General features: G+C 37.9%; 3 protein-coding genes across 12 annotated transcripts in view; 1 reads left to right on the top strand and 2 right to left on the bottom strand.

Annotated features, from left to right (window-relative positions):
- The window catches only part of LOC113644563 (lethal(3)malignant brain tumor-like protein 4), a 64,294-nt gene extending 8,974 nt beyond the window's left edge, over positions 1–55,320 (bottom strand). Inside the window, exons 1-18 of one of the 4 annotated variants that reach the window (XM_047811420.1) lie at positions 55,172–55,270; positions 46,807–46,830; positions 45,812–45,882; positions 44,933–45,026; positions 44,787–44,841; positions 44,581–44,669; positions 40,317–40,421; positions 40,029–40,164; positions 39,681–39,772; positions 38,876–39,027; positions 37,862–37,938; positions 32,845–32,930; positions 32,210–32,320; positions 29,713–29,827; positions 28,647–28,758; positions 23,976–24,155; positions 22,085–22,234; positions 17,925–18,019 (exon numbers count right to left, since the gene is read on the bottom strand). In XM_047811420.1, the coding sequence (XP_047667376.1) occupies positions 17,925–18,019; positions 22,085–22,234; positions 23,976–24,155; positions 28,647–28,758; positions 29,713–29,827; positions 32,210–32,320; positions 32,845–32,930; positions 37,862–37,938; positions 38,876–39,027; positions 39,681–39,772; positions 40,029–40,164; positions 40,317–40,421; positions 44,581–44,669; positions 44,787–44,841; positions 44,933–45,010 (1,633 nt within the window). In that variant the 5' untranslated portion in view covers positions 45,011–45,026; positions 45,812–45,882; positions 46,807–46,830; positions 55,172–55,270. Of the gene's footprint in view, positions 1–17,924; positions 18,020–22,084; positions 22,235–23,975; positions 24,156–28,646; positions 28,759–29,712; positions 29,828–32,209; positions 32,321–32,844; positions 32,931–37,861; positions 37,939–38,875; positions 39,028–39,680; positions 39,773–40,028; positions 40,165–40,316; positions 40,422–44,580; positions 44,670–44,786; positions 44,842–44,932; positions 45,027–45,811; positions 45,883–46,806; positions 46,831–55,075 lie in introns of all 4 variants that reach the window. The other 3 variants (XM_047811418.1, XM_027149517.2, XM_047811419.1) reach the window with 3 other exon arrangements.
- Positions 55,321–71,790: 16,470 nt separating this feature from the next.
- Positions 71,791–102,355, top strand: arhgap28 (Rho GTPase activating protein 28). Of its 6 annotated transcripts, none has more exons than XM_047811422.1 (15): positions 71,791–72,087; positions 86,796–86,980; positions 87,721–87,941; positions 90,456–90,531; positions 90,634–90,836; positions 91,593–91,758; positions 91,869–91,960; positions 94,273–94,350; positions 96,261–96,420; positions 96,652–96,734; positions 98,899–99,096; positions 99,551–99,685; positions 99,820–99,947; positions 100,030–100,094; positions 101,435–102,355. In XM_047811422.1, the coding sequence occupies exons 1-15, from the start codon at positions 71,975–71,977 to the stop codon at positions 101,524–101,526; spliced, it is 1,995 nt and encodes a 664-aa protein (XP_047667378.1). In that variant the 5' UTR covers positions 71,791–71,974; the 3' UTR covers positions 101,527–102,355. The 6 variants fall into 6 exon arrangements, with proteins under 6 accessions (XP_047667378.1, XP_027005744.1, XP_047667379.1 ...); XM_027149943.2 differs by having other exon boundaries at positions 71,792–72,087; positions 90,664–90,836; XM_047811423.1 differs by lacking the exon at positions 71,791–72,087 and adding an exon at positions 78,168–78,298.
- Positions 102,356–103,949: 1,594 nt separating this feature from the next.
- Positions 103,950–143,507, bottom strand: lama1 (laminin, alpha 1). 2 transcript variants are annotated; one of them, XM_027149932.2, is made up of 62 exons: positions 143,336–143,507; positions 139,517–139,687; positions 139,224–139,336; positions 133,909–134,151; positions 132,612–132,791; positions 131,930–132,019; positions 131,133–131,250; positions 130,329–130,507; positions 129,705–129,810; positions 128,998–129,155; positions 128,639–128,779; positions 128,329–128,493; positions 127,810–127,914; positions 127,053–127,267; positions 126,392–126,503; positions 126,150–126,260; positions 125,848–125,975; positions 125,557–125,643; positions 124,635–124,846; positions 124,290–124,396; positions 123,532–123,712; positions 123,290–123,426; positions 122,705–122,938; positions 122,128–122,271; positions 120,346–120,528; positions 119,728–119,913; positions 119,475–119,602; positions 119,266–119,386; positions 118,563–118,703; positions 118,309–118,427; positions 117,842–118,122; positions 117,513–117,655; positions 117,273–117,371; positions 117,074–117,185; positions 116,752–116,908; positions 116,425–116,635; positions 116,212–116,328; positions 115,771–115,934; positions 115,397–115,535; positions 115,155–115,257; positions 114,929–115,045; positions 114,365–114,547; positions 114,123–114,277; positions 113,840–113,983; positions 113,273–113,406; positions 112,547–112,694; positions 112,332–112,456; positions 112,035–112,185; positions 111,760–111,904; positions 111,436–111,577; positions 111,195–111,309; positions 110,334–110,501; positions 109,903–110,054; positions 109,360–109,542; positions 108,311–108,500; positions 107,464–107,570; positions 106,517–106,706; positions 106,265–106,417; positions 105,746–105,899; positions 105,419–105,552; positions 104,387–104,603; positions 103,950–104,280 (listed from the first exon to the last, which is right to left on the bottom strand). In XM_027149932.2, exons 1-62 carry the CDS (start codon positions 143,394–143,396, stop codon positions 104,117–104,119), a joined length of 9,273 nt encoding a protein of 3,090 aa, XP_027005733.2. In that variant the 5' UTR covers positions 143,397–143,507; the 3' UTR covers positions 103,950–104,116. The 2 variants fall into 2 exon arrangements, with proteins under 2 accessions (XP_027005733.2, XP_047667377.1); XM_047811421.1 differs by lacking the exons at positions 133,909–134,151; positions 139,224–139,336; positions 139,517–139,687; positions 143,336–143,507 and adding an exon at positions 133,746–133,883.
- Positions 143,508–144,179: the final 672 nt, after the last annotated feature.

The following is a 144,179-nucleotide window of genomic DNA, read 5'->3' as shown; positions in this document are numbered from 1 at the left end:
GTTATTCAAAGCTCTATTTAAACTGAGGAGTGTTAATTCAAATGAACACAAATGTATAATGATATCAGATAGTGAATGTGTTTACAATGGAACGTTCAGCATCAATAAATTCAACAAGTATTAGCCTCCAAAATGTCTAACAAAAGATTACTCTGTTGACACACAACGGAATTATGTCATATTCCAGAGATTTTCGCTGCTGTCACAACAAGACAATATTCTGTTTTCTTTTCCCAGCGGATTCTTTGCAAAACACAATGCAGTCCCTTTGAGAAGAGATGCAAACATTTCCCCACCCCTTACTGCTCATGTCTGTCAGTGAATGCCCACTTCCTCAGTTCTTGCTGTTGGAGGACAGCTAATGGCTCTGCTCTCACACCCAAGCAAACACTGAAACCACAGATACTGCAGATACGGCATTATGTAAAACTGAGACATGTCCTCGCTCTGCTTACACTAACAATAACATTACATCCACAATGGTTCCTATTAAATGTGTAATGGCTCTTGAAATGAACTGTGCCACTGTTATGGATTTAATTGTGCAGTATTTGAAGTTATTTATGAGAGAATAAAACTCATTAGCAACAGCTGTTAAAGTTTATGCAGTATTTTTTGATGTTACATAACAACTATTATTTGACTAAATGTTTATGATAGAAATGCACAGGCACAGCGATGCAGCAGCTAATGCCACCACCTCCCTCGCTTGATCCTGATCTCCGACTACTGCTACCGCCTGCATAGAGGTTTGTGTGGTTTCTCTGGTTTTATCCCACCTCCGAAAACCATGCTGGTAAGGTCAACTTGTTACTCTAAATTGCTCCAAATTATGAATTAGTGTATAAATCTGTGTATGGTGTCACACTGTAATGGCTGGCTGGTCAAGGACTGCACAACAAGAACCACTCAGAGCCACTTAAATCCAAATAGTTTGGGTAGCAACCAGCATGGTTTGCCTGAGCAGGACAGTGTTTTGAAGACCTCAGGCATTAACGCATTGTGCCTCAGCTGAGGGTTTTTCACAATACCCAGTATGAAATTTTATTTTTTTTGTGCATGTTTTTGTTTAAGATCCCATTAAGGCCATTATCACCCCGGGGAACATCACATACAGAGACCAGTTTTCACATCTCAGTACTATTTACTCTCAAGTCTTTGCTATTCACTAAATGTTCATTTTCACACATTAAAAAACGTCTGTGTGGAGCAATAGTCAGCATGGATGATGGAGAAACAGTAAAAAAAAAAAAAAAAAAAAGTTAAAAAGTTATATAGCAAGAAAACAGGAAAAGAAGGGGATATTTTGCATATAAAGTCCCAGTGCATGTTACGTGTTACATTGATTTTGACCTAAAAGAAGCAAACTGAAAGAATACTTTCTCTGACTAATGTTACTTCACTTAGCAGAGAGAGAGAGAGAGAGAGAGAGAGAGAGAGAGAGAGAGAGAGAGAGAGAGACAGACAGAGAGAGTTTCTTCACTCCACTCTCCACACCACTGCTCCCTTCAGCAGAGAGACACAGATAAAGAGACAAACACATTACATAACACCATTACATTCAGATAGGTGAGATTAGATTTCCATCCTATCAGTGAGGAAGTACAGAAACATTACAGACTGAACCTCTAAGTTAAGATTTTTTTTTTTTTCTACAGAAAAACGTGATTGCCACACAGTAGGTCTAATTACATTTTTCTCTGGGCTGGAGATTACCTCCATTCCCACTACAAACAGCTCCTAATCATTTACAAAAAATAAATAAAAAATACAAACAAGCTGATCCATTTTCAAATGTAGACAAAAGACTTCAAAAGCAGCTAAAGAGATATTTGATGGTGCTAAAAACACCTTCTGCCTCAGAAATACATCTAATCTGAAATGAAGTGAAAGATACAAATAACTCAAGCATGTGTATAATCCTGAATGATTAACTTGTATGGTGAAGCCTTTACAAATGACTACGCACATAAGCTGATTTAACACAGAGAGATCGAGGCAAAATGACTCGCACCAGCTAAGACAATATTTGTGTTGCACAAGTCAGTTCAACGGTAACGATAATTTATATGCTGCACATAAAGACACCAAGAAAAAAAAAAATTATCCTAATGCCAATCAATAAATCCGTGCTTCATATAATTTTTGACTTCTCCAAATATATCCAAATCAAGCTTTTAATTCACCGTTTAATTCAACAAAAATGTTTCTTGAGGATCAGTTCTGCAGTGACTAGCCAGCGATGCATTGAGGGGTTCAGGTCATTCAAGGGGTTATAGGCAGAATCACACTCCCTCCTTCAGCTTTAGCTGCACCTCTTCATTAGTGCGAATGGAAGAAGCGCTAACAAGGCTGCAGACAGGAGACTCAAAGCGAGAGTGGCACTTGGTCGGCTGTGAGACAGGCTGGGTTAGTGACACTAAAGTCCCTCGGCAACAGTCTTATGAGCTAACAGCCAGAAAAAGCGTGACTCATCAGGAAGCGCTCTCCAGAGGGAGACTGAGCATGTGTGAGGATGTGTGTATGTGTGTATGTCTGCAGTGGGTCCAGGCTCCGACAGTGTGTGAGTATACAGGCAATGTGTGTTCGCATGCTAGTGGATCTGCCTGTCAGAGGATTAGAGACTCCTACAGAGAGTGTGCTCACTGAGACAGCATGCTGCTGTGTGGGAAAGTGAGTTTAAACCCAAGACTCTAAGATTAATACAGGGACTGCACACATGACTGGTCAGGTGACTTTTGAATGTAGTTTGGGTGTATAAGTGACAAAGGCGCACACACACTGAGCAGCCATTTTGGAAACACCCATTTCCAGTTTTTAATCTGCTTACTGGTTTAAAAAAAAAAAAAAAATCAATCAATAATCTCTGACCAATCAACAGTGCTGTGGTATGATCTAAAATATAATTACACCATCCGGTTTGTAGCGTTTTCAAATATCAGTGAAGTCTATTCATTTCATATCTAGCAGTTTCTCCCTGACCAGAAGTGCCACATTTTTTGGGAGCGCTGGCACAAGGGAGTCAAAAACAACATACACTGTCATGCTTATCCTGTGAAAGAAAGCATTGCCATGGCGATAGTCACAAAGATCATCATCACCTAAGCATCTGTTTGTAATTTGTTGTGTCACATGCTCAGTGTAGATCCATTTGGCAAACAGGATAGAATCAGACAATATGCCAAGACAGATTAAAGTCATACTATCACTGCACAAGTGAGGACTGTGTATAATCAGCCCTATTGCGTAAAAAGCATCCAAACATGCCTTCTTTGTTGTGTTATGCTACAATGTTTTCTATCAAGTGACAAAAGTACAGCTGCAGAGTAAATTTAAAAAAGAAGGTATAGCCTCTGGCATGAATAAACAATTAGATTTAGACAGCATTGGTGCTGATGGTGATGCCTCCACCACCGTGAAGTTTAAAACAGAAGGAAACTATGGCAGAAAAACTGTTTCAGATATAGGACCTTAAAGTGACCTTGATCCTGTTTGGATCTGCTGGTTACAATGATAATTCCATATAAATACTCGTTCTTGAGTTCACGTTAACAATAATGGTTGATGCATGGAGGAACGAATGCAGAGATGGTCAGATAACCAGAAAATAGTTGTAAGATCATGTAAGATCAGTACTTAATTTCTTCTTCAATGCCTCCAATTAAAAAAAGGGTCATATTTTGGACTGGAGACCAAACTGCTGCTAGTCAAAGAAATGCCAAGCAATAAAACAGACCCATTGATTGAAATGAATTACTCAAGTCCTACCAATTTGAGGCTAAAGGACTGGACTGCACTGGATGACTTAATTAAAAAGCAGAAACACTTTGCTTGCCTGCTTGATGCACACAGCACAGGTGTATATGCAGATACATAGCACGTAGCGTTTGCTCGTTTGTTCCAGGTCTCGCTCTCTCCCAGTTTCTTTCCCTCGCTCTAGGTCTGTGCACCCCCTCCCCCCAAGGATCTTACCAGAAGGCCAGCCAGGATTGCAGCGTGCTCTTCTGCAGTGAGCCTTGGAGGCTTCCCAAGTGAGTGAACAATGAAAATACTGTCGAAGCAGTAACCCAAATCCTCAAGAGCATTTAATAAACTGCCCCCCAAAGCCTCTACACTGATGGGTCACATTTAAGTGCAATCCAATACTATGGTGTGTAAACAGTAGCCAGTCAATATATTTAAAATACTAAACAAAGCACATTTACTCTGGGGGAACCCCCCCCCGAAATACTGAGGAGGAGTCATTTTTAAAGAATATTATAGATAAAAATAATTTCCAATTAAGTGAGAATAAGGAATCTCATATGAGAGACCATAATGTTATAGAAAATAACGAGCTACGGTGTGTGTGATGCCCTCAACACAACCCGCAGATGTGTGTTATTCTACTTTTACACTGTTTACTTCAATAATGAACAACATATCAGTATTTGAATGTTTTTTTAGTTGGATTTAATGTTGTGGTGTCTGAGAGACAAGTTAGTTCATGTGCTCATCGTTGTTTTAGTTGTGATAGTCATTCTCTCTTTCTCTCTGCCTCTCATTTTGCAGAGAAACTGGAAACCATAAATTTCTTTATCCTCAAGTCTTTTATGTTCTGATAAATTCTGCAAAAGTATTGTGACTGTTGCTTACAACCATAAACCCCTTCAATAAATGTTAAATAAATGTTTCCTTTTAAAAATCCAATTATGAGTCATAGATTATGTGGTGCACCTACAAATCATGTCCCTGTGTATGAGCTGTTACTACAGAAACAACACCAGAATACACGCTAATACTAACCTATTGTTCATGTTGAGGCTGAAATGTCTGTCTGAGCCATGCTGTTGCACTCACCTCATCAAACCTCACCTCACTCACTCACTCAACTCACCCACCTCACCTCACTCACCCACCTCACCCACCTCACCTCACTCACCCAACTCACCCACCTCACCTCACTTTGAACAAATAGTCACCTTCTGCTCACATTTAAGCATGATATTGCACTCTGGTACTGTATAAAGCTTTAACTTCATAATTAATCTCAGTATTCTGGTGCAGAATTAATGACCTTTATACAAACTGCTTGCAAACCTTTATGATTTAACAGATTTGATATGTGGTTTCTGATGCTTTAGGACACATTATTATCTGTAAATAGACCTAAAAAAAAGTAAAAGTTCTGTTGATTTGCAATTATACAAAACTATTTGTTTTCACATTTTATCTGTGTAAATCAATTAGATTTTATTTAATAAAAACAAATACCTAGCTGAACAATGTCTAATGTTTCCCACAGATGTACAATCATTAGCATGATATTCTTTATATATATATATATATATATATATTATATTGTATGATTAGGTTTGTGGACACCTTCCCTACACCGAATACGTTCTTTTGTACATCTCATGCCAGAGTTGACTCGCCTTTCCTGTTATTGAAAAGGTGTTCAGTGGTGTTTGACATCGGTGCTCTGTGCTATTATCATGCGGTCATACAGATTTGGCTTCAACCCCTTAGTTCTATGCTACAGTGTCCAAAGACATTCTAAGTATTTGCATGCTTCCACGTTTGAGGGTAACAGCATGGGGAAGGCCTGTATGTTAGTGTGTAGGTCAAGTGTCCACATATTTTTAGTTATAACATGTACAGGACAAGTAAGACTAACATTTTGTTTACAGTTATATGGTTTCTGTTTTTTCTGCTTTTTTCTCTCTCAGCCCTTCTCTCCTTCCCTCTATCTGACCCCAAGCTGTGTTCATGTCACTGCCAAATTAGAAACAAGGCATGGTAATCTCTCAGAATGTATTCATTATTAAAAATGCATTTTAATTAGATTACGTGTAAATTGCTAGTTATCAATAGACCTGAGTGCTGTGCAAAGGTTTTACCTGAATTAATTAGACATGTAGTTTGGACGATGCTAATCTTCCTTTTCTGGTTAGCAATCATGGCATCAGGTCCTGGATGATTAACTACACTACAATACACTGTGGTAACCTTAATTCTGACTGAACCATTACAACTAACCTTTAATTAGTGAAGCATGTGTCAATTTTCAAGACATTAAAACGTGTTTATTTATATAAAAATGCTGCTCAGAATTCACATGTACTGTATACTTCAATTTTATTAGGGCTAGGTAAAATGAACAGCTGCGTGATGCAATAAAAAAAAATGTAAGAGCTTTTGACCGTTTATGTGCTCCAACAGACTGCAGCAACTTAGCACAATAAGCAGAACAATTTTCCAGTCTGCCTGTTTAATCACTCAAACCATTAACCAATTACAATGCAGTACATTGCTGAAGCAGCATATAACTGGAAACGTGGTCAATACTAAAGGTCAGCTGAGTTTAGGGGTCATACCTCATACTATATAAATCATTTTCTCTCTCTCACACACACACACACACACACACACACACACACACACACACACACACACACACACACACACACACAGAATCAAGCAAATAAGAATATATCTACTTCCATTTCATTAACATTTAGATTGAGAATTTCACCGCTATTATTTTTACATTAGTGTGAGAAAATACTTCAATATGAGTAGAAAAGATGCAAAAATGTTACATAATATAAGGTATCTTATTATATAATATGAAAATAGTCTGAGCTTAGTGTGGGTGTAGAGAGCACAGTATTGAGATAGAGACACTTAGAAAGACAGAGAGACAAAAATAAAAATGATTATTAAAGTAATTTCAATTTCATCACCCAATTAAGTTGAGTGTTTCATAGATATATTAGATAATGTTTCTCTAATAATGACGACATTTCATCAGCAAAGAACTGCTTTCTGCAGGCTTGGATTTACAGTCTTTCCTAATCCCTTTTAATTAGATATACACTAAAGGACACACAAACTCCCTATTTTGCTAATTAATTATGCATCGTGGTATTTTGTAAATATATTAAAAATATCATCAAGTTCTATAATTTAACTAAGATTTAGTTTTGTTTAGTTTACTGAAGCCTAATTTTACAAAAGTGTCTAGTTTGGGCAATAGAGTGAAGTAAGGAGACACCATATTATGATGAAAAATCCTTTCTCCTATATCATTTTACATGCACTCCATCCTGACAGCATGAGGTTACAGAAATCTTCATAAAAATCAACACCATCATTGCTTCGTATATCGAAACCCTGACAGCCTTGATCATAGAGATTGTGTTTGGTGAAGCAATGCAGGGACAGCTTACTCGATATGTACGTGATGCATGGAGCACAAAATCAATGAGGAAAAAAATCAAGGATTTCAAGGTTTGACCTACCAGCTAAGGCTACAGTTCAAGTCCACTGCAGTTACAATTAGACTATGAAGAACAGGAAATGACAAGGAGGGAACAGTTCACATTTCATTCCTCTGTGTATTGTATGTATATAATGCTATTTGGGTATAACAAGTAAATCATGAGAAACCTACTGGCCTACGAATTCATTAATCACTTTCATGTGAAATCCATGTATTGTATGTATATAACGCTATTCGGGTATAACAAGTAAATCATAAGAAACCTACTGGCCTACGAATTCATTAATCACTTTCATGTGAAATCCATGTATTGTATGTATATAACGCTATTTGGGTATAACAAGTAAATCATAAGAAACCTACTGGCCTACAAATTCATTAATCACTTTCATGTGAAATCCATGTACCTCGTGACTGGCTGTACATTTATTTACGTAACGATGGCGAGGAGTTTAGAATAAACTCAATCACTCGCTCTGAATTTCCATCACATGTATTACAAATACTATTAGTAAAAATCTAATTTCTAAAAGGTAAAACCAGCTACCAGTGACGAACAGAGAGCACTTAAAAACACAGAATTACAGATTTCTTGTTTTCTAACTGTTACAATGGAGTGCAATTTACAAATGCAAGCTGTGCTGGTTTTCCAATCTATCTGTAACACGAACCAAAAAGGGCAGGCGTAAACTAAATTATGTTAAATTATGTAATGTCAAATTACATTCTAGACATTTCCATTAGTTATGTTACAACAAAACACTGAACATTTTTAAAGATGTTAATTATTTCTGCTATTTTTATACTATACAGCTACACTTTAAAATGAATGGATCCCTCCTCCTGTGAAATCAGCAAGCAAGCAAGCACTTTTTACAGAAATTGTTAAAGACAACTTTTTAAAGACAGGCGTAAAGCCCAAACATTTGTTTGGTTTATATAAGCATAGCTAAACATTAGGTAAATTAACATAATCTGTGCAGCTGAAGTGTAAATACATTAGAAGAGGTTCACAGAAATGTAATTACTCTGAATGTTCTGTTAAATCCATCTACCAATCCCTGTGTAAGGGATTTATAATTACCAAATACTAATATACAGTGGTGTGAAAGTGTTTGCCCCTTCCTGATTTTTTAGTTTTTTTGCATGTTTGTCACACTTTAATGATTTAGATCAAACTAATTTAAATATAACAAGATAACACAAGTAAACACAACATGCAGTTTTTATATGAAGGTTTTTTAGTATTATTAAGAGAAAGCAAAATCCAAACCTACATGGCCCTGTGTGTGCCTAATAACTGGTTTGGCCACCCTTAGCAGCAGAATCTGCAATCAATCGTTTGCGAGAACTTGCAATGAGTCTGTTACAGCACTGGGGAGGAATTTTGGTCCACTCATCTTTGCAGAATGGTTTTAATTCAGCCACATTGGAAGGTTTTCGAGCATGAATCGCCTTTTTAAGGTCATGCCACAGCATCTCAAAGCCACTCCAAAGTCTTCATTTTGTTTTTCTTCAGCCATTCTGAGGTGGACTTGCTGGTGTGTTTTGCTTCAGCTTGAAGTCACGAACAGATGACCGCACACTGTCCTTCAGGTTTTTTTGGTAGACAGCAGAATTCATGGTTCCGTTTATCACAGCAAGTCTTCAAAGTCCTGAAGCAGCAAAACAGCCCCAGACCATCACACTACCACCACCATATTTTACTGTTGGTATGATGTTCTTTTTCTGAAATGCAGTGTTACTTTTACGTCAGATGTAATGGGACACACACCTTCCAAAAAGTTAAACTTTTGTCTCATCAGTCCACAGAGTATTTTCTCAAAAGTCTTGGAGATTACCAAGATGTTTTTTTGGCAAAACTGAGACAAGCATTTATGTTCTTTTTGCTCAGCAGCAGTTATTGTCTTGCAGGCCATTGCAACTTTGCCATGCAGGCCATTTTTGCCCAGTCTCTTTCGTTTGAGTCATGAACACTTACCTTAACTGAGGCAAGTGAGGCCTGCAGTTCTTTGGATGTTGTTGTGGGGGTCTTTTGTGACATCTTGGATGAGTCGTTGCTGTGCTCTTGGGGTAATTTTGGTCAGCCGGCCACTCCTGGGAAGGTTCACCATAGTTCCATGTTTTTCCATTTATGGATAATGGCTCTCACTGTGGTTTGCTGGAGTCCCAAAGCTTTAGAAATGGCTTTATAACCTTTCCCAGACTGATACTCTAGATCTCAATTACTTTCTCTCTCATTTTTTCCTGAATTTCGGGATGATGTGTAGCTTTTGATGATCTTTTGGTCTACTTCACTTTGTCAGTCAGGTCTTATTTAAGTACTGACTTTTTTTTGTATTGTCTATAAATCTTTTGTCTGCATTGTTCTTTGTCCTACACTGTCTTGTCGGTCTTGTTTGTCTTGTCTCGCCCTGTTTGCACCAGGTTGCACAGATGCACTTTATGTGGCTAGAACTACTTACTAAGCTATATATGGTTGAAATGACAATAAACGCTTCTTGACTTGAAGATTTCTAGATTGCAAACAGGTGTGGGCAAACACTTTCATACAGGGCCATGTGGGTTTGGAATTGGTTTCCCCTTAATAATGAAAACCTTCATTTAAAAACTGCATGTTGTGTTTAATGTTTCAGATCATCAAACAAATTTAAATAACAGTTAAAGATAACAAGTGTGACAAACATGCAAAAAAAACAACAATAAAATAAAATAAAAAAAATCAGGAACTGAGCAAACACTTTTTTTACACCACTGCATCCATCGGAATGAACCTTTAATAATGTTCTAAACAGATGCAAATTGAAGGCATATTATTTTTGATTTGTGAAGAAAGATTTTTTAGAAAGCTTTGTTTGACCTCTGGGTCAGAACAGAGGTGTGCACCGAGACTGGATTCTGATGCAAAGCAATTAAAAAATAAATCTGTGTGAGATTTATGCATTAAAAATGCATTCATTTTTACATCCTTAATAAGGGATTAAATGAGGGTACTTGTTTAGTCATATATTGAGAAATATAACCATATATTCATTAGAAAATATGTGGCTGAGTTCAAACGTATATAATTAAACTAAAGCATTGAGACATCAGCAACACTGTCATTGTCACACTGTTATATCATGTGTAGGTGTTACTACATGGGTATTGAAGACAAAATAAATAAGTATAAAAGGTATTTATAAATAAAGTATGAAACCAAGAATACATGTAGAATCTTCTCACTTCTCCATTTTCTGTCTGTGGTAAGTAAAAACACCATGAATGTCCCCATCAATAATATTGGCTGAGAGAAACAAGCCAAACCCACACGCAACATGCACAGCAGAAAAAGCAATATTAGGGCTATTCGACAAACATAACTGACTGAGGGAAAGTGGAAACAAATCACGGATTAAGATAAACTTATTCATTTAAATTCAAACTAATATTGAGTCAAAAATTGGGTGCTGACTGAATTCGCACACGTAAAGTCCAGATTCTAGCATGGCTTCATTGTGGAGGCTCAGTGGGTGTCTGTGGTGATCAGTGAGCTGTGCTGACCCCTGGGTGGAAAGGCCGAGCTCAGCATGGCTACACCCTCCATCCACCACCAGTTGGCATGGAAGCTGCTGCTATAGCAACAGACGGGACTCTGAAGTTGTGCGACTCTGCCTCCACCCCCGGAGGACAGAGGACAGTAAAATGGGCACAGATCCAAAATGATCACATAAAAATGTGACAAGAAAATAGCAAATTTCTAAAGCGTGTGAATCGCACACGTATAACAGAAGAAAGGAAGCAAATCTCTTGGGTTGTCTGAGTGATTTTATGGATTTGGGTGAGAAAAAAAATATATAAAAAATAAAATAAAATAGAGGCTGATTGGAGAAGATTAGAACACATGTCCAAACATAAGCGTAGAAACTATATCCAGAGAACACTAGAACAAGAAACACAAAATGAGAGAACAAGAATGAGTGAGTCAGCCACAGGGACAGAGGGTGAATAAGTGAAAATGAATAGAAAGAGGAGGACAAGGACACAGGAGAGGATAAAAGAGAGTAAGAGGGTGGAAGTGAGCAGATTGTGGGCTTCAGGTGATGGCGGCCGACAGTGGGTGAGAATGTGGTGATGGCTCTTCCATGTCACACAGTGGAGGAGGCATTAGTAAATGTCCTACAGCAGCTATACTGGACTAGAATGACATCTGACACACCATTATTCCATCTCCATGATCCATTTCAGACAAAGTTTTGTCTGTGACATAAACCACAGTGCCTAAAGTCATGACATTTCTTTTTTATGGAATTATGGAAGCTACATTGGAATATTATTAGCTTGAGTGCCAGTGTTCTTTGCTTCCATCCTGGCAGTCAGGAGCTGTTATATTCATTGTCAGTGTGCAATGTAATAATGAAGCAAGCGGGTGTGTGGGAATTTTGCTGATATGCAGGATAAAGGTGGGTGATGATCAAAATCACGATACCTGGGATTCCTGTATCACAATATATGGGTTTGCTAACAAACTGCCGGCAAACAGTAGTGTTGCATTTAAAATAAAGCTGTGAAACACTGGCTTCCATAAGACGATGAAAAAATGCAATGATTTATACTAACAAGACAAAGACAAAGGTTAAAGTCATCAGTGGGATGCCTCCGCTGCAAAGATTATTACTTATTTTTAGCAATTTTTGGGGTCAAATTCCCTTAAAGCATATACTTACAAAGTTAAAAAAAAAAGGGGGGACCCCTAAAACTAACATCCATTTCTAAAACCATGGATATCGAGATCTTCCCCATTTGCAGCTATTAACAGCTGGTACACAACCATCTTTCCAATTAATCCAAAGGTTGTTCAGTAGTGTTGAGGTCAACAACCTTGGCAAATCAGGATTTTATGGGTCTCACTTTGTGCACAGGTTTGAGCCACTTAGATCCAGTATTTTTTTTAAATTCTACAGCATATCATGATACACACATTTGTGTAAAATATCTTTATAAGGTATACGCATACTTTTGGCCATACAGTCTCTTTTCATAGAAGAATTATTTCTTGTTGTATCTATTTCAGACAGGTGACCTTCCTTTAGTCTCGACCTGGTCTGGATCAATCCCCTAAACCTAATCAGTTTCTCTGCTGGCTTATTAGAAATCCAACAAACGTTTAATCTCAGACAGAGGTATTAATGGGCGGAAGTACAGACAAACTGAAAATGTAATGCATCCACCACCCAGCAGTGGAGGAATAAAAAGAAGGCAAGAACAAACGTAACATTATACAGCACTGAAGGTTCACCAAAATATCTGCTGAGAGAGTCTGCAATTGCTATAAAATATTACACACAAAATAACACCTTGATACTTTAATTTTATCCACTGCTTTTCAAAATAGCTCATTTAAAACAAAAGACTTCCTTCCTGTTGCCACTTCATTGTGCTAAAAATGAAAAGAATGGGAGAAATTACTGAGCAATTCAAAAATGAAGCTGTGGGATTATTGATTTGAAGCCAAAAATATCTATACCAATCCGCAAGAACGTTACAACAAACCAGACTAATACGGCATAGGTGACTCTTATGACTTCCTTTGAGGTATGAACTCCACATGACCTCTGAAGGTGTGCTGTGGTATCTGACACAATGTTAGTAGTAAATCCTTTAAGTCCTCTAAGTTGTGAGGAGGACCCCAATGGATACCTCTGCTGGGATACCTCTGCTGGGTAAAATCCTTCCCAAAGTGCATTCTGGAGCTATCTGTTCCCCAGGAAAGTAATGAAACAACCAGCTAGCCACATGTTGTAAAAGAAATTGTGGTTTATCAGAACAGACCACCTTCTTCCATTGCTCCATGGTCCAGTTCTGATGTTCACCTGCCCATCGTTGCGGCTTTTGGTGATGTAGATGGGTCGGCATGAGCTCTTATACACAGCAAGCTGCAATACACCGTGTTGTCAAACCTTACCATCACAGACAGCATGGAAAATTTCATTAATTTGTACCTTTTTATGGTATTGTACCAGACAAGCTAGCCTTCATTCTCTACATGCGTCAATAAGAACAGCTTCATTGAACCTTTTGTAGGTATTAACCACTGCATAAAAGGAACACCCCAAAAGACCTACTGTTTGGAGATGCTTTGACCCAGTCATGTAGACAACACAATTTGGCCCTTGTCTAAAATTGTCATTGCTTCTAACACACAATCTTTGACAACTTGACAGTTCACCTGATACCTAATATATCCCACCCCTTGACATGTAATGAGACAATCCATGTTGTTAAATGAACTGACAGGTGACATGAATGTTACGGCTGATCGGTGTATAAGAGAAGTTAAAATAGAATGTCATAGAAGCATAATTTAACCATATGACTGACCAAGACAGTCTCTAGCCATACCCATGCTGAGATAAGTACACAAGTTAGTGGTGTGGCAATAATCCTTTACATAGATTAATAGCTAATAACCATAATCCAATGACTAGCACAGTGCTGTATTCCTGGCTTCATCCCATCAGCTTTGTTTATTAAGGTCAATCCTCCATCTGCTTCCAGAGGGACTGAAAGACAGACACAAAGAGAGAGAGAGCGAGAGAGAGAGAGCAGATCATCCACCTCCAGATCCAGAGAGCAGATCATCTAAGCCAAAATCATCCCTGACTATTACTGCACATTTGGTACTTTGTTTTTCTTATTCTCTCTCTTTCCCTCCTTATATCAATCATGATCAATTGTCTATTTTTGTCTGTCCTTCTGGATGCTGACTGAGCCGGGGATATGCTCGCACAGAGTCCACTGCGTCACACAGAGGAGAGCAGCAGGAGGCTCTGAGAAGGAATAATGAATGAATGATATAATGTTAAACACAGTATAATCTTAAATGTAAAAAAAAAAATACATCAAATTGCACGGTTATTTATAGCGCACTGTGGTACAGTTGGAAAAATACTGCACACATTCCACAAACAATACAAAAGGCAAAGTTCTAGAGACAAAGGCTTTTGTTTTGTTGCTGCCGTTTTCCCGCTCGTCTGTGGCTCACTGCAGTTTAATAAAACAGCATTATCTCCCAAACCACATAAAAGTGCCTCTAATCATCAATCATCATCAAAACCCTGTTAGGTGGTTGTGTGGAGAGGAAGGAAATATTCCACAGGATGGCACCAGCAACGCTTAAATCACCAATAAAGGCAATGAAACAAATTTATCTAAACTATTTTTTCCCTACAATCCCACGGTTTGGAGAGGCAGTGTAAATGATCTTAAAGATTTAGCAACGAAAGCCTCTATGACTCACTGGGTCTCAAAATATCTCCGCATACTCAGCAAGAAGCTCCACGTCCATAGCCTGCCAACGGGAGCTCTGAGCAATAGGAAAGAAGTAAACTGTAGGCCTCAGGGACAGAGAAAGAAGCAGAAATGAAAAACATCCAATTTATCTATTCTTCTCAAGCAGCTGAGTCATTCCAAAAGCTTCCTGCATTTCAAGTCAATAGAAAAGACTCAAGGTTTTAAAAACAGTAATATTTCTGCTGCTTATCCAAAAGGTACTTTCAAATACGAAGCATTTTCCCAGTTTGATTCAAACCGTTTGATGCTTTTTTTATGCAGGTGAGAACGCAGTAATTGAGCGTGTGTAGTACAGTTAACTGGCATATAAATTTACCTCATTTCATAAAAGGTTTTATCAAGAGAGACTTACAACTGATAGAGGATACAAGTGAAAAGGATAAGAGCCCTTTTCAAGCAGTCAATAGTAACAACCTGGTAGTGCTGGGATTTAAACTTATGACCTTTCAAAGTTTAGCCAAATGCCTTAACTACAAGGTCACCAGTGCCGAAAGACACAGCACTAAGAAAGCGATTCCCTGCTGAACTGATCCTACTACATGACATGTACTGATACAAACATGCCATATGATTTGGGCAGCATGTGACTTTTTTACATGATCTGAGCTGCTAAACTGAGCCATGAGGCCAAACTAAGACAAAGGACAGTCCTGCAGAAATGCTACGAGTTCTGCAGATTCAAACCAATAAGCCAATGGGAAAGGGGAGAGAGAGAGAAAGAAAAAAAAAAGTCATATACAAAATTTCTTTACACAAAATAGTACTTTCATTTGCTTACTTTGACAGAAAAAACATTTGTTTAATTATGTGGAGTGAGAAAACAAACCAGAATAAAATGTTGTTCTGATTCAGCTGGACTAATGTAAAAGCAAACCAAGTGACTGAAAGTGAACAAAATCTTGTCCCTGCTACATTCAGACCACACACACAAAGATGCAAATGTAGCATGTGATACTGCATAATGCTAAAGCTATTCTAACTATCCTCAGAATTTAAATAGACACTACTAAATTGTACATTGATTAACAGAGCTGTTCTTTCTTAGCAAAAAAGAAAAAACCTCACAGTGTTTCCTGCTTCAGCTATAAAATATTTACTCTGCCATTAAATGTATTCAGTAGGACTTTTCTTTAACACCACTTTTGCTCATTTGGAACCTTGCAAGTTAATGTACAAGCAAATGTATTCAAAAACCAAAACAGCAGCGTGGTCTACATTCTGCTGTGCTGCTTCTTTAAAAAAATTAGAGTTGTTGATTAGACCACAACATTTGCAAGTAAAAGGCTTAGAGCATCATGTCCCATCAAATCTGAATCACTGCAGCATTTTAATCAAACCAGGATCCTGGATGATTAAAGTCTCTGAGCTGCTTATGAAATAATATATTTTCCCCGTCTGAGGTAAAAATACATCTTTTCCCTTTTGTTTCAAATGGACCTTTATTATTGTACCTGACTCTGGTCTCAGGACAAAGAAGAGTGGAGTTATCTGGAGCGCTTAAATTGTCTACATACGATGATTACTAGAATGAACAAAGCAAATCTTATGATAATCTTATGGTAATATGTTCCGTCCCTATATCACCTTGTCTTATCGTCCCCATAGAGCCCCACCCTTATATCAATATGAACTCACATATGCACTCAATTGAGCATTCACACACACGCGTGCACACGCACACACAGAGCTAATATTAGTGGCTCACTCTGCAACCATTTTGAAAAGAGAAAGCTCTATACAGGGGAATATCTCACAGGCCCACATATTCTCAGGAGACACTGTGAGAATGTACTATTTCTGTGCCATTAAGGGTGCACACAGGCTTACAGTTACACATGCATATATGCATGCACACACACGCCACACGCACATCCAGGCTTACAGCTACGCATACATATACACACACAAATCCCTTTATTTACCTATGAAATATTCAAACCCAGTATCGCCATTTCCATACTAAGAATTATATCGCTCAGTATAGCTGGTGGCCATCATAAGTGCAGTGAACGGACAGTAAATGAAATTCAGTCTGTGTAATTTCTTCTGATCTGCTTCTGCTCAACTCCTCATTACATTCAAAAGTCTCGGTAACAAAGAAAAAACATCAGAAAACACATCAAACTAGGACTAGGGGCAAGAAATTCAGTGGCTTATGACAGAAAACAAACTGATGCAGAATGTTTCCCAGTGCTTGAGATCAACAATCAAAGAAACACAGTAATATAAATGAGAAAACTGGTGGTGTTTGTAAATGTTTGGTTCAAATAGCAGCAGGCAGTCATAGAGACAGCACTGGCCCAAAACTTAATGCTCCAAGTTACTGATCAGTAGGTTGGGGTTTCAAGGCTGAGCTGCAGCTGCTCCAGGAGGTGCTCTAACCCTAGCTTCCTAACAAGCCGGATATGCGATAAATGTATTTCACTGTGCCGTATATGTGACAAGGGCTTCTTACTATTTAAATTCCTCCATAAGTGCGATACATTAATAAGGGAAATTATGGAGCATGTTCTTTAGATTTGCTACTGTTTACAAAGTGGTCATTGGGCATGCATGTTCTCCACTTGCAATATGTAAAACTTGGGAATTAATAGCTTGGAAACTCCTGCACATACTCACAAATACAAACGGAAAGTCAGACCCAAACACACACACACACCCACACCTCTCTATGGCCCACCATGGCATCTTAAAATGTATTACAGCTGAGTGGTTCAATTACAAGTCATAATTCTATCTACACCGCAGTGTAGCAGCACAATAATGCTTGAGGTCTGATGGTCTCAGTGTTCACCCAGAAGTCAGTCATTATTACTGTAAGTAGGAAGACGGATGTACAAAAATGAATGCTGTTCAATCAGTCAGTTTTGCTCCTACAATGTCTGAGTAAGTAATAAATAAGGACAGATAGCAGCCTATATCACACCAGGTCAATACTCCTGAAATGGTATTTGACACCGATCTATTTTAGGAACATGCTGAATTTTTTAGTAGCCAAAGAATGAAAAGCAAACAAAGCATCGCAAATGCAAACAGCACCAAAGTGATAAGAAGCTGTGTGAATTCTTATACACCAAGGAGGTGAAAGGAAAAAAGAGAGGAAAGAAAAGGAAATGGGTATATAACTAAATGATCAAATATATTTTGATATATATTTTAACTTTATTGATCAGGAAGGTACGAAGGACACACAACACTTTAAAACGGATTAAATATCATTAGAGATATTAACATTCAGGTGAGAGGGATAAAAATAGAAAATGCAGAAAGTGTAATGAAGAAAAATCTGACATGGATACACTTTACACCAGAGGTTATTTCCTACCTGGGATCATGCGGTTTAGCTCAAGATCCTCCTCCTCCTCCTCTTCCTCCTCCTCCTCATCTTTGATGCGCAGGTATTTTGTTGACTGGGCAATCCTGAGCAAAAGATAGAAAAAGAGAGAGGAAAAGAGGAAAAAACAGAGGTAAGCAAAAAGTCACAGATTTTAATGGACTAGAGAGCATGTCTGACTACACAGAGGCAACAGGATGAAGTGTGTGTGTGTGTGTGTGTTTGTGTGTGCGCGTGTGGGACATTCTTCACCAGTGGTGTGTTCACTCAATCGCATAAGAACAGTGATAAAGTGGATCAAGCTTACATTTCATAGTTGTTACACACTCAGAAAAAAGTAGCCTGTACATTACCTGATCAAGGGGATTCTTAGCTTTTGTACCTTTATAGACAAGACACATACTAAAAAAGATGCACCCTTAAGGGTATGTCCCCAACAACAAGTACACTTTTTCTAAGCATGTAGACTAATCAATACACTTCATTTCCAGAAGGTGGCAGTGGGAATTCTTGGTGTAACTTGAGCACATACGCTCCTGTACGGTGCCGTTATAGAGCAATAACGTTATTATATATTATAGTCCGGGGGAGTAATACATCCTCAGAGTCTGAGTAACCTAGAGAAGAAAAAGAAAAGGAGGAAGGCTACTGGTGTCCTCAGATTATATATAGGTTTCGATTTGATTTGAAGTTTTACACTTTGGATACTTCAGTGGTGTTCGTTCTTCTGAATCTTTGTAGATTTGACTGCAATGCTTCAAACAGAGCAGGTTCCACAGACAAACCCAAAATCTGACCTCCAGTTCATTACACCCAAAATAGCATGAACCCTGAGCCCCGGGTTCAGCAGAGCCAAAATCACAAGTCTCCCAGGCGTCAATCTCAGACGTCTTTCACTATTACCGGCTTTCATGTTTAGTCAGTTTCAAAGACGTTTTTGCAGAATCTGTCACTCCAGATGGATTATAGATGGATGGTTTAATTGGATACAAGAAGCCTTGGCTTGTAATTAGCTTAAGAGTAAATAATATCACTAACAAATTAAAATCAAATGATTCTTAACAGGTAGTCTGTCAAATGCAGTCAAAACCAGCAAGAACACAGTGCGAAAGAAGAATATTTACAGACATCTCTCGTAAACGAAAAGACATAGTTCCTGCAAAAAATGCACAGGTTGTAGAATTTTATTTAAAAAAAATTATCAAAGCTCAGCTGCTTATTGGAAACTGGCACAAAAAGAACAGGAGACTGAAGCTACAATTTACACAGGCTCACTAAATCCAGACAGCAAACATGCCCACTGTAGCCTCAGACACTTTGGCTGACAGGAGTGGAACCGGGTACGTTTTTGAATTCTGTGCTTCTGAAGTTACAGTCGATCTGCCTTGAGGTTCAGAGGGTTGTTTATTCGGAGATCACATTGCTGTAAAGGCTTCCTGTCAGCTTGAACCAACCTGGTCATGCTCCTCATTCATCTGATCTCTCTCATTGACAAGGTGTTTTGACCCATAGAACTGTAACTCACTGTACTGCTTTTAACTCTAGAGACTGTTGTCTATGTAAAAATCACAGGAGATCAACAGTTTCTGAAATACTCACACCAGCATATCTGGCACCAACAAACATGCCAGAGATCATATTTTCACCCATTCTGGTGTTGAGGAGAACATTAACTAAAGCTCTTGACCTGTATCTGCATGACTTCATAAACTGTAGATGATTGACTGGTAACTGCATGGATGTTTCGTTCTACAGTCAGTCCTAATACAGAGTGAGTGCATATTTTTGAGCAAAGCCATTGACATTATAAGGCAAAGTTAACCACTTAAAATTACACTGAACTGATATGAATAAGATGTATAATAGCAGTCAAACAAATGATTCATATTATATGCTTGCCAAGACAGCAAAAGGAAGAGAAATGGCATCTTGTTCTCATGGAGAGGTCACAGCACTGTCTCTGAATCAGCCCAAGGGAGAGAAGTCGTCTGAGCCAAAACAGACTCTGAGAATTCTATTTGTTTATCGTTTTATGTGCAGAAAAAGCTCAAAAACATGTTATTAGTACAAGTAAACTAAACAGAACTTGGGCGATTAAATGGTAGAAAATAAAAGATTCTTTGTGAGAAAGCTGTGAAATGAAGCGACTCACTGAACAGCTGCTGCAGAACACTGTTGACTACACACTATTCGCCATCTTAGTCAGATTTTATATTAGAAGGCTGTAACGAGATGGACAGGATTTATTGGACTGCTGTTAAAATAACACCTTTATAGAAAGGTGTTACAGAATGAATGGTAAGAAAGAGCTAAAATTTTGTAATACCTTTCACCATTTGTACAATTATCTTATTTCTATTTTTTTTTTCTTTGCAGGACTTGTTTCTCGTCCTCATTATGTAAGCCCATCCTTACATAATTCTCAGTGACTGTTCTACTTTCTGCTTTTACTGAAGGGGTTATCCATCTCCTCTGACACCTACACAGTATTAATACAAGCCTTGGAAGCCATTTAATATTAATCATGCATGCAACATGACACGCACTCACGTGCATGGTGCTGAAAAACATGATAGAACATTCATTCTCTCTGTGTCACATGGGAAACGTGGGACTGATGCCAATTACGTTAATAAGTAGCTAGATGAGATGGGGCTGTTCCGCCCACACGGCATAGTGGCAATAAATATCATCCCTGCTACTTGTTGACATAACAGTGTAATGGAATATGAGTGATTTACACTATGGGCCTATGGGCTATTCAGATATTATGTTTCAGATATTATTCACATTAAATTAGTGTTAAAGTAGCAATGAGAGAAACCTTTTGCAATGCTGCATGTATAAGCATATGATGTCAGGTGGTTGTCTTAAACCAGTTTTACACTGTGTGATTACAGAAGTAATATTAATATTACTTAATATAATAATAATAATAGTAATAATAATAATAATAATAATAATAATAATAATAATAATAATAATAATAATAAGATAATATCACTCTGTACGAGAAAATCTTGACTAAATTCTATAGACACATGTCGGATAATACATTGAATATAATCCGATAAGAATCCTGTGATTAACAAAAATTACGACTTAATGCTTACATCAATCAGTGATGCGCTATTTCATGTTGAGTATCCGGGAAACACAGAGGCTTAGTGGTTAGCACATTTGCCTCACACCTCTGGGTTGGGTGTTCGATTTCCTCCACCCTGTGTGTGTGTGTGGAGTTTGCACTCTCTCCCAGTATTTCTGAGATTGCCTTTGGGTACTCAGGCTACCTCCCCAGTCCAAATATATGTCTGTAGGCTGAATGGCATCTCTACATTATCTATATTGTGTAAATGGATGTGTAATTGCATGTGTGATTGCACCCTGCGATGGGCTGGCACCCTGTCCTGAGCATCCCCCTGTCTGCTAATAACTGCTGCAAGCACATGAGCAGATATGTTTACACTGCTGCAATCACATGTTTACAGACCCATGGGGTTTTTTTTGCACAATAATCCATTTAGTCTGTACAGTATATGCACTATTTTATGTATCTGTCCAAAAGTGTAGTTCATTGTCTGAACTTTATGTGCATTGGCCATAGCTCTCTGTTTTTTCTCTGTTGTTTTTTGTAGCTCTGTGTTGTTTAATGTAGCACCATAGCAATTTACAGTAGCTAATCCACCTAAAGGCACATTTTAGGGAGGTGGGAGTAAAATCAACCAGAAAACCCTGTGGAAACCCACAAGGAAATGATGAGAACCTCCACATAGTAACCTGCTGTGCCACCAGAACATCATAATGTATTTTTCTCAGAGCTTTATACAGTATGTAATAGTTCCTCTCCCTACTATGTTGTGTGTGATTTATTGTGGATGATAATACAAAAAGATTCATTCAAAAAAAAAGACAAAAGCTCAGTTATGACTCGAAGCGCATTCATGTTCTATCTCTAAAGGAGTGCAAATGAAAAAAAAGATATTGTCTTCAGTTACACAGAGTTTCATCATATCAGCTCAATCTCATTATAAGACCTAGTTGAATTATCTAACCTCAGACAGAAAGTCCCTGAAGAGTCTGAGATACCCTCGTTTGCGACCATTATGTTGCTCTTGAGGAGTTTAACAATCTTAAGTTGGACTTGGCTTTACCTGGTGGTCAGGCGACTGCGTTTCCCCAGCGGCGAGTACGCCTTCTGTCCCTGAGATGAAGGTTCCTCCTTGTACTCTTTCTTTATTGTGGCATGGCCAGGGGGCCGGCCGCGAGGACGAGGTGCTGTGTTACAGCCTGACAGCTCTTCCCTGAGAGAGAGTGGGGAAAACAGACAAAAATCAGCACATATTCAACAAGAAAGGCTTAGAGAGCAGCTGCCCAAAATAATGGGAATACTAGAAGATCGATAAAGGTGTAGAAGACTTCGGAGAGGATTTGTGCAAGAACAATTTGCATTTAGATTGGAGCAGAGGATTAAGACCTCTCATGACACTGGTTATACCCAGTACTCTCTTCAAAAGATAATGAGAACAGTGTGATGATAGATGAAACATTAAAAGATCGTAGGTCTCCTAAGGCAGAACAGAAACTGCCCATCAAAAAAGTTTGTGGATATACTTTACAAGTCATATTTGATTAACTGTGATTTGACACATTAAGATCAACTAAACTTTTGTTTATATATTCATGGTATTCATTCGATATGCACTGTGCAGTATCGAGCAAGATGACCAGTACAACAAATTCACTGGTCACCCAGGGCTTAAATCTGAGCTTATTACAACGGTTTATACTTTATACTATGGTAAAACTTAATTAAACTGCATGTTAGACAGCTGTGTAATTCAAAGCACTTCTGTAAGCCACTCTGGATAAAGGAGTCTGCCAAATGCCATAAATGTATATACTGTACACACGGTCTTGCACAAGGTGATAATGGCCAGTACAGTCCTGTATCCTGCAAAGAGCATAAACAGAAATACACCCTAATGCCTTAGACAACCAAGTATGCAGTTGTACAGTACGATGTACAAAGCAATGCAATACTTTTTCCAAGTATGACTGTTTGATGTGGATTTAACTTATATAAAATGATAACACCTGACCTTTGTACATAAAACTTCAGTATGTAATATGGGAATAACATTCAAATAATATGCTGAACTCAGACTATATGGACCTTAGAAGAAGTAGAAAGTGCCACTTTCCACACAAAAATGAGCTAAAACTAAAAACTCCCAGCACAGCACAGATATTCCATATAACAAGCTCCTTGAACCACTTGGCCCATGTCATTGGCTTGCTCTTTGTAGGGAAAAAAAAAATAATGCAGCTTCATACATCCCTCAGAAGGGGCATAAAGTGGCTCAGTGATGCTGAGGTGGCATTTAAGCCTGTGTAGCCCCCATGTCTCGGGGAATGTTTGTATGACAAGCAAGAAATGCAATTTCGGCACCTCCAGGGCATCTGCTGGGAACAAACCTGACGCCCAGCCTGTCAGCTCGCTGCTAGACTGAGATCAGCATGAAATTGGGCTTAGGCTGAAACCTGAATGTGAACTTGAGCATGAAATGGAGTAGTTTTAAAACCTGTCCATTGCACATTTAATTGTGTGATTTCATGAGGAATGAAAGGTTAATGAATGTGACCAGTTCTACAGGTTTAATTCAGAATGTAGTCTGAGGTAATAAGGAAACCATCCACTACGTTTCTGTTTAGTCACTTAGAAAACAATGTTTTAAATCATGTGAATTTCACATGAATTTCAGTTAACTGTGGACTAAGATGCTTTAAAAAAAAAGCAGAGTTTTCGATAAAAACATGTTTTTAGTAAAAGCAGTGTGGTGGACAAATATGCTGTAAAATAGAACTAACTGTAAAGTGACCTATGCGCCTTTCACACTGTAAAAACCTTCACTTAGTTTTTAAAAATGTAAATCTCAATCAAATTTTTCCAAACTCTAAGTAAAGACTAAGGAACACAAAATGCAGATATAAAACATCACTTAAAGATGACAAAATATGCAAAGCAGTGCAGATCATCCCAACCTGTTTTCCTCATGGCTTTCTTTGTCGTTCACCTCCTCCTCTTCTTGCTCAGCACACAGCCTCTTGGTTTTCTGCACAAAGTGCACTGGGACGAAGGTGATTTGTTTTTCACCACCGAGCCGATCAGGCAGCACTACCTCCTTCTTCATGTTAATGTCTGAGTAGGGACAGCCGAAGGCACTACGAAGAAGAGAAGGAGCCATAAATGAGCAGAGAAGAGTAAAAACAATTAAAAAGACATAGCTTTGTGTTTTGTACTAGACTAGCACCATTTCCCAAAGCTCTCTTCATCCCCCCCCCCCCCCTCACATGTACTGTAACATCAGTCACACGAGAGAGAGTTGGCTCGGAGAAAAGGACCGTTTTTCATTTAGCTTGCACCTGAAACACCATCTGGAATCTTCCCCCATAATAGTAGAAGGTCCTGTTCCCATTACAGCTCCAATACCAACCTCATAAGAAGCATATGGCATCTTTAGTAATGAAACGCAGATTGTTTAAACACAATGTTCTTCCTCTCAGGCAGAGATTCAAATACACAAAACAATGTTTCTCCTTTTTTCTAGATCTCAAGTCAGTGTACTGAAAAACACTTTCCAACCTAGGGACAATTTTAGATTTCATGCAAAGAGAAAAATAAAATCATTGATTTGACTTCATCATTGATTATTTAACCATTGATCATTTGATTTGATTTGACTTTGCATCACTGTGGGGAGAAAAAAATATGCACGGGGAGGCCAATAATCTAGAGCCATTGTATACATCATCTAGGATTGAGGGTAAGTAACTCATCATGCATATCTGTTCTTGGTCAAGGTTATGTACCAGGATTCAAAGTCTGATGCTGGAGTAAATGAAGATCAGTGCAAAGGTGTATAGCATTTATTTATTTTTTACACTACATCATTTAAATTAGCATTAAATTAAAAAAAACACACAGAAAACCCACCTACGATAGAATAATATACAGAATAATCATCATCAATAGGAACACCTTTACACTTGTGTCTAACTGCCTGTGCACTTATCTGATCAGACAATCATGTGCATAAAATCATGGGGGAAATAGCCCTATGGGTTTGAGCTGCCAGGAAGGTTACGGAAACCTGAATAACCACACTGACAACTGTGGTGAGAAAAAAAAAAAAGACAAAAGCATCCCAGAATGCACAACATGTCATACATTGAGGTGGATGGTCACAGGAAAACCACAAGAGGTTCCACTCTCAGTCAAAGACAAGAATCTGAGGCTACAATGCGCTCATGTTTACCGAAACCATCTCTAGCTTTATAGTTTTGGTGAAGCCATGCCCAGCATAAAACCATCACATGGTCTAGAGATTACTGTGCTGAAAAATCCCAGATCAACAATTTCTGAAATACTTAAGATAGACCATCTGGCACTAATAACACGCCATGATAAAGTCACTGAGATCAGTTTTTCCCAGATACAGAAGCTCATGAACTGTATCTGCATGATTTATGCATTGCTGCCATGTGAAGGGTTGATTGGATAACTGCCATCACCATCCAGGCATAAGGACAAAATGACATCTCTCTGAACATAAAAAAAAAACATACACTGCTAGCAGCTGCACTCTAAAGAGCTTAACCATCCTTTACATTTATTAAACCCCTCAAAACATCTTTTGATATGATAGCACAATTAAATGATCTGCTCTAGCGTGAATAACATTAAAAGAATAGGATCAGAGGAGAAAAATGCTCTACAGCTCCAATAATGGACTGTGCAACATGTTACCTTACGTGTTTGTGTATATTATGAAGAAACGTCATTTAGACTGATTCTCGGTCTCTGAAATTTTAAATGCAAATGCTAAAATTGGACAATTAGACTATTCTTAAAAGCAGAAATGGGAAAAGAAGCTGGAGGGTTTTGAAAGGAGTGCAAAAATAGATTAATGTGCGTGGATGTGAGGAGGCTAAAATTACTGCAGTCAAACGGGCTGCGCTTCGCCGCATGGCGCCCTTTTCTACAGTACAGATGGCTTCCAGACAAAAATCAATGCATACTTAAGGAGAGGTCATACGATATTTTGAAGAGGTTTAAAAGTGCTCCCTACTGCCTTGTAAAAGACAGGTTGCGCTTGGAAATAGACTTCATGTTTCACTTTTTTTCTGCTCTGGCTTCAATACAGCAAATGTGCCTCAAAACAGTGACATCACGTCATCAGGATTTAAGCTTCCACTTCTGTGCTCGCTAAGCTGCGATTAACATTACCATCAAATGAGACACAAACATGGTTAAGCTTCTAATGATCCCATGATTGAGGATAAATCAATGCAATGAACATGGAAAATTCTAATAAATTAATTTTTTTTAAATTATGGATGTCAAGGGTTCAAATTTAAACTGTCCATTTTGATTATTTGCCAAAATATTTTGTGACGCCCTGAGCCACACATTTAAAATGAATAAAGAATACAGGTATTTATAAAAGCAACAGGTGTTTAACTTCAGATAATAAAAATGTTCTCAGTGCGATAATGCTACATTGATTATCTGAACATGTTTGTATTTGGTTCTTTCCCCTCCTTCTATCTCTCCTGAAGAGCTACACAGGTTACTCCGGCTCCTGCCTGATGAGATGCTTCGATCTTGACTCCCTTTGCTCTCTGGTCCTGCTTGATCCATCATGATGGAAGCTCCAAGCATGAGAAGCGCATCATCTGAGAATCAGTGTTGCTAAGAATTGCCCCTCAAGGATAGCCTAAAGATTGCTGTGAGATGTACCACACTGATATCCTAAAGGCGGCAGCGCTCACATGGATAGCCTAAAGATTGCACTTACTGACAATGGTTTACGCTCAAGTCTCATGAATTATTCAGTAGATACCATCTGTTGGTTTCTATAGACTTTAAACAAAAAAACTGTAATAAAATAATATTATAATAATAGTAATAACAACAATAATAAAACTCTGAGACAGAGTAATAAACTGGAGTAATGACTAATAATTTGGTGCCACCCAGAAAAGGATGGGTCCCTTTCTGAGTCTGGTTCCTCTGACGATTTCTTCTTCATTTGAGAGAGTTTTCTTTGGTTAAAGCTCATCAGGGATCTAAATCTAACTAAATACGCAAGTCCCTTTGTTACCATGCCTATTGTTAAAAGCACTATATAAATAAAACTGACTTGACATGGAATTGAAATGGTAAAAATTTAGATAATAACTGCGTTTGTTTTGCTTTTCTGGTTAAATTGCACTGTGTTGGAAATCACACTCTGACTCACAACTACCCCGCTATTTTCACTTTCAGATAATGGTTCAGCTCCTATATTTCTGATTAATGGGTAGAGAAAGAGAAATACAGACGTTGTGGGAAAACAATATGAAGTAGCTCTTTGAGAGTACGTCACAAATATGCATTTCAAATTGGGTTTTTATCAAAGAAAGTCAAGCAGTTCCATATACACCGGAAAGTCTTGTTTACTGCAACAATCTCACTTTAGGACCTCTTCACAAAAGCATCCTTCAAGCCGTCCAAATTGTTCAAGGCAGCGTATCGAAGAGATGAAAAACTCATCATGATGTTCTCATGAATGCTGTTCCTAATAAAGGTAAACTCTGTTGAGAATCTCAGATATCTGAATATCGTATTCTCTTCCTACATGTGACGCTTGATGAAAACATAATGCTATTGCCAAGCTTACATGATTAGTTTTGAAGCAATCATATGTTAATATATGCAAATAGAATGCAAATTATTCACTAATGAAGCTCAGCTCTATTCAATGGCTGGGAAGAACATTTTCTGCCGCATGGATAATAAACGCTGCATCTCTCACACTCTCTCCAATCAGAAATGGCTCTTTGATAGACCCCAGTCTCTTTATCTAAAGATGAAGAAAAGTTTGCATATTCAGCTCCTGTGTGATTCTGCTGTGATTACATGATTGGAAAAGGTAAAAATCAAAGAAGATAAATACAAGACTTTACTAAGGAAAGATGGTTGGATCAAAGGCAGGAAAACAGAATGAAGTTTACAAAAGAAAATTACAATTCTTACTGCGCTTTGTTTCACATCGATCAAAATTTCACTTGATATTTCTCCAGGTGACATTATTGATCTGCGAGGCCTGGGAGAGATAGTTGGTGTGGAGTAACAGAGGCATACAGTTGAAGCACAAAGCTGTATGCTTGACAAGACACTCTGACAAGTTGGAAGACTTTGTCAGGTTACATAACAAACTGGGGATAGAATAAATTGCTCATCAAAGGAAGAAAGTTAATGTACACGGCAACTGCTGTCATTTTTCAGGTATGTTAGCTCCTTATCAAGACTTTTTATGAAACTGTACTTTTACAAACTTTAGTTGAATACTGCCGCTTTAAACAGATCAACACAAGCAGCTTATCCTATATACAAGCTACACATCCTCAGGAGAGACCCCGCCTTTAACCTGGATCCTAGATGATCCTACATTCTCCTCAAATGCCCTCTGCTTGGATTAAAAGGCTTGCATGATGTGACAGGTGAGCTTTAAGTGAAACACTCATGTCAAATTCAACCTGGATCGAGTCAGCTTTGACAGAAACAGACTATTGGCCTGTGTTATGACAATCAAAACATTTGAATCGCAGTTTGAATCATGTACAAAATGCAGAATGGCAAGTGTCACTATGATAAACGTCATGCCATACCTGTGGTGTCCTGTGTATTTTGCTCCCTTGATGTGGCCCACTCCCCTGCAGCCTGGGGTTGGACACACTCCCTGCGTCATGGAGCTCTTGAGGTCAGAAGGTCCTGCATTTGCTGATAAAGTCAAAAATAATGCCTAAATCAATTATACTGAAATACAGCAAATTTCAGAAAAGATAAAAAAAAAACCAATTTAATAAACTAAAAAAAGCATAACATTATAAAAAAGTACCAAGACACATAAAAAATAAAAAAAAAAGTATAAGATTATGGTCTTTCTCCAAGCATCATTGCAGGAAATTTTTTAATATATATTTTTTTTAATTCCTACCATCTTGATACAAGAGTTTAAATTTCATTCAAGATCAAATATCATGCACTGACACGGCACAGTAACCTTGTCAAGTAGAACACAACAGAATCAACATAGCTAAATGTCAGCTCAGACCTCAGAGGTCAGTCCTAGAAGTGAAAATGTCATCGCTAGATGCTGTGATGCATCTTGGGGGTCACAAACAAACATCTGGTTTATCCCTGCTTTCCACAACCACTGAGGTGAATGTCAAAAGGTAAAGGCTTGCATGTAACATACTTTCAAAAACATTGCAAAGATTATATCGAGACATTAATTAGCCAACTAGCTTAAAACTTTAGAATTCATGTTTGCACTTGTGGAAATATTCATGAATAGTTCTATGGTATTAGATCCAGACTATTCTTAAGAACAAGGCTGCAATACTCTGGACAGGCAAAATAAGAAAATAAGACTCTGGTCTCCTGCAGAGATTTGTGTTCTTTCTTTAGCACACAAGCTACAGTCCATGGAGGCGTGAGTAATTACTTAACTAGGTAAATCAGGTGTGTTGAATACAGCAGAATGCTAAAATAAATACTCTGGACCAGACACATGCAGAAGTTGATGCTCATTGCTGACCATAAGCTATTTTCAGCACAATTTTTTTTGCAGTGGTACAGTTAGAGGACAGTTTATCATATACTTCATTATGAGTGTTATTCATATATAAAACAGCAGGGCATGACATGTAGGTGAAGGTAATGAACACTCACTCAGTGGAGGTTCCAGCGGGTGACCCGTCCTCGCACACCAGCCTACAGGATGAAGGTCTGGCAAGTCCGAGTCCACCCAAAAGTCAAACTTAGAGTTCCAGCCATCAAAGTGCACCTGTTACAAAGAAACAGAAAAGAATAATGAACACCTTTAGGTGCATGTAACGTCATGCAAAATCAGCCAATTGTATGGCAGCAGCACATTGCAATCGTGCAGATACAGATTAAGAGCTTTAGGTTATGTTCAAATTTAATATCTATATATAATGAGAGAAAAAGGTGATCTCAATGACTTCAATCATGGTGTGGTTATTTTGAGAAAGATTTCAGAAAGATCTCCTGAGATTTTTTTAGTCACTTGAGGTTATACAGAATGGTGCAGAAATATACAGTACAATTCAATATGAATACAGTAACTCTAATGAGCACTCTTTACAACTTTGGTGTTTTCTAAGAGGTTTTTCTGCTCACTAAACATTGAAACTTTAGTTGGATGGTCTGCAACAGCAGAAGACCACATCAGATTCCACTTTTCTCAGCCAGTAACAGGATTCGAGGCTACAGTGGGCACCGACTCGCCCAGACTGGACAGTTACGGTGCCTGGTGAGGGTATGTTCATAAAATAGAATTTAACATAAAAAAATATATCATGCTAGGTCAATATTTCAAGTACCTTGAAATATTAACATAAAAAAATCATGCTAGGTCAATATTTCAAGTACCTTGAAAGGCATTCGCTTTAGGATCTAAGTGAGAGAAGTAGATTTACTGGCAGCTGGACAATGTGGACGATATTCATGTCCAATTATGCTACAAAAATTCTGACACTTCACAAAGTTTATGTGAAGTGAACTAATGTGATTAGTTACCAAGCTGATATTGATTTTAAAACTATTACACTCTGGTAATGAGTCAAATGACTGTGCTTTCTGATAACAGAAAGCGTAAGACAGCTCTGTTAGGTTTTTTTTCCAGATACAAAAGACATCAAATCACAGCACTGTCTGCATAAAGTATGCTGCATCTGGAGCATCTCAACAGGATGCATCTGATGAGGCTCTAATGCGATTTCACCACAGTGTTCGGTTAAGAAACATTAGCTTTCAGTTGCATCAACAGTGAAATCCTAGCAAACATCATTAAGTGCAGATCAAACGTAGCCTGTCGTGCCAGAGCATATTCAACTCTAATGTCTACTTCAGTATAAAGAAGCAGAGCTACTTCTGTGTCACTTTAAAATGTGTGCACAAAAGGGCCATTAATTAGGTTCTACAGTAGCAAGTGTTTCAGGTTTAGTCAGCCTGATGAACCTAAAAAGGGCTCCCACTGTAGAAACTGTAGAAAAACAACAAAAACTAATGAGGAAAACTGAAGTGTTGTTCTTATCATCATAGAGTTAAAAACAATTCTGATTTGGGTCTGCTGTAGTATGATGTGAACTGAATTGTGTCTGATCAGAATCAATACATTCAGCAAATACTTCTGACCTGCATTAGAGCTTCACTCCTAATGGATGGTATCTGACCAGGCAATTAGGAATGAATATAACAATGGGACAAACTTCATAAATTTCATTAAAGAGACTTCAGCATGGCAACGACAGCATATGATGTAATCTTTGAGGTTTTCGATCATGCTTATACACTGTAGAAACACACAGTCGTTTTTAATACAAACCCCTTCCAGTGTTGCCAATTAGAGTCATTGCCGAGCTGCTAGAATGCTGTTACCCTGCTTAAGGAAAACTATTCAAGCTTTAGGTTAAGATGTCATAACTAATAAGGCACTGTTTAATAAAGTGGTCCAGAAAGAAAACAGTCTTTAGAGCACCAAAACTTCCCCCGAAACTAATAAACCAGTGCAGACTTGTCAGTGTTGCTTCTTTGTTTGTAGTTAAGCCTACTGCAACCAGAGTACACAAAGAAAACATTATAACCTGTCTAAGTTTAACATTATATAAAAAAAATAATGTTTTTATATTAGAAAAATGTCCAAGGTTCTGACGATGTCCATGGGATGGTTCAACAGAAGCACCAACTCCTGACAATAATAATGCATTTATAAACATCATGGTCAAAATTAGTGTGATTTATCATTGATGATTATAATATTAAAACCTCATTCTGGTAATACAATAATGTCCATGGGTGACATTTATTATAGCGTGTCCCAAAAGTCTCACATACCTGTACTTACGACAAACGCTTTTTTTTTGTTTTTTTTTGGCAAAATGACACACCTGCTGTAGTTCAAATATATTGGCACACCAGGGGGGGAAAAGTACATAGATCATTTACAAGAACACGTTTAAAGTTATCACTAGTTCATCATGAGTGAAACAGATGACTCTTTGGTATAAGAAAAAGTATTTCCCCTTTCCCCTATGCGTAGAGACTTTTAGGGAAACCCTGTAGAACATAAAACCACCCTTTTCTGATGTCCCTTGCCCGAACATGTTGAAAGTGAAGTTTGTGTCAGTGTTGTTCTCTAACGAACCTTCACTCTGTAGTCTTCAGCATCAACAATCGAGGCCACACGGATCAGCATGGGGTTTCTTCTGTCCACTACCTCTACCTTCATGTTGTTCTGAAATCCATGAGGTGCTCTCTGCAGACAGACGGCGTCGATCATTAGATTTACTTGTCATTCAGACACCAGGATAAAAAAAAAATCTGCAGTTGCAAAATTTATAACTACAAGCTGTTGTAAAAGAGGAGTGAGCCGGTTTTAATTAAACTGCCATTCACCATGTACAGTATATAGCCTTGAGGAGTACCTTTTTCAGTCAGCACATTGCTGAATAATTATGAACCAATTTCATCCTGAGGCACAGTTAATTAATGTCTAAATCTAAATCCTAGCTTAAATGTCAGTAAACAAAAAAGCTTGAGTTGTTTGGTTTTTTTTTTTACTTTTTAAATAAAACCTGCAAAATAAAACCTGCAAAATAAATAAATAAATAAAAAGTCCCCACAAGGCAAAAAACAGCTATTTAGTCCCCACCATAACAGAAAAACACAAGCAAAAACCACATGCACAGATCAGACCTACGTAGTCACACACAGGCTTTTTTTAATAAACACTTTGCACAATTTAGAAATGTTGTATCAAACTGATCATTCTTTGCTCACCATACAAAAGTCTTGGCTTGGAACTGCAGAAGCACCATTGTCTTCCAAATACTCCTCCCATATGAAATGTTCTGGATTGGGGTGTCCTTGAACAAAAGCCAACAACACAATCTGATTAGAAAAAGGCATCACACTATGCTGCCAGGTTCATTGACTTAGCGAGTAATGGTGCTGAGGCACGTGGCTGAATAAGTCGCTAATGGTTTGCACGAATGGTAAGCGTTAGCACCTTCCAAGAACAAGTGCGCTATTTATCAGATGTGAAACAGAAGAGTAAGCGTACCACTCAAAGTCTGCTGCAGGGAATGGCTCGTACTGCATTATCTGTAACATCTGCCTTTATCTGTTATCTTGTCTTCCTACCAGCAAGTTATTATTAATTATAATTTCCTACCAGCAAGTTACCTTATTTGTCTCTACACTTTCTAAAGTCATGGACAACTTTAACTGTAAAATAAAATTCAATTAAATTCTTCCTCAGTACAGTCTAGGGGTGGGGTGTCAATATAAAATAGTGAAATAAAACAAAACAAAACAAAGCAAAAGCAAGAAAACCCGGACAAATAACAGATTTCAACATAACATCACTATAAGAATCTACAAGTAGAGTGTTTTAATTTTTAAACTTCAGCTGTGATCACTACTATCTTTCCACCTACTACAGCAGTGGGAACACAATCATCTGAGAACGTTCTCATCAATTTGACATAACGGTTGAATAAGGAACATGTTTGCACAGGTTCACTGACGAGAGGCTCTATGCTACGTATGTTATATGCCTGTATATGCCACACACCCATAATGTTATATATGGAGAAGTCATGGCCTAATGGTTAGAGAGTCTGACTCCTAACCCGAAGTTTGTGGGTTCAAGTCTCAGGCCGGCCACGACTGAGGTGTCCTTGAGCAAGGCACCGAACCCCCCAACTGCTCCCCGGGCGCCGCAGCATAAATGGCTGCCCACTGCTCCGGATGTGTGTTCACGGTTTGTGTGTGTTCACTGCTGTGTGTGTGTCCACTTTGGATGGGTTAAATGCAGAGAACAAATTCTGAGTATGGGTCACCATACTTAGCCGTATGTCACGTCACTTTGACTTGACCATCACACCCTTTTGTGGGGCTTTCCCACAACAGTTGATAAAAAGACATAAGCACACAACTGTAAAGAACACCACAGTGCTGTGTTCCTGTGCCCCACTTTGATTGTCACTGAAATAAAGTATTAAAACGCTAAGCAAAAGCAAGAAAACATGACAAATGAGACATTGCAACAGAACTATAAAAGCTGACTGCACCCTAGATCTCCACACACATCATCTGTACCTGATCTCAATAATGCTCTCATGGCTGAATAAACACAAATCCCCACAGTCACACTCCAAAATCTAATCAAGGTTTTCCAAGAAGAGAATTTGTTAAAGAGCAAAATGAGAACTAAATCTTGAAAGGGTTGTTCAAAAAGCACATATACACTATTGTCTAATGCGAGTTGCTCTGGATAAGGACGTCTACCAAATGCTGGCATTTATTTGGCAGATATTTTCTGCTAGATATTTACAATAGAACTAAACATTCATCCAAATTATTCTGTCTCTACATCTTAATCAGTTTAGTATTGCAGTATTTTTGTATATATATATTTTAAAAGCATAGATGTTGATTTAAATAAAGAAATAGACTCTGACTATATTGCATTATGAAACATTGATGTCTGGCAATTACATGACTTAACCCTTGACTACAATGCTGTTATTTACACCTGAAGTTTATATTAGTAAACACCGCACCAGCCTTCAAGTTATGGGTCACTAGGGCATGAGCAAATAAAGACTGTTAATGTAATTAGCATTCAGCAGATCAGAAGAAAAAAGAGAGAGAGTGACAGAGAGAGAGAGACGGCGTGAGTGAGCGAGAGCATAAAGCAGATACTATGAAAAGCTAATAAAGCCTTAATAGCTGACACTGGGTTATGTTTATGTAGAAATGATTTGGGAACACAAAGAAATGATCCAAAAATCATAATAAAACAAAGACTTAAAGACCACAGCAATTTAGTGCAATAGAAGTGCCGAGTCCAGCTCTCAGTAGTACTTCATTAAGTGTTATTGAATTTTAAATGAGGTGTGAACATACTGTTGGAATACGACAGGCTAAAATTGAACTATGTACAGTTTGGATAATGAGCATACATAAGAATCCAAACTGCTCATCGTGTGTAATAAATATTACTAGAGTAAACAATATGGTGGAAGTGCTTATGAGGTGCACACCTCGTGTAAGAAGACACAATGATTACCATAGTATTTGGTGCTGCACCACAGCTTGGCCTAGGTCAAGCATCTACTGTGATTGGATTAAAATGCTCTTTACTGACTGCTGTTTAGCAGTTCACTACCATCACTGCAATGTTAGTATATTACTACCATGCATTTATAATGGAATCCCTGTTCACATACAGCTTTCCCTATAGCTACCCATAATGTCAAAATCCTCAGCTTGCTACATGAGCGAATTCATTTCAATAAGCTACTTAAAAATAAAAATAAAAAAGAGTTAAGTATTTTTCAGCAAATACAACAGAGATAAAATGAGTAGACCCATTCTGTAAATACCAGTAATTAGTAAATTAAAGAATATAATGAAACCGAATTCATTATTTTTTCCATAAACACACTGTGCCCAGTGCACACACACCTTTGTTTTGTTGTATAGAAGAATTAAAGTTGTAAAAAGAGAACTTTATCAGACATGTACAGCTAACACAGTCCATGTCCTTGCCAGGTCAGGTGTGACGAGATGATCCTGTCTGTATTCATCTGGGTTTAACCTTAAGCTGTGCTTGCTACTCAGGAGAGGAATGGCCGTGCTAGCTGCTATCACCATGAGCCAGATTTCCCCCATCACACCTCTAAGGCAATGCAGACTGCTCCATCTGTCTATGTGACAGCAATGTGACTCTCTCCAAAAGGTCTCCAATGCTCAATTACATGCTCCTATGCTCACACGGCAGTCTGACATATGATAAAGCTAAACTAAAAGTACGAGATAACAGAGGCAGAGCAGGTTTCACCCAAACACGTCGCCTGTACAGAGCTCGATATATAATGAATGTGCTGGAGGATTAATGTAGTAGCCTGAGCTATTCTTGGAAAGATGATGACAGCTGCAGTTTGGGGTGAAAACTTAGATGCAGTTTTAGCTTAGCATAACTCAGCAGAACAGAAGAAGAGAATCGAGTTGAAAGAGAGGAAGGAAATGCATGCACAGAGAGAGAGAGAGAAACAGAATTGTGAACCAGACACACTAAAAATTGTATAACTATGTTTACAACTAACCAACTTCCTGACTATGATTTCCGGGGCTGTACAGTATATTTACACAGTAAAAAATCACTGTGTAAATATACAGCTCCGGATCATCAAAAAGTGAAGACTGAAAGTCAGTATTACTTTAAGGAAATAAACAGTTTATCGAAGTATAGAAGTTTATTGAATTAAGTGAGTAAACCCCCATCTTCTTATCAAGCCAATCTAGCAAACAAAAAAGTCTTTTTGTCTGAAAGCTTTCCAGAAAATTTTTTTCTAATCTCTTCAATGTATTTCAAATCTATTACAAATGTGTACCATAAATAATGTATAGTAATAGTGTGTCCTGGTTGTTATGGGAGAAAAGGTATTGTCTAGTTTAGTGATAAAGGAATTACTTTACTTAATATTGGGACAAAAAAGCAGAAGGAATAATTACACACTAATAAAACTAACTATTTGTCTTCTATCAGAAAATGAAATTATTATAAAAGACATGACACTAATGAAATCACACCTAGATAGGGTTGCAAAATTCTGGGAATTTTCAAGGCTGGAAACTTTCCATGGGAATTAACGGGAATATATGGAAATAAACTGGGAATTAGAAAGGGAAAAAAAAGTTGCCTATAACAAGGAACTTAAATGTAGTTTAAAAAAATTTTGCAGCATAATTTTGTTTAAAACAACAAGATTTAATGCAATTTAAGTTGAATTTGTACCCTGCATTCCTCGGTCACTTGCACAAAGCACACTGCTTACTCGAGGGCCATTGAGGCCAAACCCCCACATGTACTTGTGTTCTTCCATAACATGCACAGTAACACTTTATTTTAGGGTCATTTAACTAGTTGCTTATTAGCATGAATATTAATAGAATATGTGCTATTTATTAGTACTTATTAAGCACATATTAATGCCTTATTCTGCATGACCTTATTCTACATTCTTAATTGTACCCAATACCCAAACTTAACTACCTTACTAACTCTTAATAAGCATTAAATTAGTGTTACCACATGCACGGATAATTTGATGACCCTCCCCCACACACTCACTTTTTGATTGGGACTTTTTTTTTTTTTTAGAAGGTCAAGGGTGGGGGATGCTTTCCTTTTACAGCAGTCATAGGAAAATGTGTTTATTACAAGCATAATAATGTTTATTATGCTTTTGTGTTACTCAATGAAAGAATCGATTAAAGTTCTACTTACAATTAAATCAGTCATGAGGTCATTGTTTTAAATTTGTGTTACCTTGCATGCATGTCTGCTTATGACCAAAAAAAAAGTTTATTTATGTTTGTATATGATATAGTTTATATAAATTTCCCTATATTTCCAAATAATTCCCATAAATTCCTGTAAATTCCCGTAAATTTCCATAAATTCCCGTAAAGTTTCCAATTTGGAATATTTCCAAAATTCCCCAGATTAAGTTCCCGTGGAAAGTTTCCGGAAACTTTCCACCCCTTTGCAACCCTACACCTAGAGTCACAAAAGCAAGCAATGAAGCAAAATGATGACATCCCTTTAATATAAAGTTTCAAGGAGCTACCCATTCACAGTATATTAAATAGAGAGTCCCAGAAATCTTTTATATTGCACGTATAGACATGGGTAAGGCGGTGTCCTGCCAAAACAGACATTTCTAGAAACAAAATGTAGAGAATAGGACAGACAAATAAAGGCCGAATTATGGCTGGCAGTTACCCTGAGGTGCTGTGAGAGGTCGCCCGTGGTCCTGGCACCAGCCCACAGGGTGGATATGGGGGCTACTGGCATCACACCTGAGCAAAGCCAAACCAAAAAACATCATGTCATTATTAATAACACTTGTTTAACAAAATCGTTGCTATCTGAAAAGAATATTACTTCCTTAAAGCATGTATGGATATTTTTTTTACATTTTTTAAGCTTTACTGACAGCAGTTTGGTTAAAGAATGCTTTCATTTGTAATATGAGAAGCAAGAATGAAAAAAGAAGAGGAATCCTGCATGAGGAAACAAAGTGGACTGTGGAGAGTATGAACAGTCTTTGCTCTGTGCATGTACATGTTCTGCAGTGCGTCATGAGATGATTGCTTCGATTTGGGAAGGCTCAGAGCTTCTCCTGCTGGAAGCAAGTAGTATAACAGAAAAAAACGAGAGCATTTCTCCTCTTTTCAACACATTAGCCCAATCTCTTTTAAACTTTTTTCCTTATACAAGTGATTACAGATCACTGTATACGCTTCACCCTTGCTTCAAGTGCATTTCATTACCCAGTTCAGACAGCCATGTTAAATTACCGAACACTGGCACATGATTCTCACTGCTCAAGAGGACATAATAAACAGACAACTACCATCAATTTTCATCGTATAAAATATTATAACCGACAGCTCCCACTTATCTCTAAAAATGCAAAATAAGAGTTGCCCATTTGAGTAGGTCAATCAGTATGTTTCACCCAAAACATCTTATATATTTTGAATGAAGGACAGATGATTTTTTTTGTACGCATCATGCGTCTACTCCATATATAAATGTGAAACGTGAGCCATGCCACCAGAATTCAATTAGACTGCACCTCAAATCTCTGGTCAAATCTAAATGCTTAATTTTTGGTTTTGCTTCTTTTAATATCCAGTATTAAATCAGAGAGTTCACCGTTTTCAGTTCTGTAGAGTATAGACTTTTTCTGTCACATTCTCCATGAGTTTTTTTTCTTACAGTGCCTCTTACCAGTAATCGTACGTGTCGTCCCAGTTGTCAAAATGAACCAGAAAGCGGTTGTCTATTATGTCGGCCACAGAGGCCACACACACCAGGCAGGGGTTCTTCCTGTCCACTGCCTCCAGTTTCATGCCCACTTCAAATTTCGAGGTGGGGGTAGTCTGTTAAAAGATAGTCATTGTACTGAGACAGCTAACTTCATGAATGTAATATAAAAAACAAAACCTGAGCAATAAGATTGATTTAAAAAAATAATTATAATAAAATAAAAGCTTTTTCCTTTAACATTCTTCTACAGATAATCTACCATGACAATGTTCACCATTAAAGTTTGACAGCTAACCAGCACTCATTCCATCTCCTAATAATTAACGTATTAAAGTCAACACATACATGTTTCCTTTCCCAACTTGTGCTTTATAAAAAAAAAAGCAGACACAGAGGGACTCAGAGCATTTTGGCTCCAATTAGATGTCAAGGGTTTAAATGTTTGCAGCATTAAATTCAACTATGACGAAACATGCTACATGTCACCTCCTGGGGCGAAGTAAGATTCCACAATGACTATGCTGTCTGAAAATGTTCATGGGATTTAATAAGTGATGTCGAGTGGATTCTGGCTGCACAGATAATTTCTTTTTACAACCAGGCGTAAATAAGCTGAGACTATCAGTAAAAATAAAAGCATGACATTTCCATCACAGCTTTTTCAGCCTGTAAGAGGCACTGTTCACTGCTTATAGAGACATTTCCTCCTGCTGCTGTCTATATGTGGGATGTTGTCTGAATCTGCACAAGGCAGTGCAGCACTTACACTGTTTTGGGATTTGAACAGGTTCTTTGGTGCAGCCTGAGCATTGCAAGACTCCAAGTACTTTTCCCAGTTAAACTCGTTCATCTTATAACCTAAGAGGCAAAGAGTCAGAAAGTGAGAATAAAATGTCATAAGCAAGACATTAATAATGTAAGGGTTTAACTCTTAAGCACCATTTCTCTTTGACTTGATGCTGCACATCTTTTATAAACAGCCTGGCTAAATAAATCTCCATTCATTAAAACCAAGGGTCACAGTTGGACTGCTGACCATCTGCCCAGTAAAAACATATTTTAATATGATGTGCTCTATTTATCACCACACATCACCGCCTGTGATGCCCCATACCTTTTGGAGGATGTAGTTTGCGACCTGTGGACTCACACCATCCGGCTGGCCGGATATCAGGGGAGTCAGCGTTCACCCAGAAGTCATAGCACTCTGAGTAACCATCGATGTGGAGACGCAGACGGTAGCCAATCACCTGGAGGACACGTAAATGAAATAACAACCAGTGCATTGTAAATGTCCAAATGTCTTAAAGAAATAAATCTTTAAACAGAAAGATTGTTCTACATAAATAAATACAGTGGCATTTTTCACGTCATCTGAAGACATGTAAAGTATGCTACTAACCTCAGCCACAGACAGCACACAGAACATGGAAGGATGCAAGGGGTCGATTCCCTCTAGCCTCATTCCCACTTTAAAGCCGTTCCTGCTGTAAGGAAATGACTGGTACTGCAAAAGAAAGAAAGGGAAAAAGCCATCTCTTTAGGAAGGTATACACTTACTACGTAGCAGGTGTAGTTACACATTATAGCTTATCTTATTTTCCATGCAAAATCTGTTTAATCATTTCCCAGCCCTTCTTCACTGGTCGGATTATGACCACAGAACGGCTGTTGTCCTGACCAGCCTAACTACTGTAATATCTGCTCAGAGGTGGTCCTATGGTGGTTCCTATTAACATGTGGCAGCAAAAGTGAAAAACTGACAGAATCGGATAGAAATTATTCACTAAGCACAACTCCATGTTATCATGCAGGAACTAAACAGCATTACAAAGCATTTCATTCACCGCCATCATTTCTCTTTTTGTGAATACTGAGAAGGAGCTTCCCTGAGCTCAGGTTGCTATGGAAATGACTACTTGCTTGCATTTCTAAGCAGAACAGATGTCTTGTCGAGTCCCGTTGTGGAGAAAGTTGCCATGAATGATGGATGCTGTAGGCATGTTCTATAAGACTGACTGGTATCTAAAGACTTCTGAAGTCATCCAGATGTAGATCTCAAACATATTCTGCCCTAATGATATATATGACGGACATATAATTCAACTAGTTTTGGCACGTTTCCTGTCACTGAGAAACAAACTGAAAAAATCATTTGGCTGTAGATCCCTAATGAGCAGGCATAAAAATAAAATGGGCAGAAGAAACAGCCCCGAGACGTCATATGGAACATTTCTTGAAAGAAACTAAATTCAACAGGAAGCTGTCCTCTTCTGCAATTATTAGGATTATGAATCATTACACGTTTGTAGATTGTTTTATAATACATTTGGATTAGAAAGTCAAACCATACGGTGTTTAGAAATTGTCTGTATGAAACATGATCACTGTATATGGACATATTCTTATAGGTCGTAATCACTACATAACCCTTTCTTTATCCCAGATTGTGCTGTAGCAAAAACACTGAGCACTTCAATAAAATGATGTTAAACAGAAGAAGTTTGATGGTTTGTTAGCATAATCTGTGTTATTGTTGGACTTCTAAACCAGCTCCAAGAAATACTTTAGCCCTGAATAAGCATTTGGATTGAATGAAAAGTCTTTTACATCCATGTGATTTTTTCCAACAGGAACTCATGATTTATTTTCCACTTTAAGCTACACATAGATCATTTCACTGTACATAATAAACAAAAAATAAACACAAGTGAGCAACACTGAGTGAACTGTGCAGATATGCAAGCTAGAAGCAGCAATGTCATGTGATTAAATCAACAGACGGCGTTTCAAATTGACTAAATGAACGATCAATAAATAATACTTATCGTGTTCAGGATGGTGATGGAAGCAAAGTTTTATTTAAAAGAGCAACGTGATATTTCATAATCCCATTCAGACCAATATAAGAAAGCGCAAAATCTGTCATCAACTGCTTTTCTAATCAATCTGATCCCTTACACAAATGCTGCCTTTGGGATTATAATTCTGCATGTCCCAGCTTCCTAGCAGCTGGCATGAGCAGCTCAGGGAAATTTTCAGTGTGTAGAGCTTAGCACACACCACTTACTGTACTCACTGAGCGAATGATCTGCAGAAAGCCCACTTCCATAAAGGCAGTGCTGGAGGCACCAAAGCTCGACCCAACGCATTAATCATAAAAAGAACTATTATGCAGCTGTAAGAAGAGTTCAACAGAAAGAGATGCTCAATGGGTAAACAGACCAAAAAGAAGTCTCTGGAGTAAACAGGTTCAATTCAATGAGCTGCTGCAGTCAGCACATTTTTTCACACCGCCTGTCAGGAATATATAATTATGCTCCCTACACTGAGCACAAGTAAAAGTACTCATGTTTAACTTTTTGCTTCAAACTTCACTTCGAACAACAGAATAGTTCACACTGAATTTAAGCAAAAAATAAACCGTTGGCAGCACAAAAAGCTTCCAAGTTTGTCTTCATTTTAGACGGAGTCCAGTGGGACGCCTAACAAGTAAGGGCATGGTCACTACAGTACATGTGCCAGTTTGTCTCTACAATCCAGCTTTGGATGTTCCGCAGACATTTAACTGAGAACCAGCACTTGCTCTATGTTAGTGCTGACAAGCTACAGCAATAAGCTATAAATGAGCGCACGCATTTCGAACATCATTAATATATGCAGATAAAATCAGCTAAATTTACAGTTCCAGTGTTGGATCTGAACTGTCTTTGCAGATGCAGTTGCTCTTGCACAGACATTAGTCAGAGTATTTTGGAATACAGAAGTCAGACTAGTTCATAGGTCTCTGCTACAGATAACAACTATGGTTACATGGCATCTTATAAATTGGTCTTAACACTATGGCAGACTTGTGCCTGCATTCTGTGGATGTGCTGATGCACTTTAATTAGCAAATGATTGAACTTTCAGGATGAGGAGAATGTGCTGGAGATTAAAAATGAAAAAGGGTGTCAATAAAATACTATACAATATTATAATGACATATCTGAGTCTCAGGAAAATGCTGTAATGGTAATTCATGGTCATGGGTGACAATTTGAGAAAGGTTTGTATGTCTATGGCATACACACGTTCGGATGAGTCATCATCTTAGCACTTCTTTCCTTATCTTTTGCACACAAAAAAAAAAAAAACTCTGACATTTTTTCATTGTAACTTTGAACAAATGTTTTAAACTCATGGCATCTTAAGTATGTAACCTAGTGAACCAGCATTAATGTATTCAATGTCAGAGATTTAAGCACTTATGTACGTCGCTCTGGATAAGTGCCAAATGCTGTAAATGTAAGTGTAAATGTAAATGTCATCACACCCCAACTTCAGACACTGAAGAAATCTGTAGAGAGGACTGTGTACATGATGAGAGTGAGTCTTAGGGAGATGGAGGTTTTTTTCTTAAGCCATTTGTTGGTTCTCTAATATTGGGCCACATTTATCAAGCTGGATGCAAACTGATTTATTTGTAAATCATTTATATGAGAGGTTACATAAAGGGGGTTTTTACACCTGGGTCACTTCATGCATTTTCTATGATCCGATAGCTATCCGATCATAAAAAGACCAGGTGTAAATGCCCTCCAAAACAGATATAAATCCGATCGCTCAAACCACTTCAGGAGGTGGTCTGGGACGCATTTCACATGAAACTGGACAGGTGTAAATGCATGTGGTTGTTCAAGCTACATACGTCAGCGATATACTCCTCCCAAACGGAAGTATGTCACTCGCAGGTGACTCGCGAGTCGTGCATAGCGCCAGAAACAAATATGTTTTCCCACCAGCGCTGGCTCCGATCTTTCACCCAGGTGTCTTGTTGGGTCTTAAAATGCACTGCTGCTGCCAGCGAAAATACAGCAAACATTAAATGCTGTTTTTTGTAGCAAACGCATTTTCCGGGGTAATGAGGTGAAATATTTGCATATTGGCGGGAGTAAAAAGATCGGATTGATATCTGATTCACCAAAACACATTTGTGGCCTAATGTAAATGGAACAGTTTTAACAAATCAGATAGCTATCGGATCTGAGAAAACACATGAGGTGACCAGGTGTAAAAAGGCCCAAAGATATTTTGTGTTCATGAAAATCCTGCAAATTTTGAAAAACATACTACTCATGCTATTCAGTTTGTGCAAATTTGCACAAAAGACAACCTACTAATGAACTTTTTGACAAACAACTCAAATCACACATGCAAGCACACACACTAACCACTATGCCACTGCGTCCTCATCATTATTATTATTATTATTATTACTACAACAAAATTATAAAATATTTTTATTGGCATAGAAGTGAATCAAAATAACTCCCACTTCCTGTTAATCATTACCCTTATCATTCATTTCCTCCTCCCAGCTTTCTGTGCACTTTTTCATAGACATTAACGTCACAGCATGCAAATGAGCCACGTTAGGAATGTGCTGTGCTCTTTACCGGAGCTCAGCATACGCACGTGTCTCGTCTGACTCATTTTGATATTTGTATCAAAAGCCGGTTTTAATACATGATAACGATAACAGTTTTTTTTTTGTTCCATACAAAACCTAAAGCCACCTAAATAAGCACTTAGATTTAAATCAGCTGTGTCAGGATAACGGTCTAAAAAAAAAACAAAAAAAACTCAGTGAGAATTTAAATAGACACATACAGATTCATTCTTACCTCAGTAAAGAGTCCCGGAGGCGCTGCGTTGGCTCCTTCTTCTTCCAAGTACTGATCCCATGACCAGGGCCTCTTCTTACTGTTTACTGCTCAGATTCAAAACCACAGTCATAAAATCACCCTGTATAAAATGTCTTAAAACTTTTATGTTTAAATTGAGTGGACTACGAACACCTTCTCTAAAGAGATCATTAATGTAGCTTTACCAACAGAAGTGGGCGGTTTATTTTTCATTTTCGTCGCGTCGTCTTTCGGACGTTCCTACGAAAGAAAGTGAGGATGCTTTTTAGATGACAGTAAAACAGTCAGCATTGCTCAGACATAGAGAAACAGGTTGTTAGACAGTACTTACTCTGAGACAGTATTCCTCTGACACACTTCTAGGATTCAAACTCTGTTTCCTTTTCTTTCTGTCCTCTCCCTGCATCATTAGAGAACGATAGACTCTGGAACGAAATGCAAACAATAGCAGACTAGCAGAGTAACCGGTGATTCATATCGCTGCTCAAAAATAAGAACTTTTGCCATTGTGATCCTAACCGAAATTATAGATTTGAACAACAAATGCTTAAGGATATTGTTTATTTAGAGTTTTATTTATAGTCTCTAGTCTGTAGGCATCGTGAAGAAAAGGGCTAGAAATACAGCATCACTCTGTATTCTGACAGATCTGTATTAAAAGCAGAAGAGCTTCTAAGTGAACGTTATAAAAGTAAATAAAATATCAGTGAGCTGTACCAGTGAATACTCTTGAATTTGGCTTACTCGTCTTAGCAAAAAGCACCACTTTTGTTTATCATGTGCAGATGCGGTCTCGAGATGCTTAATGTCCAAAATGCTAGTTTTCATTCTTGTACAAGTACATAAAATTTAGAATTTAAAAGGTCTCCAATCAAAAAATAAATAAATTTCCTTCTGCTCACATAGAAAAGAATATTTTGGGTAAATAAAAAAAATTGTTTTTTCGCAAGACTTGTATTACAGCCTTAATCATAGAGTTCCATAATGAAACATTCATTTATTTTTTTTAAATCACTAAAAAAAAAGTAATAAAACAAAAAAGAGACCACACTTGTTCAAAACAGGCATTATACATATTGTATAACATTTACATTGCCCAAAAAGACTCAACATTGTTTGTCATTAAGAAGCTTTAGTGGTCACAGCAGGTATGGCACTGTTCCAAAATCAACACCTTTACATGACACACAGAATCGGTGTTTGCACTCACCTAATCCACCCTATCAGGGAACCCGCGCTCTGACTCCCATTCTACGTCCTGATGCTGAATCGCTCCAAAACCTTCCATTAAAAGCAAACAAAAAAACAAAAACAAACAAAACAAAAACACACTCTTAAATCATTCCAAACACTGAGGCTTTTAGCAAAATCCTATAAGAACATGCGTTTAACCTGACTGTTTAATCTAATGCAGTAATTTGCACACCGCTGCTGCGAGCCTGGGTCTATCTTAAGAGAGAGGTGGATCATTAGACCTACAGCACTCAATTAATGCAGTTCAAAAAGGATTTCCAAACCCGCAGGGTGGACTTTCCCCTGGGTTTCAGGACCATAATTAGTCAGTGAATATACCGCACAGACATTAAATGACTCGCTGTTGTAACTACATTTTTACATTACAAACTAACACGCTTACGATTTCTTCATGTAGAACTAGGACAGTTAAACTTGGATGACATCAAGGCAACGTGGGCTGATTATGCCAATAAAGTTCTCCAGTTCAGTGTTATGGGAAGATAGGACAGATAGCACAACAAAAACTAAAAAATAAAATAAAACTGACACTGGCTAATTTTTTGCTGGAATGTTTACAAAGTTGTTCAAACTGATTTTATGTGGAAAAGCTGTTTGCTTCAAATCTCTTCAGTTTGAAGAATAAAATAAACATGGACACAGGGTAACAATTACATTTGAGTTGGAGCAGAAGTAAGAGGGTGTGTGTGTGGGGGTGAAAGAGAGAGAGAGAGGGAGAGGATGAGAGACAAACACTGTAAAAGAACATCATCATGGCTTACAACAAAACCCATCACCGTGCAATGCCCCTCAACATGTAAGAAATGTCATATACCAGTTTTTCCCACACAACAAAACCCATGACCCAGAAAGCAATTTCCAAGCCAAGTTCAAGTGCAGTCATAGTGTTCAATCCCTTGGGTGTCCTCTTCACCTAGGACCCCGGTTAATCAAGTTTAATATTCTACTCACAGCCACGCTCCTGCCCTGAGGACCCTGAGGAAACACAGCCAAACACTGTAGACTATATCTCTCAATGGATGCAGCCTTACAGCTCACAGCTGTTCATTTCTGTATGAAGTCTAACGGACTGGTGACGTGATTTCATGTGTCGCGTGTTAGATTTTTTTAGAACATAAGCTAATTCATCAAATGGTTTGGACAAGAATTATTCAGCAGGAAAACAGTACGGAGACACTAACCAGATGCAACACCCACTAGCAGAACACTGCATGTAACGGTCACTTATTGTCAGGAACAAGTAAGAACTTTTTCCCACTTTAAATCCTGTAGAAACAGAATCCTGAGTTATATCATTTAAAGATTTACACTGCTCATACTTTCCATGGTTAACAATTAACCTTGTGAATTCACAATCTGATGTTGCACAAGGTTTAAGATGCTTACTTGCATATTTTAAACAACTAGGTCTGGATAAAAAAAATAGCATCTGACCGGTTTTAATAACCGATTTTCACTTGTCTTGTTCTGAAGCATGTACAGTAGCTGTAGCGTTCTTACACTGCATCATTTCACACTGTCCACTGGTGCTTTCAGAGAAGGATTTCATAACCTGAAATAAACACTAACAATAACCCTGCTTCTAAATTACAAATGTGAAACCTTCCTCTACCCAAAGATTAGAACAAGTCAGGTTTAAGCGCAGTGTGAACAGCCCTTAAGTTCACCGGCATTATAGTTTATTTAACTTTATCATCCCCCAAACACTTCACTATCCTAAATCACAATTTCATTTTAACTTCCAAGAATCGATGCTACGGTCCTAATCATCACATTCAGTGTAAACAAAATAATGAGAGAGGGAGCTTCCCATTCTTGTTATTTTCTGCTTATTACAAAATGCTGGGTTGTTTGTTTAGATTCTGAACAAACCGACCAAACAAACAAAAGACGGGCTTTTGCTGATGTGTTTCTTACATTGTAATTACAAGAGGGAAGGAAATGCTAAATCCTCGGCTACAGAGGTGTCAGAATTCAATAATGAAATGCTAAACCTTGCCCAAGATTCTGAAAACTCCCTCATTAGTTAGTTGTCTGAAACCGTTCAAGTGTCGGCCTAAGGATAAAAAGATCCATGATGGCATCAACGCTCCGGTTTGGTTCTAGCACCAAAGTACAGTTGGTCTGAAACCAAGAACTGGTGACATCAAGGAACGTTTGGGGGAGAATAAAAATGAACAACTGGGAAGAGTTGCATCAGCAACCTGAATAGGAGCATTAATGCTAATGCTTACAACAGCTACACTAACATTTCTTTTAGTGAGTATATTTAAAGAACACCATGCATGTGTAATCTTATAATACAGATGCTGAAGGAGCAGGCTGGAGATGCTGAAATGTTTTCAAGCTGGTTGTAAAACTCACAAAATTCCCCATGGTGATCATTTCAAAGCTGTCCTACGTCTGATTATGTATGGGTTGTGTCTGGAGCTTATGAGAAAACTGGGCTGCTCTTTTAGCCATCAGTTATTACATTATGAAGTTTTATTATTCCAGGAGTCACTTTAAATTCAGCCTCAGAAGGAGTAGCACTGAAGGGAAGAGCAAAAACTAAACATTAGACTGCATCTGGTTTGACAGTCCTGATCATGCTGCGTTCTTTTCCAAACCAGATCATCTGTCAATCATCGATCGTTTGTCAAACAAGAGATTATCAGGACGTTTAAAGCTTACTCACTTAATTGATATGTGGCTCAAATTCCTACAAATATTGCACACATCAGGTTCTAAGGTTGAAACACACAGGAGGCCCTGCAAAAAATACTCCCCCTTTATCTTTAACTGACAGTTCAAACAACACATAAGGGCCATTAGGGGAATATTGTCTGTGTAATAGACATTACTTGTACACGCACAAGTGTGAATCTCCCAGTTATCGTAATTCTATTGCCGACAGCTTTGTGCGTTCCTCTTATAGGATGGAAAGGAAAGGGAAAAGAAGCTGCTGCAGTATTTATTTTTTACAATTAAGTCTTGGTTGTAAATGGAAGATACAAATTTAGGCTCATAAATCTGGTCTGCATTGAGCCAAAGAGATCGACCGCATGTAGGGAAAGATTCTTGCTAGTCAAAGGATGTTGCCAAATCCTAAATTATAACAAGAAGCCACATGGAAGCAGAAGAAAAATCCTCTCAGTCATATTACTGACATAATAGAGCACGTGCATGTGTGTCTGTGACAGAGCCTAACCAAGTTTAATAGAGGAAAACCATTTAACAAATTACAAGCTTCAATTCGGAAATACTAAAACGGTCGTTGTTGTTGGCTGTTTAATGGATACACACCCAAAGTCTAAGTCCTGAGAGAACAAGCACCAAGCAACAGAGCGCCTTTTACACTGCTGTCCACTTATGATGAGCTTCAGTGCAGCGCTGCTGTGATTGTACAGAAATGTCTGTACGTTGCATCAGCAATAAGCCGGGGGGGATGATGGGAAGGATGTTTATGCAGCTAACAGGGAGCATGGTGAGTACAGTGAGGAACAAACATCTCAAATACCTAGAAGATATTAAGTCAAGACCCTACAGGTGAATGGAGACATTTTTAAAAACAATAAATGAGACAATAAATCTTTGGTAGTTGATCGATGAGATTCTTTTGAGTATTTTATATTGGAACCTTTGGTTATACATTTATGTACACAAACGAGCCTTTGTCTATTAAAACAAAAAAAAATAGTGTTTTGAAGTTAGAAATAGTGTTGTTTTTTTTTGACAAAGCCTTGTTTGTGTACATAAATGTATAACCAAAGGTTCCAATATAAAATACTCAAAAAGATATAGATATATATTTCCCCTTGAATTTTCTAATATCCTAATAATTTATTTATTTATTTTTTACAGATTTTTGCATAATTATAATTATGGATAGAAATAAACTCTAAATAAATAAATAAATAAATAAATAAGACAGGTCTGCCATTGACTACATCTTTTATAGATACAGGGCATGAGGTAATTAGGAAATAGATGTATATTAAAATATAGGAACAGAAATAAAAAAAAATAAAGATTGCTGATAGAGATCTGTTGAGTTTGATATTATTACCACAGTTTAAAAGCTACAGATCTCAAAGTCTCAAAAATTCTGAAACGGTTGCAGTGCAGGTTGCATGTTATATATATATATATATATATATATATATATATATATATATATATATATATATATATATATATATATATATATATATATATATATATATATAAACATAAAAAAAGAAAATCCACAAAAGAGAAACAGAGACTGGGCAAGGCAAGAACAGGCAGAGTTGGAAGAGCAAAAGGGCGAGAGAGAGAGAGAGAGAGAGAGAGAGAGAGAGAGAGAGAGAGAGAGAGAGAGAGAGAGAGAGAGAGAAAGAGAAAGAATGATGAAGCAGACAAAATGGCAACTTGATCAGAGCAGTAGAGGAAAAATAAAAAAGATATAGAACAAGTGTACGTGTAGAATATCTCAGACTCGTATCAATGATGCATCCATCAATGACATTTCGTCTGTTTGGTGTAATACAATACCAAATTTGACCATCTTCTATCGAGCACTTGTATAGACTATTGCAGCATTTACTATACGGTCATGAAATAACAGGGATGACTTCTTCCCAGCATATTACTCAGAATGACGAGGAGGAAAACAACAGACACACAGTGGACAAAAACAGAGCTGAAACCACACCCTGAATACCAGCAACTAGCAACACACAGCAAGTAAAGATTAAAAATATCCTTGAAAACACACACAATGCTCAAATCAGGCTGAAGCTCTCTGCTGAATTCCATAAACATAATGACCAGGAAATGATGGCTAAGCTATTAAAAAGCAGGTTGATTACTATGTGCTTCTTTCTACAGTTGCTTTAACACTTATATCTTAATATCACATCGTCCTTGCCTTCCTGTCCTGTGTGTAAATAATGACCACAAACCAGATCTCTATCAGCTGGAATGTTATCAACAATATTATATTCATTAAAAGAGAATCGTCAGAGGAAATGAATACACGCCGTTATTCGATTCACATCTCAACTGCTAGGAAAAACATTCAAAGCAGGAACTCTATTCACTGCTGATATTCTTGCATCTAAAATGATTTTCCCCACATCGTGCCTTCCTCCAATTGAAGCCTAAAACAATGGACATGAAAAGGTCAGTCTTAATCCTTTTATTATCTATTATGCTAACAAATCTGATCCTGAATCACTCCGTCCCGCTCAATGAAATGGCAAGAGCTGATGAAAACATAACAGTGTAATGAATACGCTGCAGGATATACACAGAAATAAACGCAGCAAAGGACATCGGTTTGTTAGGAAATACATTCATACAAAAAATAAATAAATAATTAAATAAATAAAAACTTTTGTAAGAAAGATCGGCTGTAAGAATTCAATTTATTCCTGACCTTAATACAAATGCAGTTGGGGAACAGGTTAATTCTGTAAATAAATGATTGAATTAAATTCCGAATTTAAATAGAACAATTTTAATTTAAAGGAATTTCACAGAAACATCATGACCCACTGTTATGTTGTTGCACGAGTGAATGTGATTTTTTTTTTTTTAACTTACATACTGTGTGTGATGCATAATATTAAGTATAATACAAATTGGCTTAAAAATACAGACTACAATCCAACAGCATCAGGAAACCGGACAGCAGTAGGACATAACCCAAACCAGTCTCAGTGCTCAGAGACTGTTTTCCAAGAACTGATAGAGTAGAATTGTACTTGTAGATTGTAATGACCTGCACCTAGTGAACACCTTTGCTATTACAAGTAAACTGAATCTATCTACAAAACTTAATTACAACAAGGGGGAAAAAGCCAGCAATCTTTTAATTAAAGATTCAAAGAGCATGAAGAAATAAATAAATATCTTCTTCCTTTCTGTCTGAATAATTAAACTTTAATCACATATAGAAAGATGTTTATAAAGTAGATGTGGTACTGAGACTCGAATTATTACAAGGGCAAATTATACTGCAAACATAACTGTTTTTGATCACAGATCAGCTCCATCACGGGTCCTCCTGCAGATTCACTCTGCATTTTGACAGAAATATTAATCTGCTTTTGAAACTAGAGTATTTCGACATTTTTGATGAGAAAACACAATATATGAGCAGGACAAAAACTTCTGTAACCTACACGCTGTGTGTTATGTCAGTGTAGTGGAGGGTCGTGTAAATGACTACAAATGTGATGTTTAAGGCAGGAGATTACAGAAGGAGCCTTTAAAATAAATAAATAAACAAACAAACAAATAAATAAATAAATAAATAATAGATATAACAATCATATCATCCCTCACCAGCACACATTTGTTCTGAATCTTTTTTTTTAACAAATATACATTTATTTATGTAAATGTGGCCTTAAATCAAATTTTTACAGAATAGTTTGTTGGAATATAATTTCTTTAGCATTTAAATAAGAAAATAACTTCAAAATCCTCATTGAAAGGAAACTATAAATTAAAAAAAAAAATTTTTACTTTTGGTTTGGAATCTTTTTTTTTTTTAAATATTCGGTTGTTTAATGCTTAGTAAGTGTATTTATTGGGAACTGCCATGCAAATCCATGCATCTTCTTCTGAGATGCAAAGTATCAGAGAATACAAAGCCCATGAGTGAACCATGCAATTTATCCAAAAATCAATTAATTATTCCATTAATTAATTACTGCTAAATGTTGCCCAATTACTTCTGGTTTCAACCTATAGCATATTACATTAAACAAATATAAATAATACATTTCTGACAGAGTGTAAAATCCCATCCTCAACACACAATTCTTCAGTTTGTTTTGAGACACAGGTCCGTTTAACAGAGTTACATGCTATAGTCTTATCTTCAAACAACACAGCACACAGGAAAACAGCTCACATGCACAGTCACAATCACTGTTCACACTTAATCGTTTTGCTCCAAAAACTGTTTTTTTTGTTTTTGCTTTTTTTTTAAATCTAGCCTTCTCCTTTTCACTCAAAATATAATATTTTGGTACATAAAAGTGTAATATGTCACAATCAAGGTGTGTTTTCCAACATCAGACAATAACTAATAGCAAAGCCAAAATAACAAACTCATACTAAGCAATAAATTCACATTCCCCTTTAACTTGAACTAAGGCTTTAAACAGGAAGTACTAGAGGGGCGGCCACAAAGTTGGAAACGACTTCCCGGCACCAAAGTGAAAATAAATGCTTGATAATCAGCCCAAATCATATGGCATTATGTCGTTCAACATAATCGACCAGTCTACACTTGTACAAAATCCAAAGTAAATGTCATACTAAGAGGGAAACTCCAAAAAAAAAAAAAAAAGATAAAAAAAAAAAAAAAAAAAAGTCTTGGTAATCAAGGGAAATCTGAAGAGCCAATCATGACAAACACAATCAACAGAACATAATGTAGCACAACATAAAATCCTATTAATTATTACTTTGCAACTTAAAATCAGATTTCTCCTTATGGTCTTCTGAAACCATCAGATCTTCTTGTTCAGTTCAGAAACATACGTCTATCTTACACCGACCAACAGAAATCACCCTCTGTAACAGTTAAGGCAAGAAAAAAAATTTATCTTTTTCCTGGTCAGCAATTTCACTCACGTTTTCAGACGTATATTTATGCAACAGACTTCAATTCTAGCAATAAAATATTAAAACTGTTCAGTTTTCTGTCACTAAATGACCATCGAATGATCCGAATCTTAGAAGGTGGTTTAAGCTCCGGCCACTTCATGCAATCACATCAGATGTTAATGAAAAGCTTGTTTCCTGATATCCACCTCAAGCTGTGTCTAGATATAATAAATCCTCCTGAATCACGAGTTAAAATTTTAACACTTTTTTCTAGTCAGAAACGTTTTCTTTTTCTACAACACTTTCATTCCTGAAATTGTATTTCATATAAATTCATTACTGCCCTGGTTTAAATGGATATTACACATGCTTTGCACAGAACTGAACATTTAAAATATTGTTGATTTTACACCAAAAAACAAAGATGTAATCATTTTATAGCGCTGGTGTTTTCCTGATTAAACAATAACACAATTGTATTCCATCATACTATATATATATATTTTTTTTTATTTTTTTTTACAGTAAATCAAATATTTAATGCAATATTGATCAGAAAAACAAAACAGGTTTTTGGTTTTAATAACTATAAAATGTATGGATAATTATGAAAAATACAAATTCAGGAAAGAATCTTGATCAGACATCAAATAGCAAAGATTTCCTGTGAGATCTGTTGTTTTTAATAGTAATAAAAACACCTATATTCTAACGTAAGGCGTTTATTGTTATTCCTGTTGTTATACAGGGGCTTTAATGTGTAATATCAGAGTGTCTGTATTAAACTCTTCCAGTATGAGATGTAGGCCATGATGTACAGAATCAACCTTACAGCCACATGTCTACACCCTACAGCCCTCTGTCTATATGATCTAGACGTTAAACAACAGAATCCTCACACTTTAGTCAACACGAATGTAAGAAACTGTTTATTTATTTTCCTCCAAAACAACGTCGCCATTAAAAGTTTCAACTCGCAAACAAACAACGTTTGTTATGTCATATTTATGACAAACAACTAAACTCCCCACCCACCAGGAAAACGTCCAGAAATGAAAGAAAAACCAAACAAACAACAACAAAAAATTAAACACCCCATAAAAGCATTTCCACTTCAGTAAAAGATAAAAGTCTTTTTCACGCAGGAGGAAGCAACAACATCCAGGAAGAGTTGTAAGTGTAGCAAAGTGAGTGGCTACGTGAGTAAAAATATGAAAAGGAAAACATTTCCGAGAAGAAGGGAGGAAAAAAAAAACCCGAGTTTCACTTAGCCATAGAGCTAACTATGGATACAGAATGTAGAAGTGTGTATGAAGTGGGTTAAATTTGTGCTGTCAGTGTGTGCGCTCAGGTCTCTGGGCATCTCGTTGTGTTTTATTAGCTCGCTTTAAACAGGAGAGAAAACAGGGCAGATTAGCGAGCACAGCCATCTCTCTCTCTATCTCTATCTCTATCTCTCTCTCTCTCTCAACGCATTTAAATACGATAGGGGGAAAACACACACACATATGTGTGCGTGTATTTTTATATATATATATATATATATATATATATATATATATATATATATACACACACATATATACACATATATACACACACAAGCGAGTTCACATTCGAGCGTATTTCGTACCCAAAAGGCGACGTCCTCCCAAAGTGCGAGGCTTGTTATCGCTATAAAACTAAGCACTTTAGCTCGGGGTTGTATGAAATTATTTTAATTCCTTACCCCACACGCCAGTCGGTATATGCGCGTCAACGCTGACAGTCAAAACAGGGCTCTCCTTTTGCACGCACTGCGCATGCCCGGACACAGCCCTCTACTGGCACTTGAACTAAATATCAAGCCGAGACTTCAATTTATTAGATCTGAACAGAACAGGTGTGGGGTTTAATCAGGATTTTGTTTGTTTGTGTATTAAATTTAAGCTTAATTGTGTACAAGGTGGTATAATCAAGCATAAATCTTTGTATACCTTTTACAGTATGAAGAGTATGTATCTACTTTTTATATATAATATAATATATAATACATATATAATATAATTATATCATAATATATACAGTATATATGTTTATATATATATATATATATATGGTTAGCACACTACAATTCTGATCAGAAGGTGAGAAGGTGGTGAGTTCAGATCCCGCTGAGCTCTTCAGAAAGGCTGTTAACCCTCAAGCACACAGATGTATAAAATGAGATACCTTTAAGTCACTTATGTAATATGCAAAATAGAGACTCCGCCTGGTTGGAGTCTCACTTATCATTTGGTGTTGCACTCTGATGGGGATTGATCTGCATGGTCAGCCAGTGACTCATGGAGACTGGAGACTGTCACACTTTCTTTGAACCGCTGTTGCGTCAGTCAGCTTTATGGTCTGGTCTTCATCAGCGATCATTTGAAGACTTTGGCAGACAGGAAGGAATTAGTGTTGGGTTTGTGGTGAACTCGGAAATTGCACTGACCCATTAGTTCCTCAGGAGCTCTTGGTTGATTAATTCCACTCAACTACAAATTGTTGTAGAAAGGATATTATTTACATTTACATTATTTACTGTAGAGTGTCATCCAAATAAAGATGAGGTTCACTTCTGAGTCTGGTTCCTCTCAATGTTTCTTCCTCATATCATCTCAGGGAGTTTTTCCTTGCCACCGTCAACTCCGGCTTGCTCAGGGATAGATTTTAGAGATAAATAATAACTTAATTTTAAATTTTATTCTGTTTTTATACTTATATAAAGCTGCTTTGAGAGAATGTGATTTGTTAAAAGTGCCATACAAATAAGTTGAATTGAACTGAATTAATATATGTAAATATTTCCAGTTGAAAGTTAAATACAAAAATTACAAAGATTTATACACGTAATAGTACTAAGTCATCAAAAGTTTAAAAAAAATATCAGTTTACTTTGAGAAGACAATAAGCAAGCCAGAAGTGACAATGTTCAGAGAGTAAACAAGGAAGAAAGTCTGTCTCTTTTGTGTGACTCCGTATAGTGGGGTGATAAATAATTTCTATTCCACAGCTGTATTCTATAAGGTCAAGTAGTAGTATGAGGTGAGTCCAAAGGATTCTGTAAGGTTTACAGCAGCAGATCTTCACTAATAAGTCTACAGTGTCCAGGTAAGTTTATCCACTGAAAAAAGGGTGAGAACTAGGCATAAGCTGTTTTTTTCATATCCACATGCAGCAGTCTTTTAGGTATCCTTGTGTGACCATCTGCAACATAATGTATTACATATACATTAATATTTAAAATCCATGTGCTACATTTATCTCTAATACCCAATTTATAAAGCTAGCTGTTCCTGTTCTTTTTGCCAGCTGTATTTCTCTGGTAAATGGTTACTCACAGCACATGGCAGTTAAAGTACAAAGTTTAATGCTAATGCATGCAAATACACATAAACTCTATTTAGCTTCTATGTCAAAAATGCAAATCTTTTATGCTTAATGGTCCAAACGCACTAAAATCTTAATATGGATATACTGTATGTAAACAGCAAATGGCTATTTCATATAGCCATATCAAATGAGTGTATCACATTCAGAAACTTATTTATTTACTTATTTATTTATTTAGATTTTATTTTCCCAGCTTATGTAATATGTGCATTGAGCTGTGCATCGAGTATGTAGACATCTCATATACAGCTTCTGAGCCATAATACAAAAGGCATGTATCAGCTGACCTCACAATCAGATTAGGCAAGACAGATTTAATTTTCGAATAGAGAAATGCAGAGAAGAGCTCAGGTTCCAACGCCTGTAAGGCAATTAAGTAGAAACACTAGCACTATTCTATTAGACTTTAACCCAGTATGCTGTACTGAGATCTTAAAATTGATGAAGACCGTCTTTACGAGGAAGATCACTCTAGACACCTTGTCCCAACTTTAGGAAAGATGCTTCTAAAATAAGGATCTTATAAATATCCTTAAAACTTACTTATAGCCATGCTCGTCCAATTCCTACAGAATTAAACAACAGCTAAATTAGGAGATTTAATCATGGTGGATGACTTGTCATAGGTGAAGACTCAGGATAGAATTGTGCAACAATGTGAAACACTAGTAAAGGAAAACTGTGCAGTACTTAGTAGCACAGTAGGTTTAATTCCAATATACCATGCAAGCAAGAATGTCAGTGAAAATACAAACAATATTTCACCATCTTTCTGGAAGAAGCTGTGAAATTAGGCTATACTGTTTGACAGCGGCACACACCTAAAATAAATTCTGAAATGTTCTTTCTGTAGGGATTCTTTACATTTATCAGAACTGTTTTAACCCTTATTTACTCTGGATTAAAATATAGGGATAATTCATAAATTCTAGTAGATTACAGTTCTAATACATATAAATAAAAAAATAAAGAAAACAAAAATAATAATAGAACTGCATGAGTCAAGGAGTACTTTGTCATGTATGTTACTCTGCAATCAGTCACAGGAACAGTGGCCTATTAAAGAAAAACACAACAGCAAAACCACAAAAATAAATAAATAGATGAATAAATAAATAAATGAATAAATGATTAAATGAATAAATAAATAAATAAATAAATAAATAAATAATAGGGGGCACGGTGGCTTAGTGGTTAGCACGTTCACCTCACACCTCCAGGGTTGGGGGTTCAATTCCCGCCTCCGCCTTGTGTGTGTGGAGTTTGCATGTTCTCCCAGTGCCTCGGGGGTTACTCCAGTTACTCCAGTTTCCTCCCCCGGTCCAAAGACATGCATGATAGGTTGATTGGCATCTCTGGAAAATTGTCTGTAGTGGGTGAGTGAATGAGAGTTCATTTTCTAGAGAGGTTTTCTTAAACAGCATGTCGGAGAACCTTAACATCATGTCCAAAACAACGTGATGACGTAAAATTAGACACCATCTGAATAATAATAATAGTCACAGTTGCAATATTCTGTTTCGCCCACTAATGGTTTACTCACAGGTTTCAATATGGCTTCATTTTCAAGCTCTATTTTTCAAGTAATATTTAATTACACTCTTTTTCTATTAGATGGACTTATGCATCATTTTGAATCCCTGGCTCTTATTTCCATAAACATTTCTATGTGTAATTTTGACAGTCAAATATAATGTCAGAACATATGATGTAAGTCTTGTGTTGTGTTGTGTTGTCAGTCTATATTAGCTAGTGCAAAACACACCTGGAGCCATCTGTAAAACTGCCAAGGTAGTCAATCTAATGAAAGAAGGAAGGCGATTTCTTTCTATCAGCTGTCTTAAATCTCCTCTCACATCTGTACTCTCTCTGCTGAAAGATCGATTTTGTGTATGTCAAGCAGGAATTACCACAGGATGGCATTAAAGGATTACAGTAATAAATGATTTTAGCTTTTTCCACTTAACCATTATGCACATTATTAATTAAAATCATCACAGGAGCAGGGTGTTATATAAATCAGAATTTTTGAAAGGGCAGCTACTGAATCAAAATCAGAATAAAATATAGGGGTTTATTCTCTATGTAAAAGGTGTGCAATGCTTTACTTTTTGTACATTCCAGAAAATAAATAAATAAATAAATAAATGAAAGACTTCTTCTTCTTTCGGCTTTTCCCTTCAGGGGTCGCCACAGTGAATCATCTCGCTCCACCTATCCCGATCTTCTGCCTCCTCAACACTTAGCACCTACTTACCACTTAGCACCTACTAGCTTCAAATCTTCATTAATTACATCCATATACCTCCTCTTTGGAATAAATGAATAAATAAATGAAAGACACTATGGCCAAATGTTTGCCAATACCTGAAAAGAACACCCATGTATAAGCTTTTCCTATACTGATCCCACAATGTTTGAAGCACACAATTGTCTAATGGACTTCAGTACTGTAGCTTTAAAATCACCCATTTATAAGGGGCCCAAACCTGTTAAAGCATGACAATCCCCTTGTGCATAATTCCCATGAGCTCCATAAAGACATGGTTTGCCAAGGTTGGTGTAGAAGAACCCAAGTAGCTACTGCTTCACTACCACAGATTGACAAAGAATATAACACTGCTGTTTGCCATTCTTCTACTTTTTCCATCAATCATGATTAAGATCACAAGGGACATACACTCCTCCACCAGGGCAGCGTTGCTACCCGCACCTGAAGGGAGAACCCACTCTTTTCTGGGAGAGGACCACAGCCTCTCTCTTTAAGCTCTCAGGAAAGAAATGCTCATGCATGCATCTGAGGTCCACATTGGTTGATGCCAAGAGAATAACATCACCTGCAAATCACGTCGCATTAGCAACCAAGATACCATACCATATTCCTGCAGTACATGCCACAGAAATTCCAAGCCACATGAGCATTCTCCAATAACATCACACATATAGACTGGATTAGCACACTCCCATGACCTCTCAAAGGTGTGAAGAGTAAAGAGCTGGTCCACAGTTCCACAGGCTAGGTGGAATATCAATATTCCTAAATATCAGTCAGAATCTGCTCTCCAGAACTTGGGCATAAACTTGTCCAAAGATGCCCAGAAATGTTATTCTCCAGTAACTGGAGTACACCCTCTGGTTCCTTTTTTTTAACCATACAATGCAAACCTTGTTCAGACCTCAGGTGTGATTATACAATACAATCATACAATTGATCAATGACCTTTAGCAACCTTGTATTTAATATTAATAATATGTTGCTTGCACAGACATGTAATGAACATTTCACCCCTCAGATTCAAACCCAAGAGACTCTGTTTTCTCTTTTCAGAATGTACACTGAAGTCCTCCAGGAGCAATGTGAAGTGGCTCCAATGTGGCTCCACAGTCCACAAGAAAGCTGAATACCCTTAACTGCAAACACAATACTGAGAGTTTTACTTCTTGAGACTGGTGACGAGCCCCACACCCATCCTATCCTTTTTTATGTAAAAAAATGAAGAAAATAAAAAAGATCACCCCATCAAGAATTTTGCTACAAAGCTCTTTTTGAGTATGGATGTAATTCCAGTCTCTGAAAGCAAGGTGAAATTCCATGCTCTCAAAACCATTTTCTTTTGCAATGCCCAGTAATTTATCATCACATACCTACCACCTATCTGGTGGTGAGTCAATCTCCATATTGGCATTTTAATTTAATATGTGAATCCGTGAAAATAAACACCAAGCCTGGCTCCAGGTGGGGATCCTGGTAACCCGAATCTGGGCAGAAATACTAGGAGAAATACACCTCTAGTGACATTATCATAAGATTCACAGAAGAGCACAAGCCCCATTATCTTTGTAATAATGAAATTATCTATTAAACATGTTTCAATCATCAAATGACTAATAATAATTAGTAGTAAATAACAAGCGATTCATAAAAACATAATTATGAAGAAAACTATCACTACTACTACTACTACTACTACTACTACTATTACTACTACTACTACTACTACTATTACTACTATTACTACTACTACTCCTACTACTACTACTACTACTACTACTACTACTACTACTACTACTATTACTACTACTACTACTACTACTATTACTACTACTACTCCTACTACTACTACTACTACTCCTACTACTACTACTACTACTACTAATAATAATAATAATAATAATAATAATACAAATATTATTATTATTATTATTATTATTATTATTATTATTATTATTATTAGCAGTAGTAGTAAAGTAATAGTAGTAGTAATTGTAGTAGCAATAGCAGTATTTTATATATACTGTAAATATATATGTAAACACAACAGGAAATAAAAACAAACAGGCTTTAAATGGCCAACCATTTAGAAATAAAAAAAGACCACAATAAAATCCAAACACAGAATACTGTGAATAAACACAATACTAAAACACTTGCACTAGAGGCGAATGAGCTTCAGTCACACATAGGACTCACATGGTGGCGCTCTTAGCCACACTCCAGTCAAATCAGACCTATTTCTGGTCCAGGAGATAATGTTGCTGAATATTAAGAAACATATCCATTTGCAGACTTATGTGCAAATATCATTATCATGGCAAAATGAAGTAAATAATAACCTGCACTAATGGCCATAGCATAATCCCTTATTTACACATTATTCCCAAAGAAATAAATAATTAATTACAATCTCATCAGGCATAAATTATGCAAAGGTTTCAGATAACTAAGAACTTAATTCACAGGAGATTTATGCAAACAGACAGACAGACAGGAAACCCACAGACACACACACACACACACACACACACACACACACACACACACACACACACACACACACACACACACACACACACACACAATAATACATTAGCTCAGCAGCAAAGATTGTAAGATAGCAGCATTGCTTTGGCCAAAACAATGTGCAAGGAAAAGTACAGTTATAGATTAAAGTAAAAAACAAAACAAAAATGGTGCTCTGAATTGTTTGAAGTGCACAGAAAATATAAAATGAAACACTGTAGAACACACCAGTAGATCACAAAACTGATAAGAAACAACATTCTTAAAATAATATATTCTTTAATGTAATTTTGATCAAAAGCATGAGACAAAAAAAGAATCCAAGATATCTTCAATACATTTATATTTAAATAATACTGTTCACAATAAACAGTGCAATACCAAGATCTTTTCCACTGGAATCTTTACCTTTTTCTCAATGTGAGAAATCATTAGCACAAAAAGAACAAGCTATATGAAATAGAAAAATTAATAATATCATTTTAGGAAAATAAAGAAGATAAAATAGCATTCGGTTAAATTGTATTTTATTTGTTTGGATTGTCATTGCTTTAATGCTTTCTTAAAATCAATAGGCAAAATATTTTGGTACATAACTATATATGGAGTTTGCTGTGCTCAGGAACCCACACATTACAGCAATATAAAAGATTGTGAGGCCTACACACTGAATTGTACAAGCCAAAGAGCTTCTTACACAATACCAAACCTAGAATGTAACCTATATTATTTCTAAATTTATCAATAAGGCTTAACAATGAAAAAAAGACTGGATTCAATTATATCTTTTACTTCACAGTGTTTTTGGGGGAGAATGTTTGTTTCATCCTAATTTATTACCATTCATCAAGTGCTTCAGTCTCAAAAAAGAACATTCATCACTTTTCTGACAACATCCTATAAAGCATTCCTAATATTATAAAACTGAATGAAGAAGGAAGAGCTGTGAAGGAAAGATGTGAGTAAAACATAACCTCTTTGAAGAAAGAGGGCATATTGCCTGAGACTGGAAATAAACTGTCAACTAAAGCATGGTGATAAAAGAAGCACTGAAATTCTTACATTTTGCATATTATTACTTTTCCTGATTTGGGTACAAAACCCATATGAGATGAAATCCCTTTTGTGCTGAGTTAGACAGAAGCTTTTAGTTTGGCAGAAGTTCCCACTTGGGCACAAGTCTCCTTTAGGGGAAATGTCTCATGTTGGTCAGAGTCACTTTTGCTATTTGAAGCCTGATGTTTAAAGTTCTGCAGAAATCCCTGTTTCGATAAAACCCCTGTGTTGGACAAAATACCCTTTGCTGGATAAAGTCCCACATTGGGCAGAATTCTCTAGTTGGGCAAAAGCTTCCAGTTGAGCACAAATAATTTTGCTAGCCAAAGTCACATGTTTAGCACAATGTTGGACAGAGACTTACAATTTTGTATGGGCAATTTGAATTTATGATTAATTAATATATCTTTCTTTTCACTTCTAACAGGATCCTTGTGACTATGTAAACCTTAAAAATATATATTCTAAAGGAATCCATCATTAGCCAGGATCTTTTAAATAAAATAAGCCTTCAAATGGAGTAGAATGTTTTAAATACGGTATCTGCCTTTACGGTACACATTTCCACTGACACGCAACTCTGTAGTTCGTTGTGGTCTATTAAATGCCTGGCATGTATCAGAATACATGAGAATGAGAAATGTTACTTCTCCAAGCAACATATGGTAGCTTCTGTTTAACTATAGCAAGATACGAAGCATATACAGACTAATATGTCTTTCATTTAAGTGTAAGCTGCTGTGAAGAAAACAGCAATAAGTCTGTCTATCAGATAAATATGAGGTTTTCCCTGTTTATACTGTGCTTAACTCATGCAGTTGGGGTGGAAGTGCCACTAATGAAATCTCTGATATTTTTTAATAAACCATATACAAGTTAATGATATTTAAAAATCTGTAGGATTAAAATGATTTGCTGTTTAATAGTTTTATAAAGTGAAGTGTGTTGTGTGTAAACATGAAACTATACTATGAGTCATTCACTCCCTCACCACCCTCTAATCTGCTGACAAACCAAAACCACTGCTCCCAAAGACAGGGAAATGCCCATTAACTTCTCTATTCAAAATATTACACTGCAAAAGGACGCACAATGATGCTGAATTGTGCAGTTCATGATTATACTCTGGTAGCAAAATGATAGGTAAACATCTTTCCTGACCAGCAAGGCTTTCTGACGACTTCTGTATTTTAATTATTTATACATTAAAGCTTTACTGTATTAGAGTTTATCTTAGCATTCTAAGCATAGTCTAAACTTGCAAGTTTTCTTCAACCAACCATGTGTTCTTTAGTGCATGTAAATCCTCTCATGAGCTCTAAGACAGCGTTTTCATTTTAACAATGGCTTTGGAAGCATTTACTTCCTGCTGTATTGAAGGATTAAACAAGGCTTTTGTAGGCAATGTGATCCTAGAATATTTCATTTAGACTTAGAAGGTCTGAAATGTGCTTGAGTCGCTGGACTGAATTCTTTTGCTCTATACACTGAGGAATATTTATGAGAACTATATATATATATATATATATATATATATATATATATATATATATATATATATATATATATATATATAAAATGTGTGTGTGTGCGTGTGTGTGTGTATATATATATATATATATATATATATATATATATATATATATATATATATATATATATATATATATTTGTAATTTGATACAAATGTATAAGATTTTATACCGGAAAAATAATTTAGTATATTTAAGTATGTTTATACTTAAATATACTAAATAATTTTTCTGGTATAAAATTGCATTCATTTGTATCAAATTAACAAATCAAGTTAATCGCAATACATTTAACAAGAGTTGCGACAAACTTTTGTGAAGCCGAGCTTACCAGGAAAAGGTCAAACATTACTCGATTCAGCCACATACTGCATATATCATCTTTCACATGTCTTATGACATGTAGTTCAAGGATCAGTGTTACAACATGGTGTATGCTAACACCATAGAACACGAGTTAGCACAGTTCAATAGACAGGGTGCTTGTAGTTATCAGAATAAAAAAAATCAGCTTCCTGAACATGTTTGTGTGAACTTCTTGTTTTCTGCTGACAAATGTTTGTGTGTAATTTGTGACATACTTTAAGTACACATCTGCAGTCTTACATTTTAGCTAAATAACATGAAGTTCCAATGAAGTCATGTAAAGAAAATGTATCAGTTAATAATTTTAACTGAGATCTGATGATTGTCGTGTGTGTGAATATGCACCTACTCCCTGGTGACCTAGAGCTGAAATAAAAACTCATTTAATAAAGCATATACTGAACACCACAGTGTTTGTCAAATTTATATAACAATCTATTCTTTCTGTTTACACTGGCACCAACACAATAAAGCTGCTGGAAGTCATTCATTTTCAAGGAGAGCTGGAGACACAGCAGCCAACAGGACAGGATTGTTAAAACTTAGATTTTTAAAATTAGAATGTTGGTAAAATGCAAAATTTAGCATATGGTTTGTACCTAGCTAACTAGTTTCTTTGGTTAAAAGCATAGCCATAAGAACTGGTAAAGTGAGAGAAAAAAAACATTTAGTGTCAAAGTCTGTCAAGTTAAGGTAAGCCTCTAGCATCTTTTTATTCATACAACAGCTTTTTAAGTTCTTAAGATGACATTTGTGATTCCAAAAGGAAATTCCTTGTAGTGTTTTTGCATAACCGTTAGCTAGTTAGTTAGTTTGCTAATTTGATTTGTCTTCCTATAACAACATTTATCCAACAGTGCTGTGCAGTATAACTAAAGCTATGTAAAATCAGATAAAATCATAGTTAAACTGTTTCTTTCTTTCTTTCTTTCTTTCTTTCTTTCTTTCTTCTTTCTTTTACTCTCAACATTGACATTAGCATCATTTCAGCAGCTAGGTGATTCAGAATTTTTATATTATAGAAGTATGGAAAACAGACTGTCATATACGTGCCAGAAACTGCATCCAACTACACAGCTTATAAACACAGCCACTACAGACTACAACACCCAACACCAACAGACACTAGCACGTTGACGGTTACCATCTTACTGATTATACACACCTGTTCACAATTACAGACCACATTATATAAAGACTTGCATTTTACAATCACCTTGCAAAGTAAACTCTCAGTGTTCCTGAGCCTGACCTTACCAACCTGTTTTTCATCACTTATCGTTGTACTGTTTTTTTGGATTATTGCCTGTTTCTTGATTCACAAGTTTGTTTTGTCTAGACTAATATATTTGCTCATCACCTGACTTGGTGTTGTGTTTTGACTTTGGTCAAGCCTGATGTTTTGACTTCTCTGAAAATTGCCTTTATTAAAAGTGTTGAATTTCATTTATTTCTGTTGAGACGGTTGAGAAGGAACATACAAAAAAAATAAACATTTTTAGAAAATAATCGCCTTGCAGTAATGGGATAATGTAATAAGCAATTTTCATTGGAGTTAGAATTGCAATATGCTTTTACCAATACAGTTATATCCATACTTGCATAAATATATACATAAAGAGATGTACTTAAGTAAAGTTGTAATATTAACATGGTTTTTTCTCATTTTTTTCTATACACCACTGAAAACTGGCAGCAATCTCCACAGGTAATAGTTTTCACAAATGCTGATGTGTGAGTATAAGAATCCTGGTCACTTCTGTGGTTTTTAAAAGCACCCCTGGCTTTTATACCAGCACTGTCCATTACCTAATCCCATTCAGAACTCCCTGGGGTGGAAGATGTACCCACTTTCAGCACCTACACAAATAATCATGTGACATAAAAAACCATTATGTATCATTATCCCAAAGCACTAACCGCAGACAGATAGGGTATTTTATGAAAATGAATTCACTAATGATGATATAGGTCAGGACAACCCCTGTTATTTTATGTGTCATAAAACTGTACATAGCTGATCCATGCAAATTCTAACCTTTATTATTTGAATGACTGGCATCCTCCAAGGTTAAAGAACACTAATTATCAGAGAATGAAAATAATATTGAGAATTTGTGCTGGCCTGCATGAGTGAGTGAGGAAAGCAGAAATGATAATTTCTCAGCAGAAGTAGTAAATAGTGAATGATTTCAATATGGATTTTAGTGATTTATTAGCTAAAGGGCAATGAAAGGCACATTGCCGAAAGCACGGTTCATTAATAATGTAAATGAGCTATTGAATAGAACTGAATTCAAAAATGTAAAAATAAAATAATTAACTAGCAGAGAGAGATTTCTTTTTTGTAAATAGTAGTGAAAACACTGAAATTGACAGATGTACTTGAAAGTGTCAGATAATTAAAACAAATATGAAAAGCAATCTTATCTAGCTTCATAGATTCAGATCTAATACATGGTCATACTGAAAGGGTCATTACCTTGCATGCAGAATGACTGTCTGGTCATTCACATTTTTATGTTAACAATATTGATTAGTTAACGGCATAACACTGGATTTCTTTAGTAAAACTAGTTTACTCCATAAGAAGTAGTCTGATGTTAGGATAGATGGGTCTTATTATTAAAAAAAGTCATTGTATAATGGTCCAAGTCAGGCCATTGAGAGATAGGGGTTATCATGTGTCATTGTTACCTTCTGTGGTTAAGGATTATTATTCAGGCATGCTGATGAGATGAATCATGTAAATTGGGAGGAAAGGAACCTGGCCACCTCATTGTGAAATGCCTGGCTATTACCCTGTCCTGATTTACACTACATAACCACATTATTATTGATATAGAGTTACTTTGTGAAGTGCATTTGGCAGCATTTATGAATACTCAGGATTGTCCAATGTTTATATCCCTACTGCTCTGCAACCAAGTTTTTTTTTCCACAAATGTAGGGCTGGTGTGAAAGGGAAGTGAAGAGTTAGTCAGTATGACCTCTAAAGGAAACAGACTGTTGAGACTTATGGCATTGAGCCGGAATAGAGAGAATGGCTGTAATGCTGCACTGCCAGCTGATACTCTTCCTGGGTCACCTCACAGCTCAGCCAGCTAGAGTTTCCCACAGTTCTCTCTCACTGTTTCCAGTGCCACCTTTCTGTAGTGTCATTAGAACTGTGCTCATGAACACTGATCCTTGATCAACTTATGAGATCATTCTGAATGTTTTCTATATTTAATTAAACAATATGGACTGATTGTTTTCCATTATAGTTTGACCGATTGTGCATTCATTGTGTTGTTCTGATTTGACCTCGGCATCTGTGGTTCTCTTTAAACCAGATAAATATTCGGATATTTATTGCCACTTTAGAAAATGAAAGATGTACTCTGACGATAAATCTATTAATACTGTTTAGTGGTGGCAATCTTAATGTTATATAATCTCATATGCATTAATATTTGTTCTTAGTTTACTTAAATGATAACTATGAGGGTTTTCCTGCAAATAATGGGCAGGCACAGGCAAGACTGTAACACAATCCTAGTCCAGGCTGGAATGAAGGGCTGTCCAGATGGATCTGAAATGTGTTGACAGATGCAGGAAGCAGAGACAACTCTGGGGCTACCACAAACACGTCTCCTCTGTATCTTCCAACTGCATTCACTTATTTAGGGTAGTGAAGAAACTAGCCTGTTCTAATTAAGATGAATCCATGGGCCATGGCAGGCATTTGATTGAAATCAAATCCACACTTGTAAAAAAAACAAACAAACACGAGTATAGTCAACAATGCAGAATTAACTGACTCCTAGAGCTCTGTAGGATTTATCTGGGTACAGAATTATCAGTCTAAGCAGTGGGTAAGTCAATAAAGTAATCTTTTAGGAGACTGTTTGTAATACTAGCCACTGGTTATACAATTTTAGATTAAAATAACTATATTCTATAAAGTTAAATTAAATATATTATAGAAGGGTTGAGATAGAAGATTAAGATAAAACACTGCAGCAGTACTTGAGCATCTATTTATTAACAATGCCATTTCAGCATGATATCTTTGTTTTTGCCTAACACACAAATATAAGTTTGTCACACACATTGTCGGGCCCTTAAAGTTACATATTGATGTCTACACCAAAATCAGCCTTAACCCTATAAACCAAAATGGAACCTGTTTCCTATCCTTGCATATCGTTTTGGTAAACAACACTCACACAAATCCTGGATGGCCTATTATATCTATTTGTTCTGGATCCCTAGAGGTAATAGCCTAAATTCTACATGATATTTTCAGCCTATATCGCTTAGTCATTCTTTCTTTCTTTTTTTTTTTAATGATCACTATTATAAGACCTGCCTTTCAAGCCTCTTTGTTGAACTTGACATTTCTCAAATTGCTGAAAGTACACGTGAATAACTCCAGCTATCTATTTTTCTTTCTTCACATTTCATCCACCTTTGTAGGGAGGAGCACATATCCTGCATGACATTTATACTGTAGATGTTATAGATAAGATATATAATATATAAATATATATAAAAATTAATAAATAATATATAAAATATATATATATGTTAAATCTGAAGATGTTGAAGATTGTTAATACACCAAGAGTTGTCCAAGTCTTTCTTGTAATTGACAAATTAAACATTGACATATGGCCAAATGAATCAAATACTGTACATCAACTACATTTTACTTCTTGTTATGCATTACCCTTCCACTCTCATATACTGTATTCATGTAAGAGTCTGGAATGCATGTGTATACACATGAGAATATCTAAAAGGGGACATTGTTACACTGTGTTAGACTTGTCGTGTGTCACTGTTCACCATAGCTGCCCACCCTGCTGAGATCTCATAAGCAGTGGTAGCCTTGAACAAATTATTGTTGTGTAACGAACACAGGACAATTTCTTCCCAGCTGTGTTGACGTTTTATATTCTCCAGAGAGAGGGTGAATGAGCACAGATGATTTTTTTACACTGTGAAAATAACAATCAGACAAAAAATTTTTTTTGATAAAACATCATGTGATGTATTTCTAATACTTAATACTTTATCACTAATACCTAACTTGTATCATGTTGTGTGGAGATCCACTGGGTATATGCGACCTGAGACACACAATGTGGATCAGAATGCACAAGAGACACGTTTGTTCTGACTTATGTAGGCCTGTGTACTGTACATGATGTGAAATAGGAGCCATCACACAGGAGAACAGGCTAAGTCTCTTGCCATACAGTATAAACACTTCTGTAAGTTTAAAAAAAATGATAAAGGAGAAGTGTTTATGCAAAGACAATAGGCATTACTGAACAGAGTATTTATTACTGAATTTAATTGTAATTATTCCTATAGCTTTAATGTTGTGTGAGAAAGTAAAAAACAGATATTAAGAAGATAACATATAAACATATAATTCTATTATTAGTGAAAGGTATATCTATTTACTAATAGACGACTCTGCATGTCTCACATTACACTATATTTCCAAAGACACTGTGATGTTGAAAAAACCCCACAAATATTGTCACAACTTGTGAACTCTGAGCTATATAAAAATTGAGGTAGGGAACAACCCAATGGTGGCCAGTGCTTAACACAATGAACCTGATCCAATTTGAGCACAATATTAGTGCACAGGGGAATTGCTAGACAATGTGATTAACAGACAAGTAGAGATGCCTCTTTGTCCTGATTGGATGTTGGCCCACATCATTTGTTTCTTTTTTGTTTGTTCGAATGCATTTTCAGATAGATAGATAGATAGATAGATAGATAGATAGATAGATAGATAGATAGATAGATAGATAGATAGATAGATGGATGGATGGATGGATGGATGGATGGATGGATGGATGGATAGATAGATAGATGGATAGAAAGAAAGAAAGAAAGAAAGAAAGAAAGAAAGAAAGAAAGAAAGAAAGAAAGAAAGAAAGAAAGAAAGAAATGCAGTTTGGAATCTACCAGACATGCAAAGAGTAGCAATCGTGCAAATAGTATATATATACTAAAGGAACAACAAGTAGAAGGTTATAAGGTTATAAACAAGTCCACTAAATATATACGTGAATGTGAAATATTAGGCAGAATGAACAGTAAGGAAAATATAGATACACATAAATAAAATAGTGCAGATGTAAGGCATAATAAGTGTAGAGAATGAGGAGTATAAAAAATACAATATGTAATATGCACATTGTATGTATAATTGTGCGTTAGTTTCAATACTACTGGGAAAAATTCTGTTGCACAAATGACACAGTGGGTGACATTGCTACTGTTGCACAAGTACAATGGTTTTTAACAGAACAAATTGTTGCTATATTGCCCTTTAGACATAGATGAAGAAGGGCTAAATTTGACTGATTCCACCAGCAGGGGTAGTACCATTGCATTGTACATTGGGCATGTGGTAGCCTAGTGGTTAATGTGTTGGGTTACCAATCAGAAGGTTGTGAGTTCCATCCTAGGTCCACCAAGCTGCCACTGTTGAGCCCCTGAGCAAAGCCCTTAACCCTTAATGGCTCAGTTATATAAAAATGAGATAATGTAAGTCGCTCTGGATATAAGAGCATCTGCCAAATGCTGTAAATGTAATGTAAATTGTGGGCAATGTAGGACACTGGTAGCCAGAGTGAAAATAGAAAAAAGTATTGATTAAGAAAGTGTTTAGCATGTTTGCCTCTCAATTTCAACCTTCACCATCCTCTGCTAGTTGTATGATGACTGGTATCTCTAACCTGTATGTAGTGTGTGATTGAGTGTGATTGTGCCCTGTGATGGGTTGGCATCATGTCCCATACCCTCTATGGATGGACAGAACGGTATTGAGGAATAATGCTAATTCTTAACATTAATGTGCAATGTGATTTTTTTTTATTTCACAGCTGGTACAGGAATTAAAAATGAATACCAAAATTAATTCCTATCCATTGAAACAATAAAAGTTGACATATAATATAATTTAACAGTTGAATGATCCAACTAACGACGTATAAATCATATTAGCCTATATGCTAACTTCAGGGTATAATGGGCTAATTAACATGGCGACCGTTAAAGTGTTAGAACGCACGCGCCAGTTTTAAAAAACCGCGTCAACGATACGGCCTCTTATTCAAAGCAGACAATAGGATTTTAATTTATGCAAGCACGCCGCTCTCTGATTGGCCGCGACGGTGCAGTGCCTCTGGGCTTCCTGCCAGTGGCGTCTGATTACAACATGAGCACGCGCAAGAGAGCTGTAATAAACAGTATTATTTACTTGTATGGAGAATCGCTGAGTGGCGTTTGCTCCGGTATGAAAGCGTGAGTTAGAGATCTCTTGTTTCTAACTGATTCTAACATATCCATGGATTTAAAAGAATCGGGAAGCGTCGTTTTAACCGCCTACCATTCATTCACTGCCTCAAGGATACATTTGGTCGATGAGCGCTATGAGCCGTATGAGTCTCCTGCTAGCAGGTAAGAAACAAGACCCAGTTAGTCCAGATACAGTATTATTATTAATGTATGATTTATACAGATCATGCACAGTTTACACAAGATATCTATATACGTGTGTCTGTGTCTGAGCTGTCTTTTTTCACACAATGGTAGGCAAAACACACACAGTCCAGTTAGGTCATTTAAATGGCTGATTGTGTATTGTCAGGTTGTTGTTGTTGTGTATTGTTAGGTTGTTATTGTGTATTGTCAGGATGTTGGTGTGTATTGTCAGGATGTTGTTGTGTATTGTCAGGTTGTTGGTGTGTATTGTCAGGTTGTTGGTGTGTATTGTCAGGTTGTTGTTAGGTTGTTGTTGTGTATTGTCAAGTTGTTGTTGTCAGGTTGTTGTTGTGTATTGTCAGGTTGTTGTTGTGGATTGTCAGGTGGTTGATGTTGTGTAGTGTCAGGTTATGTATGCATGCACACAGTTGTTGTTTGTTACAGTGTTCTTTAGTGCACACATGATTTAAGTGCTGCTTTTGTTGTTTTTGGTTATATGTTGTGTTCATTGTTGTGGATCTGCATCGAAACTATCACGATCTCCCACCCGTATTAACACAGTGCTCAGAATCGGGTCATGTTCACTTTATCAGGGAGAAAAACTCAAGAAAATTACTGATCGATGTTGACTTTTCGGACATGATCGTTTTGCAGAACCAGCCTATGTTGAACTGAAATGTATTAACATTCTCCCTAATGTGTTGGGAAATCAGATTTAAATGGAATATTTCCCAGTCTGTACACTTTACACGCAAACACAAAAATAATACTGCACTGTATTGCCTGAAAGCCCTATAATTTTACATCTTTTGTACCTTTTAATGTGTATATTTCACATAGAACTGAAATATACGATTTATATGATTTACAGTAAGCTTAATAATACTGTAATACTGAAAATATGTTTCTAGTGTAAAGCATTAAAGATACAAATCATGCATCATTCTGAAGGTGCAGAATGGGTAACAAGGAACGGTACAGACAGTTCAGTCCTCTTATTTCTGAGTATACAAGCTCTATAGAATGAATCTATGATCTATAATTTACCTTTTATCAGAATATTGAACTTTGGAAATTCTTGCACAGTCTTGCACAAGCCTGAAGCATGACTAACTAATATATAATCATGATCTACTTAAGATGAGTGTTTTTTTTATCAAACCACAGCATCTCCATGACACATTCAAAAAAAAATAAACATATTTTTATCCAGGCCATAAGATTTTAATATGCAAGTCATGTGTAATTACAGTATGTGTCATTATAATCTCAATATAGTAGAGAAATATTCAAATCAACATTGTTTTACTAAACGGTGTACAGAGGTGGGTACCATAAGAAGATGGATCAGAACATGCCACCTTTTGTGAGCAAACCACATGATTGTTAGGGGAACAAAAGTAAAGAAACTGATAGACCTAAAGTAACTAACACTGTTTGGATGCATATCCATCCAACAGCATCAAGCCAGTGACGCACTGGGATCACCAAATTGTTGCATTCTTCAATTGTTGTGTTTTTCATGGTTTTCTCCCTTCAGTCTTCTCTCCAGGAGGTGAAATGCTTCTCAATTGGGTTAAAACCTTCATATATTTCCCTGAAGTTCTGTGTCTTGTAAGCAGTCTGTGTTGGATCATTGTTTTGCTGCACAATGAAATTGCTCCCAATTAAATTGGATGCATTTCTCTGTAAATTGGCAGACACCATGCGTCTGTAGGCTCCTGAATTGATTCTGATGTAACCATCGTGAGCTACATAATCTATAAAGATTAGCGAGTCTGTTCCAGAAGCAGCCATACGAGTTCAAGTCGTGCCTCAGTTCCAGGGTTAATCTGCAACAGTGGCCAAGTATTGGATCATGCAGCAGATTATTTTATTGTCCACACTTTGGCCTTTCAATCCCTTTTTTGGTAGCGGGAAATCTTGATTTCAGTACATGTGTGTCTTTTATCTTTTGTATTTTTTTTGTTAATTCTAATCTGGCCGTCCTTTTCTTACTGCTGGTGAGTGGGTTTCCATTTCCATATTACTGCTCTTAAAGTTCAGTGGATTGTGATGTCTTCATCCCTGCCCTGTTGAGGCTTTTGGTGATATCATTGGCTCTTGTTTTGGGTTTTTCTTCCAGATCACACCGTGTTTCTTTTTGCTGTTGTGGTTTTCCTTAGCTGACCCGTTCAATGATTGGTTGTTAGTACACCAGTGCTTTCTTTCTTTTTCAGGACATTCCATGTTTTTCCTAGCTTCACAGTGACCTTGATTTTGTCCTATAGACAGTTCTCTGGTCTTCAGGTTGGTCTTCATAGGTGAAACCCATGGCACAAACAAAGGGGCTTTTTACGCCTGGTCACTTCAAGCCTTTTCTGTGATCAGATAGCTATCCGATCGTAAAAAGGCCAGGTCTAAATGTTCTCCGAAACAGTTTCGAAACGGATATAAATCCGATCGCTCAAACCACTTCAGGAGGTGGTCTGGGACGCATTTCTGATGAAACTGGACAGGTGTAAATGCATGTGGTTGTTCAAGCCACATACGTCAGTACTATACTCCTCCCAAACGGAAGTACGTCACTCGCAAGTGATCTTTCACCCAGGTGTCTCGTTGGGTCTTAAAATGCACTGCTGCCGCCAGCCAAAATGCAGCAAACAATAAATGCTGTTTTTTGTAGCATACTTCTTTTTGATTGCATTCTGAAAACCGCATACATCAAAGCGTGTTCCATTTCAATTACCCCAGAAATGATGTCAAATATATTTACATATTGGCGGGAGTAGAAAGATCGGATTGATATCCGATTCGCCAAGATGCGTTTATGTGGCCTAATGTAAACGGAACAATTTTAACAAATCAGCTATCGGATCAGAGAAAACACATGAAGTGACCAGGTGTAAAAAGACCCAGTCGACATTCAACAAGAAAAATCTAACAAGAAAAACGTGGGCAAGGAGAAATGCCGGTCATTCTTTTTCTTTCTTTCTTACTTTTGTACCTTCTTTCTTTCTTACTAATTAGCTGGGTCTTTTCAAACACAATTGGGATTATTGGCTGATTAAACTAATTAACTTTAAACCAATTAGCCTAGATTTTCTAGGTGACACCCATAGCTTAGAAGTGACTCGGTGGCTATTGTGCAATCACCTCTTAAGTCCTTATCTCTCACAATGTACAGTTCTTGTGTTCTAGATAGAACATCTCTTAGAAATGTTGTGGCCGATTTTTTATTTATTTATTTTTTTTAAACCTGTGCAAACATAATACCCTCATTGTCCTGACACGCTGATTCCATAGTCCGTGCCATAATTGTGAACTCAGGGCAGGTGTTTAAAAAAAAAAAATCGCACACTGACAGTCTGTATTTCTTTGTATTTGTTTGTTGATGGAAAAAACACCCACTGTCCTATCAATAGATTTATTTATTTTTAAATAAAAAAGCATAAGGCTAAATCATAGTCCCTATTCCAGGAGTGTAACTAAACAAGTGTTAGAATTAAGTCTTGGTGAGAAATAATGGTTAAACCCTAAAACTTTTTTTAAATCTGATATTATTTGATGCAACTTGTAACATAATGAGAAAGTATTACAGTTTCCCTCAATCATTTGCATCAATAAAGCACATGCTCTGTTAGTACTTTGTGCAATGGGTATAAATGTTAAATAGTCATCATGGGTCAAGGCAAAAGTGCATGCACACACTCAGCACAGTCTCTATATTATTGTAGCTCATGAATAAAGCCTGTAAGTATGTGTTCGTATCTGCTTGTGCGGTGTACCATTCTGTGCACATCTCCATTCCCTGATTGGCTGTGTGTCTTCCTTGCATCTCATAAGGGAATGAGGTAAGTGCAGAGTGGCAAGTGGTGACACTGTCTTTTCTTTCTTGTTTGCTTTTTTCTTCCCCGTGTTCTCATTCTCACCATATTGTGTTCTCTTTTGTGTCTCTAACAGCTTTGATTTACATCGTGACATTTGGCAGATGCCCTTATCCAGACTTGCATATATATCATTTGTACAACTGAGCATTTCAAGTTCTGATGCTTGCTCAAGGGCCCAGGGGTAGTAGCTTGGCAGTAGTGAGATTTGAACACATGCCCTTCTGATCAGCAGTCCAAAAGCCTAACCACTTAGCTACCATTTCTTATCACGACTGCTTGTATCCGGTGATTTACAACCCTGCATGGATTTTAACTTCTTAAAACAAAATGTATTCTTTCAGCCTTCTAATATGTACTTAAGCTTTCCAGTATTTACTTATTTACTTAAGACTTTAGGCATTTCTGCTTTTTTTGTGTGATGTTTGTTGAGAACTTGAATAGTAATCTCTAAATAATGAATTAAACCTCTCCAAAAAATCTGCTCCAGGTTGTTAATATAATAGTTCAGAAGTGACCTGCTGTCTCTGAATAAACATCCATTAACACTAAGCCTTTATCTCAGAATGCGTAACACATACAGAGGTGACTTCTGCACGCTTACGATTGTGTTGACGTTAACTTTTAGTGGTGGTGCATCGGTGTGAGAATTTGCCTCACAAGCAGGATTCCTTTCAAAGCTGTGCCTTATTGAGCCTTTTCTTGTACAAAAAGTTAACCGCCGGTCGTCTGATTGTCAGATAAAGGTGCTTTTGTAATTTGTTCAAAGTAATACACTCCCTGTACAGTGTGGTCATTTGTACTATTTGCTTCTTCCATGTTTTTGTACTCTCAAGGTCAGCCATGGGCTTCTACACCTGAGCACAGACACATGACCTCATTAATGCAAATTTGCTGTTTAATATTCAGACAGTGTTGAAGACACTATTGAAGATCTTGAGTATAGATAGGTCAAATATGTTAGGGCTGGAACTCAGATATACAGAGTAGCTAATGTTTTTAGCCATGCCCTGTTTTATTGGGTGTCCTGGCATGTAAACGATGACTGCATTACGTACGTACTTCTATGTTGTGTGTAATGACATCTCAATTGTACGTTTGCATGTATGGAAGCCCAGAGTGTCAAGTTTTTTTTTAAATATTGAACAGCTGTATTATTATTTCAGCTTAGTAATTCAGAATAATAATATATTATCTTGTTATTATGTTTCATTAGTAACTGCTATGACCATCGGAACCAATTCCATTAATTTAAGTGCAGGTCTTCAAAACCATGACATCACACTGAATTACCAGTAATTAGATTGTACATCAATGTAGGGTGAAACACACACACACACACACGCACACACACTACGGACAGTTTAAAGATGTGAAACTGGCTTACCTGTTGGAAACACCCGAAGCACAGGGAGAAAATGCTTTGCATATTCATGGTCAAGGAGAGAATCAAACCTCCAACCTTGGAGATGTGATGCAAATATGCTAACCACCAAGCCATTGTGACCCCCTCCTAATATTTAATTCACTCATTTTAATTGTTTGGGGATGAAATATTAACTTAAAAAATAAATCAATTTAAACAAAGAGATATTTCAGAAAGCCAAGATGATGACTTGAGATAACAAGTTTAGACTTAGACTAATGGTGCTGTATTAAGTAAACATAATCACATACATTGTCAAAATAATGAGATATTAATATTAATGATAACATTTAAATTAAGAGCATCTTCCACTGAAGAACATCTGAACCTGTGGTTTTTTTTTTATTGAATTTTTCCACACCGCACCATTCGTGAATGTCAACTATTAAACATTCTGTCGTTAGCCATTGCACAGGAGAGGAAGTGCAGGCTGTTTGAAGTGACAGTATTGACACTATGCAAAACCGAACTTGTGAATGAAAATCCTCCGTAATCCTCAAGTCCATCGCCTTCATTTTTTCTAACGAAGCTGATCAGTTCTAAACAGAGTTGATTTTGCACAATAAAAAAAAAAAAAAGCAGTGGAAACTTCACATTCTTTGTGTGTTAGTTTTGGCATGAAGCCCACTGCCATTCAAGTACAATAAATCACCAAAACCACATGCTGGGTTTTACACACAGAGATTGTTACCTCATGTGAGTTCAACGCAAGAGGAAATAGCTCCAGAATGTGCTGCTTTTCATAGTGTTGTTCTGCCACATTCCAGAACTCATGCAGGTAGAAAGCAAGTGCTCTGACTGTAACTTTATCAGTCGTCTTCTATACAGCCATGAAAAAGGGAGACCAGTGTTTACAGCACGCTCGTACGGAGAAAGAGCATCCTATTATGCGCAGGTAAACCTTATTAATCACCAAGCTCCCCGTGTGTTTCCGTGAACATGTACTAAGCTGAGTGGGAGAAGAATTAAGAATACTTCGTGAATCCTTTTTTTTTTTTTTTTTTTTTTTTTGTAAAGAGTTGTTTGGATTAGAAATACTAGCTGAATTCATGCTGAGCTCTTGACAGTTTAACTTTGTTTTATTAGGTCTTGCTAAATTGTATTTAATAAGGAAAATGCCACGGTGTCATAATTCACAGGTTTGAAGCTTTTATGATTTTTTTTTTTTATTTACGCGGTGCAGCTATTTGCTTTGTAGGCTACTAAGTGCTATGTTTGTTTACATCAAATATTTTAGTCTGTGTGATAACATTCACATGATATGTAGGGATTTTGACTGAAAGTTGTTCTCTCTGATTAAAAAAAAAAGTTTGTCTTGGTATTTGTTCGTAACAATATTTAAAATCCACTATTAACTCAATCAGAATGCACAAAAGCTCTTATTGTTTCACAACCCGAATCTGAATATTACATTAATACCTGTATTTATACACAGCAGGACTGAATTAGAAATGGATAAACTTACATGAGGTTTGGTTCAAAGGTTTGTTTAAACATACTGTTGAGGAGGTCTGAAGAATTGTGCATAAAGGCTAAGAATATTATTTTGCAGCTATCTTGAACAACCTGAATCATGACCAGGGGTTACATAGCAGTGATAATTTGTACATTGTTTTAGGATTGAAATGAATCATTAATACAGCAATTTAACAACAAGATGTACTAACGATATACAATTTGCATGGTAAAGGTTTGGGCTTGGTGTCTGTGCACAGAAGTGTGAGAGAGAGAGAGAGAGAGAGAGAATACAGAGAATACAGAGAGAGAGAATACAAATGTCAAGTACTTTTCCTTTAGGTTTTAATTTGATAACTTGTACAAAATTAAATTTGTCTGATGAACCACAGGCACAATCATAGGGATTATGGGTTCATCTATCTAGTGCATCCTTTTGTACTATTATTTGTTTATTTTGTGAGCATTAATTAAACTTTTGCCATGGTTAGAAGCAACCTCTGACATTTATGGCTTTGAACGTTTATTAGACGTTAATAGGATTAAAAGAGATCTTTATGGTCGTGGCGGGCAACATGGGGGGGGAGTCACAATGCTTAAAGATTTTTTTAAATCAGAGTGCGTGCAGAAACATTGATCTGCAATATATAAAAGTCATACAAGCTTCTGTTTTACATACACAAGTGTGCTGATGTACGTGATTCAGCTGTTGGCATCAGACCGCAGGTAATCACAGCCGTGCCGATATTCAGTACGAAAAGAAATTAAACTCAAACTGTTTTAGGTGTCTTATGGCTTTAACAAAGAATTCGCAGCTGGATAGAGCTTTTATAATATTGCCATGAAAATACACAGACTGACTGACAGCCTTTAGAAGTGTAGTCATGGTGGGACCATGATGAAGTTTTGCTAGAACTTGAAATATCCCAGTGCCGGTATAAACGTAGTCAAATAAGAGAAGTGTGTTTAGGAACTCTGATTAATCAGTTAAATAAATTTAAAAAAAAAAGCACAATATAGACAAGTAAACATGCTTCAGTTGCATTTTCTGAATAATTTATTTAACATTATATTTTTATTTTTAAAAACCTTAAGTTGAGTTTAAGGTTATAAACCACCAATAATTTTTTTAGCAAGAGTGCCTATATTTTTAAACCTGACTCTAAGAACTGAGACTAGTTTATCATGATATTAATAGTGTATTGTTGTATTGCTCGGTCCTAATGGGTGAAAGGTTATTTTTAATGGACAGTCTCGGTGGACATTGTGATGAAACAAAGCTCTTTGGAACAGAGAATCTCCCAACGGGAATTTTTTTTAAACAAGCACTTCTGCTGCTAAACCATCAGTTTCACTTTCTTTACGTAATTTCATCCAAACTTTACTTTCATGGGAAGTTCTGATGTACTAAATCGTGGTGGTATAATGGTAAATTTGCATATTTAAGTCGTGGATTGAAACAGCAGTCTTTTCTATGTTGGTAACCAAAACAGGAAGCATCAGAGACAGTGTAGTTCCTCTTCATAATGTTAGTAAAAAAAAATGACCATAGCAATTGTAGCATGCTGAGTGAATTTGTCTTACCTGGGTTGTTTCCAATACCAGGGAAGTCTATTTAACTTTGAAAATGAAATAGGAATGAAGGAATTCAGGATAATGGCCCTAATGCATTGGGCATTTGCTCCAGTTCAGACATTTTAAGAGGAGACGCCAACTACATGAATTTGAGGACAACAACCTCCTCATCAATACACAATTGTTAGACTGTATATTAATGATCTCACACTCCAGTGTCACACAAATGAGGATGAGGTTCTCTTTTGTGTCTGGTTCCTCTCAAAATTTCTTCCTCTTCCATCTAAGGGAGTTTTTCCTCGCCACTGTCGCCTCAGTTACTTCAGGCTCGTTCGTTGGGGATAAATACAACCACATTTAAATACAAGTCTAATATGAATCGTGAACTCTTGTATTATATTAAGCTTTGTATAATAATACACTCTTTTGTATTATGTTTACATTCTGTAAAGCTGCTTTGAGACAATGTCCATTGTTAAAAGTGCTATACAAAAAAATTCAAATTGAATTGGATTATATTGCCAGACACAAATGAATGGCGTTTGAAGGATGCTTGTAAAGGTATAAACTTAGACATATCCCATAAAGAAAATTCACTAAAGTGTTTCACAGTGACAAGATGGTTAACAAAGACTCACTTATGGTGGCATTGACTTCAGCTCATGAATTGAAAGCTTACCGAGGATAAAAACCCATTAATCACCACATGACTCCTATTGCTCGTCTCAACCACAGGGGTTCATGTGTTGTTTTGTGACCAGACTGAACACTAAAGCCTTAAAGACAATTTGGCTAGCCGTTTCTTTTCCGTCACTGTGTTCATGAGTTATTAGTGTTTTCAGAATTCTCCATGACCATATTAGAGATATTAATCATCTCGAAGCCCTGCATTTCAGTGCTGTATTGATCGGTTTGTATGACGTCGTGCCTTTGAATCACTTTTGAGCAATACTTTGTTCTCTCACAGTGCCTAATGCTCCAGCACTACAGCAAAGGCCAGTTTATAGGATAACAGGCTTGGTAGCTATATTTATTCAGCATGGCCTGTCATTAGAGGTTTCCCCAAACCAGCACTATAAATGCCAGTTGTTTCCATTTGCAGAAGCCGTGTGGGGTACTTTGGCTGCTTAATGATATAAATTGGCAAATATTATGAATGTGAATTTAAATAAAGGAGTCTATTCAGCAGTATTGCTCAATAGGTGATGCTCTTATAAATCAATAAAACTCTATTTTCTGTCAACCTAATAAGCTTTCAGACGAGTAAACAGCTTTAAAAATGTTTTTTTTAAATATTTCTTCTATATGACCGCGATAATGCTTGACTGAGTCGTAAGAATTTAAAAAAATTGCTTTTAAATGCAATGTGAAGATGCAATGATTGCTTAAGATGTGAAGATAATATATTCACCTTAAGTCACAATGTTGTACCTGCAGTCATACTTTTAGGATTGTAATGATTTATTTACTCTAGTCAGGCAACCCAAGTCATAAAACCAAATAAGTCCAGTTTGCTTTGGTCATTATTAAAGCCATTAGCTGATGCCCTTCATTTCGCAGTGCGTGGAACCTTGAGCAGTCTTGTTTAAGTTCCCTGAGGATCTTTATGAAACATGTGTTTCGTATTTTAGCTGAAGTCTAGTTGGGGGTGGTTGACATACCTTTCTGATAAAATCATCTTGAATTTCTACTTTCATTCATGCTTTTCCAAACGGTCCTGGAGCTTTTGTGCACCGAATCAACATTTCCGCAGTCAGCAGTTTGGCACTCTGTTTTGATTTTATCAGCATTGAAGTGGATGCCCATTTTAATCAATACGGAAAATGGAAAATGTTTTAGTCGATTAAATAAATGGCCAGAGAGGCCATACAGACACTGATAAAGCAGTTGGAAATGTTTTCCAGTCTAAGCAGAACGTCTGAATCTTCTTTGACCTTCTTGAAAAGTAGTTTGAAGACAAAAGTTTTGTGTACATGTTGCTTTTGGGTTACGGACTTGGCAGCACTGCTCCTGTGTTTACATTCTTGGAAGAATGAGGTCATGATTTTTGATGGATCTTCAGATTTCTTCTGTGGTTTAAGCAGCCTCACAGTGATGAACCCTAGTACCACATTTTAAGTTTAGTTCTCCTTCCTTGTTGAGCTATGGAATCTGTTTTGCCCGAACGACATCTAGCTCTTTTATAGTTCTACTTCAGTAGGAATGGCTAGTTTATATGGTGTTCTATTTATTATCCATAGAAAAGGCGAAGCATACTTTGTGGGCGTGTTTTTTATTTATTTATCTTTCTTTTTTAAAGAAAGGGGTCAGAGCAGATGCCATTCTATATGTATGCAAAACACCTTGTGCGATGCAAAACCTCCGGAAACTAGATCCCTTTATTTAGTCATTTTAAATGGAACATTCAGTCAATGTTTGTTTCTCAGGATTTAAAAAGTAAAATGTTTGTTGTGAAATGAAAGTGAGTGGCGATATGAATGATTTGCTGATTACCCACATGTGTGACTGGTTTTCTAAAATTAACCCATTTCACCACTCCAGCTCCCAGGACACCTCCTCACATCCAAACTGTTCTTACTTTCTAGTCTCACTGTGAAGGGTTTAAGACACCACTTGGCATTAACATGGAAGACAACGGGCATTTAACTCCTTCCTTCGTAAGGGAAGTGGAGGAACTGTAAAGATTAAAGCAGGGAGTGGTTTCTAGCCCAGCCGGAGAGAGAGAACAGGACAGGATGGGGTAAAGGGAGAGGGATGGGTTGGACCAAAGAGAAGAAGAGAAAGACTGAGGGGGCAGGGAAGGAAGAAATGTGTGTGCTGGAAAGTTGTTCGCCTCCCATGGAGTGGGATGGATAGATGGAGCGAGGTATGTGGGAGGGGAGATGAGTTTAGGTTACACACAGGGTTCCTGCCGTCACAGGAGGAAATCCTGATATTGGGTCAGTTGAGCCTCTTCGTATCTGTTTCTGTTCCTCTCTCTTTTTGTTTTGCTCTCTCTTCTTTGTGTGGCTTCGATTTATGATCTACATCTCCGATCAGAGCAGAGCAGAGATACTGTACTCTAATGTTCTTTCTTGTCCTCTGTAGCTGGATGAGACACTGAAAGGTAATCTGCTTTTTCCGTTTAGACATTAGTTGGAGTCAGTTTTCAAGGAGTATTGATTCTTTTAGCTGGAACATCAGGACTAAAAATATCGGTTGCTGTATAATATGGCTGGGTGATATAAAGAAGCAACTCGCAGTAGTCTATGTTTATTTTCATATGATACATGTGTTTGCTAAGGTGCTTGTCTTTCAGTTCCTCAGGCTTTGTTAGGATTTGTGCCAAGCCAAATTCAGGTCAGGAAGTCAGACTTGTGTTCTGTCAGCCTGTTCATCTAGTGTGTTCAGTACTCAGACCTGTATTATAGTCGTTGTAATGCAGTATTGTAGAGAACATTAAATATAATGTTAGCTTCTTTTGTCATATTATAAAACCTGTACTGGTGTAATGCTGTTATTGGTTTTCACTTTTTTGTATAGCATAACGATTGCTTTAAACCTGTAACTCTCACTCCAATGCTGAATCCTCATGTCCTTGTCACAATGTACCGTAATGGACCGAGATGAGCAACAGATCCCAGTTTAGATCGAAAGCACTTTTGCCAAGATTTTGGTTGCATGAACTAAAAATTGAATGCATACCACAATATTTCACTCATAAAAAGGTATTATGCTAAAGTTTTGTTTTGGAAATTTATGATAGATTATGCCAAACTATCAGGGACATTACAGGTTTGGAGATCATGGTATGGTAGCACACAGTACTGTTACTTAGTTGTTTTAGAATTGCATTCATTTGTTACTGTGAAGATCATTCTTGAACACTGTGTGAAATTATTCCACTAATTATCCCCTTTATCAAGCCCAATTGTGTTTTTCATGTCAAGCAATACAATAAAAATCACTCTAAAACTGGAGGTGAAGAAAGTTGTCAGTAAACAAGGATTCATTTACATTAAATGGGGACAGAAATATCTTTCAAAGTAAACTTGATGAAATAAGAATATTTTTCTCTTTAATAGAATGGTAATTTATGTGTTTGCAATGTTTCCGATGCCATATAGGTACTTGTTCTCTGGGTTTAGGCTTATCTTGAGGGTCCTATTGGTGCTTGTCACACTCTCTCAGCCTGCCTGGTAGCTTAGTCTGCTACAGAGCAGGGTTTGCGGACCGTTGTACCGAACCTGAGACCACCTTCTACAGGTAGTCTCATTTTGGTATCACCGGAAATATGCCGGATGTGAACGCAACTTGTTCTCAGGTCTGCACTTATTCAGGAAGTAAAGTTACATCTTTAGTATACATTATGCATGTGTACATAGAGTGGCATAGGAACAATGTTGAACTATATTGTGAATGGAGTTGGGTTCTCCATACACGATTAGGATGACGTACGATAAGCACTGGGGTTTAATAGAATCAAGAAAGTCTGAGATTTTGGTCAGAATTCTCTGACACTAACAAAATGCCATCGCCTGTCATAATGGCACCGAATAAGCTCTCAGTCTGCATGTCACATAATGAGTAAGACTGCCGATCCGAGCTCATGATCAAAGTTTATAATAGTGATATTATATCAGTTTTTAGAAAGGGTAAATCTGGCTTAAACAGATGAGGTGAATCATGCTTCTGGTAAGTAAATCATGCCTCAGTGTCATGGTTTGACTTAGACATGCATCTGAATTTATTCCTCAGTTCCATCATGTTTCCTGATCTCAGGTCAGCCAAAGATTTCATTGATGGCAAAATACATTACCATTGCGTAGAGGAACTTTTCTTGAACTCATTAGTCGTCTCATTAATGGCTATAATGCCTGTGCTTATCTTAAATGCATGATTGATGTATAGGAAATGACTTATTTATTGTACATTATAGTGAACACATCTTTTGATGCGTACTTTAGTGGGCCCATTGGCAAAGGAATTATGTTTTCCTTGCATAAAAGCCTCCATCATCTCTTCTGTGTAGCTGTTACGGGTCGGCTTGTAAAAACATAAACCTAGAACCCAATTATTAAAGGAGAAAATCTCAGATGAATTAAACAGAGATAAAAGCTTCTGTCTACTGATATGGACATATTGTAGACCTGTAGAAGTGAGAGACTTATTTTTAGCAGTATGAAATGGATAGGATTGCTCAGCCAGCACCGTCCTACAATTCTCAATGTGGCAGAATTGACACAAACTAACTACTATTCTGGTTGTAGAAATGTTTAAATAGTTATAATTAGTTCTGCAAAGTCACTGAGTCAGCGATTGTGTCGTAAGCCAATTTTGAAACCAGCGTGTCATGCTTGTGTGACAGAGACTCCAAAATATAGTAATAAAACCCGTCGAAAGCTGAGAGCAGAAGCCTCTTAGGGAAATTTGAGGCTATTAGAATGGAGTTCTCTTAACACAGAAGGCATCTTGCAGGGTTGTGATCGATAACATCCTCTAAGTGAAGCCTGCTTCCTGGCAAAGAAACTACAGAGAGCGAATGCGAGACACAGTGATAACAGTTCATAGTCAGCTAGTTTTTCCTTATCAATATTTCAGTAGGAAAGTTCAAACCTAAATTGAATTAGATTGCTTTGCTTCGCAGGGCTTTTTGGGACTATAATGTTAACTTTGTTCTCGAGAACTACTTGAAATCCTAAGATCATTCTGCTTTACTGTAAACTTCCTTGCTTTGATGATTGCCTTTGGCTCATGAAGCTTACCTTTAATCTAGAAGCTTCCATAGTGAAAGGACTGAGTTAGTCTGTCATCCTTCTACCTCCATCTCGCCGCTCCCCCAACAGCTGCTGATAGAAGAAAAGGGTGAAGGTCTGCATGGTGTCACAAACTCTTTCATCTCAGAGTCCTTCATGTACCCATAGTGTTTTGAGGGCTATACTGAAAAAAATGGATGTCCCTTGCGAACAACTCGGCTTTGTGTTATAACTAATTCGGTAAAGCTATTATAATAATCCCAGGCTCATTCAGTGAGTCTTTATACTCTGGTTATTTTTGTAGTAATTGTAGTGTAATGCTTCTACATTTACATCACCACATTCCTTGTAGTCTGATTTGTCGTGGTACAGGGATCTGGTAGTATAGTGGTTAAGGTGTTTAGACTACTGATCAGAAGATTATGAGCTCAAATCCCAGGTCTACCAAGCTGCCAATGCTGGGGCCCTGAGTTAGATCCTTAACCCTCAGTTGTATAAAATGAGATAAAATGCAAGTCGCCCTGGATAAGTGCACCAGCCAAATGCGTACTTCTTGTGTATTACTATGTGATATTACTACGAGTAATGGATTTAAGTAACTGGATTCTTCTGTATTGCTTTCATTAGGAAAGCACAGAATCTGGGAATTGCGAGGATGACTTCGGCAGGAGCGATGCCTCCCTCTCCTCCTGAACGCTCCATATCCCAAGACTCTCAGGATTCCATGCAGGATTACTGGAGCGAGATGAGGAACATTGAGGAGGACTACCAGGGAGGTCAGGAGGAGATGATGGAGAAGGGCAGCAGTGATGGTGAGTCCAGACTACTCTACATGAGCAATTACTTTTTTATCTTGCATATCATTTTTCTGTGGTTTTCTACATGGGGTTCTGCTCGAAAGACAGCTGGATATAATAATGATGAAGCTTTTTTTTTATTGTGCTATATTTGAAATGTGGACCTGCTGGATTTGGGCATTCCTTTTGCATCTTTGGACTGTTTTTATGCTTGGCAGCATTGGCTAAAATATTTGGTCATGTACACATGTATTCTGTTAGCCCTCTGGTCTAGATCAGGATTTCTGAAGGAAAATGGTTAACAGGTGTTTTCACTCATGCTGTTTTTGTTGGTTTTCTTTCTACTTTTGTTTGATATGGTGATTTTCTCTTCATAGGGGAATGCATGATTAGCATTGGGGTCCATGTTTCAAGCACAATTAAGCACATTTAAATGAATAATGTATGTGAGACAGACTGAACCAATTTGGTTGGGAAGGTTCCAGATAGACCTTTCAATGTTTTTATTAAAGGCAAAAGAGTCTCTAAACCCATGTACTTTTTCAGGTTACCTAGAAACTTAAAACTGGAGACCAAAATAAAAACATTCCATACTAGACATTTTTAAGGCCCCTAATCTCTTCCACTCTTTCTTTCACTCTGATTGCCCCAGCACTGAGATGTTTATCGGAAGTAAATAATCAGGTGTGACTTGCTGTAGATGTACAGGATTCTCGGCATTCTGACTGTAACGTTTGTGCAATTCTGCATGGTAGAAGCGGAACTGGAGGAAGCGTGGCTTCACGAAGCTGGTCTCTCCCCACTCGTGTCCGGAGCGATCGTTGACAGTCCTGCCGAGGCTCTCCTTTCAACACTCACTCGCTCACAGGCCGCCATGGTGAAAAAACGCCTAGACAACTACACACAAACCCTACGCAAAAGAAACAAGCAGGCCATACGCCATGTCCGGGATGTCTTCTCCACGACTGACACATCGGTAAGCAAGACACACAATGTTCTGGAGATTTATGTACAGAAGTCTCTTGGAAGAGCCGAAAAGTGTTTTTCAGACACTATAAAGATGGTCGATCGATACTCTTGGATTTTTCATGTCGAGTGTATTTTATTCCTTTTGACAGGAATATTGATTCTGAGATGCCTCCTGAGACTGAGTATCTTGCGAGATTAATTGGTTCCTGCTCTCACATGGCAAGATTAGCTGCATAATCTCTTTTCTCTAAATGTCTATGAGATGATGAGTTACATACATAGCAGATAAAGCTGCCTCTCGATCTTACGTCTCCTGTTGTCCTCAGTCGCCGTGGAGCCTTTCAGGTGTCAGTCTCATTTAGAAACCGACTGATGATAAGAGTGACAGCTGTGTTTAGGGTAAGTACAGGATAGGCGAGACATTCCTGAGCATGCCACCCATTTGCCAGGTCAGCTGCTCACCAGTCATCTCGAAACATATCTTTCTTACTGACTTAGGCTGGAATGTGGAAGGGCTAGAATGTGGAACAACCCAAGCTGCGTTTAAATTAGCCATCAGTAATGCTTTGTTCATATCCAATGACCCAAGCAAATAGGATGGAGAATTTTTCTTTACTCGAGTTGCAGCTTGAATAAATATGGACTTTGTTTTTGTAAACAGAATAGACCTGACCCTAATTTGGTGCATCTTTGCTTCAGTGGATAATCTCACCTGGATGCTGTAGATCTGTAACTTCTGCTATTATCATCATAAACTGTCCTGAGTTTGTCTCAGGACTTGTATTTCTTCTTACCACACATACTGTTTACGATACTGCTTTGTTTTGTTTTTTTACTCTTCTACAGCTCTGTCTGTCAGATGGTCCCTTTGGGTCTGTCAAGAGTGTATATTTTTTTACTTTTAGTGTGTATATATTTTACCTAGATTTTACCTGGAAACCTTTTAAATATAGTTCATAAGTACATAATTGGACCTTACGGACTACCACTTAACGCTACATCACGTTCAGGTTAGTAAGTATACGGCACATTTGAGTGAACAAGCACGCACCACTCTTACTACCCCAATAATAATGAAAAATACTGTTTGGTCTCTTTATATCTAAATATTTAGTATCCCATTATCCATTGTCTCCCAGAAAAGGATGGTTTACATTTTGAGTCTGGTTTCTGTCAAGGATTCCTTTTAATTCTACTGTTGCCCCTGGCTTGCTTCATCTGGATTTCCATAAAGTTGCTTTGACACTGTCTGTTGTTTAAATTTCTATACAAGTTGAAATTAATTGAGAGTCATTTATGTGTGGGAATTCAGTAATAAACACCAAAATAAAGGCAGCTCTTAAGCCCATCCTTGAGAGACTTTGTGACTAAGAGCATGTGAAGTGGATGAGTAACTGGTCAGTCCTGCCAAGGCCTGACCAGAATGAGTGTCACAGAGGCACATGCACAGGCATGGGGTGGGGTGGGGGGTGGGGGTGGGAACCATAGCATGGTAGAACATGCAGTGGATCAGTCTTATTCGCAAGTTCTACCATATCAATATCATCAGCAAGAAGTAGAATGTCTTGAGTGGACATCTGGTCAACAAATGGTATTTGATGGAGCAAGGGAGTAGGCAGGCTGGCAGCGAATGTAGGGCAGTTACTCGCAGCCAGCTGGACTGGCAACTGAGACTTACTGTTTCTATGGTAAGGATGCAGTTGTGAGTAGAGCTTGGCACAGTGGGCTAATGTGCTAACATTAGCTCATGTAATGTGATCTAGATTACAGAAAAGGATGATGGGTTGTTAAGGACATTTCTGCTGGAAGGAAGGCAAAGTGAGGAATAGACCACAACAGGAAGTCTGGTTAGGAATATGACCCATTATCATTTGTTATGATGTGATTCAGCATTGTTTTTCAGAGTTGCCGCATTCAAAGCTCTTTTGTAGTCCGTGGGCTTAAAGGTTTTGAAGCCGTGGATTCTTTTAGCTGTATTTAATGCATTTGTGAACATTTCATGAACATTTTCTGAAATGTTTCATGTATAAATAATATAATATTTTGTCCTTTTATTACAGCCATAGATCTTTCTAATCCAGAACCAACTGAACACATTAGATTCAAGTTGATATTATTTACAGGTAACTTGTTTCTGGGTTATTGAGGCTTTCAATTCAAATGGCCATTCAAATCATTTAATAACTCTTGAATCTTTGAAAAAATCACTTATTACTGGCAACGCTTCACGAGCCTGTGTATCCTACTTTAACAACCACTGCCAACCATTTGTGGTTGTATTGTATGGAGAGAACTGACCATGACAATAAAACAAGAGTACACATGATCTCAGCTGTGTAGATTTCAGAGACGTTTCATGTATGTTTCTGTAATGTACAGTACTAATAAACATCAGTGTAAACCATGGGATTTATATGTCGCATTACTTTTATTCTGTTGCTTCTGAAACTGTTGGTTTCTCTTTATCACATGGGATGGGTTAATTTGCCTTGATCATAATTACATTCCATTGTTCTTACAGACTGTTGAACCAACTCCCACAGTGTCCCCAAATGGGACAATTACACCGATACTGCCACATTGGATACCTCCCAAAGGTTAGTCTGTGGCTGTTAATGCTTGCAAACCACTGTACAAGTCCATTATGGGATTATTGCTCTTGCTTTGTATTACTGAACCAACAAATTTGGGTATTACAGACTATGTCTGTATGCACATGTTTGCTGTAGGTAACCAGTCATGCCCAGTGTTCTCCCCTGTGGAGAGCAGCATGTCAGAGTGTCAGCTGGAGCCGAATATCTTGTCATTTGAAGTACCATACTCCGAGGGAGTGACGGCTCATCGGAAAGGCCACGACCGCCTTGACTGCCAAAGGATCTGGAAAGGAGACAAGGATTTACCAGTAAGTGTTTGCCTTCAGCTTTGCTTTTCCACAGTTCTTTATAATCTCATACACACACACACAAAGCTTATGTGGGCCACTAAACCTTTCACTCACCATCTGTCATCATTGGATTTTTATTGCTTTTTCATTTTTATTGATTGCATTAAGAGCTGAAAGAAAGGATGGAGAAACAGGTCACATTTACAATACTCAGTTTAGGATTTCAGCCTTTTCAGCAGTCGACTGGTGTTCTATTTTTGTAGGCAGTATAGAGCGCGACATATTGGACTTTTTCAATCAGTACCAACAAATGAATTATTTTATTGCCACAAGTCTGATATAGCTTTAAGTGTGAGACATTTTTATCTCTGTTGGGATAACCATACACAGAATTTTAGTGGTTGAAAATGATGACTTCAAATTTTAGATGTTTATGAAAAAAGAGCTTGGGTCATTACAAAAGCAGAAATGAGTTTGATATCACAATTTACTTTGATTATTTTTGGGAAACTGTGTATGTTTTTTTTTTTTTTTGTTTTTTTTTTGTTTTTTTTTTAATTTTGTAAAATTTTGCCCCTAGTAAGCTAGGTAAAAAAATAAATGCTTATGAGTCATTAACCACTGCTGTGGGCAAAACCATCCCAAAGATTGGGATAAGGAAATCTATCTGATTTGTTATTGCCTCATGCTTTGAGATGAAATATAGAGTGTACATAATAAAATGAAACCACAAACTACATTTAGTGAGAGAATTTTATTATCTTTCTTACTCAGACATTCCAGATTGTGAAGCCTAAGCAAGGGCTGACCAGAGTGCAAGACTTGTCCTCAGAAGACATCAAGAAGATCGGCTATATCTGTCTGATAGAGCTAACCACATTTTACGATGCCCTGGGCATTGAGCTGAAGAGGAATCGGGAAGTTCGTAGAAAGGTGCGGGGTGAGTACTGTTAAAATGTTATCATTTAATATTTCATCACTTATTCTCCAGATATGTTTTGGTTGGTGTGATAACTGTAGATAACTTGTGATAACTTCTTCTCTCTGCAGAATCTGGCATATTTGGAGTTCCCCTGACTACATTGCTGGAAAATGACCAAAAGAAATTTCCTGGCTCTAAAGTTCCCCTTGTTTTCAAAAAGGTGCGTAGCTTATCTCTTGGATTCTCTCTTGTTTTTTCTGGGTTGTGGTGCAGGGGTTGAACCACAGCAAAGCGTCTTTATGTTCAGCCCAAAGTGGAAACTTCAGCACAGCAATTTTTTTGCACTGGACATTTTGGAAAGTCATTAATCAGCACTTCATCTGGTTTGGACTCAGGTCCCTCCCTCCTCCTCAGCTCCAGCCACAGCTTGATACGTTTGATTATTCTACTTGCCTAGGCTTTGTTCCCATTCCTAGCAAACACTTTCCAAAAAAGCTATCAGGTCTCACCCTTGTTACTGTTTTTTCCCTTGAGTATTGGTCAGCTGCTACAATCTGCTTTATTTCTTGTCTGTTTTTGCCTGGAAGCTACGAGACTGCGTTGTATTGAAGAACTACAGAGTCACATATCTTTCCACTTCATGTGACCTCACTCTGTATCATCGCTGCCATTTTGAGGACCGAATAGAGAAATGACTATCAGTCTTATTGTGTCTGTGCTTCATTAAGAGCATTCGCTGTCATTTATTTTTCATATAATCACTACTACTGCCCTACTTCATATGAATACATAACATATCGAGCAAATTCTCCTTGACATTTTAGCTTGCATTAGCTACATCACAGGAAAGCTTGGAAGTTTACCTTGGCAGCAATAATTAGCAGTAGATAGCTGATATAAACTTAGAATCCAATACTGACCGAGGTGAAGAGCCAGGAGGATTCTTTTGTCTTAAAATTCTCTGAGGCTCATATGAGGGTTATCTATAAGAGAAATATCAGAGACGGGGAAATGTGAAGTTTTCTGCTAATTTTAGTGGAATCAGCACTCGACAGTACTAGTATGTTTTATCAGCTCTGTTGAAGTACTCCCTTCTGAAGTAAAGTCTTTCTTAGTAAGTTAGTCATCTTTCACCTCTAGTTACATTTGAGTTATGCAGCAAAGCAAGAAATTCACTAGGATATATAAAAATGGTTAACCATATGACAGTGGATTAATACACCATGGTTTGTTCTTTGTAGATTTAGAAAATGAATCCAAAGTACTTAATAAATGTAGATATGATGACAGTTTTCTCTGATTTTTTTGTGAAAGATCTTGTCATTCGAGCTAACGGTACAACACGAAAGTTGGCTAACCGTGTAGCCGAGTAATTTAAGTTAGGATATTTAAATTAATTTGATTTTATTTGTTTAGTGATTTTAACAGTGAACACCGTCTCAAAGCAGTTTTACACTAATGGAAAATTTCAAAATAGAAATTACAATGTTTAAAATTAAATTAATATTTATTCCTATTGAGAAAGCCTGAGGCAACGGTGGCAAGGGAAAAACTCCCTGAGACGATATGGGGAAGAAATCTTGAGAGGAACGAGACCTAGAATGGAACCAAGTATTATTAGGCTGCGTTTTAGAGATTAAACCAAATCCCTAAGTGACTTTATTCACCGAGGAGAATCCTATTGCCAGTGTAATTTGCCTAAAGGCAAGCTTTACTCTGTGTTAAGAGTTGAGTCTTTTTTACTAAATTTATTTCCTTTGTGTCTGCTTTTAGAGTGTGGGAGGAAAGAAGTTCAATAGTCCACCACATGCTGAGAATTTAATGTTCTGTACAGATTCCTCACGGCTTGAGATCAACCTGATCCAGTTTAAAGAGGAATTAACTAGAACACTTCATTACAACGATGAAACGTTAAGGAATATTAAAACAGTTGTACGTGTTGAAGAGTATAAATGTAACCGAAAGGTCATGGTATGTCGTGTTGCAATAGTTTGAAAAATCATGCATTAAATAATGAATGCGAATGAGATTGAGTTTCAGCAGATCACAAGGCATATGTAACCTTCAGAGTGGAGGAGATTATTTTCCCCATATAATCTCAAGCTGCTATATTTACACTAATTGCTAAGTCTGATATCCAGCACTACAGGGTGACTTTCTGTTCCATTCTGAATAAAGTTTAGGTTTGGAGCAAGCAGGAGAAAGCTTATCTGTTTGTGTTTTTAGTTTAGGTTTCACTGTTTGAGCAAGAGTCTTACTGTCTGATTGGCTTATCAGTGAGAGATAAAGCATCTTGTATCTGTTCTTAAAAGGAGCGGAATGCTGAAAAATCTCACACAGCACACTGCGTTATCTCTCAACAATGCAAGGGGTGTATCAGAAAGTCTGATAGACAAATACACTACACTAAACCTGCTGGAATTAGCAAATGCCTTAAGTTCAGTTTTGTGACTGAGCAAAGAGCCATATTGAGCTCTGAATTCCCATCTCTCTGAGTATGACAGTTCTGTGTATCTGTGTGTGTGTTTGCAGCTGTTGTCGAAGTTGGAGCAGACAGGGCTGCAGACGGAAGGAATTCTCAGGGTGCCTGGCTCTGCCTCTAGAGTAAAGGTAAAACACCTTAACCCCTAAAAGTGCTTTCATTCCTTAAATTAATTAGTTATTCAACTACTGAATGACTGGTTTATCTCTATCACTTTTCAACACACACACACACACACACACACACACACACACACACACACACACACTATAGCATGGTGAATTTGTCCAAAATTTGGTTTCGATGTCACTCAGCATCAGCTAGCTTTAAATCCTAGACATACCACATTTCCATCACCATGTTACCTCAGATTTTAACACACATGATGTGCCAATGGAAACAAAAAAAAGCATGTAGCTCCCTGACAACCCAGACACGTTTTGTATTTCACAGATCTTATTTTAACCACTACGCTTCAGATTCACTCCTTGCTACGTGCACATTCTTTGTGCTTATGTTGATTTTCCATGTGTAACTGCTCAGAACTAATGAAAGCTAGTGGAGCCTGCACAGGGTTGCCTTGTTGATTGAAATCTCTGAAGAGGCTGTGAAGCTTTGCATCTTACTCAGGTAGTCTAATCTATTCCAATCCAATCTAGCCAAAATGAACTCATTAAAAGGTAGTTTGACATTAAGCTAGAAGGAGTAGTGATTGGGTTACCAAAATTGGGTTACTGTTGCCTGTGTGCGCGCGCATGTGTTTGAGCATGTGTGCGTGCTTGTGTGTGCGCGTGCATACGTGCGAGCGTGTCTGAGCATTATCTGCATTATCTACAAGCAGCATTTGTAGTCTACAGTAACGTAAGGTTAAATCAGATGCTTATGTTTGTTTTAATGCAAATTAGTGAGTTTGCTGTGTTTCCAATACTGCCAGCATTGCATTATAATACAATATAAAACAGTACAATAATGCAGAAATCGCAGTGGGGTTGTTGGTATGGAAAGACTCCAGAGTATCCTGATTATTTTTCTGCTCTGAGCCTTTAGAAAGATTTGGCATTACAGGGCACCATCGCAGACCAGCTGTTTTACTTTAGTACTGCTCACACACACACACACACACACACACACACACACACACACACACACACACACACACACACACACACACATGCACACGCCACATAAGCTCCAGGCTTAGGTACACATGGAGCTGAGTGTACAGGACTATTTGTGTGTAGAGGGGCTCTTAAAGGGGAGTGCTTTAAGTTTAAACTTCCTTCAGTGTTATATTGGTCTTCAACAATATTGGTTTTGAACATTACCCATAATTATGCAGAGCGGTGTCACTGATCACCATGATGAACTGAAGCATATGTAGAAGTCATTTATTTTGTATCATTACTGGTGTTTTCCGAATCGAATGTGGGTCTGTCATAATAAATCAGATAAACATGCTAAAGGCAACGGTCTGTTAGACAAGTTGGAACCTCCAACAGAGTAAAAAAAAAAAAAAAAAAAAACACAACATACTGGGTAATATGACACTCCACATATATTGTACCACAGGGGATTGATGGATAGTGAGAGAGATAGTAAAGTAGAAGAGAATTATGCAATGACACTGCAGATAAGTTGAATATTTTTAAATGTAATTAAAAATATTGCCTACACTGAATATAGCATTCTGTTTACACTTCAACACCCTTTTATTTGCACCCTCTGCTCAAACAGAACAGAATCCGTTCATGCTAATACCGCCATCAATTCTACCATAATTCAGTTGAACTCAATGTTTGCCCAAAGTGTTTGTCTTTACTGCTTCAACAGTAGGTTATTCTGTTATGGGATATAGTAGCCTAGTGGTTAATGTGATCAGAAGGTCATGAGTTCGAATCCTAGGTTCACGAGGCTGCCACCGGTGGGCCCCTGAGCAAGACCCTTAACCCTCAATTACTCATTTGTTAGGTTTTGGAAAGAGGTTTTAATGCATGATTGCTGATTGATTTATTGATTTTAATTTTGTGCACATCCACAGCACTTGCGTCAAGAGCTGGAGGTGAAGTTTTATGACGACAGTTTTGACTGGGAGCAGGTGAGACAAAACGATGCAGCCGGTCTGCTGAAGATGTTCATCAGAGAGCTGCCGTACCCCCTGCTCACACTGCAGCACCTTCCTGCCTTCACCGCCGCACAAAGTGAGCACCTATAAAAATCACGCATACCGTCTCATGTGCCTACAGGAAAACAACCCTTTTTATTCACAGTACAGTTGGCACAAATAAAAGTGTGTGACTAGCTGCACCAAGAATTATCAAGAATTACTATGCATGATTTCACTCTTGTACTTGTCACTGATGGCAAAAAGATAGTGTAGCTTTATGTGTCACCGAGTATGATGAGATTAACAGCTGTCTCGGATGTGACAGATATCGCACCACACAAACACCAACTGCAGGCTCTGCACCTCCTCATCCTGCTTCTGCCCGAAGCTAACAGAGACACGCTGAAGGTAAGAATCTTACCTGCTTTTTTAGACATCACAATAATATAGCATGTCCAATAACAGCATGTCCAACAACAGCATGTCCCAAAGTGTTTTGCCACAGTGATCGTAATTAATAATGAACTTAGGGCCGTGATGTCTAACCTCATCTAACCTTTTTGTTTAAAACTTCTATGGAACAGGAAATAATAAGCCAAATAAAAAAAAACAAAAAACAAAAAAAAAACACTTGTAATACAGAGAAAACAGAAAGCTCAACCTCTTTGTCCTGATGACCTACCCATGGCAGAATAATCACTGAATGCTACAAATCGCTGGCACTGGACTCCATAAATGAAATAAAATAAATAGTTTTGTCTTCAAAGTGTCTTCAAAAAAATGTCTTCAAAGAAATGCAGTAAATGTCTCTTGATATAAGGCGTCAGCGTATCTACGAGCACAGGATTTGCTTTGCTCAATAACAACTCATTTACTCACGAAATCCATTTATTATATAGCTTACAGTAGAATGAATGATTGAGTTAATGTTATAGAAACTGGTTCATACCTTCTGATGTGGCAAAATAGAAACTTTAACAAGGCCGTGAAATTAATTTATATTTTTAAAAAAAAGTGCTAGCTGTTTATTTGTGTTCAGGAATGGATTTAATGAGTCTTATCGCTCCTTGCATCTTAAGTCAATGCGATTGTGTTTTACGTTTATGCCTCCGTCTGGTATTTCTGATTACGTTCTGTAGCTTTGGTATAAAACAATACTAAGCCTGCTTTTTTATTTGGCTTTGACCTGAAGTCTGGTAGAGGGAAAATAAGAGGTTGTTTAGGTTGGCCGTGTAGGCTGGCACCACCGATTTCATGATAGTCACCTTGGTGAAGGCTGCAGGAGGAGAGTAATTACAGGAAGAGTCATTTTGCGTTGCTGCGTGTACACGTGCATGTGTATTTTCATTTCTAGACATTTGAATGAGCTTGCAGTTGAAAAACCGGTAGGTCCGGTCCAATGTGAGGTCTAATTTCTTTCTTTCTTTCTTTTTTTAAGAGCATATGCGTATTATCCTAAAGCAGCTCTGGTGTTTGGGGAATGTCTGCCAGGCTGTTCGATTTATCAGAGCTCCACCTAAGTCAAAAGGAAATGTGTCATGACTATAATTTGGCATTTGAGAATGCAAGGGAACGAGTACTTATTTGAAGAAAGAGACACGCTCGTGAGTGTGTCTCATACCAGACGACACAACGCACAAACACCAAGATATTGTGAATTACTCCCAATTTAGCTAACAGGTTTATAATGATATGAGTTGGCTGTATTAAGGCATGGGTATGGATTGTACATGTGTTTGTTAGATGCAAAATAGATCACCTGAAATGATTGTGTACACAAAGAGTGATCTGTTACCAGAGAGTGTGTCTCAATCTCCAGCTTTGGCTTTGATTACAGCGTTACAATTTCATCTGAGGCCAAATCACCTTCCTGTGAACACACATGGCTTTGCTGTTCAACCTGAATAGTTGATATCAAAGCAGTGCTTGAGGTGAACTCCAAGCACGGCTCGGCAATCTATCGCGTTGAAGTTTTTCTCTGCTTCATACATAAATATCACTCAGTGATCAGGGAAGAGAGATTTATCGTCTAGAACATCAGCTCTGGTGGTAGTTCTCATCTTATCCTTTCTATAATTACGACTCCTTTACGGACGTTATACGGGTTTTTAATCATGCGACGTTATTTAAGAGGTAAAGGCTGTGCATTTATATGTTGTAGCTTTCTGTAAGGACATTTTATTTCTCATTTATGCAAGGAGTTTCTTCTGTCAGAGCTCTGAACTGTCACTGTTATGGCTACATGGCTTTTGTATTATGAACTTCTGAACAAGACAGAAAACAAAGGGAGCAGCTGTTAAAGACATGTCTATTTATAGCTGCTACAGTGTAAAGTTATATCAGGAACTAACATGAACATAAGCATATTTAATGAATAAAAATGTGTTTGCTGGCATGTTGCTGTGGTATGAGGATTAAAACACTACTGGGACATGTTGCTGTAGGAAAAGAATAAACGAATAAAAGAGTAAAAAGTGTAGCTTTATCATATCAACGTGTCATTCTTTATAATTGCCTGGAACAGAACATCTTTACATAGTGTGTGTGTGTGTGTGTCTGTGTCTGTGTGTAGGCTCTGCTGGAGTTTCTAAGGAAGGTCGTGGCATACGAGGAGAAGAACCGTATGAGTCTGTGGAACGTCTCCATGATTGTGGCGCCGAATCTATTCACGGTCAGGGGAAAGAAGGCCAAGCAGGAGGAGATGCAGGGAGCAGCAGGTGCAGCTCACCTGGTCCGCCTTCTCATCGTCCACCAAGATCTCCTGTGGACGGTGAGGCTTGTACAGTTTATAGATCAGATAGAAGAGGAAAATGTGGCCATCGATTTTGGATTATTTATATTTAAGTAGAATTGTATCTTAAACCCTGCGATGGGTTGGCACTTCGTCCAGGGTGTATCCTGCCTTGATGCCCGATGATGCCTGAGATAGGCACAGGCTCCCTGTGACCCGAGTAGTTCGGATAAGCGGTAGAAAATGAGTGAGTGATGAGTGAGTGTATCTTAAACCCATTCACAGCAAACTGATGATCAGCGAGATGTCGTCTAATTGTCTGGGGGTTATTTTTCTGCCTAAAATTTGACCTTGTTGCTATTTTTAAATCTTCTTTAAGCTAAGATAGATTTGGAGGACCAAAATTTTATTCATCTAAAATATCTGGGAGACAGATTTTTCCAAATCACATGCCCCATCTGTCCTCATACAAAGATGCTTACTTTTGTTTCAGGTGCCTTGTTTCCTCATCTCGCACGTGCGAAAAATGAACGAAGCTTCCGTGAGTAAGAAGACTCCCAGCTCAGAGAAGACTAAAAGGAAACTGCTAAGGAGACGCAACACCGACCGAGACAAAGAAAGGAGTGAGGTGGGCTTTAGGATGGTCCATGGCACTCGGGTGTAATTAGCCACTAGTCGTGTGACCAATGCATGCACAGAATGATTAGTGTGATTAGTGGAATTGTACAGAGTTATTGAGCATCCTCAACCCTCTGATTTCAGCTCACTGACCTTCGTGAAGGGGTCATCAGGGTGCAGGCACCACTACATGCCAAGATCTCCATGGCGATTCAGCTAGACAGTAAGACGAAGGCTCGGGATGTGATGTCACGGTTTGATTTCGAGAACGGGTGAGTGAGCAGCAGATCTTTATGTCGAGACACACAGGAATACAACTGAGCAGACGTCTGACTCTTCCTTTTTGCTTTTTAGCCAAACGTCTCGAAACAGCAGCAGAAAACAGAAGCATTATTTGTTTGAAGTTGGAGGGAATATAGGTAAGTCAATCAGAACAGAAAACTAAATTCATTCAATTTATCGACTTAAACATGAAGCTAAAACGTATGTGTGGATTGCAACCTGCACGAACCTCAACATTTTATACAACTAAATACTTGCGTCTTGTTCCGAGATGCATAAAAATAGTGACGTCGTTCCAAGGGTGAATTTACTTTCAATAAAACAAAATATGAGTTTTAAAAAATATAAATACGGTAGTTTTGATTCCTAAATCTGATTGTCTGAGCTGTGTGTGAAGCCACTGTAAAATCCTCAAAGTGCATGTGCCATGACCATCACTGCAGTAACGGTGTTCTGTATTAACACATCAGGCAACATTTAAACATCACCACAATAACCGTGTTCTGTATTAACACATCAGGCAACATTTAAAGCAACAAAACCATTTCACCATCACTAACAGTTTAACTTCTTCCCAAACTTGCTTTCGGCAAATATCGTATATTATAATTTATTATTGTTATAATATTATATAATATATAATATTTAATATTCGTATAATCATATAATGTTTAGAAATATTGTAAATGTAATTATTTTATGAAACACCGTTCATTTTATTATATTTTCTGAATAAACTGTGTCGTTTAACAGAAGAAGCTTACTGCTTATGAATTACTTTGTGTGGAAGAAGAACTGTTTATTATAAGATATTATGAATGATAAATTAATTGAATAAATAGACCTTGCATTCGGTCATAATGTTGCCACCATAAGCCATTCCAGGGCATACGCTTCACTAATTTAACTGCATGTTTCATTACTCCTTATAAGATTTCATCTGTTGTTGCTTTATTGCGTATTATCAACAAGTCATTTTCAAATGTATTATAAAATGTTTCTTAGTAAAAACAGTAATCATTGAGGACATCACCTTACTGTTGATTCTTCTTACATATCAGTATGCCTGAGGTGCTTTATTCCTTACATAATGATTTGATCTTTATCTTATTTAGCAGCTCAGTTTTTAATCGTTTTCAGTTTGCTTCCTGGTGAGCAAAAGTGCACACTTAGATATTATGCTGGTACAGCTCAATGGCCAGGATGTTTGACTACAGACCTGAATGTTGTGTTTAAATATCACTGCTGCTGAGCTACTGTTCAGTTGTCTGAAATAAGATGTAGGTTGTACAAGGGTGTCTGCTAAATGCTGTAATTGCGAACAAAAATACAAGAAGGTTTGATTTTACTTTATTATATATGTATACTTTCACACTTTTGACGTCTTCGCATTTATTCCGAAATCTTGCCCTGATGATATGCCTAAATGTCACATGACAGAATTTTGCCCCTGACTGAAGAATATTTTTATTTCCAGGGGAACGCTGTCTTGATCCGGACACTCACTTGCTAGAGGTGTATCGTGTGAATCCTCACTGTGAATGGGTCCTGAAGTCCAGAACAACCTGAGCATATTTACACTGCTGCAACAGATCAAAAAAAAAGACACTACAGCTGCATCTCATTTGTGCTCATTTCAGGATATGGGTCATGAAAACAGGAGATTGGAGAAGCTGCCCCTCTTTCCAAAATCACTTAAAAAACAAGTTTGCAACAATGGAGCTGAGACAACCTCACTTGCCCCTTTTCAGATATTTAGAAGGATTTTGATTTATCCGTCAAGCCTTTGTGTGGAAAGCTGGATTTGAGACAGGCGCTCTCCAGAAAGAGGGCTTTACTTGTTTGTTTGGGGGTTTTTTCTCTGCAGCTTGCGTCACACAGGATGAACAATGCAATGCTGGCCATTGAGATTGTTCGATGCCAGAAACTTTTGTTGATATAAGGCCACTGTTGAAGCATGTTTTTTCCAATGCCTACACGGCCACACGTGTTAAAAAAAAAAAAAAAAGCATGTACATATAATATTTATACCACTAATTTATCCATTTATCTTGAGATTTTACCATGTAAACCATAGTTGGTTTTGTATTACACTGACTGCATGCTTGCGATTAAGCCATTTGAACTTTCTAAACGTTATGAATAGGTACAGTTATGCATAATGATCACACAGTAAGCATTATTTTACCAAGTGAACTTTTAAATGCCAATTCACAACGCGCTTGATATGGATTCAGTAGCTGTGCTGCGTGAAACCCAACAGGCTCTAGTGACTGCAGGATTCCTGTTTTAAGCACTACATTATGAAAACGTGTTGCACGGTAACCCACGGACTGTGAATTTTTACAATGCAAATGAGGCTCTGAAGTAGAGAGTAATAAATATGTGGTCAAACAGGCTCGCTGTGGAGCGTTGGGTTTCTGTGCCGGAGCAGAGGATTGCCTGAACGAGCTGATAAGGACAGGTTTTACATTGCACCCTGGGCCAGGTTTCCACTTAAACCTAATCCCAAACGAATTCGGCCCAAAGTGCTGCTCACACTCTAACCAGAAGTCCAGCCGTACATCTCGCCTCGCCTCGCCTCTGCTCCTTGCCAACACTATGATCACCGTTCCTCCTAACACTAAGTATTGTAAAAGATGAACTCATTATTATAAACTCTACTAATTGGTTCTCTTTTTGTACAAGGACATTTTTTTTTTGTAAACCTTAATGTACTCGACTGTGTTATATTTTTGGTTTTTGTATTATAACATGATTCGACACTGCCAACTCGGAGTTGTGTTTTTTATTTTTATTGTATTTTTGTCGTATACTGCCTCAGTATCTCTCCACAACCCAGTATTAACCATTTCACCTGTACTGATAAAAGAAGAAAAACCCACTCGTAGAGGAAGTCTTGAATTTCCTTATATAACGTACTTTAGAAGCTATCTATGATTTTGCAGCCTAACAATACGGAACATGGATAACGACATCTTCAATGTCCTATAAAAGCATTTCTAAAAAGCTTTTTTATAAGAAGCAAAGGCATTCCTAAATGTTTTGTGCTGTTAACACATGACCAGACCGAACCCAGGCACCGTGTACTAAAGCCTGAAAGTAAAATGTTTACTTCTTAATATACAAATCATGAATTCTTCCATCTAAATAAGTAGTTCTTACACTTGCATCTCTTTAGCAACCTTAAGTTAAATAACAGCACATCCTGAAGTGTTTTATTCCTCTTAAATCACAGCAACTTGCCAACGATTAAACATTTTTGATTAACGAAAGAAAAGTTCATGTTTGGTTTTTTGTCTAATCGTGTCTAATTGTCACATTTAATGTTGTTGAATGTCAACAGAACTAGTCCTTATCACACAAAGTAATATTAACAAAGTGCTAATACTGGATACTCCTTCCAGAAATAATAAATACGCAGAAATCTTATTCAATATGCAAGAATATTTTTAATACTTTTTTCCCCATTCAAGTTCCTGTTAAAATTGTTACTATAGAAACAATGAAATTGTAGAACAAACGCATTCATAAAAACATCTGATTTATCTTTCTGTCAAAACTACTTACAAGGCTGTTCTAGTAAATAAATGCCAAGTTTTATCAAACCACATTCAAGAATTGCTCCTGGATGTAGTTTCGGTCGATTTAAACCTTCATATTCCAAGAATTCTTGTAGGGGATTAACAAAACAAAGTCGAGCCTCGTTTGTCAAAACCAAAACTCGAGCCGTTTAGAGAAAAGGAGCTGCTTTAAAGACCAAATTAACAGCTCGTTCTACAGTGATGAGAAAAAGCAGCTGTAAAAGGAAGTCTGATCCATTATCTGGAATCCCTAATGAAAGAAGGATTAAGAAAAAAATAAAAAACAATCGTGATCGGAAGTGAAAGAGACGTTTCGCAGAGGCTTCTTTGTCATTTTAGTTCTTCGAGTGAACTTCAATGGAAACACGGTTCATGAAAAAGTTAAAAAAAAATGAGTAGAATGAAGAATTAGTTTTCTGTCATTTTATTAGCAAACATGAGCGGTGAATATTTCCGCCATTCTCCGAAATCCTGTCACTCATATTAACAACCCAGTTTAATTCAGATTATTGGAGTTAATGATTTTTTTTACTCAAACAGTCCACAAGGAGTGATGGAAAGCATTGTCGAGTGGCTCAGGCAGCAGCAGCAGCAGGACAGGAGTGAGGAGAGACGCCAGGCCGAGTGAAGGCCGAGCTGAACTCTAACACGTCTATAATATGACCTCTGGAGAGGCGAAGGTTCCTCATGCAGCCCCGGAAAGATGTTCTGGTGCTCAGACAGCTCTGCTTCACGTTAGCTGAGGTGATGAGAAGAAACGTTAAACGTTGCTCTATATTTATGTACAGTAAATGTGTTACAAAAAGAAGCTAAAAAAAGACCGAAAGCTACACGTCTGGCCGTACCTGGATATCCTCCAATGTAGATAGGGTTCTTCGTCTCGGCTGAGGTAGAGGAAGAGTGTGGGTTCTCTGCGCTCACGGTCACGCCGTCGACGGTCAGACTCAGGCTGTGCTTTAACTTCTTGGCCACCAGAGTGTGCCAGCGGCCGTCACAAAGCCATGACCTGCTTCTGGACACAGCTGAGAATCTTCCAGCACCGTTATTCACATTGAACACCACCTGCATACAGAACACACACACAGTAATTACTAAGCAGCACAGACAAACACTACAGTTTGATTAGCTCAGAGACAACAATAAAACAAAGTTCTCACATCAGAGAATTTATGGTAAAAAAAAAAAAAAAAAAAATCTCAAGTGTGCTAGCAAGATTTTAGCATGGCTCCGAATTTAGATCCAAAGCATATTAGCGACACTGAGCATGTTCACACCTACATATATTGTTGAGATCTTGCATTATGAATGAAGGTAAGCGTGTTTTTAATGTTTAGTGAAATGATGGTGAAGTCGATCTCTCTTTTCATTTGACGCTGTTTATTCTTTTCAAGCCTGGAAATTAGCTTCAGCCAAACTGCTCCATTTTAAGTGAACACACAAATTGCTACACGTTTACTTTACCTCCGCGGTGCCAAATGCTCCATTCTGATTGGACCATTGGTGCTGAATCTTTCAATAAAAGCTGATATGATAACAGTGCTGGAGATTAAGTGAATCATGGGTCTTTATTAACACGGTTTAAAAAGGAACAGCTACTTCACAAGACCTTTAAAAACAAGTAGATGTCAATGTGGTAAAGCTTTCCCTGAGTAAACAATTACTTACGGAGTCTCCAGCATCAGTGTAAACTTCTTACAGTTTTCAGTTTTATATTATGACATAAGGGATAGAATAACAGAACGAATAAAAACATGAAATGTGTCTGAGCTGAGAATAATCATAGCGTCTAACTACTGTCTAAATAACCGACGACAGATCACCCAATGGTTAGACTGCTTAGTGTAGACAGAAAGTTGGGGTCGTGGTGTGTTCCTCACCTGTCCATCGATGAGCTCCAGTCCGATGGCGTCCACTCTGGCACTGCTCACTCCCAGCAGAACCCCATCCAGTGACGTGGAACGGAACTCCAAACTCACGGTCACATCAGAGCCCACGTAATAACCCTCTTTCACTGAAACACAGAGCGAAACCAAGACACAGAGCTTTAGTGTTTCCTGCTGTTCCTTATCAGCACTGAGAGAGAAAAACATCTCATTATTTTTTAATTAAACAGCATGATCATTAAAACAGCTGTGATACAATCACTTAAGAGGAAATGACTCAGGGATGAAGTTCTGGTGAACTGAGCTGTGTGTGGTACTGACTGAAAGCGGCGTATCCCGAGCCGTTGAAGAAGGTGCCGTCCTGCACCACGCTGAAGCACGAGCCGGTATCATAAGATGCAGCTGCGTTGTTCAAGTTCAGTTCAGCGTTGTTCAACTTGACCTTCTGCACACAGCTGGCTACACTGTGGGTCACCTGTAACACACACACACACACACCAGAAGGAAATCACTCGAGTCTGTCTTATACTGATATTTAGTGCGCTAAATTATGCCACAATACACATCTATTAAGGCGTCAATCAATACCCACAATTAGCATGATATCTGGTATCTTTTTTTTTTTTTATCTTTTTTCTGTTTTCTCTTTTCTTCATAGATGTCATGTATCATGGAAACATCTACAAGAATCATGATATAATATTTTTTAACATGTCTTCCAACCCTAAGTTTAGACATTTCACAAGGTTTCCTAACTAAATAACTCAAAAGTACTTCAATTCCAACACAAACTGTTTAATTATTATGTAAGATCAGTTTGAGAAACAGATAAACACTAACGTTTCCGATCCTCTTGGCTGTATATCCTGCTGGCAATCCACCCACATAGAGCTTCCCTTCTACATCCAGACTCTGGCCTTTAATGGTTGTTCGCTCCGACTCGGCTCCATCGACGCTGATCAGTATGCTTTTCTTGCTGAAGTCGGTCCTCACCTGTGTAGACGCAATGACGCATACACACATACATATTTATGAAAATCCCATGTGCGAGAGGCAGGGAAAGATCCTCTGGCATATAAGGCTATAACTCACATTGTGCCACTGTCCATCGTTGATGTTTGTGAGTGAAGTGGTCATGGCAGGTCCTTTGCCCAGGTCACAAGAGAACAGCAGCCGACCTCCCAGCAGCTGCAGCACTGCGTAATCCTGCTGATTAGCATTAGCCATGTAGTACAGGATCCCGCTGTGAGCCAGCGTACGGATCGACAGCTCAACTGTAAAACTGCATATAAAAAGAGCATAGAAATAAGACTGTTTTTATAGAAATAAAAAGTGAGCACTGTGACCGTATTCACAGACCACATGTTGGTATTCAATCGTTCCAGGTATCTCGCTGGCTCTGAGTGCTGCTCTGACAGATTAAAGGATTACACAGTCAGGGAAATCTGATACATATGTTTACCTAGACTTGTACTGTATAATGAGATACAAACCAAAAACTGTGTGATATGTTGTTACAGGTACTAGAGCTGCTTTTTCATATTGGCGCAAGAGCCGTGAAGTACCGATTAACTGTTTAGTGATTTATCCAAACCCCAGAATTCTTGGGAAGGACTTGATTTTGGTGCACTGGGCCATAGCTGAGAACAGGACTGGATGTAAACGTTTGTAAAAGTTTGTGAGGTTCAGGCTCAGGCCTCCTGAATAATACACAAGTAAACATATGAGGTCATGTTCTCTATACTGTTCATGAATAAATACCTGTAGGATTCAAGCTAAAAATCAGAGACTATACTTGATGGAATGGCAGACTAAAGCACAACAAAGAGGACAAAGAACTTGTATATTCTTCATGAAGGGATTTAACAAGTCATGCCATTGATCTGATAATAAAGCCATCAGTTTGGTTTGTAGTTAAACTTTGTCTCAGTGATCCATAATGTATTTAACCCTCCATCCCCTTTATGCTTTAAATGTGGATGAAATTAATATATACTGGATCGTATAAAAGGATTTCTTTAAATCCTTCGAATGCTTACCTCGACCTGACTGTTTTATTCTTGAAGCTGAACATCATGTAACTGTTTTTGGAGAATCCAAGCTGATGTACATCTGGGATACTTTCTGTGTTGTCGCTGGCAGCGCACTAAGGAAGTACAAGTACCATATTAGTCCATATTAGTCCATGCCAATGTGCAACATGATCACATATCACTTACACATAGATGAGTCTTGTTTTGACAAAACACACTGGAATCTATGGCATGTGACAGAGCGTCTACATACCTTAGCTGTAGTTTTCTCTAGAAATACTAGTGACTGAAATAGTACATAGTGAAGCGTTGCATTCTATGCATTGTTTACTATACATCACCATTACTCACTCAGTATTGTCTCTGTGATTTTACACACCACGCACACGCATGTATTTATATTCACCAGGAACAGCTACTTATCCACATTGACACCAAAATGAATTGTGGATATAAATACTTAATACGGTGTTAAACTCTTTCACGTGTTTCACTCCGTCTCAGTAGGCTTCTGCTAAAATGTGCGTCATTGGGGATTAGATCCAAAAATGATTTGGGAAAGTAAAGCTTTCCTAATCCAAACCCAATCCACTATCCAAACAAATGAAATGATAAAATTAGAAAATTGAGGATTTTAGGAAGCTGCTGCCAAATTTCAGCTAAATCTTTAATACTGTTTACAGCATTGTGCCTCTTAGGTCCAAATGTTGTCCTTTTAATAGGTGGTCTTTTTATTTATTTTATTTTTACACCCCCCACTTAAACAGTAGTGTGTGTGTGTGTGTGTGTGTGTGTGTGTGTGTGTGTGTGTGTGTGTGTGTGTGTGTGTGTGTGTGTGTTAATGCACACTCACAGTGGTGGCTCCTGGTGTAACAGCACTGTGTTCACTGGGAGGTGACAGGGGTCTTTGGTCCGGGCCAGCAGTGGGCTCAGGCTCCACGTCTCCCTCGTCTGGCAGAAGCAGGCGTTTAGGACGCTCCTCCAGCAGGCAGCTGTCCATGTCTACTCCCTCATACTTTATTGCTCCTGACAGGTCCAACAGCCTAACACACACACGCACACACACACACACACACACACACACACACACACACACACACACACACACACACACACACACATACCCTTTACATTACGTATTGGCCGACCATGCAACTTACATACTAAAAAAATATTTCTGAATCATTCTGTTCCAGTGACTCAGATCATTTAGTTGATAGAAAACTTTGGTATGTAAGGAATCTCACTACTTGGTACAGCATGTCATAAATACGTCTGTAAAGCAGTTAATCATCTTGGCCAGACATCAGTACAGTGCGACAACCATCACATATATGTTCCAGAAACATCTGCAACTTTTATTTCCTAATACTTTGTTGTGTGATACATGTACTTAGTTAAAATTATCTGTTAATAAGCATTTTAAGTTATACATAATAAGTTTTTTGCTTATTTAGAGTTGAACTGTGGTAAATTATGTTCATTTAGTGCCATGTAATGTTAAGAATTACTGTACTTTACTGTTGAAGAACATTAATATTTAACAAAAAGAAATAAATGTATGGAAATTGCTAGAAAAACATAACATTTAAGTACAAAAATAGAAAATAGAAAAGACCAAAATAGTTGAAAACAACGACAGTATGTGTTCCTAATGATCTCTGAACCAGCACAACAGAATTTAAGGCTGAACTGTGAATGATTGACAATAGCGTTGCCTCAGCGTGATTTGCTTCCTTAAACATTGTAAACTGGATCAGCAATTTAGTTTCCGAATAAAGATTTCTGAATTCTAGGCAAACAGCAAGACAATTTCCCTTCCTAAAGGAAATGCACATGGTTGTAAATGCAAAACTGCTTCGGATGGTTGTTTTAGGATAGAACAGAGTGTCCATAACTCACATGGTGTCCACAGCCATGTTCCTGATGCAGCCATAGAACGATGCGGTGGAGACGAGCGTTCCAGTGACCTCTCCTGGAGGAACGCCTCCGATGTAGAAATTACTCAGAGTAAGAATTTTCTCTGAAGGTAAACCCAGCCTTACTGTTTCCTGCTGGTCCTCGTCAACATACACTGTCAATGTCCTGTATCAAAATATATACCATGTACCATAAACAAAATAATTAATGCTAACCTGCATCAGTACAGATAATCATACTGTAGAGTTCTCTTATTGTATGCAACAGTAAACACTAGCAGATGAGAAAAAACTAAAAAACTCACAGACAAACACTGATTTGATTTACTGATATATGAACTAACAGACAGACACATTGTCTAATACAACTCTGATTGACAGTTGAAGGAGTAAGGCCAGTCTTTCACTGATATCCTGAAACCTTAGGCCATTGCACCATATGGGAGCTTATATTTTTATTTTTATTGTAATCTATATTAAAAAGTTCTTCAGAAGGCAACATGAGTCTTTGGTGATGGGTTCAGACCTTTTGTTCCTCTGCAGGATGAGGGAGTGCTCCTGTCCATCACTGAATGTGCCATTTTGGGATTTGACAACAGCTTTGTACATTCCTCCTCCCTCCACCATGCTGATGTGGACTTCTACTCTGCCTGACACCAGCATCACAGCCAGGAACGGCTAGAGAGACAGAGAGAGAGAGCGAGACAGAGAGAGAGCTCTGTTAATTGCATTTCTGTATCCCACTACCTCACCACATCCCTCTCATTATAAGCTTAAAGCAGCTACTGGAATTAAATCTCAAAGGGACCACAATAATTATAAAAATCTAAAAAAAAAAAAAAAGAAAGAAATAAAACACTTTGTGTGCTAAAGATCGATATATAGATGTAATTCATGCTCTTTAGCACTGATACTGATATTGTAGAGAAGTGTTTGGAGTTTAGCTTGCGTTTATACCTGCTGTGTGTGTCTGCGTTTGTGGCCACTGGCTGAGCTGAAGCCTGCCAGGATAAGACCACTGCTGTTTCTGCTGGAGAAGCTGCTCATGAGTTCGCTATGAGGACCAACGGTGACTTCAGGCATCTGCACATATCCCCCACCCAGCACAGACACGCTGCGGATAGGCTGCAACACACACACACACACACACACACACACACACACACACACACACACACACACACACACACACACACACACACACAGAGATAATCATCACAAAGGCTTCACACAGCCTAGAGTAACCCTGAATAGTTCATTTCTACATTCCAGCTTGAAACAAAATTGACCTTAGATATTGCATCACCTCAGACAGCCTGTTGCTGAGACCTAGGACTGGTCAATATGACAATATAAAATTAATATCGATTATCTTCAATATGGCTCTCATGCTGACCAGTCCAGTTGTTTCTCAAAGGAACAAGTAACATTTTGTAAAAGTTGAATAAGATAAGATAAATAAACCCTTTTTTTGTGAATCAGTGCATTTTTGTTGCCATGTTGTTAGCAAAGAATCTTGCGATGTGTATAGCATACTGTGAAATTCATCTACAGAGCATCTGAAGCTATATTTGTTTTACATTTTACATTTGCATTTACAAAGTTTCGCTACCTTAATCAACAAGCACAGACTGCCATCCAGTGGCCAACATCTGTAATGTGTAGCAGTGGATAGCAGTGAATTTCATTTCTGTAATATCTGACATAGTTTAAGTTAATTAACATGCACATGCCTCAAGGCAGGGGAGAGATAAATTTAAGCTTCTAGTGTGAACTACCAACTTTAAAAGCATCCCATTATTCAGTCTGGCATCTTACCTTTAGAATGCAGCCTTTCTTTACGCTGAAGGCTTCTCTCAGGAGGTCAAAGTTTGTGCGTGCTATTTCAACATTCTTGATACAGCCCACGTATGAGCGTGCAACAACCTGCCTCCTGAAAGAGTGAAGACATAAAGAGTTTATTTTTAAGAATATACAAAATTAATGGATCGAATCTAACATATCATACATTATATAAAGAAGTGCTGTACAGTATAAACCTCTCTATACTGTACATTACCTGATTGGCCTGGATGCAGGCAGCCCACCAATGTATATAGGGTCCAGATCTGATCGGTTGAGGTCAGAGGCAGTTCCAGGAGACTCTGCCTCCATGATCTCTCTCTCTGATGGGGTGTCTGCGGTCATTATGGATAAATAGCCTGCAGACAAAATTGATTCAGTATCTGTTATGACATGGATGAGAAATCCTCAAGGCTTTATAGTCCTTTTCTAAAAATGCACTGGGACTGAATTATAAACCGTCTAATAACACTGCACCTGTTTAAATCATGCTTAATAACATTGATGTGTAACATAAAGATGTAATTAAATACTGCAATACCTTTGCGTTTGTTGCGATTCAGGGCAATCTTGTACCATACTCCTGTATTGTACACTTTTGTGGAGGTCAATGTGAGAGGTCCAGAGCCCAGTTCAAAGGTCATGTGCACTTTACCTTCTACCAATTCAATGGACAAGAAGTCTCTCTGCGAAAAATCCAAAACAAATAAACGATAATGTGTGACTGATGTACAAGGCTCAAACACTAACCGGAGACGCTGTGAAGCTGGAGCAATGTAAAGGTTTTATAGGTATTGACTATTACAGGGAACATACAGTGCCGTTGGAAGCCAGGTAGAGCAGCAGGCCGTTAGGAGAAAGAGTTTTGAAGAACATAACGATGCTTGTGGATGTGGGACGCAGATTCTTCACTACCACCGAATATCCACTGCCATCAAAGTGGAAAGAGGTCTCCTCTGTCTGCGGCCTAAAAATCACAATACGTCGCAACCACAAGCACCGATTAGTAAACATAAAATGGGCACAAGCTGTACTATAAAGCTATCTTAATGTTTCAGACGTTTTATAACACTGACATTTATATGACTGTACCACCACGTAATCAGACATTACCTCATAAAGCAACCACCGCAGCTCCCTTCCCTTTCAGCGTAATTCCAGAGCCCGATGTTCTTCTCATTCAGAGATGCTTCACCAATACATCCTGTAAAGTGAGTCATCTTCACTGCTGAAGATTTCTTGGAAGATACAAAATGAAAAAATATAAGTCGAATGAATATAACACACACATGAACTCTTTATTTTAAGTTTAAAGCCATGCTGCATACCTTAACCTGTCCACCCAGCCCTCCCACAAACACCCATGTGGATTTGTTGACTTCCATGAGTGTGGATGAACCTGGCGCTGTTGTCTTGACTGGGGGCATCGGCTCTGAGTCCAACTGCTGAACGCTGAGGGAGCCTTGCCTTCCGAATCTACAAAACAACAGCACAATAAACTAACTAATCTGCTACTAACTGCTAATCTGCTCTAATCCAGTTGTGGCAACACTCTGAACTGCAAGGTAACTTTCAAGGTTTCTCTCATTTCGATACAATAATGAGCTACGATTGGAGTAATAAAATCCTGAAACAGTAGTCATTAGTGTTGTCACATTGACCAAAACGAGCATAACGTCATCTAGTAGTTTGAGGTAAATATAGCAGCTATAAAAAGCCGCTTCATATATTCATTTTGTTATTTATTCAGTGAATACCCTGCAATGTATTTACTGTACATTGTATAATATGTATAATTTATTTCTCTACTACCAAAACTGCTGAAACCCATGTTGGTGCCAAAGACATCATCAGTAATGGACATTTTACAAAAAAGTTCAGCGCACAGTATCGAAACAGTGCACTTGAATCGGTGGAATAAATTTCCCAGTAACTATTTCCCAGGCTTGAAACTGAATAACTAAGACTTGAGATGTCGCTGAATTGCATTATCTCTAGCTACAGTATATTAGGTTGAAGAACTGCATGTAGCAAATACAAAGTGCAAAACATACCGAGTGGCATTAATTCTGTGCCATTTGTTGTTGTTTATCTGCAGGTTAGGGAACTCCAGTTTAGTGAGGCCTGAGCCTGAATCCCACAGAAAGGCCACTTTTCCATGCCTCATCTCAAGAGCCATGAAATCCACCTGAAAATGACATAACGACTCAATTAGTAACTAAACTCCAAAAACATTCATTCATTCATTCATTTTCTACCGCTTAACCGAACTTCTCAGGTCACGGGGAGCCTGTGCCTATCTCAGGCGTCATTGGGTATCGAGGCAGGATACACCCTGGACGGAGTGCCAACCCATCACAGGGCACACACTCTCTCGTTCACTCACGCACTCACACACTACGGACAATTTTCCAGAGATGCCAATCAACCTACCATGCATGTCTTTGGACCGGGGGAGGAAACCGGAGTACCCGGAGGAAACCCCCGAGGCGGAGGCGAGAATGAAACCTCCAACCCTGGATGTGTGAGGCAAACGTGCTAACCACTAAGCCGCCGTGCCCTCCCAACTGCCAAAACTTCAAATTAAAATAAAGAAAGTTAATAGGAGCCTAACGACTTACACTTGAGTTGCTACCCATGTAGAAGAGCAGGTTGTCTGGTTCTGTCGTTTTCACAGTAAGGGTGAGTGTGTTGAAATTGCTGGAGGTGATTTCTGGTTTGTATGAACGCACACAGTTCATATCTGCTGACACTGCAACTTTGATCTGCTCCAAAAAAAAAAGGATCCGACATCAAGGGAATAATCCTTTTAATAGTTTTAGTGGATGATTTATCACCTTAAATAAAGTGAACTATTCAGAACTATCATGTGATATGTTGTTCATATAACCTAATAGCACTGACCGAGGCTGCTTGCTTTCGGGCCTGATTGATCATCTCCTTTATCTCTGACAGGTTCCTGCTCAAGTTCTCCCGCAGCATCTTCAGCGGTTGTAACCTGTCAAAGAGTCTCTCTGTCCGTGTCTGAGCCTCTTTTATCTTAGATTCAACTGCACTGGCTAATAAAAGAGAGTAATAATTAATACAGAGTAAATGTACTGTATACTGAAGGTTTGTACACCAGTGTAACTGATTTAGGAACATACCAGTGTCCTCAGAGTCTTTAACCATCATATTAACAGTGACGGCGCTGCTGTTGGCTGAGCTCACAGCTGAAGATGATGCCTCTAGCTTTATGCGGTAGTCCTCCAAATGCTCTAGAGCTTTCTGTAATGAGGCATTGGCATTGGCTGCTTGCTGCTTTGCCTCAAGAATCTGCTCCCTATTTCCTGCAAAAAAAAAAGAGTAGTTCTGACTCAGATAACACATAAAGACCATAATATACATGGTAAAAATTAATTAATCAATAGATTTCTGGCATTTGACAGACACCCGTATCTAGAACAACATACATTTATGTATTTTTTTATAGGTCTTGATCAAGAGAACAGCATCAGTAGCACATTGGACCTGAACTCATAACCTTCTGATGACTAGGCCAACACCTTAACCACTGAGCTACCATTTCCCTCAGGCTGCTGTCTGTGTTCTAACATGTTAGCATGTTTACGTTTGCACTAACAGTTGCATGAGCAGGAATATATACAGCATTGCTCAGAGAGACAGGAACTGACACTGGGGTTATGTTTGATATCTGTGTGGAGTCTTACCACTGGGCAGGTTGTTCAGGTTGATGAGAGCCTCAGGGAGCAGCTGGGAGAAGTTGTGCACACTCGTTGTGATTACACTGAGCTTGCTAGTTACAGCACTGGTGTTCAGCACAAGCCCTGGTAAATGGGATAAACATAAAAAAGGTATAGTCATTTGTGTGTGTGTGTGTGTGTGTGTGTGTGTGTGTGTGTGTGTGTGTGTGTGTGTGTGAAGGAGACCACTTGCCTTCAATGTATGTATTCAAATCTGCACTTTCATTTAAAATCTTTAAGCTTCTCTGCACAGCCTGTTTCCCCAGTTCAGTTAAGGATTCGTTTGAATGTTGACTCTTTTAAGAAAAGTGGTGAGAAAAAAAAACTCCATGAATTCAAGTCACGTGATGCTGCATTCTTTCTTAAACTAGATTAACAACTAAGATTTTATTCACCATGCTAAAGAATTATTTTACAACTCCTCAATTGACTGACCAGGTTAAGGGTGTAACTAGCATTCTGATTGACGGACAGTGCCACGTTTTCCGCCTGATGGATGTTGTCGCTGATGTCAGAGATTCCTCGGGAAGTGGTGGTGGCATTCAGCGATGCTTCTCTAACTCCAGACAAAGTACTGCACAACAACAAAACAAGATGTCACACACACTTTATAATGTCTTTTATATCTGACCTTCATATGTACCTTCGTAACACTTGGCACAATAGCACAATGTGTAATAAATATAAGTCTGAATTTTCTACAAAATGATTAAAGCTTATGTAAATGGAATACATTTCAACATTCTCTCTCTCTCTCTCTCTCTCTCTCTCTCTCTCTCTCTCTCTCTCTCTCTCTCATGGATACACACCTGTTGATTGTCTGTGCCTCTGTCCTGAGTGCTTGGGCATGGTCCTCTGCACTGTACACTAACTGTAGAGCATCTCTTTTGGTTAGCTCCATCACTAGAGTGTCCACATGTTTCCTCACAGTGGGGCTCCACTGCAGCAACTCATCCTTAGCCTCCTCCACCTTCTGATTAGCCAGTGACATATAAAATCCTCACAGTTATAATCACGCCATTATAAACCGGCAACAACCTACCTACATCACGTGACGTCTTACTCAAAACCACATCCGTCAAACAAACATTTCAAACATCCGTCAAACAAATTGGACATTAGCTTTGAATTACATTCTGTGTGTTTGGAACATTTTCACAACACAGCACTTAGAGTACTATATACTTTGCAAAGATAACTGCGTATAATATATAACAGCGTGAATATAACAGTAATATATCAGGCCTTACCGCTGTGAGATTGCGCATGTCTTCGGCGATATGAAGTGCATCAGTCAAAAAATCCTGAGCTTCCTCCAAATTTGCCTCCACAGACTGATTCAGACTGCTCACGTTATGCCTTGTTATCTGTCAAAACATTCCCATACTACTCATTTATCCATCCCATAACTAAGAATCCCAGCATAATCAACAGTCAAGCATCTGAACATGAGATCAACTCACCTTGTACTCTTCCAGATTGGTGTGGATATTCATCAGAAGATGTTCTGTGTGATTAGTGTGATTCTTGGCTGTGTTCAGGAGCTCCTGTGCATACTGGAGGTGCTGGTGATGCCTAGCTAAGTTAGTGGAGATGTTGTGCTTCAGATTCTCCGTTTGATTGGAAGGTTCCATTATTTCCTTTTGCACGCTGTCAAGTACCACCACTGAAGCACTGTAAACATAATATAGTATGCATTTAAATAATCCGGTGTGCTTAAATTGGTTGGATATCTAAACTAGCCAATGTTGTAAAAGTAACACCATGATAAAGCACATTAAATAGCTTACCTGCGTTCTTCTACAGCAGTGCTGTTGCTGCTGACCAAGTCGACAGCCCTAATATTCTCCAAAATGGCCTCCATCTGCTCCAGCAGAACAGCACTGCGTCCTTCCTCCATCTCCTCTTTCACCGTCTCATTAAGATTGCTCACATCCTCCTTCACAACTAGACCAAGCAAAACCAGGCCACATGAGTTAACATTTCCTCACATGAATAGCACATTATATATATATATATATATATATATATATATATATATATATATATATATATATATATATATATATATATATATATAAACTTCTAGTAATGAATACAGAGATCGTGTACCTTGGATGGCAGTATGAAGGTTAGAAATCAGGTCAAGAAGACCTTTTCCGTGATTAACGCTCTCTTCAGTAGCCCGCAAAACATTGTGGCTAAAAGTGGATATGTTCATAGCCTAAAAAGAAAGAAAGAAAGCTGTTTAAAGATCTGCCGAGTATATCCACTCATCTGTCAGATATGACATAAGATGTGATGGGAAAACCTTTTGTTGTAGCTGATCCACTTGTTTAGTGAGATGTGTTGCATCTTCCTCTCTCCCGTTCAACCGATAGCTTGAGTTCAGCTCTGATGACATCTTGGTCTATATGAACATCAATATTTAATACAGTCATTAGTAGTAGTTTTTTTTAATATTATTTTATCCTGCAGACACTAACAAATGAGATGATATCTAATTCTTATTGGTTAATAATCAGAAAAGTGGTGATGTCTGTGCACCCACCCGAAGCTCATGGGTCTGGTTCTCCAGGCTGATCAACAGGGTGTATGGAGCCAGAATGACACCACTGAGGTTCAGAGACTGTATTGAGGCTTCTATAGCATCTACATCATCCAGCAGCAGCCCAGTGCATTCATCATCGCATGCTAAAAAAAAAGAATTAATTCATTATTAGTTTATTTTCATGTTCTTTATGGCATTTCCATCACTAAGCATACCTTTACGCTTAATAAGGACTGTATATTTTTCTAATATCTTCTTTATTAAAAACTTAAGTTCTTGTGAACTAAAAAATGGTTCTAATGTTATAAAACGGTGTATGGGATACTCACACACACACTGATCATCAGTGAGGACATGTCGGTCCTCACACTGGTCACATAGATGACCCCTGAACCCAAGTTTGCACTCGCACCTCCCCGTTTGTCCGTCACAAAGGTTGTGCAGTGAGCCGCTCGTGCCGCACACACACTCCTCACACTTCCCACCGGGTTGTGAGGGGTTACCATAGTAACCCAGTGAACACCTCTCACAGTAGCGTCCTTCATAGCCTGGTTTACAGGCATTACAGTGGTAATCACCAACACCATCCAATACACATGTGGGGCTAAAACTGCACAAATACACCACCAACAGTTAGTGCACTGGCCATTTGTTACACTTATTATTTTACTAGCAATTATTACATTCTTCAAGCATTTCATATGCAATGAGGATTTAATATTATTAGCCAAATCAAATGGAAACACTGACATAATAAATCAGTTGTGTTTTGGGGTCTAGGAGTGAGACATGTTACCTGTTGCTTTGTATTGGACAAGCACAAAGTGAGCAGTCACTGATGGAGCCCTTCACCTGGCCATAATACCCCGGGGCACATATATTACAGTGTTCTCCTGCTGTGTGGTGCTGACAGCCCTGATTAAAAAAGGAATAATCAGGAAAAACTATTCTGTGTATTTTACTACCAATTAGATTCATCTACATAAAACAGGCAGTATAAACTGTGAGGGTCAAACGTGATAGATATGGAATATATAAATATGATCTTACCAGGCACTCGCCAGTGTCTAGGTCACATGCCAAGCTGTGGTTATTACACTGGCAGGGGACACAAGGCTGGATCATAGGTCTATTCTTGCCCTTCATGTTGAGCTCCGATACTCGCTGCCTATAGTAACCTGGAGCACATTCCTACAAAACACATGCACACACATACAGTGTTAATTTGCACAGACAAACACACTCAAGATATAATAATACTCATAAAGGAACGGCATTGGGTATCGAAAAACAAACGAAACCCGTTTAATTGAAATATTATAGAAGTTGTTCAGCGAAGGATTAAAAATATCTATTGCCTGAAAGGATTTCCTCAAAAGCATTTGTAACTTAAGGCTAGTAATTTGGTATCATTTGAGAGTAAATACAAAGTTTCTTATGTGTTTATTTTTCTATGCTGAATCAGGTTTACAGTGTAGAACGTGTGCGTCTGTGGGATTTCTGCTACTGTGTAAAATAGATTAATATGTTTTATGCATGTTGTCACATGTCCCGTGTGAGATGTATAAACAAGTATAAAATGTCTTTTGATCATTAAGGGCGGTGTAATATAACAAGTGTGAGAATTTGACTTTATTCTTCAATACCAGGAATGTTGTTGTTGTATGTATCGTTTGGCTGTACAGAAAACAATGCTAGTGTAACTACAGTAGTCCCCACAGACAGGTGAAGACATCAGGAGTCTTGGAGTTACCTGACAGGACAGGCCTGCATAGCCTGGAGGGCATTCACATATCTCTACCAGCCTGGCCACCTCCATTCCCTCAGGAGATTCATCCACATCCACCGCTGTCTCCATGGAGATATTTGAGATCCTGGACAGAGACAAAGATTTGATTTTAGATTTGAAGAAAAAAGATTCATGATTATTACAATTGCAGAACATATTGATTTAAAAAGGACCTGCTTTGCTGGAGTCCTGTCCCGAATGAGGCTTTGATGATGATGTACTCCACATTACTCAAGATGGACATGAAGTCTTCGTGACTCACAGCATTCTCAGACACTGCATTGAAGTACTTCCACTTGTGCTGTCCAGGCAAAAACAGATGAATTCTTTAGTTTACTAAACAACCTTGAATTTGCCTAATTACCCCACCTCCATGATCAGTTCTATGTACTCTGCTTGCAGTCTGTGTGTGTGTACGAAGCACACCTCTGTGAGAGGGACACGTTGTGTGGTGCGGACACCATTCTCTGGAGCAGGCATGTCGGTGTAAATCACCAGCTTCCTCAGGTGTCCTCCCCTCATCAGCACTTGAGGCTCATAATTAGATAGACCTGATCCATCCATTGCAGCAAAGGTTACAGTATATGAGAGTTCACCACCATAGGACAGCAGCTGCGCAGAAAAACAAGACATCAGCTCAAATGTTCTGCAGAGATCATATCTCAAACAGTACATTTACACTTTACATTGACTCTATTGACCCAGAACAAATTCTACAATTTAAGGCATGTTCTAATATTCATATTTTATTTCAATTTAAATGCCAATGTATGCCATTATATGCATCTAAAAATGGCACTGTTGTACACAAATATAGTAATACGAAGCCATTTGATATTCGTATTTTTATTTCTATACGGCTCATAGTTTGCGAGATAAAATGACAATTTCTTTTAAGAAAACTGTTTTTTATTTTATTATGATTCAAATGCAGAGTGTAGTGCTAATGTTTTCTCTATCCCAAAAAGTACAAAATGAATAGGATAATTAACTCTTTAATTGATTTGTAAAGGAAGCTGACAGTCCTGGTGTGTTGTGTTGTACCTTGCTGCTCAGAAAAGGTTGGGGCAATCGCCAGTAATAAGGTCCAGTGAGAGTTGAACCAGTCTGGAGCTGAGCCACATCCAGCAGAATTTCTCCCGCTATGTAATAAACTCCCTCTAGTGTTCCTTGCAGGTCACTTTGGCTCACTACGTGTAGACGCTCAGTCGTAAGCCCTGCTGTTATCTAATAAACACAGTAACAAAAAGAAATGGGTTTAAATATAATAGCATTGAATTATTTTATGCCAGTGAGCTGTCAAACAATCTGCAGTGCAAATTATATTGATGATGGCTGTTATTTAGTTATTTTTTTCATACTGCACAAATGCCTTTGTCTCACAAATATAATGTTTGCTTGTGTTGTTCAAGATTAGGGTTGCAAAGGGGCGGAAAGTTTCTATTAAATTTCCGGAGACTTTCCACAGGAACTTAATCTGGGGAATTTTGGAAATATTCCAAATTGGAAACTTTACAGGAATTTAATGAAAATTTAAGGGAATGTATTTATATAAACTATATCATATACAAACATTTTGTTTGGTCATAACACTCCTAATCTACTGCTTATTAAGAGTTAGTAAGGTAGTTATTAAGTTTGGGTATTGGGTACAATTAAGAATGTAGAATAAGGTCATGCAGAATAAGGCATTAATATGTGCTTAATAAGTACTAATAAATAGCACATATTCTATTAATATTCATGCTAATAAGCAACTAGTTAAATGACCCTAAAATAAAGTGTTACTGTGCATCTTATGGAAGAACACAAGTACATGCAGGGGGTTTGGCCTCAATGGCCCTCCAGTAAGCAGTGTGCTTTGTGCAAGTGACTGAGGAACTTAAAATGCATTAAATCTTGTTGCTTTATTATGCTGCAAGATTGTTTTTAACTACATTTAAGTTCCTTGTTATAGGCAACTCTGCATTTTTTTAAATTCCCTTTTATGCATTTATTCCCATATAGTCCCATTAATTCCCATATATTTCCATTAATTCCCATATATTCCTGTTAATTCCCATATAGTCCTGTTACTTCCCATATATTCTTGTTAATTCTCATATATTCCCATTAATTCCCATACATTCTTGTTAATTCCCATATATTCCCATTAATTCCCATACATTCTTGTTAATTCCCATGTATTCCCATTAATTCCCATATATTCCCATTATTCCCATATATTCCCATTAATTCCCATATATTCCTGTTAATTCCCATATATTGGCATTAATTCACATGGAAAGTTTCCAGCCTTGAAAATTCCCGAAATTGTGCAACCCTATTCAAGATACACATGATTAGACTTTTGGTTACGCTCCAGCAGCAGATAAAACTAAAACTGTTTTATACACAACAGTGTGAACAGCAGAATGCATAACAAATCTGACATTTTTTAAATCCAATTTCATGTAGTAGTAACTTCATGGCATAATACCATCCTTTACATGTCTGATATGCGATCTCTGTCTGAAGTGTGAAATTAAATTCATGCAAGAATGAGAACTGAATCAAAAATCAATAAGCCAGAGGGGTTGTATATCTATGACAATCGTGTCATTTGCTGGGACATATTCTGTTTAAACCAACACAGACCACCAGGAAAAAGCTTTGACCTGTAGTTACATCCTTTTGATTCGTCCTTTTCTTTCTGCTCCATTATGCACTATGGCTTTGTTCTAATTTGAAATTTTATGTTAAATATATAACAGACATGAAAAAAAGCCTCCTTTCATATGGTACATGTTAGGAATAGTAGAATCATAAAAGAAACAGTGTACTCACTGGCACTCTGACCAGCCCACCAAGCTCCTCACAGATGGAGGAGACCCCAAAACAGAAGCAGGGGCTGCATCCAGCTGGATTCTGCCTCCACAGACCAAATGTCCCACTTTTACATTCATCACAACCACCACCACCTACATTCTCCTGAGAGGCAAGAGAGAAAGGAGAGAGGGAGAATGTAAACGTGTACACGTGCCATAAGAGCAATAAGAGAGATATCTATCTGATTTAATTATCATTCAATATCTATTAATATTCCAATATTGCTTTTCACTTCAAGAATTGCCAAAATAGTAAGTGTGGAAAGTTAAATGTTAATATTTTAATCTAAATGCATTTTTTCATCAGTCATGTATATCAGAAAATATCTCAAATCAGATCTGATAGAAATCACAATTTTAGATTTGCATAATAGATATAGACATAGGAGCTAAATAAATATCCCTACCAAAAACAACTAAATAATCCTTATATAACAAGAAGTAAAACCGGACATAAAACATGAGTCCCACAGATATTTCCCTTTTACGGAACACACAAGTAGCAGCGCTAACACAAGAGGGTGCCGTAACACTACCTTGCACACACACCGTCCGTCGTCTTCACATCCACACACTCCCAGTTCTGCATCACAAAACTCCTCATGGGTGCCGTCAGCGTTGCAGTTGCATGCAGTGCACTCTGGGAAATTCCTAAAGCCTAGAGTGCAACGGTCACATTTCTGAGAAGTGAAGTGTGGCCTACACACGCACTGACCGCTGAGCAGGTCACACTGAGACGAGTTTGAGCCGGCGGCATCGCATCCACATGACTGGGAGGATGAACAGAAGGATTAATATGCATTTATAAATGCAAAACTCCAAAAAAAAGAACTTACATTACATTAACTGGCCAATAAACACAGTTAAGAAAAAATAATTAAAGCATAAAGTTACAGGCAAATGTTTTAGCAAACATTGGTTAAATTGAATGCTGTCATTATGCAAGGGTTAATTAAAGACATTGAGTTTTGTGTATACGTGCACTGAACAATACAATTATTTAGATAAAATGAAGATGCCTTTATTAATTTTCTTTCATTTCTCCAACAGGAATCTGATTTATGAGAATCATAGTATTCTGTTTTTCACGCCCAATTAAATAATCTGGTCATTTTTGTTACCTTGCATCCAGTCACTCCATCATGACCCCAGTGATCGTCGTCACATATTTCACATTTCTCTCCTCTGGTGTTTGGTGGGCAGATACACTCGCCTGTCTCAGCATTGCAGTTACCATGTGTGTGATCACAGTTGCAAGCTATATGTAAGAGCAGACAGTTTACTAAGTACAACTGTCGATCAGATCTCAAAGGTCTTGTCTTGAATTATTTTAGTGTCTGTGATGCGGAAAGCGGAGTCTCACGTGTGCAGCCGTCGTCTGTGAAATTGTAGTAGCCGTGCAGGCAGCGGTCACATTTATCACCAGCTACACCAATAGTACACTGGCACCGACCAGCTTCATCACATGCTTCTGATACTGATCCTGACTGATTACATTTGCACTCCCTGCAACCATCGCCACTGTTGATACCGAAGAAACCGACCTGATGGATACAAAGAACAGCCAAACATTACCATGAATGACAAAGTAAGCAAGAGAAATGAAACGCTTTGTCTAGCACATAGATAGAAAGAGAGAGAGAGAGTCACATGTGCTTACAAATGCCCTACAGAACAGCTTGCCATAACAAACTGTGAACAATTATTATCCAAATAACAAATGTGAGCTCTGTCATTCATCACGATTAGATCTGTTTTGGCCGAATGTCAGGCTTCACATCCAAAAGGAACCCACTGGAGCTTCAGACTGCCTGGGACTCAATTGTCACCACTTACCCCAGCCCAAGCATCTGACACCGAGCTTGAGGAACAGCTGTGCCCCTTTTACGCCTGATTACTCGCCAAAAAAATTCTCTGCCCTCTTCCACCAGCATTTCCCTCCATCCATCCAAATGAACGTGCAAGAAAATATGATTCCTCCCATGCACGTTTCATAGCCATTTTGTGTGGTTTTTTTTACAGTAACTATAAAGAGCTATTGGTCTTAAAATACTAGTTAAATTAAAACAGTACTTGAAAAAAACAATAAGAAAGTCATCACTCAGAAGAGCTTAAACATACCTGACAGCGGTCACAGTTGTCTCCCTCCACGTTGGCTTTACACTCACACTGACCCGTTATAATGTTACACAAAGTGGAAACTGAGCTGTTAGCATGGCAGCCACAGGCTAAACACACACACACACAAACAAAAAACAATAAAGAAATAAGACAGACTAATACAAACACTGCCAAGACCTGCAATACAATGATTGTCCTCTGGATGGCACTATATACTCATTTTATTTACCACTAGTTATTTATTATAATTTTTTAAAAGTTGTACACAAATTAAATAAAGCACGATCAAATCCAGTCTCTGTGTTTGGTGAAAAGATGATGTCAACTAATTTCACATGCACATACCTCGGCAGTTCTTAGCTATAATAGCATCACCATAGTAACCATCCTCGCAGCGTTCACAGTGTCTGCCTGCTGTGTGTCTCACACACTTTAAACATTCGCCAGTAATAGCGTCACAGTAGCCTGGTTCAGACGGGTCCACGTTCCCGTTACACTCACACACTGAGCATTTCTGACCAGGGATGGTCGGGTTGCCATAAAATCCGTTAGCACACCTAGGAAGGTAGAGATGCACATACAAAGAGTGTTACATCCAATAAAACATGTTTTTGCAGAATTCAGAAAGCACCCTGGATAGGTTTCCCAGTATATTTGGTGTTTCTAAAGCTTTTTTAACTATAGAAAACATTTTCTTTTCATACTTTTTCAGATTCTGCTCAGATTTTCTCCTCTCTAAAGAAACGAGTAGTACGAAATACCGAAGGATTTTCCTTTCCTGAACACTGTTACACACCATCATAAATTTAATTTGTGTGTGCAAATAGAATCTGATAAAAACGTTCAAAAATTGTGTCAAACGTTTAGTTGCTACGGGTCAGATCACTTTGTCCTCGTACAAACTTCACTGAGCACCCATTAGAAGACAAAAGAAAGTCTATGAAAAGACAAGGGCGAGTTTACAGTTGATTCGTTTGCTCATTATAATGAAATCTACAGCTGGTACAAAGCCTAAATTTACATCCACATCCACTACAAACTTATTCCAGAAACAAACAAACTCATCTTGTGTGAACCAAACATCTTGATTTATAGGAATAAAACCTATCGAGATCCTTAATTAATTCACAGCTATCCAGTTTTCTCACACAGGAAATGAGCACGTATTTTAGTTGGCTTGTGAATTTCCCACTGATTAATTAAGGCTCATGACTGATAAAGGAAGTGAATACAGCCTTGTGTTCAGGTATAAGTGTGCTAGGTTTACCTCTCACACTTGGCTCCTGTGTATCCTCGCTCACACTGGTCACATGTGACCTCTCCAGGACCTCGCAGAGAACAAGTAGGACTAAAGCTGTGGACATAAAAATGAACAGTTGACATTTTGCACATCTTTTATTGCGTCCTGCAGTGTTAAGATTCTTAAGGTGAGTTTTCTCCAGTCGTTCCAGCTCTCTGACAGACATTCCTTGAATCCAAGGGACTGGAATTCCATGAGGACTTCTCTCTCTTTAACACACACACATACACAGACACACACAGACACACACTAACTCACTTGTTGGACGCCAGTGTCAGTGGGCAGGCACATCGTTGACAGTCTTCCTCGGTGCCTTCCGTTGGGTCACCATAGTAACCTGGCAGGCACTGGTTACAGTGTGGTCCTGTAGTGTTGTGAGAGCAGTCCTGAGGAAGAATAAGAATATTTTATACACATACATGTTAACACGGTGACTGTGAAAGCCATAACATATGATTAACATAATTTTCAGATTTATTTTCATATAATAAATCTATGTCAAAGTCAACAGATTATATAACAGCAGCTGATAAATCTTTGTTTTAAGTACTTTTACTCACCAGACACACCCCATTAATATCACACTCAGAGGCATGATCATTACATTCACACTGCAGACAGTTGCCTCCGAAAAGGATGCCTCCAACTCGATAAAAGCCAGAAATGCAGGTCTAGAGAGCACAGAGAACAGGAGGAAATAAAGAAAATGCAATGAAACTCTATTGAATATTCTAATTTCTTAAAAAAAAAATTTAGTTTAAAACTTAGAATAAAGTCTCATGCCACATGTTTGTCCTCATACCTCACAGGATGTCCCGGAGTATCCCCAAGGACACTCACACTGCTCCACGTCTGGAGATATATTAGAGCTTGTGGAAGTGGGATCAGCTACGACCATGTACACAGTGCTCAATCTGTGAACACAAAACAAACATGCTTATAGAAGTGTCTCAGAATTATATCTAAATACATCATTTTAAATTGATCTAAAAATGCAAATGTTATAATGCGTAAACATTTAAACATTTCGGTCACATTGGGTTGACTAAAGTTATCCATCATTTTAAGCGACATTTGACGATTAAATATCTCACCAAGACCGTAAATCATAACACCCATGAAGTTGGCATCATTTAGGAAATTAAAAACAGCATGCTTTTTAAGTTGGCACAGAACTACTTAGGAGGAACAGCGTAGAAGGCTGAGGGGTTGATGTGCTGATTTGAATATTATATAGGATACAGAAATTTCAATGATGTTTAACCTGAAGTATAAAGTATTCACATGTCTAAAATCTCATCTGAATAGAATTAGGATTCCTCTATTATTATAGGACTCTATTATTAATTAACTTGCTTGTTTCTTTATAGATAATCAGAACCAGATCCATTGATTAGCAAAGCAAAGCTGTATGCTATAATAAACCGACCTGGCCTGTAGGTGCATGTGTGAATGTTTCTCACCTTAACACTCCATCCACAGTGGTGTTGAGGTGAGCTCTGATCCTGAGACTGGCCACGTCAGCAAGTACGCTCATCAGCTCGTCTCTCTGCACCCTTCTCTCTGTGTGTACATCCATGAAAACATGAGGCAGGAGTTCCAGGGCCACCTGCTGATCTCTGTGAGGATTCAGAAATACACGCCTGGGGAGAAGCTGGCGCAGCGTCTTCCCATTTCCCTAGTGGTGTCAGGCAGGAAACAGTATCACCAATATGGTATCTCACTGAATTATTATATATTTAATTTTATTATTATTATTATTATTATTATTATTAATATTACTCTATAATGCCCCTTACATGAGCTCCCACCCATCAGGCAGCTTTCTCCTGCGGGTGAAGGCTATCACATGCTTTATCCGAATCATGTAAAACCAGCTGAACCACATCTATACAACTGCTGCTCTTACAATATCAAGGAGAGGAGTAAGACATTAGGAGGAAAGAGTTATCTGCCCACTTCTGCATGCATGATCTCACTGACTACTGTTCTTCTGATTGATAGGAGAAAGCTAGTATGTCACTCCTTTCTCCCTGAGAGAGCACAGATCATTTTGCCCTCCTGGACTCCTGACCATGGACAGTCTTAGGAATTCAAGCTTGCGACCTCCAGATGATCGGCTGAGACATGTCCAACCTAGTGTAGCGATGTTTGAGCAGTAGTCGTGGTTGTAGTGCTACTACTGTTATTAAATAAGCGTAAACGTAGCAGTTAACTTACCTCGATAATCACATCAAAATGTGATGGAAGAGTTTTGTCCACATTATTGTCAACTGATACATCATATGCCACGCTGAAGTTCAGAAGGTTTCCATATGCAGTCAGCTACAGTACAAAACAAACATGGAAATGTCAGCTAAGGCTCCAGCCTTGTTCATTAAACACTTCATTAAGTGAAAATCTTATCGAGGACAATAACAGCTGGACATTTGATGGATTTTTCTCATGTATACTAACATGGGAACAGGACCGATAAATGAGGACTGTTTCTAATGCTAATTAGCTTCCTCTTCACTAAGAGCTGGTGATGCTGAGAAGGATAATTACAAATTTCAATTTAATTAATCACCCGGGGGATCAACCGACTAGAAGTATTAAGTGTCACCCTGGTCATGTATAAGCTCATTATTTCCACATGTAGTAATGAGTCTGTCAGTGATTCAGTGTAATTAGAGGGCAGGAAGGGCAACAGAAGGAACATGAAAGAGAGGGAGAAAAAATTGACAGAAAAAGACAGACCTTGTTGCCGATGAAGGGTTCTGGGGCAGCCCAGGCAGATACAGTCTGATAGCTCCTAGCAGCGGTAGCATTATTAGCGATGATAAGGTTGTCCTCTATGATAGGGGCTGTGAAGACTGAGGTGCTACGAGTTGAAGGACGGAGCCAACCATCTCTGTGTACAATCTGGAAATAATGGCACTTTGTGAAATTTCACATTATTTTAAATGAATTACACAAAGTAACCTGTCAGATTGTGTGTGTGTGTGTGTGTGTGTGTGTGTGTGTGTGTGTGTGTGTGTGTGTGTGTGTGTGTGTGTGTGTGTGTTACCATGGATGTGGACCAGGTAGAGCTTTCACACACATCAGAGACACCGAAACAGAAACATTCAGTGCATCCCTCTGGGTTACTGGCCTGTAGGTTGTAGAAGCCCTGCTTACACAGGTCACAATTTGCCCCCATCACATTGACCTGAAGAAGCACAGACAACACCTTTGGTTAAAACAGATCCACAAAACAGAAATGTCAGAAACCGTTTACATGCAAAAAGCGCTTTGCTGAAAATCGTAGTCTAATAAACTGTTAATATTTCATACGGCGGTTAAATCGGAATAAATCTCATCTATACAAATCAGTCAGAACAGAGAAGGCGATGAAACCCGTGAGCACGCGGGAGCCGATATTCTTACCTTACAGATACACTCTCTACAGGGGTCGATGTTAAGGCTTCCTTCAAGGCTGCACTCGCACCTTGTGCACGAGGGGAAGTCTCTGTACCCGAACGCACAGCGATCGCACTTCTCCCCTGCAAACCCTTCTTTACACACACACTGACCCGGAAAAACACCTGGACGGCAAACGCAAGAAACAGAGCCACAGGCCAACATGATTAATAATGAATGGAAGACAAAAACATCTGCAGTAGTGAAATGTCATGTGCTTAAAGATGAAAGCTTAATGATGAAACACAGCATGAAGATGGCATTTTGCATCAGTGAAGGAGTTAAGGATCCGGCTCGATACTGAAATCACTTATTTATCACGATTATTCAGTCAATTTATTATTCTTGAATCTGCCATTTTATATTATTTAATTCCTATTTTCTTTCATGCTGTACTATCTCTAGCCTTTACAGAATGTGGAGTGAATCAAAATATAAGCTAAATGAATATAAAGCACATTCAATTGAATGTATTAGTAATAAAATATCTGTAACCAAGTTGAATTAATGTACCAGTCAAGAGAACTTAAATTATCATTGACTATGTCACACTAATGGTTTGGTAATACTTACAGAAGTATTTCAGCATTTCAGTAGTCTCTTATTTCTTTATTGGTAAAATTTTCTGCAAATGTGTGTAAGTGTGTTTTTCTATATGTGCACAAATTAGTTACCTTTTCCAGGACTTGCCTGGTTGTCGTCTTTAACGCAGACACGGCTGAGCGAGCCCCGCATGTCGCAGTTACACTCCACGCAAGGCTGGTCAGCATATGGAGACACCTAAAGACGAGGACATAAAGAAACAAATAAACCGTTTCACACGTCTAATCGTACAATGTGTCGAACACTGAGTTGTCTTTTATTATCACATATACATTACAGCTGTGTTATTGTAAAAAACGTCTCTGTCACACATACCAAATAATTAGGAAAGCTGGATTCAAAGTATAAAATTTAACCCTGATCCAGTTCCAGTGAAGTAGAGAGAGTTAAGCGCCTTGCTTAAGGGCCCGTCAGTGGCAGCTAGGCAAAACTGGGGCTCGAACTCATAACCTAGCTCAGATACATAAACACTGAGCCACTATTATTACAACATTCCTTCTTTTAAACATTAACTTGTCTTTGTTGTTGAAACGTGACCACACATACACCACAACTGGTCAACACAATGTACGTAGACACAGTGCAATTCAGATGCAATAAAACAGGCACAGAAAAAGGGGCAGGGGATTCAATGGGCCACACACACACACACACACACACACACATACACACACAGATAAGCAGGGGCTCTTTACCTTGTGTGGTCTGTAGTAACCATCAGCGCAAGTTTCACAGTTAACTCCTGCAGTGTTTTGCGTGCAGTTGATACACACACCGCCTCCTACAAACTGGCCGTGTGAGTTCATGCTCATCTTCAGATCGGCCACCGTCTGGTTGTAATAACAGTCCTCTGCTTTGTCGTGACAGTTGCATTCTGAACATTAATTTAGAGAGAAGAAATAAAGAGACAACGAAATCAGAGTTGCTTATACTTCTAATCAGTAACCTTACCATCTTCTAGAAAACAAATAACCTCAGGCGATGACCTTAGTCGTTATTTCCCAAACAAATTGGACAGAAATTAATGGAGAGTGTGCCATGGTAAATAATGTTATGTTTATATTGCTGGACAGTCTATAGTTTTTTTCTTTTAATAAATATTTTATTCATATTCTTACATTTACAACCTGTAGACATAATGGATAATTTCAGTACAATAAGTATCATTGATTTTTTCTCCATTGTTACAGTTAGCTGTAGTATTTATACAGGCTGAGAATTTTTTTTTCGACTCTATACAAATATGCAAACTTAAACTAACAATTTTGTAAACAGGAAAATTAAAACACAAATAAAAAATGTTTCTGAAAAAATAAAAGGATTTCCAGATTGTTTTAATGAAATGTTTTGACCCAATTTTTTTGTCGTCTTGGCGGTTTGTCAGAATTCAGTCACAGCCAGGGACAACAGATTGTCCCAGCAAGCCACAAATATGCCATAATGTTGTTCTCATTGTCCCAGTGGCACTAGAGTGTCCCGTGTGTGTTTCACTGTCTTACTCTCGCATGTGTTGCCTTCAGAGATGGTCCCTGGTTGCCACAGTTCCTGGTGGTAGCCGGGACAACACTCATTACAGCTCTCGCCACAAGTGTTGTGCTCACACATACACTGCAGTTTCTGGAGGAGAGAGAGGGGAGATGTTATACACATCACACACACACACACACACACACACACACACACACACATTCACAAGACTCCAAGGAGACAAAAGAGAGGCCAGAGAATATAAGAACCAAAAGGAAATGTTCTTGATTTACACAGACTGCCAATCAAATTCCCACACAAAACACATTCTTGGACTGAAACTCAACCAGCACCCACTTCACGCCATGTTTTTGTCTGTGTGTGTGTTTCCTAAGAACCCCACTGATGAAGCAAGGGATTATTGCTTGCTTTCTCAGCCTCTTGTTAACGTGATTTTCACTGTTAATGAGGCAACAAGATTCGTTTAAATACAGACTGGATCGGAATTTGCTCCAAACTGCAGGGGTGTAAACACATTAGAGAAAAAGAAATCTTTCATATTATTTTATAGGGCCTTGTTATCGTAATATTGTAAGATTTCGTTAATCACAATTAAGTGTCATTTCTGCCATACTTTCTATTATAGAATTTTATATTTCAATTTGAAGCTGAACAAAATTTCAAACATTACAATAAAACATCATTAAACATGGTAGATCCACTGGTGGGGACAATACGCTTGGCGGTAAACAGCCAGTGATTACATTCTCAATGTAATTACATTTGATTGACAGATTGCTGACTGAGATCAGAAGAATGTGTTTGTTACCTTGGTAACAGGGTCCAAGGGACAGCTCTGGGCGTGGCCATAGCAGATACACATCCCACCCACTGAAATGTCCTTGATTGAGTAGTAATACTGAAAACAAGGAAGAAGAAGGCAGACATTACAATTCACACAACTTGCAACTGAAGGGTTAGCCAATGGGGGAAAATAAGGCTTTTTAAATTTATTGCCCCATAACGGAAACAGTGTGCCTACTTTGATATGATCCACCACTGTGGAGTGTGAACTGACAAAAAAATTGAAGGCACTGGGGGGCACGGTGGCTTAGTGGTTAGCACGTTCGCCTCACACCTCCAGGGTTGGGGGTTCGATTCCCGCCTCCGCTTTATGTGTGTGGAGTTTGCATGTTCTCCCCGTGCCTCGGGGGTTTCCTCCGAGTACTCCTGTTTCCTCCCCCGGTCCAAAGACATGCATGGTAGGTTCATTGGCATCTCTGGAAAAATTGTCCGTAGTGTGTGAGTGAATGAGAGTGTGTGTGTGCCCTGCGATGGGTTGGCACTCCGTCCAGGGTGTATCCTGCCTCGATGCCCGATGACGCCTGAGATAGGCACAGGCTCCCCGTGACCCGAGAAGTTCGGATAAGCGGTAGAAAATGAATGAATGAATGAATATCTGGCACTGGCACAATACTTCTCCCTCACCAAAACTAAAAGTTGATGCTTACCCGGCGGGTGACGATGGGGTCCACGTCCTTGGGGTCCTTATAGCTTAGTGTCATGAGATCGGCGTTGAGTGTGCGGATTCGTTGCAGACGCAGACGAATAAATCGGGCAGAGGTGAACCCCAGTAGCTCAGGTGTCAGGTCGTCAGCGCCTGGACGCCCGTTTATCAGAGACGTGTGGATCTAGGTAGATGAAGGACCAAAGCATTATCAAACCAGTAGCCAGTAATCTATAACTGATCTCAGGATTTGATACATTTTGAATGTATTGACACGCATTCTTCCCACGATCACGCGCTCATTTTATGATCTTTGTTTCTCAGACACTTCTTTCTTGATGTCCCACCATTAACCGTCTTCCTTTTATTGGAGACTATATTATACATAAGACATAACTCAGCTTGCAGAAGTACACCTGTCACTTTTGCTGAAACTAACACATGAGGTAAAAAATCATGGCAGTTTCACAAATTTCCACTTTTGTACGCTACATATAATTTGTGTCTCTCAATAAACTTCGGAAGACCTTGCACTCTGACTCTCATGTCTCCGAGTCTCATTCGGCAAACTTCCCCCGATGTCGGTTAATAGACAGCAGCTTGGATCACACTTCTTTTGACCCAAGAATTCTACCAGGCTTGTAGAAGGCCAGAGGTTTAATAACAAATCTCCCAAGTAATTACTAAAAATTCCTGAAAGCTGGTTCACATAAATCTTCAATTGACAGTTCCACTTTGCCTGAACAAATATTTAGCCAATGGAAGCAGTTTCTGTATGCATGCTTCCTGTATGTTTGTGCAACACTAGCCGGAAGTAAAAAAAAGATAACATTCTAGTTCTAGAGTGATGTTATTGATGACAGTCTAAGTAATAAATTATTTATATATTTTCTAAATATTTATCTAAGCTATGTAGATGATTTACATCCTATAACAAAAATATGCAGCATATAAGCTTGATACAGGGCTGTTTATTGTTCCACATCCCAGCTGGATCCTTTAGACTGGACTATAGCCAGTTTAGTCTCACTTTGTGCAAACCCCTGTCCCCCAGAACCTTCCCAATTACACATATGTATGTTTAAAAACACTATTCAACTGAGGTATAGTTAGAATTTTGGAGCATGATCATACTTACATAAATGTACGTGAATTACAATGTCATAAGTGCAAAGCTTCAGATTCAAGTATTAGATTCCCACGAAAGTTTTGCCCCGCAGGTGTTACTAGTATTAAGATCTAGCTGTATCTACTTGCAAACAGCTGTTTAAACAGGAAGGAACACTAGGTAAGCCGCTCACCTCTCCATGTTCCAGAGGCACCAGTCGGGAGTAGTAGGAGGTACAGATGACCTCATTATCTCTCTTGTAGGTAGGAGGCCCAAGACGCGGGGTGACATTATAACGAGTTAGACACTCCGTATCACTGATGGCATAATACTGCCATGGATGGTACTGGACACCATCCAGAGACCTCTCCAGAATCCAGTTCCCTGGCCGAGGAGAATTTGCTGCCTTGATGATGATGTAAGCAACCTGGAAGACCTGGTAGGACAGCAAAAGCCAGTTTCAGTCACTAAACACAGTACAATACTTAAAATGTGTGTAGTTCTTTACAGTAGATTATATTTGTGTGTCCACTTGCAAATTTTACTTTGTGCCAGAGTAAGCTGAGAACATTACACTTTCATGAGCTGGCATTTGGATACGGTCTGTTCGTCAAGAGGAAATTTTCTTTTGGATTTGCTTATTTGATTTGTGCATATGCTTAGCTCTCTGCCATTTTTATTCCTCTGGTAGACATGCAGCATTTCAGTTTTACAGCTTTCCAAAGTGTCTTTATTCTAACTTGCACTGTCTCTGTGTCTAATGTGGAGAATCTTAGTGTCTCTCTTCGTTCTTCATTCTGCTAAACAGACAAAGGGAAATCATTTCTGTCATTCTGCCTATTCTGTTCTTTGTCCTATTCTCAGTCCATGTCTCTCTCATGCAGAGCAAGTTGTGACAGGCTCTTTGAAAGATAAAACTCTTTCATGAGACCCCCCTTCTTCAAAATCCTGACAGGAAACCCAGACATACCCCAAGTTTTCAGAAACCTTGAATCTGCTTCTCATTTCTCTTCATAGTTGTCACACATTGGCCTCCTTGGAACATCACGAAACACTAAACCCTTATAAACATGTAGTGTTAGCACAACCCTAAGGAACCCCAGCCTAAAATAGTGCTTAAACTGTACTTGGATAACACAAGCTAGATACTTGATACAATAACACAAGCTTCACAGTTCAACAACATCCTGACTGTTTTATTCTTTCCTCCATTTGCCCTTTGCTTTGATACCCTGGAGGTCTTGGAGCCCTATGTTTGCTTGGAACATTGCAATGTCAAGGTGATGTGACAAACAAACATGTTAACATCTTCCGCCAAGTCGATAATGGTGTGATGAGAAACGACATAGCGCAAGACGCAGGGGGAGTGATTTGTGATAACCACATGTGAAAGGAGGCATTTGAAAGACACATCTGTAGCCACAGGGTTTCCAAAGCTTTCTTGTGACAAGATTTATCAAGGCTTACAATCAGAAATTAAAGGCATGTGTAAAGTACCATTATAGCGTGGTGTTTTAATTACATTCCTAACCAAGGACTTCTGAAACGTACAGTCTTTGATATGCACATGCTAATCATATGTTGCATCCGGATGGTTACTATGGAAAACAACACGCTGCAGATTGCAAAAAAAAGTCAGAAGGAGCTGAAGTGAATCAAATTAACTTCTGAGACAATTTTGAAGAAAAAAACGCAAGAAGTAAGCTGAACTGAAATGAACTGTGAACTTTAGTGGAAGTCAGTCCTGATAAAAAAAAAGGTCTAGAAAACTCTGAATGAGCTTTTGTTTCTGCGGTTTGTTGTATATTGCTCATTGTCATCATTGTGCACTTCCACTGATACAATAAAGATGCCACTTAGCCTTGAGCACTAAAACATTTTGACTACAACTTCAGGACTCTTTCAAGGATACTCACTTCTTTCCAAAATAAAGGTTTAAAAAGCTGCAGACACAGCATGCTGCATTCATAGACACTGAAAACCACAAAGCAAACACTTCCCTATCAGAGGTGATAAATTACTTCAATCATCTGCTATTGCTTGCAGTAGAATTCCTCAAGCAGGGGGACAAAACTCTTGATCCAATTAACATTTCCAAACCAAACAAACAGAAGACGAAGCCATTTGGGGGTCTCTCATCCTGTTTGGCCCCCCAGGTAGCTGACACCGGTCTCCTGCAAAGACACACTCTCGGCTGTCTAAACATCTTTGAAGACATTGGGCCAGCTGTGTTGGTCCTCACTCTAACTCTAACAGCTTGCTCCTCACATCCTCTGAAACAACGCTGTAAAAATTGTACATAACTCACAGAGGTGACAACTTAACAAGCACACTGTCAGTTAGGACTTCCAGTAAGCTTATTCACATCACAAGCACATCGGAAAAAATGGAAGCGAATTCATGACAAAAACAGAAAACAACATAAAGAATTTGGGAAATGACAATGTGATAATAATTATACTGGAATTGCTGCTTGACCTGGGTGGATCTGAAAAGCTTTTAAATCAGCAGGAAACAATGAGGAAAATTGATTTTAGCATCTGGTTACCACCTGCATTTTCCTCAGGCTGCCTAATTAGTCATTCACACAGCCCAGGTGCTCCTAGATTTTGTTTCTCATGCAGGTAGCATCAGCTAATCCTCTGTGAATGCCCCCCAGGCCCCCAGGGTCTCAGACTGGCCTCTGTGATGCTGGCCGGCTTTGTCCTGGCCTGTATTATGTCCACCCATCGCATTCCCTTCCCCCACTTTTCACAACTCTCTCAGACAAAAGCTTGACTCATCTTTAGCCCAGACTAGGAAAGTGCTTCTGGCAAAATTAGTCTCTTTTTATATGGTAGGGCAGTCTTAGTTTAAATCTTAGTTTCCACTCTGTGTGTGTGTGTGTGTGTGTGTGTGTGTGTGTGTGTGTGTGTGTGTGTGTGTGTGTGTGTGTGCGCGTGTTTGTGTGTGTGTGTGTGAAATTCCAGATTTGCTTACTCCCAGTAGTGACTAATGACATGACTAGTAGCAACCAATATGCTAATCATAGCCATGCTTAGCATGAGCATCTTTGCTATAAACATTACTATAATGCCTACAAATTCAGATTGAGCAGAGAATTTCACACACATACCAAAACAGATTATTCCACCTCAGTGGAGTGAGTAGCTCAGCAAATACTGAGAGCAACATTCCAGAACATGTTCTGGTTAGCGAATGCTAATTTTATGAATACATGCTAATAGTAATGGCAGAATAACTGACTAATTAAGTGCTTGCTATGTTTACATTTGGCAGATAATCTTATCCAGAGCAATGTACAGTTAATCTCATTTTACACAACTGTGTAATTGAGGGTTAAGGGCCTTGCTCAGGGACCCAGCAGTGGCAACTTTGGTGTACCTGGCATTCTAGCTCAAAACCTTCCGATCAGTAGGCCAACACCTTAAGCACTTAGCAACCACATCCCACAAGTAATGTCCTTATGCAATGTACTTATGTAATGTACTTACAAAAGCAAAGTGTAATGTTACCGCTGCTTGTTCTAATCAATTATTATTTGTTCTGCCTGTTTTTTTTGTTGATAGATAGATAGATAGATAGATAGATAGATAGATAGATAGATAGATAGATAGATAGATAGATAGATAGATAGATAGATAGATAGATATTGTCATTGCACAGGGTACAACAAAATTAAGTGTCAAAAATGCATAAAATGGTTAAAAGCAAAAGTATACGCATAAATATAAAAAAAAATATAAATATTAACATAAGTGATCCAATAAAATACTATTTAGTAAAATTACAATAAAAGATTTATTTAAAAAGATTTATTTAAAAAGTTTAAATAAAATTACGGTTCACATTCACAGGTTTTCTGTACAGATTTGTGGTTGGAAATAAATAAATATGAGGTAGGAGTCTATAAAACGTGTAGACATGAGTGTGTGTAGTGCAAATAGTTCCGAACATTCAGTGATGGTGTTTTTTGGTGTTCAGTTCAATAATGGCTCTGGGATAGAAAGTTCCTGAGTCTGTTTGTGCGTGATGTGATGGACCTAAATTGTCTGCCAGATGGTAGAAGGTCAAATAGATTTTAATAGCACCTACAAGTGTATTCCATCTTGTGACTTGCTCTGATCAAATAACCATAAAACCTTTATTCTTCTTCAGTAACAGATTTACATTGGTCAGGGTCACAGTCAAAAAAAAAAAAAAAGGAAACCCAATCCTAAGATCAAACTGGAGACCTAGTACAACTACCCCCGGTGCCACTGTGCCCCACATTATTCAATATTTCTCTGTAAGTGAATGATTATCAATATACTGTTATAGAAAAAACACGACAACATGTGTAAAGACCACTCCCTGCTGTTTCATGTTTAGGGTTCTTTTACCTACCTCCTCCATTTATCTTGCTAAAGCATCAAACAGCATTGCTATATAGACAAAATGAGGCATTCTTGGATGTCTCAGATTCGTGAAACAAATACTCATGCTAATGAAGCATAGGCGTTCTCAGGAGATGCCAAGACAAAAATATTAATGTTAATCCAAAGCAAGCTGACTGATAAAGAGATGCAATGAGGCTATAAATCTTACTAAAAGGAACACTCATGGTATCAGACCCATGAGGTTTTGCTTACATTCTGAGTGGATGAAATAACTTCAATTAATTTTCTCATTTTCTCAATTTAACTTAAATAACCAAACATATCTACTTAAGTGGAGAACCTTTACATGTATATACTGCAGTACATGCACACCAACACAATCTTTTCACCATACGATTAACCATACAATCTCTGAGAACCTCATGTAACTGCACAGCATCCGCCGGAAGCAGGCTATCAGAAAACAATCTAAACAGCTGGGACAGGACTAGGAGCACACACTGAGTTTTCAGGACTTTCCAAAATGGTATTGTTTTTAGCAAACATACACCTGACTTTGAACAAAATAGAGGCTTTAAATAATGTAACAGATGAAATATTCAAGTACACAAGGATGGTATCAGGTATATTATGTGTGGCCGACCGTGGGAGAATAAAGGTGAGGATATTATAGACATGTCTGGATTCAGTACATGGCTGTAAATCTGCAAGGCTTCAGTAGCAGGTGTGCTAATGGTTGTAAGGTAAGCTAGAAGACCTGGCACATGAAAGCCTGGTTGTTTAAAAGGAGGAAGAGAAGAAGAAGGAGGAGGAGAAGAAGGAAATACAGTTCTGGGGTCTGATTTCAACAAAAGCCCTCCGGGCTCCACTGGTGCGGACAGATTGTTAGAGCAGGGGAGGACTTGCGCACAGAGGATGATACAAAACACACAGTAAAATGTTACAGCACCTGCAGAGTTGTATTTATGTATTAAAAAGTTAGAAAATGTTACTAGAAACACTTTGGTTGATCCTGAATAAATAATTAATAATATACGGTTTTCAAAACACTGATTTTACTTTTCCTCAAATACAAATTATTCTGAAGATACTGTATGTCAATGTCATGTTGTGATTGTAATCCTCCTACCTGTCGTAAATCCAGCGTGATGGTGACCCAGTGGAACTGACGGCCATTCTTGATGCTGGGACTCTGCCACCACTGATTGGTGCCATCAATAGCATAAGTGATAGGGTGTTGTTCTGTTTCAACCAGGGATTAATCACATACTTGTTATTAATCATGATTTTATACTGTCATACAGCTCTATGTCCAATGAGGTACTGAAGACTCAACAAATTATATTCTGTCCCACACAAAGTCTGATTAATCAGCTCAAGCTATGGTTTAAGGAATAAATATCCTGAGTCAGAGTGACTAACCTTTAGAGTTTGTGCCGTTAGCATCACATATCCTGCACTGGGGGTTTCGTATGCGTCTTCCAGGCACATGCTCCACTAGCTTACAGTACATCTCGGGAACAGGGTCCCCACATGTGGCATTGGTGGATATTTCAGCATTGCTGGCCAAGTTCAGAATGGCAGGAAAGAGACCTAGGTGAAATCAAATACAACAAATCGCCGGTAAAATTCTTCACTGTAATAACGGTTAAGATTCATGTTCTGGGAGAATTTTTTTTCCAAAGAACCCAAGCTTTTGAACAATGCCAATTTGACTGTCAACCCAAACGGCTGAGTAACATTTAGTTCCTTCTGTTGAGTCAACCTTAAGTGCAAACTGTCTTCACCTAGCTTCAGTCAGCACCCATCTAAAACTTCACAAATTTCTCCTCATCCCCTCCTCCCTCTCTCTCCAAGCACGCTTTGAAGACTGACCCCCACTCTATCAGCCCATGCATTTGCACATAGACACTGATGGCCCAAATTACTACGTCTTGGGTAATTAACAATGGCAGCCATCTATTTGTGTGAGCTCAGCCTTTTTAATGTCTGGAGATAACCCCATCCCCCTTTTAGCCCTGACCACTAATTACAAGCAGAGACAACAGGCTTAAATATGATGGAACTCATATGCTAGCTCATATGCTGCTTCTAGCCAGTAAGTCATATGTCTTTAAGTTTAGATTTTAGATCATGCTGGAAAAGCAAATACCACAGAGCTTAGAAGACTTCGATTCTAGTGTAAGTTTTGCAGTGTACACACACATGTATTACTTTTGCAAGTCATTTGGGGGATCTCTTTTTCATTCCTTTAGACACAACCCCTTGAAACCTCTGCTTACTATTTAGCTACACATCTTAAAGAATATTATCCAGTAACTACTATGAATTGCTCGATAAAAAGTAAAACGAACAGGAAGTGTAGTATGTTGTCACATGTGTAAGCAATATAAATATTACCCTGACAGCACGCAGGGTTAAGGAAGGGTCAAGAGACATATATTTTAGTAGTAAATTAGAGGTCCATATCCTGTTCAACAGACAGGATATGCATACAACAATTAATCATGTGACCATACATAAAGGATTATATATACATATGTGTCTTTTTAAAAATATTGATCGTATCGGTATACTGAGTTAAATCCTGTGTGTAAATTTATGATTTTTGACAACGCAACATGTGACATGTCTAAAATTGTTCTTCTGTGAATATAAAATCCCATTTTCTATGCCCAACCTTTCTAATGACAAGAAAATGCATCTCCTGACCCTTCGCTTAAACCAGTGCAATACTATAAAAATTTATAATTTAAAAAAAAAAAAAGTTCATTAACAATTCAACCAGAGTTAAACATCTACTAATGTGGGTTCCCCCCCCCCATGGTCACACAGATTTTTTCATCGTAATGTTGACCTTTATATAGGAACTGCTGGAGTCAGGCTTTTTCCTTTCGTTCTTAAAAAAAACAACCTTTGCTTGAAAATCAACCACTTGACCTTTGGATCTCACTAATCTTAACAGTCGGTGTAAAAAGTGTAGCACTAATACTAAAAGCTTATGCTTATCACACATCAAAATATACAATTATAGTTTATAATTACAGATTCTTTCCTAACCCTGCAGACTACCAGGATCCGATATCCCTTACTTTTGTAACTAAATACGCTTCTTAATCATTTCACTCTTTATTGAGTAATTCATAGTAGTTATTAAATAATATGCTTTAGGATACGTAACTAAATACTGAGCAGGGAGTTCAAGGGGTTATGGCTAACGAAATTAAAAAGAGATCCCCCAAATGACCTGTAATCTTGTATAATTTATTTAATAGAGGCTAAGGTCCTTTCTTGATCATTTTGTGAACCCTGTCACATTCCAGCTTACTGATCAAATAACAACAACTACCACAATCTCCCTTCCCCAAAGCTGTATTTGAACCATCTGTTGAATCTCATCAGCACCTCTGGTTCTAACACATTTCAGCTGACCAGCCATTTACAGTTGATCCAACACTTGGTCCAGGAAGATCCCCAACCCACACATTACCATCATTAACCTAGACCTCATGTTGAGTTGAAGGAGCAGGACAAGTGAGGCAGTGTTTGCCTTTTTTTATGAGAGGGGTTACAGGAGAGCACACCATCATGGTTCTTTTATGAGAACTGCAAGCTATTGGTCATCCTGACTAAGGAAAGCTCTGTAGTCTGTACACGTGAGCGTTCTTCTGTGAGTAAATGAGGGTCAGGCGTCAGTGTTCTGCAATGTTTGGACAACAGCATCCCCATGATTGACTGCACCAGACCAAAGCGGCTCCCAAAGGTTGACTCATCCCAGTGGCCTGGATTAAAGCACCTAATTCTATTGTGTTTTCACTCATCTTTGGAATGTCCATTGTCTGCAAACATAAAAGTGCTTTCAACAGCTTAATAGTTGATAAGATCTGCGTTTTTAAGATAAAGTTTGACAAAGTTTGTCAAAAGCCAGAGACAGCATAACACATTATCATTATCTTAAGCTGAATTAAACTCTACAAATAACCAGAAGTAATGCAGACCTTAATAACAAATTTGATATAATCAGTAGAGGCTGGTGTGAAAAATACTGACCAAGATTGAAACCCATTGTCTATTAGAGGTATATAATGCTTAAAGCTATAATGCACAGACCAGTAGTAAAAAAAAAACCACACAACAACTCAAGGATTGCACATGAGCATTTGGAATAAGGCAATAATGAGGGTAGATTACTATTTGAAGAGTAGTCTAACTCTTTGCCAGTTAAAATCTTGAACATCTGGACTATACACTCTCATGGGGGTTCAGTAGCTCTAGATGAAAGTGTTGCCTATGACTGAGGACTGAGCATTTACCAGACACACTCACTGATTAGTGGCATTCTTCTGGAACAGACTCAATGGGAAAATTTTTATTTCAAATCCATTTTAGTACTGCAAATTAAACACTAAGTTAACGTTGTTAAATAGTGGGAAATCACATCGATAAGCCAAAGCTGATAGATACAACTTAAGAATGCTCTAATTAAATGCTCATGGTTGTTTGTGAAGGTTATACAATTCATGTTGACCTGAGATCATTGAAATGCATAACACAGTTAATGGTCCTTGCCTCGTTGAAAGAAAGACATAACAGAAATAAACAAACACTTTGTTTTTCTATACAGATGAGTGTGCACAGTTAATACGGTATTCTCTTTTTATATTAAACAGTGTTTTCCAGTAACAAAAAACATACACTGAATGTATTCATTGCATGAAATCAGCATAACAAAAGTGTTTCAGTGATCACATGGCTATGTGGCCTTATGTCTTTGAGATGTGACCTCTGCATGTTGAGTTTTAAGAGCCCCAGGCATTGTAACTGTGTGTATGTGTGTGTGTGTGTGTGTGTGTGTGTGTGTGTGTGTGTGTGTGTGTGTGTGTGTGTGTGTGTGTGTGTGTGTTTTCCTTAATCAATATCCAGTGAGAGCTTCATTAGAAAAGACATATTCTATTCCTTGGAGCTTTACTGAGGCATTAAAATTCTGCTTTGAGAATGAATGCAAAAAAAAAAAAAAATAGGGGGAGTAAAATTGTGACTCCAAAAAATATTTTCTTCCTAACTATAATGATGTAAAGTTTGGCCTCATAGACATACAGTATATAGACTCCATAGTAAGTGATATACTAATGTTCTTGACATGCACGATATATATAATTATGTTATATAATTATACAAAATATATATGTAAAAAAAAATAATAATTAGGAAGCCCAAACAGAAGGATTATTTCCAGCTCACCTCTTTGCTGGCAGTATACTGAGGATGCACAGAGGAGCACGAGCGCCAGGATGAACCTCATCTCTCCCCATACACTGGATTACTGATCACTTCCCTAATAGAAGATTCTCTCTCTCTCTCTCTCTCTCTCTCTCTCTCTCTCTCTCTCTCTCTCTCTCTCTCTCTCTCTCTCTCTCATTCAACTCTAACTTTTGTCTCAACTCTCTTCATTCTGTCCCGCTACAAAATAGCCCAATGGAATGTACCAATGCACCGCCGCCGCCATCAACCGGGGAAAATGGACTAGTCCAACCAAACACTTATTTCCCACGAGCGCCAAATCAGAAAAAAATATATATATATTATAATATATATATGTCATAATATATATGTTATGTGTATATATAGTAAAAAATAGTGTTAAATATAAAAACAATAATTTAGTCAAGACAAAATCCAGTATGCGGGAAAGCTTATGTAGTCTCTAAACAATGCACTTGGATGTTGTGCAAATGTGCAAAAAGTGTAAAAGTGCCATTTAAAAGGTGCTGTGGATTTATACTAATAACACAGCTACTCCTACTATAACTGGGACAACTATACCTACTACTAACACCACTAACAGAACTACTATTGTTCCCACTACAATAACTCCTTCCACAATTTTAATAGTGTTTCTTCTGGTCCTTCTGTTAATAATAACAGTTTGTCTTCCTTCTGATAATTATATCTTCTGATAAATATTGCTAAGCTAAGAACTATCCTATCTGTGTCTGATGCTGAGAAGCTAGTTCATGCATTCATGACCTCTAGACTGGACTATTGTAATGCATTACTAGGTGGTTGCCCTGCATCTACAATAAAT

Source organism: Tachysurus fulvidraco, chromosome 3 (genome assembly GCF_022655615.1).
Source record: "Tachysurus fulvidraco isolate hzauxx_2018 chromosome 3, HZAU_PFXX_2.0, whole genome shotgun sequence".
Taxonomy (NCBI): domain Eukaryota; kingdom Metazoa; phylum Chordata; class Actinopteri; order Siluriformes; family Bagridae; genus Tachysurus; species Tachysurus fulvidraco.
Note: the sequence above shows the minus strand (reverse complement) of the source record. Positions and strands in the feature narration are given on the sequence as shown.

Bases quoted from the DNA above. Each gene is read 5' to 3' on its own strand.
- arhgap28 (XM_047811422.1), top strand. From the start codon at position 71,975: ATGGATTTAAAAGAATCGGGAAGCGTCGTTTTAACCGCCTACCATTCA. The intron at 72,088-86,795 runs GTAAGAAACAAG...TGCTTTCATTAG, and splicing joins TATGAGTCTCCTGCTAGCAG to GAAAGCACAGAATCTGGGAA. The intron at 94,351-96,260 runs GTAAAACACCTT...GCACATCCACAG, and splicing joins GCTCTGCCTCTAGAGTAAAG to CACTTGCGTCAAGAGCTGGA.
- lama1 (XM_027149932.2), bottom strand. From the start codon at position 143,396: ATGAGGTTCATCCTGGCGCTCGTGCTCCTCTGTGCATCCTCAGTATAC. The intron at 111,310-111,435 runs GTAATGTACAGT...TCACTCTTTCAG, and splicing joins CCTGCATCCAGGCCAATCAG to GAGGCAGGTTGTTGCACGCT. The intron at 109,543-109,902 runs GTCTGAACCCAT...ATTTTGATACAG, and splicing joins ATCCTGCAGAGGAACAAAAG to GACATTGACAGTGTATGTTG.